Source organism: Papio anubis, chromosome 6 (assembly GCF_008728515.1).
Source record: "Papio anubis isolate 15944 chromosome 6, Panubis1.0, whole genome shotgun sequence".
Taxonomy (NCBI): Eukaryota; Metazoa; Chordata; class Mammalia; order Primates; family Cercopithecidae; genus Papio; species Papio anubis.
Window position 1 is genome coordinate 30,221,078 of NC_044981.1, and position 136,225 is coordinate 30,357,302.

General features: G+C 49.0%; 10 protein-coding genes, 1 long non-coding RNA gene and 2 pseudogenes across 34 annotated transcripts in view; 7 read left to right on the forward strand and 6 right to left on the reverse strand.

The window, feature by feature from the left end:
- Positions 1–2,216, forward strand: part of ABCF1 (ATP binding cassette subfamily F member 1) — a 19,352-nt gene extending 17,136 nt beyond the window's left edge. For 2 of the 3 annotated variants that reach the window (XM_031667023.1, XM_031667021.1), the window contains exons 21-25: positions 560–592; positions 678–846; positions 1,022–1,086; positions 1,178–1,250; positions 1,407–2,216. In XM_031667023.1, the coding sequence (XP_031522883.1) occupies positions 560–592; positions 678–846; positions 1,022–1,086; positions 1,178–1,250; positions 1,407–1,573 (507 nt within the window). In that variant the 3' untranslated portion in view covers positions 1,574–2,216. The remainder of the gene's footprint in view (positions 1–559; positions 593–677; positions 847–1,021; positions 1,087–1,177; positions 1,251–1,406) is intronic. The other variant, XM_031667022.1, reaches the window with a different exon arrangement.
- Positions 2,217–11,067: 8,851 nt separating this feature from the next.
- On the reverse strand, positions 11,068–28,915 carry PPP1R10 (protein phosphatase 1 regulatory subunit 10). 2 transcript variants are annotated; one of them, XM_003897298.4, is made up of 20 exons: positions 28,818–28,915; positions 28,073–28,594; positions 21,291–21,408; positions 20,563–20,649; positions 20,265–20,400; positions 19,346–19,397; positions 17,440–17,517; positions 17,133–17,306; positions 16,802–16,907; positions 16,587–16,699; positions 15,658–15,758; positions 15,260–15,407; positions 15,025–15,183; positions 14,680–14,926; positions 14,448–14,511; positions 14,141–14,335; positions 13,882–13,957; positions 13,518–13,631; positions 12,605–13,360; positions 11,073–12,329 (listed from the first exon to the last, which is right to left on the reverse strand). In XM_003897298.4, exons 3-20 carry the CDS (start codon positions 21,395–21,397, stop codon positions 12,220–12,222), a joined length of 2,823 nt encoding a protein of 940 aa, XP_003897347.1. In that variant the 5' UTR covers positions 21,398–21,408; positions 28,073–28,594; positions 28,818–28,915; the 3' UTR covers positions 11,073–12,219. The 2 variants fall into 2 exon arrangements, with proteins under 2 accessions (XP_017813237.1, XP_003897347.1); XM_017957748.2 differs by lacking the exon at positions 28,818–28,915 and having other exon boundaries at positions 11,068–12,329; positions 28,073–28,811.
- Positions 21,034–21,271, forward strand: LOC103883591. Its single transcript, XR_645874.4, has 2 exons — positions 21,034–21,107; positions 21,203–21,271. It is a non-coding gene; the product is annotated as an uncharacterized LOC103883591 (long non-coding RNA).
- On the forward strand, positions 28,915–37,940 carry MRPS18B (mitochondrial ribosomal protein S18B). Of its 2 annotated transcripts, XM_003897301.3 has the most exons (7): positions 28,915–29,538; positions 31,087–31,195; positions 31,303–31,400; positions 31,517–31,585; positions 34,420–34,486; positions 36,524–36,583; positions 37,147–37,940. In XM_003897301.3, the coding sequence occupies exons 1-7, from the start codon at positions 29,461–29,463 to the stop codon at positions 37,440–37,442; spliced, it is 777 nt and encodes a 258-aa protein (XP_003897350.2). In that variant the 5' UTR covers positions 28,915–29,460; the 3' UTR covers positions 37,443–37,940. The 2 variants fall into 2 exon arrangements, with proteins under 2 accessions (XP_003897350.2, XP_009202988.2); XM_009204724.2 differs by lacking the exon at positions 36,524–36,583.
- Positions 37,941–38,389: 449 nt separating this feature from the next.
- Positions 38,390–67,216, forward strand: ATAT1 (alpha tubulin acetyltransferase 1). Of its 5 annotated transcripts, XM_031667027.1 has the most exons (18): positions 38,390–38,822; positions 39,009–39,069; positions 39,185–39,276; positions 39,400–39,460; positions 39,581–39,694; positions 39,878–39,979; positions 55,043–55,088; positions 55,203–55,271; positions 56,835–56,906; positions 57,429–57,672; positions 60,544–60,623; positions 60,716–60,758; positions 61,119–61,969; positions 63,820–64,221; positions 65,133–65,221; positions 65,409–65,609; positions 66,765–66,834; positions 66,919–67,216. In XM_031667027.1, the coding sequence occupies exons 1-13, from the start codon at positions 38,752–38,754 to the stop codon at positions 61,297–61,299; spliced, it is 1,236 nt and encodes a 411-aa protein (XP_031522887.1). In that variant the 5' UTR covers positions 38,390–38,751; the 3' UTR covers positions 61,300–61,969; positions 63,820–64,221; positions 65,133–65,221; positions 65,409–65,609; positions 66,765–66,834; positions 66,919–67,216. The 5 variants fall into 5 exon arrangements, with proteins under 5 accessions (XP_031522887.1, XP_031522886.1, XP_009202992.1 ...); XM_031667026.1 differs by having other exon boundaries at positions 38,390–38,541; positions 60,544–60,758; XM_003897299.5 differs by lacking the exons at positions 60,544–60,623; positions 60,716–60,758; positions 61,119–61,969; ... (3 more) ...; positions 66,765–66,834; positions 66,919–67,216 and adding an exon at positions 58,195–59,349 and having other exon boundaries at positions 38,393–38,541.
- On the forward strand, positions 45,684–46,442 carry LOC103883592 (annotated as a pseudogene).
- Positions 61,898–67,218, forward strand: C6H6orf136 (chromosome 6 C6orf136 homolog). Its single transcript, XM_003897302.5, is given in 7 exon segments — positions 61,898–61,972; positions 61,975–62,514; positions 63,820–64,221; positions 65,133–65,221; positions 65,409–65,609; positions 66,765–66,834; positions 66,919–67,218. Coding segments are annotated over 7 exon segments (1,491 nt in total). The 3' UTR covers positions 67,033–67,218.
- Positions 67,219–67,246: 28 nt separating this feature from the next.
- On the reverse strand, positions 67,247–88,311 carry DHX16 (DEAH-box helicase 16). The gene is made up of 20 exons (XM_031667025.1): positions 87,857–88,311; positions 86,194–86,441; positions 85,948–86,110; positions 85,551–85,607; positions 80,638–80,892; positions 80,228–80,431; positions 79,958–80,149; positions 78,053–78,163; positions 77,768–77,883; positions 75,125–75,335; positions 74,829–74,927; positions 74,555–74,707; positions 71,439–71,579; positions 71,083–71,245; positions 70,877–70,995; positions 70,684–70,751; positions 69,925–70,087; positions 69,665–69,826; positions 69,195–69,368; positions 67,247–67,486 (listed from the first exon to the last, which is right to left on the reverse strand). The coding sequence occupies exons 1-20, from the start codon at positions 88,061–88,063 to the stop codon at positions 67,358–67,360; spliced, it is 3,135 nt and encodes a 1,044-aa protein (XP_031522885.1). The 5' UTR covers positions 88,064–88,311; the 3' UTR covers positions 67,247–67,357.
- Positions 88,312–91,916: 3,605 nt separating this feature from the next.
- Positions 91,917–102,822, reverse strand: PPP1R18 (protein phosphatase 1 regulatory subunit 18). 2 transcript variants are annotated; one of them, XM_031667028.1, is made up of 5 exons: positions 102,607–102,822; positions 99,909–101,547; positions 97,251–97,280; positions 94,724–94,934; positions 91,917–92,817 (listed from the first exon to the last, which is right to left on the reverse strand). In XM_031667028.1, exons 2-5 carry the CDS (start codon positions 101,517–101,519, stop codon positions 92,798–92,800), a joined length of 1,872 nt encoding a protein of 623 aa, XP_031522888.1. In that variant the 5' UTR covers positions 101,520–101,547; positions 102,607–102,822; the 3' UTR covers positions 91,917–92,797. The 2 variants fall into 2 exon arrangements, with proteins under 2 accessions (XP_031522888.1, XP_009202996.2); XM_009204732.3 differs by lacking the exon at positions 97,251–97,280.
- A 734-nt stretch (positions 102,823–103,556) lies between these two features.
- On the reverse strand, positions 103,557–106,919 carry NRM (nurim). Of its 5 annotated transcripts, none has more exons than XR_004184260.1 (4): positions 106,634–106,791; positions 105,823–106,041; positions 105,090–105,266; positions 103,557–104,454 (listed from the first exon to the last, which is right to left on the reverse strand). XR_004184260.1 is itself a non-coding variant. In XM_003897310.5 (4 exons), the coding sequence occupies exons 1-4, from the start codon at positions 106,764–106,766 to the stop codon at positions 104,173–104,175; spliced, it is 789 nt and encodes a 262-aa protein (XP_003897359.1). In that variant the 5' UTR covers positions 106,767–106,919; the 3' UTR covers positions 103,557–104,172. The 5 variants fall into 5 exon arrangements, 4 of the variants coding, with proteins under 4 accessions (XP_003897359.1, XP_009202997.1, XP_021792775.1 ...); XM_003897310.5 differs by having other exon boundaries at positions 105,845–106,041; positions 106,634–106,919; XM_009204733.3 differs by lacking the exon at positions 105,090–105,266 and having other exon boundaries at positions 105,845–106,041.
- Positions 106,920–111,443: 4,524 nt separating this feature from the next.
- On the reverse strand, positions 111,444–112,405 carry LOC101000591 (annotated as a pseudogene).
- Positions 112,406–114,612: 2,207 nt separating this feature from the next.
- Positions 114,613–133,222, reverse strand: MDC1 (mediator of DNA damage checkpoint 1). Of its 11 annotated transcripts, none has more exons than XM_017957752.3 (16): positions 132,792–132,946; positions 129,361–129,499; positions 128,354–128,506; positions 128,126–128,255; positions 127,965–128,040; positions 126,193–127,673; positions 125,985–126,044; positions 125,730–125,822; positions 121,886–122,677; positions 121,704–121,774; positions 117,940–120,417; positions 117,737–117,856; positions 117,423–117,605; positions 117,072–117,197; positions 116,873–116,983; positions 114,613–115,422 (listed from the first exon to the last, which is right to left on the reverse strand). In XM_017957752.3, the coding sequence occupies exons 3-16, from the start codon at positions 128,354–128,356 to the stop codon at positions 115,255–115,257; spliced, it is 5,892 nt and encodes a 1,963-aa protein (XP_017813241.2). In that variant the 5' UTR covers positions 128,357–128,506; positions 129,361–129,499; positions 132,792–132,946; the 3' UTR covers positions 114,613–115,254. The 11 variants fall into 11 exon arrangements, with proteins under 11 accessions (XP_017813241.2, XP_009202999.2, XP_009202998.2 ...); XM_009204735.4 differs by adding an exon at positions 132,382–132,484 and having other exon boundaries at positions 128,126–128,506; XM_009204734.2 differs by having other exon boundaries at positions 128,126–128,506; positions 132,792–132,959.
- Positions 133,223–135,874: 2,652 nt separating this feature from the next.
- The window catches only part of TUBB (tubulin beta class I), a 5,215-nt gene continuing 4,864 nt past the window's right edge, over positions 135,875–136,225 (forward strand). Inside the window, exon 1 of the mRNA XM_003897307.3 lies at positions 135,875–136,225. This exon is cut by the window's right edge and continues 7 nt beyond it. Coding sequence (XP_003897356.1) covers positions 136,176–136,225 — 50 coding nt within the window. The 5' untranslated portion in view covers positions 135,875–136,175.

The following is a 136,225-nucleotide window of genomic DNA, read 5'->3' on the forward strand; positions in this document are numbered from 1 at the left end:
CAACCTCCTGAGTAGCTGGGATTACAGGCATGTCCCACTGTGCCCAGCTAATTATTGTATTTTCAGTAGAGACAGAGTTGGCCAGCCTGGTCTCGAACTCCTGACCTCAAGTGCCTCCTGACCTGCCCTCCTTGGCCTCTCAAAGTGCTGGGATTACAGGCATGAGCCACCGCACCCAGCCCTTATTCCTTTTCTTGTGCATACTTGTCCCTGGCCCATTTCTGGTGTTTGTCTTCCCTTCAGAAAAGTTGGTGTATGGTTGAGGTCAGGACATTGAGACCATCCTGGCTAACACGGTGAAACCCCGTCTCTACTAAAAAAACAAAAAATTAGTCAGGCATGGTGGCAGGCGCCTGTAGTCCCAGCTACTTGGGAGGCTGAGGCAAGAGAATGGTGTGAACCCAGGAGGCGGAGGTTGCAGTGAGCCGAGATTGCGCCACTGCACTCCAGCCTGGGTGACAGAGCTAGATTCCGTCTCAAAAAAAAAAAGTTGGTATGTGGAGCTGCAGTGCCTTTTCCCCTTACCCACCTCTTAACTACTTTCTCTCTTCCCTTGCAGACCCATGGGGAAATGAGAAAGAACCACCGGCTGGTAAGTTGGTATTGGGATTTAAGGAATGGTAATCTGATGGAGGAAGTGTGACTTTAACTGACCACCTCCCTCTCTTCTCGGGCAGAAAATTGGCTTCTTCAACCAGCAGTATGCAGAGCAGCTGCGTATGGAGGAGACGCCCACTGAGTACCTGCAGCGGGGCTTCAACCTGCCCTACCAGGATGCCCGCAAGTGCCTGGGCCGCTTCGGCCTGGAGAGTCACGCCCACACCATCCAGATCTGCAAACTCTCTGGTACCACTGCAGGGGCCGGGGAGGGCACCCTTCACCGTATCATTCATGTCTACAAACTACCTAGAGGCACCGGGAATGAGGGAGCCTCAGTTCACAAACTGGCTTATCTTGAGGGTTTGCCTTCAGACTGTGAGGTGCTAGAAGGTGTGACAGCCCTCCCCTTCCTTTGCTACAGGCGGTCAGAAAGCGCGAGTTGTGTTTGCCGAGCTGGCCTGTCGGGAGCCTGATGTCCTCATCTTGGTGAGTGAGCTGGGCTGTAGGAGAAGGGATAAGGGTAACAGGATGGAAGATGGGAGTTGCAGTGCTCAGTCATGGAATTCCTCCTCTGTAGGATGAGCCAACCAATAACCTGGACATAGAGTCTATTGATGCTCTAGGGGAGGCCATCAATGAATACAAGGGTGGTAAGTCAGCTGAGAGTATGCCCTCCTCCCTGCTCCATGGGGACCAAGCTGTAGTGTCCTTCACTGCAGCAGGGCCTAGGACTCCCTTATTTCATGTTCTGATTTCCCTCTTCCTCCTTTCTTCCTGCCCTCTGTTCTTACTATCTTTCTTCAAAGCTGTGATCGTTGTGAGCCATGATGCCCGACTCATCACAGAAACCAACTGCCAGCTGTGGGTGGTGGAGGAGCAGAGTGTTAGCCAAATCGATGGTGACTTCGAAGACTACAAGCGGGAGGTGTTGGAGGCCCTGGGTGAAGTCATGGTCAGCCGGCCCCGAGAGTGAGCTTTCCTTCCCAGAAGTCTCCCGAGAGACATACTTGTGTGGCCTAGAAGTCCCCTGTGGTCTCCCCTTCTCATCTGAAGACTGCCTCTGGCCTGCAGCGGACCTGGCAACCACTCAGGCACATGAAAGTGGAGTGTGACCTTGATCCCACTCTGACTGCATCCATTTCTCTGAAAGACTTGTTTGTTCTGCTTTTCTTCATATAACTGAGCTGGCCTTATCCTTGGCATCCCCCTAAACAAACAAGAGGTGACCACCTTATTGTGAGGTTCCATCCAGCCAAGTTTATGTGGCCTATTGTCTCAAGACTGTCATCACTCAGAAGCCTGCCTGTGGTTTACCCTACAGCTTCAGGCCCAGCTGCCCCTGGTCTTTGGGTGGTGCTGTTCTTTTCTGGTGGATTTAATGCTGAGTCACTGGTACAAACAGCTGTTGAAGCTCAGAGCTGGAGGTGAGCTTCTGAGGCCTTTGCCATTATCCAACCCAAGATTTAGTGCCTGCAGCCTCTTGTCTGGTTGAGGACTTGGGGCAGGAAAGGAATGCTGCTGAACTTGAATTTCCCTTTACAAGGGGAAGAAATAAAGGAAAGGAGTTGCTGCCGACCTGTCACTGTTTGGAGATTGATGGGAGTGTTGGAACTGTTCTCAGTCTTGATTTGCTTTATTCAGTTTTCTAGCAGCTTTTAATAATCCCCTCATCCCCACTAAATGGATCTTGTTGGCAGTCTTGCTGACGGTGTTTGCTATTTGAGGATCATGGGATTCCTTTCCCCCAACCCTTCACGTGAGGAAAAAGGAGTGATTCATACCTTCTGTCTTGGAACTTGGGTCTCTTTTTTTTTTTTTTTGACAGAATCTTGTCCTTTCACTAAGGCTGGAGTGCAGTGGCACGATCTTGGCTCACTGCAGCCTCCACTTCCCAGGTTCAAGCAATTTTCCTGCCTCAGCCTCCTGAGTAGCTGGGATTACAGGCACACACTACCAGGCCCAGCTAATTTTTGTGTTTTATTAAAAACACAAAAGAGACAGGGTTTTACCATGTAGGTCAGGCTGGTCTCGAACTCTTGACCTCAAGTAATTCACCTGTCTTGACCTCCCAAAGTGCTGGGATCATAGGGGTGAGCCACTGTGCCCAACTTTTTTTTTTTTTTAGACAAGGTCTTGCTCTGTTGCCCAGGCTGGAGTGCACTGTACCCTCAGCCTCCTGGGCTCAAGCAATCCTTCCGCCTCAGCCTCCTGAGTAGCTGGGACTGCAGGCATGTGCACACTCAACTAATTTTTTAAAAAAATTTTTTAGTAGAGACAGTGTCTTGCTATGTTTCTTAAGGCTGGTCCTGAACTCCTGACCTCAAGCAGTCTTCCTGCCTCGACCTCCCAAAGTGCTGGGATTATAGGCATGAGCCACCACGCCTAACCAGAATTTGGGTCTCATTGTCCAAGCTAATCTCATGAATGAGGAAGTGCTCTGCCCTGTGGTCAGGGACCAGGGTATTGATCCTCTCAAAAATTATTAAATCGGCTGGGCACGGTGGCTCACGCCTGTAATCACAGCACTTTGGGAGGCCAAGGCAGGCAGATCACGAGGTCAGGAGTTCAAGACCAGCCTGGGCAACAGAGTGAAACCCCGTCTCTACTGAAAATACAAAAATTAGCTGGGAGTGGTGGCAAGTGCCTGTAATCCCAGCTACTCGGTTGCCTGAGGCAGAGAATCACTTGAACCCAGGAGACGGAGGTTGCAGTGAGCCGAGATTGCACCACTGCATTCCAGCCTGGGTGACAGAGCGAGACTCCATCTCAAAAAAAAAAAAAAATTAAATCGTCCAGCCAACATGTATAGTACTGTGGGATATATAAGAAGGGAAGGGACAAGATCTGCCTTCATTAATAGTCTGGTTAGAGAAGACTTAAAAGTAAGCGTGACTAGGTAATGTAATTTGATCAGTTGTCTAACATGTAGTACTCTAGATTCTAAGTTGCCACATACTCAAAAGGAAACATTATCCACGGCTTGATTATTTGACAGGGTCACTTGAGGATAGACCTTGAAAAATAATGATTTGAATAATCAGGAAACAGGGAGCCATTTTTCAGAAGTAGGAAAAGAGCAGAGCTAAGGCTTGGGAGGAAGAACAAGCTAACCTGGGAGTTCATGGATGATAGCTGCTGTGGCCATTTTTCTTAAGAGTTAAGACTGGGGAGATGGGTTTGGAAAGTAAAATACAGATGGTGGGTAGTGGTATTAGGTGGTGATAGGCAAGGCGTGCTATAGAAACCTGAAGGGTGAAGCCCATAACTTTTGTTACAGGAATGGGGTAACTGAATCCTGCACTAGCTAGGGGAGATAGGGAGGGAAAGAAAAGGGCAGATGGAAAGAACAGATGTGGAGGTTGGGGAGAAGGGAGTGATAGGAGATGTGTCCAGTTCCAGAGGGAATATGGAGAGCTGTGTGGCTAAGATTTAACTGTTTGGACATTTAATTTGGGGAAATTGTTTTCCAGCCAAGTGAATAAATAATACTGGACCTCAGGTACAAGCTTCATACAACAAGTGAAGGTTTGGTGTGGAGACAGCTGCATAGTCAGGGAACACTCTAAATTAGAAATAAGGAGACCGGGCGTGGTGCCTGATGCCTGTAATCCCAGCACTTTGGGAGGCCGAGGCAGGTGGATCACGAGGTCAGGAGTTCGAGACCATCCTGACCAACGTGTTGAAACCTCATCTCCACTAAAAATACAAAAAAATTAACCGAGTGTGGTGGTGCACACCTGTAGTCCTAGCTACTCAGGAGGCTGAGGCAGGAGAATCACTTGAACCTGGGAGGCAGAGGTTGCAGTGAGCCGAGATTGCACCACTGCACTCCAGCCTAGGCAACAGAGCAAGACTCTGTCTCAAACAAAACAAAAAAAAAGACATAAGGAAACATACCTCTTACGGAATTTGAGGGGGAGAAGTCAGGGTCTTGGCCGTGACCTTGGACAAGCCATTAGCCTCTTGATACCTCTTTTCTCATCTGTAAAATGAAGGTGATAGTACCTACTTCACAGGGTTATTAGGGGATTCGATGTGTAATAATATGTAGAGTGCCTTAAACTCTATTGCTTTTGTTATATGCATTTCATAATTTTTTCTCTTTTTTTTTTTGAGATGGAGTCTTACTCTGTTGTCAGGCTGGAGTGCTGTGGAGTGATCTTGGCTCACTGCAACCTCTGCCTCCCAGGTTCAAGTGATTCTCCTGTGTCAGCCTCCCGAGTAGCTGGGATTACAGGCATGAGCCACCACACCCGGCTAAGTTTTGTACTTTTAGTAGAGATCGGGTTTTGCCATGTTGGCCAGTCTGGTCTCAAACTCCTCACCTCAGGTGGTCTGCCCACTTCAGCCTCCCAAAGTGCTGGGATTACAGGCATGAGCCACCGCACCTGGCCTACACTTTTGCATTTTTAAGTTTTTAGTTCGCTAGTCTAGATGAGATGATACATAAAATATATAGGAATGTTATTTATAAAGTGAATACCAACTTGCATTTCAAGTATTTGATCACTAATTTCACTACTTCAAACATAGTGAAAAAATACTCCAAAATAACTTCCCCTCACAGGCATAAATTTCGTCTCTCTCTCTCTCTTTCTCTTTTTTTTTTTTTTTTTTGTAAAGATGAGGTCTTGCTATATTGCCCAGGCTGGTCTCAAACTCCTGACCTCAAGCAGTCCTCTCCTAGGGCCCCCAAAGTGCTGGGATTACAGGAATGAGCCATGCATGGCACCTGGCCACAAATTTTATCTCCTCCAGTGTATATGTTTTAACTTCTGTGATCCCTCTAGCCAATCATACATGCTGTTAATGGAATTAATAATTCACCTAAATGTGGGCAGAAGTATGCCCTCCAAAAAGCAGCATAGAAATGGAACACGAAAGGGAAACATTTCCATGGTAGCGCATGGAAATTTCATTAACCATATTAAATCATTTTATTTATAAACAACTTATTACCTACAAGTGATGCACATACGTGGTACACATAGTAAACCTTGTAGAAATGTGTTTTTTGTTTTGAGATGTCTCCCTCTGTTTCCCAGGCTGGAGTGCAGAGGCTCCAGTGGTTCACTGCAGCCTCAATCCTCCGGGCTCAAGTGATCCTCCTACCTCACCTTCTCAAATAGCGGGGACTACAAGCGTTCACCGACATGCCCAGCTCATTTTTAAATTTTTTTGTAGCAAAGAGGTCTTGCTTTGTTACCTGGGCTGGGCTCAGACTCTTGGGCTCAACTTCTCCCACCTCAGCCTCATTAAAGCCAAAGCCTGAAGGTAGGAAAGGAGAGCCTTCAGGGAAGGGACCAAAATGTGCAAAGACCCTGAGGCTGCGAAGAGCTGGACATGGTCAAGGAATGGCTGGAGCTGAGAACTTGAGCATGCGCCAATACACATGGGGCCTTATATGCCTTGACCAGCGGGTTGGGATGTGATCAGGAGAGGCTGAGCAATGGGAGGCCATTGGTTCTGTTTAGCCAGGAGTGCAAACTGATCCAGTTTTCATTTTTACAAAATTGCTCTGGCTACTAGATGGTAAATAGTGGGTGTGGGGAGACAGGGAAAAGAGATGCCAGGAGAACAGCTCAATATTACTTTGGAAAGAAGATTCTCTTCATCTAAGAATGGAAGGGAGATAATGTAGACTCAGGTATTTCCATGGGAAGAGAAGGGGAAATGTTGCTCCCAGTGGATGGGACTCACTCTTTTCCAAGCTTTGGTGCCAGAGAATCAAGAAGAGTAGTCCAGGCACGGTGCCTCATGCCTGTCATCCCAGCACTTTGGGAGACCGAGGCAGGCGGATCACTTGGCAAAACACCGTCTCTACTAAAAATGCAAAAATTAGCCAGCCATGGTGGCATGCAGCTGTAATCCCAGCTACTCAGGAAGCTGAGGCAGGAGAATCACTTGAACCGGGGAGGTGGACGTTGTAGCGAGCGGAGATTGCACCATTGGACTCCAGCCTGGGCAACAAGAGCAAAACTTGGTCTCAAAAAAAAAACAAAACAAACAAAAAAAACGCCAAGCAGCAGTAAGTGTAGAACCAATGCTAATATTAATTTGTACTGGGCTAAGATAGTAGGATTTTGTGATTTTTCAACATGAGGTCTACTGCCCAGGAGTAGGAATGAAAGAAATGAGATAATGATTCTGAATTGAAGATAGACTCGTTGCCCCTGGGGAAGGACTGACAGGACGAGAACATTGAACGTCGCAAGGGTATTTTAGAGGGAAAAAATTGAAGCAGAAAGGAAAAGCAGACTGAAACGGGAGAGAGAAAAGTGCCTACAGGGCTTGGTGAAGAAACATCATTGTAGTGAAATGAATGAAATGTTCAACCTCTCTCCCCCTGCAAAAAAACAAGGAAAATCTCTTTATATAATCTAAAGTTTTTACGTAAGTAAAAAGGAACAGGTAGGCCGGGTGCCGTGGCTCACACCTGTAATCCCAGCACTTTGGGAGGCTGAGGCGGGTGGATCGCCTGAGGTCAGGAGTTCGAGACCAGCCTGGACAACATGGTGAAACCCCTTCTCTACTAAAAATACAAAAATTAGCCAGGCATGGTGACAAGCGCCTACAATCCCACCTACTCAGGAGGCTGAGGCAGGAGAATCGCTTGAACCCAGGGGGCAGAGGTTGCAGTGAGCCAAGATTGTGCCATTTCACTCTAGCCTGGGCAAAAGAGTGAAATTCTTGTCTAAAAAAAAAAAGAACAGGTTCTTTGTTTTGTTTTTGAGATGAAGTTTTGCTCTTGTCAGCCAGGCTGGAATGCAATGGCACGATCTTGGCTCACTGGATTCACTGCAACCTCTGCCTCTTGGATTCAAGCGATTTTCCTGCCTCAGCCTCCAGAATAGCTGGGATTACAGGCAACAGTCACCATGCCCAGCTAATTTTTTTGTATTTTTAATAGAGACAGGGTTTCACCATTTGGTCAGGGTTGGTCTCAAACTCCTGACCTCAGGTGATCCACCCGCCTCAGCCGCCCAAAGTGCTGGGATTACAGGCATAAGCCACCGCGCCTGGCCAAATTTTCATAAATGATTTGAAAGAAAATGAGCTTTTTTTTTTTTTTTTTTTTTTTTGAGACAGAGTCTTGCTCTGTCGCCAGGTTAGAGTGCAGTAGCATGATCTGGCTCACTGCAACCTCCACCCTCCTGGTTCAAGCTGCATTCCCCTGCCTCTGCTCCCCGAAAGTAGCTGTGACTACAGGTGCGCTTTCACCATGCCCAGCCAATTTTGTTTGTTTGTTTGTTTTGAGACAGAGTCTCTTCTGCTGCCTCACAGGCTGGAGTGCAGTGGCACGATTTCAGCTCACTGCAACCTCTGCCTCCCAGGTTCATGCCATTCTCCTACCTCAGTCTCCTGAGTAACTGGGACTACAGGCGCCTGCCACCTCGCCCGGCTAAGTTTTTGTATTTTTAGTAGACACAGGGTTTCACTGTGTTAGCCAGAATGGTCTCGATCTCCTGACCTCGTGATCCGCCTGCCTCGGCCTCCCAAAGTGCTGGGATTACAGGTGTGAGCCGCTGCGCCTGGCAATTTTTGTATTTTTAATGGAGACGGGGTTTCACCATGTTGGCTAGGATGCTCTCCATCTCCTGACCTCGTGATCTGCCCGCCTCGGCCTCCCAAAGTGCTGGGATTACAGGTGTGAGCCACCGCGTTTGGCCGAGCTCATTCTTAAAATACAGTAAAAACTTTAAGCTCTCTTTAAAGGTTCTTGTGGCTTGTTGCAGGAGATAGAAGAAAGAGGGTGAGAAGTAGGCAGTAGATAGAACCAGAAAGAAAGAGACACAAAGTTGTGACCACTAGGCTGTGACATGTTTGGGTTTTTTCACTTGAGCTGTATACTTCTTTGGTATTTCGCGTCCTAGCCTGGTCCTCAGATTATGTCTTCTCAGGTCTTCTCCCAGTGCACAGAGCAACAACAGACTGACCTGAACACCCCACACACACACCAAGCCTGGGCAAGGGGAAGGTATAACTACCCACTTTGGGCCTAAATGCAGTGAGGCCATTGAGAGATATTAATAAAACATTGTTGCCCCCTCATGTGGCCAATGCCAGAAATACAGCTGAGACATGTGTTCCAGGGCAGTGTAGCAGCATCAGCAACTGGGAATTTGTTAGAAATGCAAATCTCAGGATCCATCCTGACCTACTGAATCAGAATTTTGCTGGACCCTACCCCCAATTTGTCTTGTTTTTGTTTTTGTTTTTGTTTTTGAGATAAAGTCTCGCTCTGTCACCCAAGCTGAAGTGCAGTGGTGTGATCTCGGCTCACTACAACCTCCACTTCCCGGGTTCAAGTGATTCTCCTGCTTCAGCCTCTCAAGTAGCTGGGATTATGCGCGCAAACCAACATGCCTAATTTTTATATTTTTAGTAGAGATGGGATTTCACCATGTTGGCCAGGCTGGTCACAAACTCCTCACCTCAGGTGATCTGCCCACCTCGGCCTCTCAAAGTGCTGGGATTACAGGCATAAGCCACTGCATCCAGCCCAAATTTGTTTTCTAATAAACTCTTCAGATGATTCTGATGAATGCTAACAGACTTGAAAACCACTGTTCTCAACCCACGTTAAACATGTTAATATCTTCAACTGCCTCATATCTGCCATGCACACTCCCCCCTCAAGTGATAGATCCTTTTTTCTTTTTTCTTCTTCTTTTTTTTTTCAGATGGAGCTTCACTCTTGTTGCCCAGGCTGGAATGCAGTGGTGACACGATCTTGGCTCACTGCAAGCTCCGCCTCCCAGGTTCACGCCATTCTCCTGCCTCAGCCTCCCGAGTAGCTGGGATAACAGGTGCCAATCACCACGCCTGGCTAATTTTTGTATTTTTAGTACAGATGGGATTTCTTCACGTTGGCCAGGCTGCTTTTGAACTTGCGACCTCAGGTGATCCACCCGCCTCAGCCTCCCAAGGTGCTGGGATTACAGGCATGAGCCACCGTGCCCAGCTTTAATTTCTGGTTTTAAGAAAAGTGGCGGCCGGGCACGGAAATGGGGAAATGGAGTTTCCCTATGTTGCTTAGGATAGTTTTGAACTCCTGGGTTCAAGTGATCCTCCCACGTTGGCCTCTCAAAGTGCTGGGATTACTGGCATGAGCCACTGTGCCTGGCCAGAGCCACTTTGGGAAGAGCAGTCTATACTTACCCTTTTGTTTTTTGTGACAGAATTTTGCTGTCACTCAGACTGGAGTGCAGTGGCACGATCTTGGCTTACTGCAACCTGCACCTCCTGAGTTCAAGCGATTCTCCCGCCTCAGCCTCCCAAGTAGTTGGGTTACAGGCACCCAGCTAATGTTTATATTTTCAGTAGAGACGGGGTTTTATCACGTTGGCCAGGTTGGTGTCAAAACTCCTGACCTCAGGTGATCCACCCACCACGCCCTCCTAAAGTGATGGGATTACAGGCATGAGCCACTGTGCCTAGCCCTTTTTTTTTTTTTTTTTTTTTTTTGAGACAGGGTCTTGCTCTGTTGCTCAGGCTGGATTGCAGTAGTACTATCATAGCTGTGGCCTTGAACTCCCAGGCTCAAGTGATCCTCTCGCCTCAGCCTCCCAGGTAGCTGGAACTAAAGGCATGTGCCACCATGCCTGGCCTTTTGGGTTTTTTTTGCATTTTTTTGTACAGACCCCGTCTCCCTATGTTGCCCAGACTGGTCTGAAACTCCTAGGCTCAAGTAGTCTTCCCACCTTGACCTCCCAAAAGTGCTGGGATTACAGACATGATCCACTGATACCCAACACTAACCTGGCTAAGGTCACCCAGACTGTAGAGAGGTAGAGCTGGGACAATGGCCTTTATCTGACTCCAGCATCCTCAGGTTTTCCTCCCTTATCTGTAGAATGTGGATAAGATGACCAAGAACACATCCTAGAGGGCATGATAGCCAGGACAGGACTGTTCTAGGAACACACACGAGGCGTGTTAGGGAAGACTCAGAGAGATGAGAACCAGGAAAGACCGCTGTGGCTGAGATCTAGTCTGTATCCTAGAGTGTTTTATGTATTTTTTGAAGTATTTTTTCACCAGTACTTAATAGCAACTCTTAGATCAAGCATTAGCTCCAGAGGAGTAAAAATCAGATTCCACAGATTTATACTAATGTACCTAACACAGGTGGTAATGGCTTTTTTAAAAAAACAGTCCAGGCCGGGCGCGGTGGTTCACGCCTGTAATCCCAGCGCTTTGGGAGGCCGTGGTGGGCGGATCACGAGGTCAGGAGTTCGAGACCAGCCTGGCCAACATGGTGAAACCCTGTCTCTACTAAAAACACAAAATTAGCCAGGCATGGTGGCAGGTGCCTGTAATCCCAGCTACTCAAAGAAGACTGAGGCAGGAGAATCCCTTGAACCCAGGAGGCAGAGATTGCAGTGAGCTGAGACTGCACCACTGCACTCCAGCCCAGGCAACGGAGCGAGACTCCGTCTCAAAAAAGTCCAAACACACCAGGGGTTAAATAAGCTGCTTCTCTTTCCACTGTTTATTATTAATGTACAAAATATACAAAACCAAAAAAAAAAAAAAATACTCATCCTCAAATCCATTTTGGCTCTAACCCAAGACCCTGCACAAAACCCAACCAATCCACTGTTTTCATAGAAAACAACTGATGCCAAGGTGAAGGAGAGAACTGGGAAAGGGCAAAATCATCTTGTCGAATCCACCCAGGAAGGCACCTGGTGGGGATTCAGAGGTGGTTGACAGGGTGAAGTAGCTGAAAGCCTCCTTCACACTGGCAAGGTTCCAGGTGGGAGCACGGAGTGAGCTAACTCCCCAAGGCAGTGCATGTAGTGTGACTTTCAGGCCCAGCATGCCAGGCCCAAGTTGATGAGAAGCTGGTCTCACTGAAGTATTTTATCAAGTCTCCAGACTGGCTGTAGTTGGCAAAGGCACACCAGCACCACTGGCCTCACCTTTGCCAGCTAAAACTTGCACCGGATGCAGATATGAGTTCACCATCATCGAACCTAGCAGACCCAGGACGCAGACTGGGTGTTCACAGACAGTTCAAGGTCCCACTTGAGAAAGGACTCAGAATGGAGAGCCCACGCTGGGGGAGGAGTGGGGATGATGTGTGTTCCAGAACTCAAATCCAGCTGATTGAGCCCTCTCAGTGCAGTGGGATATACAATACCCCTTCACCATCTCCCCACCCCATGAGGAATAATGAACTGAGCTGGGATGATTTCTTAAGTGCAGCTGATCCTGTGTCAGAGCTCTGTGTGCATGTGGGGACCCGCAATAGAAGGGTAGGGGTGTTCTCCAGGATAACCAGCTTTAGGTTCTCAAGCATTAAGGGTAATACTGGAAAGGGGTTTGGGGTACAGGGTGAATCTTCTCAAAAAGTGAAGCCAACTGGGTCTCCTCTTCAGCAGTCCAGGAACGTTTCCAGTCTCTCTCCTCCCCAGACTGGAGGAAAATATGTACATCAATGCGCACCAGTGATCAGAAAACCCCCAGGAACCCAAGCAAGTGGGAACTGAGGGGGCCGGCTCCTCATCAGCTGGGGAAAAGGGAAAATGGGCCTCACAGAAGCCATAACAGGGTAGAAGGAGCGAGGCTGCAGTCCACAGGGGTTGTGTGAACGGGGCAGGCAAATGGTCCCTAGGGCAGTGGGGGCCCATTGACACCCGGGTGGTAGAAGGCACAGTTGTTCTCATAGCGGCAGTTGCCCTTCATCATGAAATGTCGGCAGACAGGGCGGTTTGACATGTCTGTGGGAATGATGGCAGAACAGTTAGACAGGAAATGGCTGAGGGCAATGCCACCCTCACCACCCCAGTCCATTGCATCCTAAGAACTTTCAGAGACACAGTCTTAGGGATTTGGGGGAAGGGCATAGAGTAGGAACTGCTATGCATATACTGGGACATCAAAGAGACGGGTACCTCACGTTCTGCCTAGCTACCAACAGTAGTGACTCTCACCCACTCCCCAAAAGCTTGTATGGGACACCAAAAGGCATATGAGGGACAGGGAGCATCCTCACCTCCTCCATGGCTGTGGCCTCCATCGTGCCCTCGGTGGCCCCCTCCCCCGTGGCCAGGGCCATCATGGCCACGGTGCTCATGAGGTGGTCCTCGATGGTCATGGCCTCGGTGACCAGGGACATCATGAGGCCGGTGGCCATGGGGCCCCCCGTGTCCAGGGCCTTCATGGGGACGATGTCCACCACTTCCACCCATGCTTCCGCCAGGGCCTTCGTGTGGGCGATGTCCACCACCAGCACCCATTCCTCCACCAGGGCCTTCATGGGGACGATGGCCACTGCCACCACTGATGCCACCACCAGGGCCTTCGTGGGGACGATGTCCTCCACCCCCACCCATGCTACCACCAGGGCCTTCATGGGGGCGATGCCCACTGCCCATGCCACTGCCAGGGCCTTCGTGGGGACGATGTCCACTGCTGTTGCCCATGCCTCCACCAGGACCTTCATGGGGACGATGCCCACCACCTCCAACCATGCCCCCACCAGGGCCCCCTCGTCCATTTGGGGGTCCTCCTCCAGAGCGACCTCCTCTGGCGCCTCGGAATGGAGGAGGAGGAGGAGGAGGAGGTTCGTTTCCTCCTCGGCCACCTCGGCCTCTATGGTATGGTCCAGGACCTGGTCCTGGACCCCCCCGCATTGGGCCACCCCGCATAGGGTCGCCCGGGCCATCCCAGAAGGGATCACCCCCCCGGGGAGGGGGTGGAGGACCCAGGAGACGTGGACCCACTGGCCCACCAGGGCCTCCATGGGGACCTGTACGGGGAGAAAAAAGAGAACACAGTATCAGCTACCAGGAACTGCCATCTCCCAACCTAAACCACCTCACCTCCCACCTTCCAGTCAATCCTATACTATTATCAGACTGAAATTAAGCAGATAAGCCCATTCCAACCTTGTACTCACCACCTACCTGGCATAGGTCCCCCAGGTCCAGGGGGAAAGTGCTGCATGCCCTTGGGGCCCCCAGGACCCCCTGGTGGGAAACCATTGGCTATCGGGCCAGGGCCTAGGAGTCCATGTGGCACTGTTAATGAAAACAAGGATAACACAGCATGAGCACTCTAGAAGACAGGCATAGTTTCCCATTTAGATGCACCCAACTGACCCTCTCAAACCAACCTGGCAGAGCAATGCTCTCTCTGTCCAGTCTTTCCCTCCCATTTCTTGCCTAGTGTCCACAGCCCTGTACTCTTCTGCATCTGTGAAACCCTGCTTCCCCCAACTCCACTGCAGGCTTCCTCCCCCAGTCCCCTGGGGCTGGCCCTGAGGATTACCCAGCATCTGCTTGATCTTGTCTGAATAGTCTGGTTGTTTCAGTAGTTCCTCTGAAGGATGACTGTTTGGGCTACCCTGTGAGGATGTAAGAAGGCAAAGTAAACAGACAGGGTAACAACCATGGCGAAAGGGAGAGCCAAAGATTAGGGTAAGTGGGTAGATGTGGAGAACTGGGGTAAGGTGAATGGGAGACAGAGTGAGGAGAGAGCACTTAAGAAGGCTCCACAGAAGGTGGAAAAGGGGAAAGAGGGCGCATACCATGATGGAAGTGAGGATCTCCTGGACATTAATGCCTCCTCCTCCAGGGCCTTGGGGGCCCTTTCCAGCACCCATGCTTCCCATAAGATTGGCCAGAACTGGAGGCAACTTGGAGCCTCCTGCCCCATCAGGTGAGCCACCTGACCCCCCAGGTTCCAGGGTCTCAACATACGGAGTCTCATCCATGGAACACTCCTGAAAGAAGAACAAAAAAATTAGGACTGACAGAACAGAGACATTCTCACATGAAAGATGCACTGAATTCAATGACCATCACAACTTCCATCATCACGTAACACTGACTTACCTCATCTAGGGGGATGAGTTTAGGGGGTATGGGCTCGTAGGGCTCAGGATCAGGCTCATGAGGACTATCAGGAACAGCACAGGTGAGGGAAAATAGTAGAATGATAGTCAAGTTATTAATTCAGGCCCTGAAAGTAATTTCTAACCTCCACCCCTTAATTACCCCAGCTCACGTTCCCCTCAGGAGTGTTCAAGCAATCAACATCCCAGGGCAGGAATCCCACTCTGCTCACCTCTCCTTGTTCAGGAAGAGCTCCTGAAGGATTCCCTTCTCCCGCTCAGCCTGGATATATCGCTCCTGGCTATTGCTTCCAGGGGTGACAAGCGGTGACGGCAGAACCAGGGGCCGGGGGCACACCCAGGGCACCTTTTCCTCCATGTTATCATGGCTCAGACGCCGCGCTGTCTCAAATGCATGTCGGTCTGACAGTATCTCTCGCTTAGCTGCCTCACCAAAGTCCTTGATCTTATTCACATTTACTATCGGCAGAGGAAGAAAAGCAAGAGGGAAAGTAAGCACAACCAAGTTCTTTTAAAATCCCTTAAACACACCTATTACATAGGAAATGACCTCTTACCTCGTTCAGTTTCATCCAATTCAAAATAGAAATATTCTCTCAGTTTGCCTTCCTCAGGCCACGTCACACTTTTCCTCTTCCTGCCTTTCCGGGTCAGTTGGTTAGGATCTCCAGGACTCTCCACTGGCTTGGCATCCAGAGCTCCTGGCTCCAAAGAGGCTGGAAGCAGAAGAGGTTTCAGACCCAGATCCCTCCTTTCAGAAAACCCCCCAAACTGAACCAGTTTCTAGATTACCTGTATCCATGAGCTCTGGGACTTCAACAGGGGGAACCGGGGTGCCTGGACGGTCTATGTCCATTGCCTCAGACGGCGGTGCTGGTTCTGGGGAAGAAGGTTTGGCTGTGCTTGGTTCTGTGCTCGTTTTCCCTTCAAAGGGGCTCGGCTATTGTGAAAGAAAAGGAAGTGAACTGACTGGAAAGCCAAGGGCAAGGCAATTAGTCCAGGGTCCCAGGCACAATCCCCCAACAGTTCCTATATAAAGGAAGACTCTGTCTCCACACTGGTCTCACCTGCACCAGTCTATATCCAAGGCAAAACGCCTCTTGTCCTCCCGGACAACTCCTAGCTGCTGTGCCCTTTCTTCTACTTTACCTTTTATACTCTCACTGAAACCTACTTTTGGGAGCCCATACCTTGGCAGCTGTAGGTGACAGCACTTTTTTCTTCTTCTTAATTTTGATGCCTGGAACAGGGGCTGAATTGAGAGCATCCAGAAAGCCCAGGCCCTCCATAGCTACAAAAAGAAAGAGCATCAAATGGCATCATCAGACCTCCTTCACAATCCCACACCTGCAAACACAATCTAGGCATAAAACGAGCCAATGAAGAGCCTGCCTCAACTTAGGACACGACAAGCTCAAGAGGACCAGGAAGCACATGCAGGAGGACTGACACACGATATTCTTCTTGTTATTCTAGGTTTCTTGTGGCAGGCAAGCCATAGCTTTGGATGTGAATTATAGCTCAGGTAACTGATGAAGTGAGCCCCTGTGAACACGACAAATCACCTTGCCAAGCGCCCCTGACCAGTCACAAAATGGCACACCTCCCTATCTTATCTCTAAAATTACTCCTAAGTGACACCGGAAACGGGAGTTCCAGAGGTACAAAAAGTAAAGGGTACCAAGAAATCAAAGGAAAATGGAGGGAAATAATAAAAGAGAAGGGAAAAAAACTTCTCGTTCCCAGAGACATTCGTTCCCATAAGAGTTTGCTCCTGGCCAGGAGCGGTGGCTCACGCCTGCAATCTCAGCACTCTGGGAGGCCGAGGCGGGTGGATCATGAGGTCAGGAGATTGAGACCATCCTGGCTAACATGGTGAAACCCCATCGCTACTAAAAATACAAAAAATTAGCCAGGCATGGTGGCGGGCGCCTGTAGTCCCAGCTACTCGGGAGGCTGAGGCAGGAGAATGGCATGGACCCGGGAGGCGGAGCTTGCAGTGAGCCAAGATCGTGCCACTAGACTCCAGCCTGGGCAACAGAACGAGACTGTCTCAAAAAAAAAAAAAAAAAAAGACTTTGCTCCTAATTCAAAGTACATCTCCCCACTTTAGACTCACGCTGTGGCGGAATGATCTTCACTTTGATCTCTTTGGTGGCATTAGGTGTTGTGTTGAGTGGCTTGTATTTCTTTTCTGCAGGGGGGGTAGCATCTCCTGGAGCAGCTACGTTGCTGTCAGAAGAGGAACTGTCATCAACATCTCTGACTCACCCCCTCTTGCTCCCTTGTGTCCACAGATCCACCCCATTCAGAACCTGAGAATATGGTCCATACCTCTGACGTTTGAGGGGGATAGGTTTAAGATTGTACTTGTCAGAAACCACCACTGTGCTGGCGTTCTTCTTCACAGGCACCAAGGATGGTGTCTCCAGCTCTAGTCCTGGGGAAAGAAGCATGGTGTGGGCAGCTGAACTCAAACCCCTAAACCCCTGAATTTTCCTCCTGTTCTCACCCGCAAATGTTCTTCTAACCTTGTAACCAAAGCTTCCTCCGCTAATCTTCTCTCTTCCTTACGATTAACATATCACACATCAAATGATTCCCCCATAAGGCTCTGGGTGTGCACATGCACACGAACCCTCCAGAGGCCAGCCGCCAGTCTTACCAGTGGAACGGAACTTGGCATGACTGGGTGCTGTGGTTCGAAGAGACTTGGGCTTCTCCCTCTTCTTCTCTGGGGCCTCCTCGGCCCGGGTCTCAGCCTTCACCTCTGTCAAAGGTCGCTCAGGAGGGGTAGTTCGACTTTTCCCCTCATCTTTACGTTTCTTCTTATCTTTCTCTGTCATGAAAAAACAAAGCAGAAATGGATTTTATTTAAACACTGTCAGAGGTGAAGCAGACTGGGAGTACCTGAAGGCCACATCCCAGTAGGAAAGAAATAAATACAAAGGATAAAGGACTAAGGAGCTTACCAGCAGGCTGAGTACTGCTCTGAGAGCGGATGACAGCCATCCAGTCGCTGACAAGGACTGAGGCCAATTTCCGGAGCTCTGCAGGTGAGAGAAAGGGGAAATGCCTAATAATGTAAAATATTCTTCCAGGAACAGAAAATGGGAGGTTTGAGAAAATATTGTGAAAATCTATGTAATGGAGAAAGTAATCCAAAGTTTTAAGAAGAACATGAGATATGCTTAAAAACCAAACTCTTAAACAATGGAACAATGAATTAAGAGTTGTGTTCTACTCAAATAACTTTCAACTCTGATGTCATCACACCACTCTGGAGTAAAAAGACCTAATATTTATTTCAGAATATGTGGTTAAAATCTTCATTAGTAAAAGACTACACACTGGGTGCCGTGTACACTGCTCGGGTGATGAGTGTACCAAAATCTCAGAAATCACCATTAAAGAACTTATACATGTAACCAAAATCCACCAGTTCCTCAAAAACTACTGACATTTTTTTAAAAAGCTACATTAGTTGCTTTATGTATAACACACCTAATTGTTACAACAATCTGAAGACTTTTTATTTTCCTTTATAGATGTAAAAATAAGCATAAAATTTGTTTCTAAATGAAAAAATACTTTTATAACTCTTTCCTTTTGTACTTGGCAAATAACATCTCTGATCTATGGCACCTCTCTTCTGGCCAACACTTCCACTTATAGACTTATTTCATAATTTGTCATTTAATAGTAAGATTTTCACAGAACACTAAAACATAACTTTTTGAAACAGTCATACAATTAGCAATTTCTATACCTAAGCCAACATGAACTTCAATGCAGGAATATCCTAAAACCTTTCTGGAGTAACTGATAACTATGGTTCCGGTGAGACTTAACTACAGCCGACAGGGAATATACAAATTTCAATATCTAAAGGAATGATGGTAATTAAATATATATTTAAAGAGAGCAACACAATTAAGCCAGTTGGAAATAGATTACTGCTCACTTGGTGGGAAACTGGTATCTTGTGTGCCTGGGTAGAGATAAAGGAAACTCTAAATTTCTAAAGGAGACAGGCTTTGTCTTCAAGACAGAACTGTATGGTCCTTGCCAGAAGCTCCACAACTCTTTTAGAAAAGGAAAGAATCAGAGCTTTAATATATTTCTTTTTTTTTCTTTGAGATGGAGTCTCGCTCAGTTACCCAGGCTGGAGTGCAGTGGCGCAATCTCGGCTCACTGCAAGATCTGCCTCCGGGTTCACGCCATTCTCCTGCCTCAGCCTCCCAAGTAGCTGGGACTACAAGCGCCCACCGCCACGCCTGGCTAATTTTTTGCATTTTTAGTAGAGACGGGGTTTCACCTTGTTAGCCAGGATGGCTTCGATCTCCTGACCTCGTGATCCGCCCGCCTCGGCCTCCCAAAGTGCTGGGATTACAGGCGTGAGCCACTGCGCCCAGCGCTTTGATATATTTCAAGAGTCAAGATTTTGCCCATGTCCTACAGGAATATGTTTATTGGTAGAACTAGTACATCTATTGTTAGGAAAACAGTTATTAAAGTTCTCAGAATATGCTATAGTTAGAAAAACAGAAGTGAACGATGATGAGACACGCTAGGATGATACTATTTCCCACAGTGAATTTTAAGTGTATGTGTTTTATAACAAGCAATCTTAGGAATCAGCTTCCAGTTAAAGTATGGCGCCTTATATTCAGCAACAGAGAAATGAACAACTTTGGAATTGAGAACAGGAAACTGGGTACAGGTTAGAGGAACTTTCTCTTTAAAAGAAGGAAAAAAAAGCAAGGTGACACAGAAAAAGAAAAGTGAAGCGACAATCCAAGGATGGGAAAAGATATTAAGGTAATGAAGTGGAAGTAATAGAGAAAAGCCCATGAGAGAGCAGGAGCGGCACACTACCTTCATCCTCACTTGACTTGCTCAGCTGCTTCACCAGTTTAGCTGTGTTGTTCTATGAGAGATGGGAGCAACAGAAAGGTAAATGCCAGGAGGCAAATAATTCCACTTAGAGCTAAAAATGACAAAAGTTACAATGCTCCCCCCCACCTTTTTTTTTTTGAGACGGAGTCTCACTGTCTTGCCCAGGCTAGAGTGCGTGGCGCAATCTTGGCTCACTGCAGCCTCAATCTCCCAGACTCAAATGATTCTCCCACCTGAGTCTCCTAAATAACTGAGACTACAGGCATGCACCACCACCACCACATCTGGGTAAATTTTATTTTTTGTAGAGACAGGGTCTTATCATTTTTGCCCAGGCTGGTCTTAAACTACTGGGCTCAAGCAATCCACCCACCTCAGCATCCCAAAGTGTTGGGATTACAGGTGTGAGCCACCACACCCGGCTGACACATTCTTTTTTTGGGGGGTGGGGGACAAGTCTCGCTTTGTCACCCAGGCTGGAGTGCAGTGGTGTGATCTCGGCTCACTGCAACCTCCACCTCCTGGGTTCAAGCGATTCTCCAGCCTCAGCCTCCTGATTAGCTGGGACTACAAATGCATGCCACCATGCCTGGCTAATTTTTTGTATTTTTAGTGGAGATGGGGTTTCATCGTGTTAGCCAGGATGGTCTCGGTCTCCTGACCTCGTGATCTGCCCGCCTCGGCCTCCCAAAGTGCTGGGATTACAGGCGTGAGCCACCGCACCCAGGCGCCACACACCTATTAAAGGAGATAAATTCAAACCAAGTCTTATTCTAAATTCTTTTTCTGCCATTCTATCTCACAGGCCCAAGATCACAGCCAACATCAGTCAGTGTGAGTTTTCATCTGTTAGACTAAACCAAAAAAAGAAGAATCAGGGTTTAAAGACTAAAGGTACCTGCTTGAGATGGTCTACAGTGAGTGGTAGGTGCTGCAGGGTCAGTAGTATTTGCTGGAGGAGGGGAATGTTGTTGGTTGTCTTTGAATACGTCAGCCAATTGTTAAGAAGTTTGTAGCCACCAACGTCAATAAACCTGCAGGCAGGCAGGAGAGTCTATCAGTAACGCCCTTTCTAGGTTTTGAAAGTACCACATCCCATGATCCCAGTCTCCCATCAATGACCCTGGAACCCCATGCCTCACCACCCCATCTTTTAGCTACATCTTCCCATTCCAACCATCCAGATCCCCACTTACTTGATCAGTATTTCTGGTGAACGGGTCTGCAGGAGAATGTTCAAGTAAGTGCATCGACTCACCATCTTTCGTGCTTCCTTCATCAAACTGCAGGATATGAGTGAGGGTTAGAAATGAAGCAGCCAGTATCTCTTCTCTTAGCAAAAGCACCTCTCTAATCTGTGAACTGCCTAGAGATTCCTGATGATTTGGGACTTTGCTCCAGAGATGGGGAGTCACATATACCTCTAGGAGGATGGGATGGATCCAGTGCAACATGGAAACTTATGGGAGAAGAGCATCACTGCCTCCCTAACACACAGGATGAATGTCATTCTGCCCCCAGGTGATACGGCTAGCCCTCAACAACTGTCCCTAATAGTCTGTTCAAGACTGGCTTATTTACTCTCCCCTGAACCTGAGAATCCCTGAAAGAAAATAACATTATAGGTAGGTGGAATATGAACCTAAACAATCTAGAATTCTGTTACCAGGCTACCCTGCTCTCATTCCAACATATGACTCCCTTGGGACTGTGGACGTCCAAATCTCCAGCTTCCGCTATGGTCAGAAACCAAGTGATCATCTTTTCCTATCCCTTACCCTAAAATTGTTAGATTTTAATCCTATTGCACTGACTGTCTTTCCCTTTCCTTTCCAGGATCATTCCAGTCTGCCTCAACTGCAGCCATATTTTAACACACAATATTCTCTACTCACAATGAATCCAGAAAAGGGTAAAGACTCACCTGAAGATCTTGGAAATCCCATCCACACTTTTGACTTCCCCATCTCGGTTAAGGAAGCTGTCCAGGCCCTTGAGAAGTTCTTTGGGGTCTATGGGACCAGAACCCATGATGGTGGTTTCTATGGTAAGAGGACAAAACAAACAAACCCACAGAATAAATGGGTGGCAAGGACTACCCGAGTAGGCCCTCTAATAAAGCACATCTCTACATCTGACAAAGTATAGTGACCATTCAACTATGCTATTTTTTAGATACGAAAAATCAACACAGACCACTTGCCACTACCGAGAAAATAGCCCTAGCAAGTTAAACATGGGGAGCATATGTGACTGAACAGGAAACCAATTCGATTGGAGGACTAGAGCAGCACACCTGTCCCTCCCTCCCAGCAGCACCTTCCTAGGATGGCTGAACTTCACTAGATCGTACTAGAGCTAAGATTCAGTTCTCATAACAAGATGTTCAACTCTCCAGGACATTTGTACCTATTGTTAAGTCCTGTCTTCCCTAGTTGCTGAGAAAAAAAATCCCCAGAAGCGAACAACCACAGCTTGACAGAGTGGGCCAGAATCTTTGGTGTTTGTTCTGTATCCTCTTTATGGGGACAGTTCACACATCTGGTGAGAGTGTCAGGCACATAAGGCAGATCATCCTCAAACAAAGTGAATGGTGAGCTTCGAGACAAGCAGGATCCTGGGCAGGCATTGGCTCCTTCAATCCCATGCTGGGAGAGCCAGCCAGGCCGGATCACAGGGTCAGGGGTCAGAACTGGGTGAGCCCGTCTCACACAAGATAGGCTGAGGCGGGTGGCCTGGAGTCCCAGCTATCAGGAACTGGGCAGTAAAGAATGTGAACAGGAGTGGAGCTTGCAGTGAGGCAGGAATCAAAACACTGCGCTCAAACATAAGGCAAGCAGAGACTCGTCAAGATCTTCAGGAGTCTCACAGTGGTGCAATTTGGTAGGACAGGCGGATGAGAAAGTCAAACGGTCTCCTGGGCAGACGAACCATGCTTCGTGGCTGGCTTTGTTTAGGTTGCATGTGGCGGAGACTGTTGGCAGCAAAGATCAATCTGGATGCTCCTCAAAAATCACGCTGTGGATCCCCTAGGAAAGCCTAAAACTGAAAACCATGGAAACTAAAGAATGGAATAGATAAAGTCAAATGCTAGAAAAATTCCCTTTTAAGCAACTGTTTTAGACCAGGTTGGAAAAGGAATTAGTTAAAAGCTAAGCTCCTTTTATGGGACAGGGCAGAACTGAAGTTCCAGAAAGGTAATTTACAATCAATATTGTTCTGATTGGGATTTGTATCTACACTGCCTCTAAATACTTGCTTCTAAGAACCAAAACAGAGGCCAGGTGCTGTGGTTCATGCCTGTAATCCCAGCACTTTGGGAGGCCAAGGTGGGCAGATTCCTTGAGCATAAGAGTTTGAAACCAGCCTCAGCAACATGGCGAAACCTCATCTCTACAAAACATAAGCTGAGTATGATGGTGTGCACCTGTAGTCCCAGCTACCCAGGAGGCTGAGGTGGGAAAATGGGAGGACTGCTTGAGCCCAGGGACATTGAGGCTACAATGAGCTGTGATTGTGCCACTGCACTCCAGCCTGAGCGACAGAGTAAGACCCTGTCTCAAAAACAAACAAACAAACAAAAAACCACCAAAAAATAAAGCCATTTCAGCAATATCTGCCTTTGGGCAATAAGGCCAACACTGGGTAGCAAGGAAGAGGCAAGAACAAAACCTTCCTCATCCTACATCTAGCACAGAGGTAACAGACACAATCCCAGCAGAAGGGTAGAAAAATCAGTATTTTACAAAGATGAGTATTTTTGTGCCGGAAAAAACATAGGTTTCTTGTAAGATAATGCAAATTAATTCTATTTGTTCTCAAACAAAAGAAAAAACATAAGCATAACAATCTCAGCCTTTTAGTCCTCCCAACAAAAAGGTCAATAAATTTCCAAATGTGTAGGTCCTAACAACCTAGGCGAGCAGCAGCAGAAGCAGGGAGGAGGCAGCCAGGAAGGGAAGAAGTATAATCTTGGCTCTGGAGATCATAACCTGTGGGCCGAACAAAGGGAGAGATGAGGCAAGAAATGTTGAGAAGTCACTGCTGCCCTGGAACCGCTACAAGTACAAGTGGAACCTGAGGTCAGAGAAAAAACATTCAAGGAGAATACTGGAAAAGATTAGACGTTCGTGGGCCAAATCCACTCAAGTATGGTGATTCTTACACAGACACAGAAATAAAGGTATTCTTCCCATGTAGGGAGATAATATAAAGTGATCTATAGAAACTATAAAGAGATATGATAAAGGGACATATAAAACAGATATCACATCTGTTGGAGACTGGAAAAGCAATGTATGGGTTCCAACAATAACATATCATAAGCAATCAAGAGACTAAGAAATTTTTAAAACTCTATATATATACACACATACCTACCATTAGATTCCCAAAGCAAAATATATGCAACTTGACAAAAGGCCTTGAATTAAACATCATTTCAAACCAGTTCCCCTTGACTTGACTGGTTCAAACCCAGGGCTGAATATATATAACCCTGGAGAATTCCCTTTGGCATATCCAACTGCAAGCTAAGCCAATAAATAGACCAGCTACCTCTATTTCCTTCAGACACTAAATAAACTGTCATCTGAGCTCAAGTGTTCCTTCAGAGGATGGGAGACAAGACAGAAGAGCCAGTCTTAGAAAAATGGACCAATGAGTACAAAGCTAAATTCTGTCCAGAGCCCTCTGCTGGGAATGGGATCCAAGGACTTTTTTATTCCCATTTGCATAAACAAGAATAAAAAACATTAAGTCAAAGGGAAGCTAAGAGACAAAGCAAAATTAGTGTTAAACATTCATTTTCCACTACTTATATTTTGGAAATATAAGTGAAATTTTGTCTCATTAGCACCAATCTTGATAAAATATAAGTGGGTTTTCTCATGATGGCCTTCCTTTAGGCAGATTCATTCTTATTTAAAATTAAGGACCCCAAGTGTCTTATAACCTAGTTTCCTTACTTGGAAGTCAGTATATTTTGGGGAAAAACCAAACAAGTTCCAAGGCACTGAAGTGGGAAGGAATGTAAAGTCCAACATTCCGGGCACAGGGCTACAGCTGAGAAGGCAAACTGAGTTGATGAAGGAAGGCAGGGGCTGTGACTAAGTGTTGTAACATTACCTACTCAGGATCTGGAGTCTAGAATGAAAGCTTGAGAAAGCTTTCTGGAATCACGAATAATCCAGGGCATGATTATGTCTTTTTTTAATGAGCTGCTATTTCCTTGACTGCAGAACATACAGAGCGTGGGGAGTGAGGGAGCAACCCCCTGGCCTACGTCCACCTCATCCTAAGCTATGCTTTCCTTATGGAGATGTTTCAGGCAGAGCCATACTCTACTGGCACAAGGCACTGGGGAATTTTCTACCACTTTTACCAGAGATAAACGTCTGTGACACCAACTCCTGCCTTCAAAATGAATTTTACTTGAGGGCTGTTCAATTAAATAGGGTGAAAAAATATCCAGCATAGCTAAAGTTATTCCACATCCATCACCAATGAACAGGACTGAATTGGTTCAGGATAAAAATTCTGTGCAAGTCAGAGTTCTTTAAAAAATAACTGTCTTCTAACAAAAGGAGAAAAAACTCCCAAATTTACCTTAATTTAGAGGCACTTCTGGAAATGAAAATGATTTGTACCTAACTCATGTTCCCCTTCCTTTCTTCAGTGTTTTAGGCATTTCCTAGTTTGACTCAATAGTGGACTGAATTATGTCTCTCAGGTGATTCATCACAAGGTCATAGCTTGCTTCCAAGTAGTAAGCCCCTACCCCTCAAAGTCATTTTGCAAACCTGATACATGAGCTCCTCAAAAGCTTATCTGCCTTTCAATAAAGATGCAAAATGATACACCACCCCAACTCATAGAAAAAGACCCCAGACTGGAACTCTGGCCACAAACTACAAGGATCAGCTTTTCCAAGATTCTCTGAATGGATGTGGTTCCCCTAGTAGACCTTGCTTCCCATCTCTCATGTTAAGGAAGATCTTCTTTATTAATCCCCTGGCTCACTAGATATCAGGAACCCCAGTGGGTAGAATGTTCAGCTCCCAAGGAAGATATGCTGCAGAGGCACATGGCAAACTGCTTAAAAGAAAAAAAAACAACAAAACAAAACAAAAAAAACTTGTGGTCAATAGACATGTGGAAGAGTCCCTCCCATCCAATCCAGAAGTTTAAGTAATAATTTGAGAATCTGTACCCAGTAGAAAATTAGCCCTAAGTCTCACCCACGTCACCACAGGGCAGTTGTGCTTTCCAATTCTGCCTAGAACCTCCACGCTTCAGTGCAGGACTTTTAAATATTAAAATTATATGGAGAGTCTGATAAAGATTTGGCTTTGAAAAAGTTGGGGGAAGAAAGGAACCAGACACCCAATAACACCCTCAGATAGGGCATGGCTTCTGAACATGCACCAACTGCCACAGCACTGCATGAGTTGAAAAATGAAGAGGACATCATTTTTTCATTAATGCTTTCAAGGAATTTCTTTTAGAAGGGAAGGAAAAAGAAATTCAAAAAAGGTGGCTCTTTGGGAAAAAAAAAAATGAAAGTTGTGAAATGTAATACCAGAAAGGTTTTGCTTACCAGAAACCGTAGCTTGATTCCCCCTGCCTTGAGTTTACAACTGCCGCCTCCTTTCCTAAAGATTCACTTCTTATCCTAGTACCAATGTACAGGAACTAAGCAAGTGCAGAACGTGATACAGCACTGAATACAGTTTATCCCCAAACTGAGAGGTGGGAATGAGGGCGATTTAGAAGAAAGTCCTAGAAGTATCCACCTTCCCCCGATTCTCATTACACAAAGCGACCAAATGCAGGAGGCCCAAAGACTGGTTCCTGAGCAGAAATGGCACATTTCAGTGTCATCAGGCCCGTTTATCTCGAAGGTACTCTCGCAAGCCCTTGTGTCTTTCCCATCTCCCTCTACACACATATATACATACACACACGCTCACACACATCCTCAAAGCTTCCCAGTCTTGGGTTTCCCTGTTTTTTCACCCCTGGCAGCTGAAGTGGGGAAAAATTACAAGCAGTTGTGATGAGTGAAAGTGAAAATAAAAACTGGTTCTATAAAAACTAGAACTACCCAAGGAGATGGACAGCCTTAATACTTAATTCCTATAAGCTCTCATCCCTTTAAGGTATTTTATATAATGAAAATTAGGAAAATGTCTTCTCCCTAGCAGCCACGAGCACAGGGAGTGCAAAGGCATCTGCTCAGGGGTGGAGCTTCAAGAGGGTGGAGAAGAGAGGAAGAGAGCTGATTACATCACCTTTCAAGGCTGCTCCTCCCCCTTGACCAAGTTTCTAGGGCGGCCCTAAGCTCAGGATGGCAAAAGGGGAAGAAAAACAACAAAGACGGAGGGACGCCATTTTGTAATGGAGAAAGAGGACTCGAACTTTAAAAAGCCACCCAGCTCTGCCGGTAGCTTCAGTTACATTATAAAAACACCTTTTTAGTAAAAAAGCCAAAAGCCAGTTCCCCATCGTGAATAATCTTTGACCTATTTTGATCAGTAAGAGCGTAGTGAAAATTAAAGCAATCAAAATATTAGAACAATTTTCTGCAGGGAAGAACTGAATTTGCAACGGAGGTTCAACCGGCTACCATCGACCACCCCCATCCTCCCTATAGAGGGAAAGGGGGAGGAAGGACTTGGACCCCTCTCAACAAATAGGGTTGAGGTGGGAGGACAGGAAAAAAAATGGGTCAAGACACAACCTGCAACGCCGCTTGGAAGACAAAAGGACAAGGAAAGTCGCCATATTGAAGCAGGGAAGAAAAAAATTCCTTTTAACGACACAAATCTTTTAGAAAGCTAGCATTCAATTGCACTAAATGGCTTTTAAAATTATACTCCTAAATTCCACATTACCCAACCTTTCCACCCTCTATTTAACTGTACCTCCCCCACCAAAAAATATCAAGTTAAAATGTTAATCACTCTTTTGCTTTTAAATACCTATGCAATCTGCAACAATTATAAGACATTCTTTACCTCCCCAACTATTGTATGTACTGGCACTAAGATTATATTTTGTCCTAAGTGTCTTGCAATCTTTATTCCTAGATTGCCACCTATTTTAACCACACAAATATACCCCAAACAAATTACATTAAAATTGAGAGGATTTAACAGTCATTTAAAAAGTTATAGCGAGCTACTATTTCTCTCTGCCCATCTCCTTACCCTGCAATCTTTATGTACAGATTGCTTATTAATCTGGCAAATTGAAAGGCACCCTGCTTGTCTCACACACAAAGAAGTGGTACTTCTGGGCCACAAGATCCACCATCTCTTGTATGTGAGCTCATTAACCCTTTCGAAGACTGCTGCTAACCAGAGGAAGGTAACCATTCCTCCTTATATAAACACGTATGGCTTTGGCAGTCTGGAAACTGGCTGGATTACCAAGGGTTAACCATCAAAATCCTCACTTGCTGGCCCTCCCTCCACCCTCTCTTTGCCTGCAGCAGGGCAGGGAAGAGATAGGTGGTAGGGGAGAGAGAACAAGACTGTTTAGACCCACAGGCCCTTTTTAATGGAGATTAAGTGACCAGATTGGTCCTTCTCCAGTTCTCTATTTGTTCTATGGTCTCATTTCTTCCTCTCATTATTTTTGGTTTCACAACGGGAAACGTTGACTTCTTGTTGCAAGGCTGGTTTTTGAAAATTCGACACTTACTATCCAATTTTTTTGCGACGTCAGCACCTCGGGCTCAGGGGGGAGGGGGTAAAATTTTGGAGGAAAAAAAATAAAACAACCAACCAGGACCCAAAACTCAATTATTTAGGGGGCCTCATTGGATCAAAAAGTCTTTTAAAAAATAAAGGCCAACTCAGTATTCATTTCCCCCCCCACCCAACTCCATTTAGGGAGGGGGGTCGCAGAAAAAAGTTCTGAGTGGATTCAAAAAAGTAAACGCTGGATGAGTGAATTTGGGTGGTTTGGGAAGGGAGGGTGGTTGATTATTTTTCAAGTTATGTGGTGACGGTCCTTCGGCCACAGATTTCAAGTCCCAAGCAGCGTGGGCTGGTGGGGTGGGCAAGATAGGTGGGAAAGGGCAGAAGACACAAGTGGTTGGGCTGGTGGCTGCTGTTTTCCCTTTCCCCCCTCTCTCAGGATCCTTTCAAGGGCTTAGATGTTGCTGCGGCTTGTTTCTGTTTTCCTCGTGGTCGGCCTGTCTTTCTCCGAGAAAATTCAAACCTGGGATAAAAGGAACACAAGGGAGAAAGATGTAATCAGTACGGGTTGCTTCAAAACACCCAGAAATGCCATCTTTGCTGTCCCCAAACAAACCTCTGTGTCCCATCCTGATCGCAGCCGCTTTAAGCCGTGGCTCTCAAATGAACCCATCCCTACCCCGCTTCCCAGATCCAACGCTCTCCGCAAAATTTTACCCACTAAACAACAAGGTAGGTAAACTTACCTCTAAACGAACCCCAGAATGGCGGCCGCCCGCTCGGGTGGAGTCTTTTATACCCGGACGCCGCCCAACGCGCCCAAACGTGCTAGTGAAACGCCCTTGTCGCGAGACATTATACGCGAGGCGTGAACTCATTGGTCAACCTAAACGACAATTCGCCAGCTGATTGGCTAGTCTCACTTCACCTTTGCTCCGCCCCTTCCCCGGCACTCTCTTCCGCCTCCTTTCTGCCTCCCTGTTGCGTGCGCGTGACCAGAGAGCCCAGCACCTCCCTTTCCTCTGCTTCCGCCACTTCCGCCCTGGAGAACATTTCTCACCCAGGGTTGGTAGAAACGTGCCGGAGCATGCGCACTGAGAGGATCTCGATAAAAATCGCCTTCAAAATTGCTTAAAAGGCAAACTCTAACAAAGAGATCTAAGAGTCGTAGTGACTGGCCAAGAAAAAATGCAATTTTGAGGTCTAATTCGATTGTGACGCAGTTGAAATTAGCTTCTCCGCCCATGCCTTCCCTTTCACGCTTCCGTCCTGACGCAAACGTGCGGCCGCCTTCCGCACTGCGGGCTTGTCCTTGGCCCTGCCCTAGTCAGTTTCCTGAAGCATGCGCAGTTGCCTTTCCTTCCATTCCCGTGCTGGGCGTACGTCAAGATGGCGGCGTCCGTATTAAACACCCTGCTGAGGCGGCTTCCTATGCTTTCTCTCTTCCGAGGTGCCCACAGAGTTCAGGTAACTTCTCGAAGGACATTTTGCACAACCCCAAGTTGGTTATACCTTCTCTAGGTCGTCGCTCCGCTGTCAGGAATCCACGAGTGGAGACCTTCCCACGTGTTTATATCTTAGCTGTCTAGGCAGTACTTCCAGCAACCCCCTCCCTTACACCGCGCGTTTTCTAATCCCGAGCCGAGGACTAAGCCCCAGGGTTAGGTGTCATCCTTCTTCCAAAATGCCATCTCAGTAAAATAATTAAGTGATAGACTTGACCCCCGTCCACCCTCAGTTATGCATAACCAGCTTTTTGAAAATTATTTAAATAATTAAGGGGCCATGCTAATGTTGTATCGTTGCAATTTTAGCGTAACATATGTGCTCCCCAAGCGAGCGCCACAACCAGCTCTTAACTGTGCAGGTCGTGTCTAAATCTGTGTTGCTCAGGAATGTCCTTAGGGAAATTAGGGATCCTAATTTCTACCCACCTTGCTATTTCCCAGTAAGGTCAGGATATATTCTTACGACCTGAGGACAGTTTCTCAGCTCTCTTTATTAAATCAGTTTCTTATCAGAGTTATGAGAGCTTAACTCCGTCCTTTGAATTGAGGTTTCCCTCCAGTCTTGTGTACTCACCTCTCTGGAGGTTCTTGGTGGGGCACGGTGAGATAGAAAGGCTTGCCCAGCTGCCACTCCCTAAAGTGGGACTGAAGAGTGGTGACAGAGGTCAACACAGACTTAATAACAGCCTTGGTAGCTTTAAAACTAGCGTTAGGACTCAAGTTTGTTCTGCCCTGTAGATTGTTGACCTTCAGCTTTTATGAAAATGGGCAACTCAGTGACTTCATTGGATTGATTTGGAGACTCACCTGTCTTCAGCATCCCCTCCCCACCACACATCTTGGTTCCGAGAACCTAGATATCCTTCCTCTTTATTCTTCCACCAGAATCAATTCATTTCCAAAAAGCAGGACTACCTTTTATGTACTAGATTTTTTTTTCCTTTTTTCTTTAGATGGAGTCTCACTCTGTTGCCAGGCTGCAGTGCAGTGGTGCGATCTTGGCTCACTGCAGCCTCCGCCTCCCGGGTTCAAGCGATTCTCCTGCCTCAGCCTCCCGAGTAGCTGGGACTACAGGCACATGCCACCACACCCAGCTAATTTTTTGTATTTTTGGTCGAGATGAGGTTTCACCATGTTGGCCAGGATGATCTCGATCTCTTGACCTCATGATCCGCCCACCTCAGCCTCCCAAAGTGCTGGGATTACAGACGTGAGCCACTGCGCTGGGCCTTGTACTAGACTTTTTAATTGTCTTCTGAAATAAGATTGTTTTTCAGCATATATCCGCTAACTTAGCTTTTCTTTCAGGATCCAGTTGTAGAAAAGGAGCGTGGTTGTTGATTTATGTCAGTTTAAACCCAACAAAAATACTTAACTTACATATGTATTCCTGTTATATTCCATTAATGCAATATGTATGCATTCCCCCTCTTTCCAAAATGTGATAAGCAAACCATTGAGTTCTTTCCTTGAACTCATTCTTTTATTTTTTTCTGCTCCTTTATAGGTTCCCCTCCAGACTCTTTGCACCAAACCTCCCTCTGAGGAAGATTCTTTGTCCCCAGTTCCCATTTCTCCTTATAAGGATGAACCCTGGAAATATCTGGAATCAGAAGGTACCTCTAAATGGGGAAAGGGAGGGTCAGATAGGATTTAAGATAAGTGGATAGAGCCACCCACTACACTCCCACCCAGGAATAACTTGTATGATCTTTCATTTCAGAATACCAGGAGCGATATGGTTCTCGCCCTGTCTGGGCTGACTACCGCCGCAACCACAAGGGTGGTGTACCCCCACAGCGGACTCGGAAAATGTGTATTGTGAGTTTCTGAGAGTGGGATGTGGAGTAGGGGTAGAGGCCACAAGTAACAGTAACAGCAGCACTTTTTCTGACGGGTTTGAACATCCTTAACTGTTGGTTTTTTTCTCTCTACAGCGTGGGAATAAAGTTGCTGGGAATCCCTGCCCCATTTGCCGAGATCACAAGTTGCATGTTGACTTTAGGGTAAGGAGAGTCTTTTCTTTTTATGGTAAGAAAAATAAAGATTAGGAGCCCCTTTGCAGTGCCAAAGAGATTACTGTAGGTGCCCCACACTTCGTATATCCTGGAGGCCCTACAGTTTATTTTGTAGTAACTGTTTCTGGCATTATAAAAACATTTCTCTCTCCAGTCTTTTACCTTCTACTATGGATTGTACTGCAAGTTTTATCCTATGCCTATGAAATTTACAGTCTAAACTGGCAGGTAAGAGAAATGGCTATTTCTTTTTTTTTTTTTTTTTTTTTGAGACGGAGTCTTGCTCTGTCGCCCAGGCTGGAGTGCAGTGGCCGGATCTCAGCTCACTGCAAGCTCCGCCTCCCGGGTTTACGCCATTCTCCTGCCTCAGCCTCCTGAGTAGCTGGGACTACAGGCGCCCGCCACCTCGCCCGGCTAGTTTTTTGTATTTTTTAGTAGAGACGGGGTTTCACCGTGTTAGCCAGGATGGTCTCGATCTCCTGACCTCGTGATCCGCCCGTCTCGGCCTCCCAAAGTGCTGGGATTACAGGCTTGAGCCACCGTGGCTATTTCTTTTGAGACTGAGTCTCACTCTGTTGCCAAGGCTGGAGTGCACTGTCGCGATCTCAGCTCACTGCAACCTCCGCCTTCCGGGTTCAAGCGATTCTCCCACCTCAGCCTCCCAAGTAGCTGTAATTACAGGCGTGTGCCACCATGCCTGGCTACTTTTTGTATTTTTAGTAGAAACAGGGTTTCACCATATTGGCCAGGCTGGTCTCAAACTCCTGACCTCATGACCCGCCCGCCTCGGCCTCTCAAAATGCTGGGATTAGAGGTGTGAGCCACCATGCCCAGCCAGCGAAATGGCTATTTCTAGTGGGAGAGCAATATCCAAAGATTCGTTTGTATTCTTTACAGTTATTACAAAGTATATTGGCCCACTTTCTTCCTGAGGTTTTTTTATATTTCCTTGTCAATGTTCAGTGGCATGCTGGGACGTGAGGCCGGAGGGCAAGATAGAGTCTAGTATTTTTCAGAAAGCCTTCAATATGTGAGAAGGACAGGATTTGCTCCTTTAAAGAATTTGGAAACATATTGGCTGGGCGTGGTGGCTCATGCCTGTAATCCTAGCACTTTGGGAGGCCGAGGAGAGTGGTTCACCTGAGGTCAGGAGTTCGAGACCAGCCTGGCCAACATGGCAAAACCCTGCCTCTACTAAGAATACAAAAATTAGCCAGGCATAGTGGCAGGCGCCTATAATCCCAGCTACTTGGGAGGCTGAGGCAGGAGAATTGCTTGAACCCGAGAGGTGGAGGTTGCGGTGAGCTGAGATTGCACCACTGCACTCCAGCCTGGGCAAAAGAGCGAAACTCCTCAAAAAAAAAAAAAAAACAAAACGAAAAAAACAAGAATTTCAAAACACTACATTAATAAAATAGGTAATAGGAAAGTGTTCTTCTGAGCTTGCAGCAAAAGTATTAGAGCAGAAGCTGTATGTCTGGTCATCAGGGAAGCAGTAGAGCATTTGGATAACAGTCAGAAAATGGGGGTATTTGACTGCAATAAGAACCCTTCTGACACAGGTTATTCAGGAGTCCCATAGATAATTCCCCAGTTTTGACTGCATATGATTAGTTGTAAAAAGAGATTATGGCCAGATGCGGTGGCTTATGCTTGTAATCCCTTGGGAGGCCAAGGTGAGTGGATCACTTGAGGTCAGGAGTTCGAGACCAGCCTGGCCAACATGGTGAAACCCCATCTCTACTAAAGATACAAAAAAAATTAGCCAGGCGTGGTGGCGGGTGCCTGTAGTACCAGCTTCTTGGGAGGCTGAGGCAGGAGAATCACTGGAACCTGGGAGATGGAGGTTGCAGTGAACCAAGATTGTGCCATTGCACTCCAGCCTGAGCAACAGAGCAAGACTCTATCTCAAAAACAAAACAAAACAGAGATTATAGTTAATTATATAACTGAGAGAGAGAAATGTTACAAATTTAGTAGCACAGGTGATTCCGCTTGCATTCTACTCCACAGTATATCTGCTTTTTTCTCAAGAGTCTCATTTCCTACAGTTAATTTGCTGAGTGAAGGTTGTTCTATGTAAACTGTAAAATTATTCTTACTATATAAATTATATTCAGTATGCTATTAAATACATTAGTTGTTTATACATACACATTACAATATCATTTTTTGGGTGATTTCTGGGATTTCCAATGACCAGTCCCAGTTTTTCACCTAAAGGCTGACTTTAGAACTTAACTTCTGCAGGCTGGGCATGGTGGCTCACGCCTGTAATCGCAGCACTTTGGGAGGCCAAGGTGGGTGTATCACCAGGTCAGGAGTTCAAGGCCAGCTTGGCCAAGATGGTGAAACCCCGTCTCTACTAAAAATACAAAATAATTAGCCAGGTGTGGTGGCGGGCACCTGTAACCGCAGCTACTCGGGAGGAGTAGCAGAGAATTGCCTGAACCCGGGAGGTGGAGGTTGTAGTGAGCTGAGATCATACCACTGCATTCCAGCCGGGGCGACACAGGGAGACTCCGTCTCAAAGAAAAGAAAAAAGAACTTAACCTGTGCATAAGAGATTTCTTTGAGAGCATAGTGACAGAATATGGGATGTGCAAGGATGGATTCAGTGAATTGATGAAGCCCAACTGGGACATGAAGGAAGATAGCACCTGGAGAGCTGTAGAGGGGTGAGAGGATAGCACCTGGAGAGCTGTAGAGGGGTGAGAGGATAGTCCATGTGGGTATGTAGGGATTGTGTACTTGCAGTGTCCAAAGATCTTGCTGTTCTCCCTTCCTCTTTCCTCACGTTTCTCTACCACTTTCCCCTACAGAACGTGAAGCTCTTGGAACAGTTTGTCTGCGCCCACACGGGTATCATCTTCCATTCTCTATACACAGGTTAGCCCATCATCCCTGCACCACCAGAGAGCTTTTCCTTGTGGCATGTTTTGTTTATGTAGTTGTTCAATAGTTATTCGTTCAGTGCCTCCTACTTATAGCTTAAAAGGTCTGGCTGAACCTTTTGGAAATCTTGGTTTACTGGGGGCTAAAGCAATTAAATGTGGACAAAAGAAAAGGACAAGTACAGCCGGGCGTGGTGGCTCACGCCTATAATTGCAGCGCTTTGGGAGGCCAAGGCGGCCGGATCACCGAGATCGGGAGTTCGAGACCAGCCTGACCAATGCCTGACCAACGTAGAGAAACCCCGTCTCTACTAAAAATACAAAATTAGCTGGGCGTGGTGGTGCATGCCTGTAATCCCAGCTACTCGGAAGGCTGAGGCAGGAGAATCGCTTGAACCCAGGAGGCAGAGGTTGCAGTGAGCTGACATTGCGCCATTGCACTCCAGCCTGGGCATCAAGAGTGAAACTCCATCTCAAAAAAAAAAAAAAAAAAAAGGAAAAAGAAAAAAGCAAGTGCTTCTGTAAGCAAACTATCTAAATGTAGTTTTTAATTGATGAACAGTGATTAATTCCTTTCTATAGGGTCTTTTCACTTTTACAAAAGACTTCTCGCAAATTATCACATAAGTTATTTTATATCATTGTCAATTGAATTAGATTTTCCAAACTTGGAGTTGTAAATTTAACAATTCAGGATTATATCTATTCCCTAACTACAGTCAGTGCAAATCTGGCCCACTGCCATGTCCATTTGTTTTCATATTGTCTACAATTGCTTCCATGCTACAATAGCAGAGTTGAGTAGCTGAGACAGAGACCACAGGACCTGCAGAGTTTAAAATATTTACTATATGACTCTAGACAGAAAAATTTTGCTAACCCTGCTCTGAAGCAAGACAAATTTGCAGAGAATTTTTTTTTTGTTTTTGAGACGAAGTTTCACTCTTGTTGCCCAGGCTGGAGTGCAATGGCAGGATCTTGCCTCACTGCAACCTCTGTCTCCCAAGTTCAAGTGATTCTCCTGCCTCAGCCCCCTGAGTAGCTGGGATTACAGGCGCATACCACCATGCTTGGTGAATTTTATATTTTTAGTAGAGATGGGGTTTCTCCACGTTAGTCAGGCTGGTCTCGAACTCCCGACCTCAGGTGATCCAGCCACCTCGGCCTCCCAAAGTGTTGGTATTACAGGCGTGAGCCACTGTGCCCGGTGGAGACTAATATATATATATATATTTTTGCAACGAAATCTCATTTACTTTGTCACCCAAGGCTGGAGAGCAATGGCGTGATCTCGGCTCACTGCAGCCTCCACCTCCTGGGTTCAAGCAATTCCCCTGCCTCAGCCTCCCATGTTGCTGGGATTACAGGCACGTGCCATTGTGCCTGGCTAATTTTTTTTGCATTTTTAGTAGAGACAGGGTTTCACCATTTTGGCCACTTTGGTCTTGAACTTCTGACTTAAGTGATCCTCCTGCCTAAGCCTCCCAAAATGCTGAGACTATAGGCATGAGCCACCATGCCCAGCCTTGCAGAGAATAAATCTGAATTCACCATTATTGGAGGTGGCAGTACAATCAGTGTTCAGTTTGTCAAGAGTTTCTTATAGTCAAGCTATAAAGGCTGAAGGGACTATTATTGTTACTCTCTCAGATTGCCTTCCCCAACTCTGAAGTCTCTTCTCTCTTTATTGAATCTTTCTCTGTGGATTGTTCAAGTCAACCCTCTAATTAACCACACTTGCCCATTAAATTGTGTTCTGCTCCCTGTCTTGGAGGCTTTACCATTAAATAGCTTCTCTATAGTGGCTAGACCCTCCTAAATCTTTATCCCAGCTCTCCAAGAGATGGGAGAGATTCTTTCCATTGGGCAGATGGGGAAACTGAGGTCCTTGGAGAGGTCAGGGGAAAGGGGCCATTAGGTAAAGCCAGTCCTTCCCAATCTACTCCTTACGGAAGCATACGTCACCATACGGAAGCAGTTGTGTTCTATTATTTACTGTGCCTTAAAGAACAAGTTATTTTTCTCCCCATAGGAGTCTGTGTGAAGCAGCACAAGAGGTTGACCCAGGCCATCCAGAAAGCCAGGGATCATGGTGAGCATGAGACGGGGCACACGGCGGTTTTGTTTAGGTATAAGGAAGGTGACTTAGGGCTAGATTATGGATATAAATGCTCACACCTGTTCAAGATGGTAGCAACCAGCATGTTCTTCCTGAGTCTCTTCTGACATTCCATTGTCCCCTGTCCCTTCTCCTGAGTGTCTTACTTTATCATTACCTTGTCTCCTTGGTCTTTGTCTTTCCATCCCTTTCCCTCCTATTTTACAACTGCTGGTCTCAATGCCATAGCAAGATCATAGGAAGATCTTTATATAAATGTCTGACCCTGGACTACATGGCATTGCTGCATAAATTAGTAAAAGGTATAGATGCAGCTTCATAGTCCTTATTCAGGGCTGCATAGCTTTGTAAGCAAGAGCCCCAGCAGTATGTCAGCCCACATTTGCCCTCTGGGCCAGTCTCACCTGTTTGCAGTATACAACATACATAAATGTACCCAGTGGCTCTGACTGGTCCCTCCCTTTATAATCCTTTTTCTTCATCTAAACCACCCTCCTCATTCCCTCTTAAATTTCTCTTCTTTATTAATCCCTTAGGTCTCCTCATTTACCACATCCCCCAGGTTGAACCACGGGACCGTGACTTCAGTATCTCTCATGGGGCTGTGAGTGCTACTCCGCCAGCCCCCACGCTGATCTCAGGTGACCCCTGGTACCCATGGTACAACTGGAAACAGCCACCAGAGAGAGAACTGTCACGCCTTCGCCGGCTTTACCAGGGTCATCTCCGAGAAGAGAGTGGCCCCCCACCTGAGTCAATGCCCAAGATGCCCCCTACAGCACCAGCGGAAGCCTCCTTCACTGGGCAGACAGACCCTCAGAGTGCTCTGTAGGAGCCGTAGACTGGGAAGAGAGGCCAGGCGTGGTGGTTTACAAAAAAATACAAAAATTAGCTGGGTGTGGTGCTGCACGCCTGTAGTCCCAGCTATTGGGGAGGCTAAGGGAGGATCACTTGATCCCAGGAGGCGGAGGTTGTCGTGAGTTGCAGTTGCACCCCTGCACTCCAGCCTGGGTGACAAAGCCAGACCCTGTCTCAAAAAAAAGGGAAGAGAGCCAGAGGGACTAGGAGATAATGTGTATGTAGGTTTATGTAGGTTTATATGATGGGATATCACCCTGAAGAGTTGTGTCTTTTGTAGCCAATGACAAATCCAGGAAATAATGTTGCTGATAGGGATAAATCTTGAGGCTGAGGGAGGGCAGGACAGATGTGTATGGGAAACCCCAACCCCTATATATTGTAAATAGATGGGCTGGGCTAAACATTGTTGCTGTTTCAGACTTATACCAACTCAGCTTTTACACAATAAAGCTCTACTCTCCTGTCTCTAGTTTGCTTTGGGCTGTTTACCATGAATACCATTAGCGGGGGTGGGCTGAGTGATGTTCTTTTCATATAAGCAATTGGGTGGTGCTGTGGGGAGATGAGTGGTCAGGCTTAAGCCAGCCTTGCCAGTGACGCCTGGGACTAGAAGCTGGGGATGGGCAGCTGTGCCACTCTGTCAAGATGCCTTTGTGGGTCGCCATTCACATTCACAGCATAGCCCACTTCACTGAGGGGCTAAAAGGTTAGTGAGACACTGGGCCTAAGAAGACTGCGTTGCCATGGCACTCACTGCCGTGGGATGCAGAGATGGGAATGAGTGGCACTGCTAGGGATACAGCTGGTTTGGCAAAAAAAAGGGGGGCCCTGGCAGTTGCCAGGACGCTAGGGGCAGGGTCTACAGGCGGGGCTCCTGGAAATAAAGACTCCCAGAGGCAGTGCGGCGAAGGGAGGGGCGGAAGTGACGTCGTGTGGGGCGGGTCCAACCGCGCACAATGGGCCATGGAGTTCCCGTTCGATGTGGACGCGCTGTTCCCGGAGCGGATCACGGTGCTGGACCAGCACCTGAGGCCCCCAGCCCGCCGACCCGGAACCACAACGCCGGCCCGGTGACAGCTCAAACCCACCCCCTGCCCCTTTTCTCCCGGTTCCTCTCCAAACCTGGTCCAGGCACCACGCCCCCTTCTCACTGACTAGTGATCGGTCCTTTTGATGTCCTGGCCTGCCTTTTTGGTGACCTCTGACCCTGGGCCTAGTGGGATTGATCAGCGCTTGGATCTGTGACCTTTCACCCCGGCCCAAAATGTCCCAACCAAAGGATGTGGTTGACCCGGCCTTTCTGCTTCCTCACAATAACCTTAAGGGAGGAGGGAGTGTACCACCTTGAAAGGTGTGACAGAAGTTTGGGTTTCAGAAGCGTGGGGTGGGAAATCAGATTGGGAGACTTCCAGGCAAAGGCAGGGAGCGTTCAGTGTTAAACCTTGGTTGGAGTTGTGGCCCAGGTTCCCAGGACTGACTGCCCAGGACCCGCTAATTCAGTGAGTATCTGACTCTTTTATTTCTTCTCTTTCTCTAGTGTTGATCTACAGCAGCAAATTATGACCATTATAGATGAACTGGGCAAGGCTTCTGCCAAGGTACTGGAGAGGTTTTAGATGGAGTAAAGGGAGGACCTCTGTGGGGATGGTAGATAAGGGAGGCCTGGGTCCTTTGGAGGGACTTGCAAAAAGTCTGACTTAATCTTCCCTGCAGGCCCAGAATCTTTCCGCTCCCATCACTAGTGCATCAAGGATGCAGAGTAACCGCCATGTTGTTTATATTCTCAAAGACAGTTCAGGCCGACCGTGAGTGCCACATTCTCTTCCATCCCATACTTAATTCCTTCCTCCCTCAGCCCTTCCCCCATCTTTGACTATCTCTTACAGATAGTTACCACTAGCCTGTTCATTATTTTCCCCGTTCTACAGGGCTGGAAAAGGAGCCATTATTGGTTTCATCAAAGTTGGATACAAGAAGCTCTTCGTACTGGTGAGTGTTACTGGAAGCCAGGAGTTCGTATACCTTGGTTCTTGAGAACAAAAGTGCTGGAGGTTAGGGGGCAGCAGAGATGCCGGGGGTCCTAAAACATTTTTATTGTTTCTCTCTTAGGATGATCGTGAGGCTCATAATGAGGTAGAACCACTTTGCATCCTGGACTTTTATATCCATGAGTCTGTGCAACGCCATGGCCATGGGCGAGAACTCTTCCAGTATATGTTGCAGGTATCACTTACCTCTTCACTGGTTCATCCAAACTAGGGACTCCTTTGCCATGAGCCCTTCCAGAAGCCCTGCCTCCCACCCCCCATATTCCTATGTCCTCCTATTCCCTTCCCAGGCTTCTGGCTTCCTGTTGGCATGCTTTCCCCATACTTCCTCCTACCCTGAGTCTCCTGTTCCCTGCAGAAGGAGCGAGTGGAACCGCACCAACTCGCCATTGACCGACCCTCACAGAAGCTGCTGAAATTCCTGAATAAACACTACAATCTGGAGACCACAGTGCCACAGGTTAGAAGTTTCAAAGAATAGATCCCCACTGAGCATTCCCATTGAATTTATTATTTATGGCAAAGAAGTAGTGACTTATTTCCTATCACATAGGTTTCATTTTCTACAACCAGGCTCTTTGTCTTGTGGTACCATCTCTCATCCTGTAGTGACTTCTTTCTCGTCTATTTTGAGATTTTTTTTTTTTTTTTTTTTTTTTTTTTTTTTGGGGTCTTAGCCCTGGCTTCCAGTAGCCGCCCAGGCTGGAGTGCAGTGGCGTAATCTCCTTCTTTCTGGCCTCCACCTCCTGGGTTCAAGCACTTCTCCTGCCTCAGCCTCCTGAGTAGCTGGTACTACAGGCATCTGCCACCACACCCAGCTAATTTTTGTATTTTTAGTAGAGACGGGGTTTCACCATATTGGCCAGGCTGGTCGTGAACTCCTAACCTTGTGATCTACCCGCCTTGGCCTCCCAAAATGCTGGGATTACAGGTGTGAGCCACTGTGTGTCTGACTTTTTTTTTTTTTTTTTTTTGAGGCAGAGTCTCCTGCTGTTGCCCAGGCTGGAGTGCTGTGGCAGGATCTTGGCTCACTGCAGCCCAACTTCTGGCTCAAGCGATATTTCTGCCTCAGCCTCCTGAGTAGCTGAGACTACAGGCATGCACCACCATGCCTGACTAATTTTTTATTTTTTGTAGAGATGAGGTCTCACTATGTTGCACTGGGTGGTCTTGAATTCCTAGGCTCAAGAGATCCACTTGCCTCAGCCTCCCAAAGTACTGGGATTACAGGCGTGAGCCACTGTACCCAGACTTATTTTGATTATTTACCACAAGTTGTTTCCTACACCGAATTTTTCTTTTTCTTTCCTTCTTTTTTTTTTTTTTTTTTTTTTTGTGCATCACCCAGGCTGGATTGCGGTGGCGCAATCACAGCTCACTGCAATCTCTACCTCCGGGGTTCAAGTGATTCTCATACCTCAGCCTCCTGAGTAGTAGGGATTACAGGCATGCGCCACCATGCCCAGCTAATTTTTGTATTTTTAGTAGAGACAGGGTTTCACCACGCTGGTCAGACTGGTCTTGAACTCATGGCCTCAAGTGATCTGCCCACCTCGGCCTCCCAAAGTGCTGGGATTACAGGCATGAGCCACCGCACCCGACCCTTACCACTTTTTTTTTTCTTTTTTTTTTAAGATGGAGTCGCTCTGTCGCCCAGACTGGAGTGCAGTGATGCAATCTCAACTCACTGCAAGCTCCGACTTCCAGGTTCACGCCATTCTCCTGCCTTAACTCCCCCTGTAGCTAGGACTACAGGCGCCCGCCACCACACCCAGCTAATTTTTTGTATTTTTAGTAGAGATTGGGTTTCAGGGTGTTAGCCAGGATGGTCTAGATCTCCTGACCTTATGATTCGCCCACCTCGGCCTCCCAAAGTGCTGTGATTACAGGTGTGAGCCACCGCGCCTGGCCCCTTATGACTAATTTTCAACCCAAATATAACCAGCTCATTTTCACTGCCTTGTTTTCACATAGTCCATTACTCATCTGGTCAGTCACTATTTATTAAGGGTCCAGAATAATATGCATTCCCTGTCCTCATGGAACTTTGGCCTAATATGGGGAAGGAGGTCTTGTTTATAACTAAGTGCAGCAAAATGTTACTAATGCTACCCATTCATCCAATAAACATTGAGTGCCTAGCAGTGTTCTGGGCACTAGGAATGCTTTACTCAATGAAACAGACAACAGCCTGGGCAACATGGCGAAACCCTGTCTCTACAAAAAATATAGAAAAAAAAATTTAGCCAGGCATGGTGGCACGTGCCTATAGTCCTAGCTACTTGGGAGGCTGAAATGGGAGAATTGCTTGAGCCTGGGGGGCAGAGGTTGTAGTGAGCCACAATTGTGCCACTGCACTACAGCCTGGGCAACAGAGACAGACCCTGTCTCCAAAAAAAAACAAAAACAAAAGGCCAGGTGCGGTGCGATGGCCCACGCCTGTAATCCCAGCACTTTGGGAGGCTGATGTGGGCAAATACTTGAGGTCAGGAGTTTAAGACCAGCCGGGTCAACATGGTAAAACCCCATCTCTATTAAAAATACAAAAATTAGCCGGACACGGTGGCTCACGCCTGTAATCCCAGCACTTTGGGAGGCGGAGGCGGGCGGATCACCTGAGGTCGGGAGTTCGAGACCAGCCTGACCAACATGGAGAAACCCTGTCTCTACTAAAAATACAAAATTGGCCGGACGTGGTGGCACATGCCTATAATCCCAGCTACTAGGGAGGCTGAGGCAGGAGAATCGCTTGAACCTGGGAGGCGAAGGTTGCAGTGAGCCGTGATCGTGCCATTGCACTCTAGCCTGGGCAAACAAGAGTGAAACTCCGTCTGAAAAAAAAAAAAAAAAAAAAAATTAGCGAGACGTGGTGGCGGGTGCCTGTAATCCCAGCTACCCAAGAGGCTGAGGCAGGAGAATTACTCGAACCCAGGAGGCAGAGGTTGCAGTGAGCTGAGATTGCACCACTGCACTCCAGCCTGAGCAACAGAGTGAGATGCCATCTCAAAAAAAAAAAAAACCAGGAAAAAGAGAAAGGGCTAGGCATGGTGGCTCACACCTGTAATCCCAGCACTTTGGGAGGCCAAGGTAGGTGGATCACCTTATATCAGGAGTTCGAGATCAGCCTGTTCAACATAGTGAAACCCTGTCTCTACTAAAAATATAAAAATTAACCGGGCATGATGGCGTGCGCCTGTAATCCCAGCTACTCAGGAGGCTGAGGCAGGAGAATCGCTTGAACCCCGGAGGCAGAGGTTACAGTGAGCCGAGATCGTGCTGCAGCACTCCAGCCTGGGGGACAAAGCGAGACTCTGTCTTGGAACAAAAAAGAAAAAGAAAGAAACAGACAAAAGTCCCTGTCTTAGTGGTGGAGCTTATATTCTAGCTGGAGAGACAAACATAATAGACAAGAATATGGTTAATAAGTGCTCTGGAAAAATGAGAACAACTAAGGGTTTGGGAATACTCAAGTAAGGTGGGCATGGGAGTATGTGGGATTGCAGGTTGAAAGGGGATCATCACTGAGAAAGTGTCATTTGAGCAATAACTGAAAGGAAGTAAGAATAAAAACCAAGGCTGGACGCGGTGGTTTACACCTGCAATCCTAGTACTTAGGGAGGCCGAGGTGGGTGGATCACTTGAGCCCAGGAGTTTGAGACTAGCCTAGGCAACATGGTGAAACCCCATCTCTACGAAAAAACAAAAAAATTAGCCAGGTGTGGTGGCAAGCACCTGTGTTCCCTACTTGGGAGTCTGAGGCAGGAGGATTGCTTAAGCCCAGGTGGCGGCTGCAGTGAGCCGAGATGGTACCACTGCATTCTAGCCTGGGTAACAAAGTGAGACTCTGTCTCAAAAAATAAAAAAAATTAAAAAAAAATAAGAGCCAAGAAATATCTGGAGAGAGAGCATCCCAGACAGAAAGTACCACCAGTGTATGGCTGTGAGGTGGGATGTACCTGAAACAGCAAATGGGCTGTGTCCAGAGCAGCATGAGTGAGTGGAGGAATATGGTAGGAGATGAGATCAGAGAGGTAATGGGGAAGGAAGGGCCTTATAGGCTACTGCAAACACTAGCTTTTATTTTAAGTAAAAAATAAGATCAGGCCAGTGGTGGTGACTCACACCTGTATCCCAGCACTTTGGGAGGCCGAGGTAGGCAGATCACCTGAGGTCTCTACTGAAAATACAAAAATTAGCTGGGTGTGGTGGCAGGTGCCTGTAATCCCAGCTACTTGGGAGTCTGAGGCAGGATAATCACTTGAACCAGGAGGCAGGGGTTGCATTGAGCCGCTGAAATTGTACCACTGTACTCCAGCCTGGGCAACAGAGCAAGACTCCTAAAAAAAAAAAAAAAAAAAAAAAAAAAAAAAAAAAAAAAGAGCCAGGTGTGGTGTCTTATGCCTGTAATCGCAGCACTTTGGGAGGCCAAGGCGGGCAGATCACAAGGTCAGGAGTTTGAGACCAGCCTAGCCAATATGGTATAAACCCCATCTCTACTAAAAATACAAAAATTAGCTGGGTGTGGTGGTGGGCACCTGTAGTCCCAGCTACTTGGGAGGCTGAGGCAGGAGAATCGTTTGAACCCAGGAGGCAGAGGTTGCAGTGAGCTGAGATCGCACTATTGCACTTCAGTATGGATAACAGAGTGAGACTCCATCAAAGAAAAAAAAATCACTTTGGCTGTGATCTTGATTTTTTCTTTTTTAACAAGATCACTTTGGCTGTTAAGAACAGGCAGTAGCCAGGCGCAGTGGCTCACATCTGTAATCCTAGCACTTTGGGAGGCAGAGGCGGGTGGATTGCCTGAGGTCAGGACTTCAAGACCAGTCTGGCCAACATGGTAAAACCCTGTCTCTACTAAAAATACAAAAAAAAATTAGCCAGGCATGGTGGTACGCGCCTGTAATCCCAGCTATTCGGGAGACTGAGTCAGGGGAATTGCTTGAACCAAGGAGGTGGAGGTTGCAGTGAGCTGAGATCGCACAATTGCACTCCAGCCTGGCAACAGAGTAAGACCCTATCAAAAAAAGAAAAAAAAAAAAAGAAAGAAAAGGCAATAAGGGAGCAAGAGTAGAAGCAAGTAAACTAATTAGCCAGCAACAATCCTGGTGAAAAATGATGGTGGCTCAGACCAAGGTGGTAGCAGTAGTGAAGGTAAAGAGTGGTCAAATTTTAAATATTTTGAAGGTAAAGCAAGTAAGATTTTCTGACAGATTGTGTGTGGAGAAAGAGGACTTTAGGACAACCCCAAAGTCTGAGCAGCTGGAAGAATGAAGTTGCTTTAACTGAGATGGTAGGTAGACCAGCTTTGGAGGAAAATATTAGGAGTGCATTTTTAATATGTTAATTGGAGATGTCTGTGATATGTCCAGGTTTGAGTAGACAGTTGGATACTTCCCAAGAGATCAGGGAGGAGGTTTGGGGAGGAGTGTTTTCAGCATACATCTGGTATTTAAAGCAAAGAGACAGGATGTGATCACCATAGAAATATTACAGATAGAGAAGCTACCCTGGCCGGGCACGGTGGCTCACGCCTGTAATCCCAGCACTTTGGGAAGCCAAGGCGGGTGGATCATGAGGTCAGGAGATCGAGACCATCCTGGCTAACACAGTGAAACCCCATCTCTATTAAAAATACAAAAAAAATTAGCCAGAAGAAGAGCGTGGTGGTGAAGCCTGTAGTCCCAGCTACTCGGGAGGCTGAGGCAGGAAGAATGGCGTGAACCCTGGGAGGGGCCGGAGCTTGCAGTGAGCAAGATTGCATCCTGCCTCCAGCCTGAAGCGACAGAAGCGACTCTGTCTCGGAAAAAAGCTGCCTTGGGGCCCTCCCCTTGGGCCCTCTTTAGAAGTGAGACCGGCCGGTAGCAGTGGCTCAAGCCTGTAATCCCAGCACTTTGGGAGGCCGAGGCAGGCGGATCCCGCGAGTCAGGAAGGTCGAGACCATCCCTGGCTACTTGGCGGTGAAACCCGTCTCTACTAAAATACAAAAACTAGCCCGAGAGCGGTGGCGGCGCCTGTAGTCCCAACTGCAGGGAGGCTGAGAGCAGGAGAATGGCGTAAGCCAGGCCGGAGGCTTGCAGTGAGCTCAGGTCCGGCCACTGCACACTCCAGCCTGAAGCTGACAGGCGAGACTCCGTCTCAAAAAAAAAAAAAAAAAAAAGAAGTGAGGACCCCCAACTGGCTGCTCTGAAAAGCCATCTTTGCATTGTTCCTGGTTTGGTGTCCTGCTCATGGCAGCCACCTACGCCATGCGCTTCCTCTGCTGTCTCACAGTATGGCAGCTTAATCGACATAGTCCCCAAACTCTTGCTTTCTTCTTAATCCCTTGCATCGGATCACCGCTGTGCTCCACCATGTCAGACGCAGTTGTGGACACAAGCTCCGAGATCACCACCAAGGACTTCAAGAAGTTGTGGAGGAGGCAGAAAGTGGAAGAGATGCCCATGCTAACAGGAACGCTAATGAGGAAAATGGGGAGCAGAAGACTGACAATGAGGTAGATGAAGAAGAGGAACAGGGTGGGGAGAAAGAGAAGGAAGAGGAAGGTGATGGTGAGGAAAAGAACAGAGATGAAAACGAAGCAGCTGAGGCGGTACGGACAAATGGGCAGCTGATGATGATGAAGATGACAATGTTGATCCTAAGCAGCAGAAGGCCGATGAGGATGATTAGACAGCAAAAAAAGAAAAGTTAAACTTTAAATTAAAGTCACTGTGATCTATTCACCCTCCACTTCCCATCTCAGAATCTAAACGTGGTTGCCCTAGAGAGGCCTGCTTGCTCTCCAAAGGCAGTGCCACTGCAGATGACAGGCACTCGCCCCCACCCAACCCAACGCAGAGAATTTGCAACAGAGGAGGAAAAAAGAACCAAAACTTCCAAGGTCTTGCTTTTTTAGAAGTACTTTAAAAAAGAAGTTTGTATTTTTTATTTACATTTTATATTTTTGTACATATTGTTAGGGTCTTTTTTTTATTATTTCTTTGAGATGGAGGCTAGCTCTGTCACCAGGCTGGAGTGCAGTGGTGCGATCTTGGCTCACCGCAAGCTCCACCTCCCGGGTTCAAGCGATTCTCCTGCCTCAGCCTCCTGAGTAGCAGGGATTACAGGCGCCCGCCACCACACCCAGATAATTTTTGTATTTTTAGGAGAGACAGGGTTTCACCAGGTTGGCCAGGATGGTCTTGATCTGACCTTGTGATCCGCCCACCTCGGCCTCCCAAAGTGCTAGAATTACAGGCGTGACCCACCACGCTAGGCCAGGTCAGTCATTTTTAATGATCTCAGACGACCAAGCCAGCCTTTGGAGGGTTCTCTGTCTTACTTCTGACTTTACTTGTGGTATGACCATGCTCATTATAATCTCAAAGGAGGAAAAAAACCTTGCTTAAAAAAGAACAAAAAAAGAGTCTTATTCTGAGCATTCCAGTAGCTTTTTTAGTGTATGTAGTTAGCTGTACCATACACAGTTGGTTTGTGTGAGATGGTTAAAAAGGCCAAAGATAAAATGTTTCATTTATTTGCCTTTTTTGTCTATGAAATAGCTGCTTATTTATTTATTTAGGCCTATTTGATGTATGCGTGAAACAATATTGTCCAACAATAAACTCAAATTTTATTTTGCTGAGTTGTTCTAACAGCAACAAAAAGAAGTGAAGGAAGAGAAGACCAGCAAATGCAACCACAGAGTGACTAGTGAAGTAGATGAAACCTGAAGCCGGGTGTGGTGGCTCACACCTGTAATCCCAGCACTTTGAGAAGCCAAGTCGGGTGGATCACCTGAGGTCAGGAGTTCAAGACCAACATGGTGAAACCCCATCTCTACTAAAAATACAAAATTAGCCAGGCGAGGTGGCTCATGCCTGTAATCCCAGCTACTTGGGAGGCTGAGACAGGAGAATCACTTGAACCTGGGAGGCGGAGGTTGCAGTGAGCCGAGATCATGCCATTGCACTCCAGCCTGGGCAACAAAAGTGAAACTCCATCTCAAAAAAAAAAAAGAAAAGAAAATTTAAAAGTAAGGTGACCTAAAAGGCCACTGAACAAAGTGTTTCCAGGAGGAAGGAATAGTTTACTGGGTCAAATGCTGCTGATCAAGGAGCAAAGAGGTCTGAGAAGTTACTATTGGATTTATCTGCCTTAGGCTATTGGTGATCTTGATGAGCAGTTTTGGTGCAGCGGTGTGTGCAAGCCTAGATGCAGTGGGTCTTGTAGGCTGAGAAGCTAGGAATGCAGCAAGAATAAGCCACTTTTTTAAATCCTGCTTTAAGAGGAATAGAAATAGAGCAAGAGCTGGAGGGTGAAGTGAATCAAAAGAGTTGATCCTTTTCAGATGGGAGAACAAATAGCATTAGAATGATTCAATAGAGAAAAATATTATTATTATGTCAGAGGAAGTGGGGAGAACTGTTGAAGTGATGTCATTGAGTGGGCAGGAGGGGTTGGGATTTGGTTGACAAGTTAGCCTTGGATAGGAACATGGACAGTTAATCCATTGTAACATGATTTGATAGACGTGATTACAGAGGAAGCATAAGGACATGGATTTGAGTGCTACCTTGGGCTGGGGGTTGGGTAAAGAAAGACGACATGTCTAATCTTAAAAGGCAAGTGTTTGTCAGGTGGACAAAAGGCTAAGGTGCCTTTTATGTAGAGAACTGGCATGAACAACGGCAGAAAGGTATTAAACTACCTTTCAGGCCAGGCGCGGTAGCTCACGCCTGTAATCCCAGCACTTTGGGAGGCTGAGGCAGGTGGATCATGAGGTCAGAAGATTGAGACCATCCTGGCTAACACAGTGAAACCCCATCTCTACTAAAAATACAAAAAATATTAGCTGGGCCTGGTGGCGGGTGCTTGTAGTCCCAGCTACTCTGAGGCTGAGGCAGGAGAATGGGGTGAACTTGGGAGGCTTGCAGTGAGCCGAGATCGCGCGACTGCACTGCAGCCTGGGCGACAAGAGTGAGATGCTGTCTCAAAATAAGTAAGTAAATAAATAAAAATAAACCACCTTTCAGGGTACTACAAGCAGTATGGTGTGGTTGGAGTGCTAAGCATGTGCTTGTTGGGGGAGGATGGGGATGGGTTGGTAGACATCACAGCAAGGTCAAGGCAAGGGATAGGCAGGGTCTTCCTACAGTATATTTTTCCATTAAGAGGCAGCAGAGAGCAGTGGAAGGAGCACAGTATTTTTTTTTTTTTTTGAGACGGAGTCTCACTCTGTTGCCCAGGCTGGAGTGCAGTGGCGCAATCTCAGCTCACTGGAACCTCTGCGTCCTGGGTTGCGTCCTGGGTTCAGGCAATTTTCTTGCCTCAGCCTCCTGAGCAGTTGGGATTACAGGCGCCCACCACCACACCTGGCTAATTTTTGTGTTGATGAGGTTTCGCCATGTTGACCAGATGTCTCTAACTTCTGCCCTGAAGTGATCCACCCACCTCGGTCTCCCAAAGTGCTACAATTACAGCCATGAGCCGCCACACCTGGCCCTGGAGCACAATATTTGATATGAAACACATTACCCAGTTAACATGTGAGGCCAGAGCAGTGTAGAGTGTAAATAACAACTCATATTTCATGGGCTCTATGTGATATCTATATGCATCATCTCAGTGGATTCTTGCACATCTTTTTGAGGTGGGTACTATTATTAAACCTATTTTGGGTTTATACAAATTAGTGACTTAACCAAATTCACACAGCCAGTAAATAGTAGAGTCCACATTTGAACCCATAGCCATTTGCACCCAGTGAACTTTTTTTTTTTTTCTTTTTGAGGCAAGGTCTTGCTCTGTTGCCTAGGCTGGAGTGCAGTGGCAATATCATGGCTCACTGCAGTCTCTACCTCCTAAGCTCAAGAGATCTTCCCTACCAGCCTGGCCAACATGGCGAAACCCCATCTCTATTAAAAATACAAAAATTAGCTGGGTGTGGTGGCACGTGACTATAATCCCAGCTACTCAGGAGGCTGAGACAGGAGAAGAGCTTGAACCTGGGAGGTGGAGGTTGCAGGGAGCCGAGATTACACCATCGCACTCCAGCTTGGGCGATTCTGTGTTAAAAAAAAAAAAAAAGGCCGTACGCAGTGGCTCGCCCCTGTAACCCCAGCACTTTGGAAGGTCAAGGCGGGCGGATCATGAGGTCAAGAGATCAAGACCATCCTGGCCAACATGGTGAAACCCTGTCTCTACTAAAAATATAAAAATTAGCTGGGTGTGGCGGCGCATGCTTGTAGTCCCAGCTACTCAGAAGGCTAAGGCAGAAGAATCGCTTGAACCCAGGAGGTGGAGGTTGCAGTGAGCTGAGATCTTGCCACTGCAGTTCAGCCTGGCAACAGAGCAAGACTCCGTCTCAAAAAAAAAAAGATCTTCCCACCTCAGCCTCCCAAGTAGCTGGGACTACAAGTGTGAGCCACCATGCCTAATAATTTTGAGATGGAGTCGCTCTGTTGCCCAGGCTGGAGTGCAGTGGCGATCTTGGCTCACTGCATCTGCCTCCCAGGTTCCGCCATTCTGCTGCCTCAGCCTCCCAAGTAGCTGGTACTACAGGCACCTGCCACCACGCATACAGCTAATTTTTTGTATTTTTTAGTAGAGATGGGTTTCACCATGGTAGCAGGATGGTCGATCTCCTGACCTCCGTGATCTGCCTGCCTTGGCCGTCCCAAAGTGCTGGGATTATAGGCGCCGAGCCATAAGCCCGAAGCTCATGCGTGGCTAATTTTTTTTTTTTTTTTTTTTGGCGGGAGCCAGTCTCGCTTCTACCTAGGCTGGAGAATGCAATGGCGGATCTCAGCTCACTGCAAGCTCCGCCTCCAGTTCACGCCATTCTACCTCAGCCTCCGGTAGCTGGGACTGGCGCTCCCGCCACCGGCACGGGCGCATTTTTTAGTGGCAGAGGCGGGGGTTTTCGACCGTCGATGCTTCAGGATGATCTCCCGTCTGTTTTCTCGTGTCCGCGCCTCGGCCTCAAATGCTGGATGAGCTTGAACCACCGCTTCTTCTAATTTTAAAAATATTTTTTGTAGAGATGGTCTTTGCTATATTGCCCAGGCTGGTCTTGAACTCCTGGTCAAGCTATCCACATGAGCCACCATGCCCAGCCCCAGTAAACTCTTTTTTTTTTTTTTTTTTGAGATGGAGTCTCACCTGTCACCCAGGCTGAAGTGCCGTGGGGTGCAATCTCCAGCTCACTACAGCCTCTCCCTCCTGGGGTCAATCGGAGTTCTCTGCCTCAGCCCTCCTGATAACTAAGACAGGCGCGTGCCACCATGCCCAACAATTTATATTTTAGTAAGTTTCAAGTCTCAACTCCTGACCTCAAGTGATCCACCCACCTTGGCCTCCCAAAGTGTTGGGATTGCAGTGAGCCACTGCTTGCCTGGCTAAATGAAGCTCTCAGCCAATGACTACACTTTATTTTTCCTGTGGAAACACTCACCCAGCTGGAATCAAGAAGTCTGAAAGTTGAGGAGGCCCAGCCCTGCCACTTGTACCTGCTTGGCATTGGCCAATGAGAAGCCACGTCTCAAGGCTGTATTTCCCCCATCTTTTCTTTTTTCTTTTTTTTTTTTTTTTTTGGGGTGGAGTCCTGGCTCACAGCCAGCCCATTCTGGAGTGCAGTGGGGCAGTCTCGGCTCACTGCACAAGCTCCGCCTCCTGGGTTCACACCATTCTCCTGCCTCAGCCTCCTAGAAACTGGGACTACAGATTGCCCGCCCTGCGCCTAGTTAATGTTTTTTTTGTATTTTAGTAGAGGCGGGGTTTCACCGTGTTAACCAGGATGGTCTCGATCTCCTGACCTCGTGATCCGCCCGCCTCAGTCTCCCAAAGTGCTGGGATTACAGGCGTGAGCCACCGCGCCCAGCTTCCCCCCCTCTTTCAAATAGTGACTTCCAGGATTGTTGTGAAGGCCAAATTAAATGTGAAAATATAATGAAGTAACTCTAAAATTAATAGTTGCTGGTTACCAAAGTAGCATCCTGGCCTCCAGCGTGTCTTCCCCTGACTTTACCCACCCCTTGGAACCCTGCTGAATTTTTTATTTTATTTATTTATTTATTTATTTTGAGATGGAGTCTCGCTCTGTCGCCCAGGCTGGAGTGCAGTGGCGCGATCTCTGCTCACTGCAAGCTCCGCCTCCCGGGCTCACAGCATTCTCCTGCCTTAGCCTCCTGAGTAGATGGGACTAGAGGCACTCGCCACCACGCCCAGCTAATTTTTTTGTTTGTTTGTTTGTTTTTTGTAGTTTTAGTAGAGATGGAGTTTCACCATGTTAGCCAGGATGGTCTCGATCTCCTGACCTCGTGATCCACCTGCCTCAGCCTCCCAAAGTGCTGGAATTACAGGTGTGAGCCACCACGCCTGGCCTGTCTTTTCACTTTCTTAGTGAAAAATGAAGCATTAGATTTTTATTTTATTTATTTATTTATTTTTATTTTTATTTTTTTTGAGACAGAGTCTCACTTTGTCTCCCAGGCTGGAGTACAGTGGCACGATCTCAGCTCACCGCAACCTCCACCTCCTGGGTTCAAGTGATTCTTCTGCCTCAGCCTCCTGAGTAGCTCGGACTACAGGTGTGCACCATACCCGGCTGATTTTTGTATTTGTAGTAGAGACGGGGTTTCGCCATGTTGGCCAGGCTGGTCTTGAACTCCTGAAAGATTTTTATTTTGATGGAGTACAGTTTATCTTTTTCTTTTGTTTCTTGTGCATTGGTGTCATATTTAAGAAACTTGCCAGCTGGGCGCGGTGGCTCACGCCTGTAATCCCAGCACTTTGGGAGGCTGAGACGGGCGGATCACGAGGTCAGGAGATCGAGACCATCCTGGCTAACACGGTGAAACCCTGTCTCTACTAAAAATAGAAAAAAATTAGCTGGGTGTAGTGGCCGGCGCCTGTATCCCCAGCTACTCGGGGGGCTGAGGCAGGAGAATGGCGTGAACCCGGAGGCGGAGCTTGCAGTGAGCCAAGATAGCGCCACCGCACTCCAGCCTGGGTGACTGAGCAAGACGCCATCTCAAAAAAAGAAAAAAAAAAAAAAACCTGCCAACTGGGTGCAGTGGCTCACGCCTGTAATCCCAGCAGTTTAGGAGGCCGAGGTGGGCGGATCATGAGGTCAAGAGATCAAGACCATCCTGGCCAACATGCTAAAACTGCATCTCTACTAAAAGTACAAAAAATTAGCTGGGCTTGGTGGCGCACACCTGTAGTCCCAGCTACTTAGGAGGCTGAGGCAGGAGAATCGCTTGAACCTGGGAGGCGGAGGTTGCAGTGAGCCAAGATTGTGCCACTGTACTTCAACCTGGCGACAGAACAAGACTCCATCTAAAACAACAAAAAAAGAAACTTGCCTAATCCAAGGTCAAGAAGACTTCCCCCTGTTTCATTCTAATAATTCATAATTTTAGCTTTTATTTATTTTATTTATTTATTTATTTGAGATGGAGTCTTACTCTGTGGCCCAGGCTGGAGTGCAGTGACATATCTCAGGCTCACTGCAACCTCCGCCTCCCAGGCTCAAGCGATTCTCATGCCTGAGCCTCCTGAGTAGCTGGAATTACTGGCATGCGCCACCACACCCGGCTAATTTTTATATTTTTAGTAGAGATGGGGTTTCACCATGTTGGCCAGACTGGTCTCAGACTTCTGACCTCATGATCCACCCACCTCGGCCTCTCAAAGTGCTGGAATTACAGACATGCCACTGCACCTGGCCAGTTTTAGCTTTTACATTTAGGTCTTTGATCTCTTGAGTTAGTTTTTGCCTATGGTATGAGGTGTAGAGATCAAAATAAATAATCTTGCACGTGGATATTCAGTTGTCCAAGCACCACTTGTTGAAGAGGCTGTTCTTTTCCCATTGAATTGTCTTGGCACACTTGTCAAAAGTCAATTGACCAGAGATATATGGGTTTATTTCTGGATTCTCAATCCATTCCTTTGATCAATATGTTGATCCTTAGGCCACTACCACAGTTTTGATTACCATAATTTTGTAGTAAGTTTTGAAATCAGGAAGTGTCAATTCTCCAGCTTTGGTTTCTCTTTTTCTTTTTTGAGACGAGGTCTCACTCTGTCACCCAGGGTAGAGTGCAGGGCAGTGGAGCAATCTCGGTTCACTGCAACCTCCAGCAATCCTTCTACCCCAGCCCCCTGAGCAGCTGGAACCACAGGCATGCGCTACCAGTTCTGGCTAGTTTTTGTATTTTTGGTAGAGATGGGGCTTCACCATGTTTCGCAGGCTGGTCGCAAACTCCTGAACTCAAGCAATCTGCCTGCCTTGGCCTCCCAAAGTGCTGGGATTACAGGTGTGAGCCACCATGCCCGGTCTGTTCTTTTTCAAGATTGCTTTGGCTATTTGAGGTCCTTTGCAATTTCTTGTGAACTTTAGGATCAGCCTTTTGGGGTCTGAGTTTTTTATTGAGTCTATTATCAAAGACAAGAAGGTTGGCTTTTGTTCCTCCTCCTATGATTTTCCTAACACAGGTTTCTGTACCTAAGTATGTGCTGAGTGGCCAGCAGACAGCTATACAGTCATGTGCTTATCGTGACATTTCAGTCAGTGGCAGACCGCGTATGTAACAATGGCCCCATAAGATGATAATACCATATTTTTACTGTACCTTTTTTTTTTTTTTTTGAGATGAAGTCTCGCTCAGTCGCCTGGGTTGTAGTGGCACGATCTCAGCTCACTGCAACCTCCGCCTCCAGGGTTCAAACGATTCTCCTGCCTCAGCCTCCCGAGTAGCTGGGATTACAGGCGGGCACTACTACGCCCAGCTAATTTTTGTATTTTTAGTAGAGACGGGCTTTCACCACATTGGTTGGCCAGAATGGTCTTGATCTCTTGACCTTGTTATCCACCCGCCTCAGCCTCCCAAAGTGCTGGGATTACAGGCATGAGCCACCACGCCCGGCCTTTACTGTACCTTTTCTATGTTTAGGTAAGTATAGATACATCTGCTGAACCATTATGTTAGAATTGCCTACAGCTGGCTAACCATGGTAGCTCATGTCTATAATCCCAGGACTTTGGGAGGCTGAGGCAGAAGGATCGCATGAGCCCAGGAGTTTGAGACCGGCCTGGGCAACATAGTGAGACCCCCATCTCTACAAAAAGTTTAAAAAAAAAAATAGTAGCCAGATGTGGTGGCATGCACCTGTGGTCCTAGCTACTCGGGAGGCTGAGGTGGGAGAATCATTTAAGCCCAGGTTGATGCTGCAGTGAGCTGTGATGGCACCACCGCACTCCAGCCTAGGCAACACAGCGAGACCCTGCCTCTCAAAAAAAAAAAAAAAAAAATTGCCTCCAGCATTCAGTACAGTAACATGCTGTACAGGTTTGTAGCCTAGGAGCAATAGGCTGTACAACATCGTCTGGGTGTGTTGTAGGCTGTAGTGTCTAGATTTATGTAAGTACACTCTGTGATGTTCATACAATAAAATCACCCAATGACGTATTTCTCAGAATGTATCTCCATCGTTAAGTGATGCATGATTATATTTTGTTTGTTTCATCTTCTAGGTGAACAACTTTGTGATCTTTGAAGGCTTCTTTGCCCATCAACATCGTAAGTTTTCTCACCTTTTGTTGGTCATGTAGTCGGGGTGAGGGAAAGGAAAGAGCTGGACTCTTGGTCCTGCCGGCCCCTCACTGAGGGACCCCGCCGCTTCCTTCCTCACAGGGCCCCCTGCTCCCTCTCTGAGGGCAACTCGACACTCTCGTGCTGCTGCAGTCGATCCCACGCCCACTGGTAAAGCCTGTATTGAAGGGGTGGAACTATAGTGCAGTGATGGCTACTTAATCTAGACACCACGGGGTACAGTGCCATCTGTGGGCAATTTGGGAATATTCTAAAGCAATTCAAGTCTCCAGCAGTCATGCCTGTTTGCCTTTGCCTTCATGGGAGCTCAGTGCATTTTATATTTGGCAAGACTTTTAACTAAGCAAGCTCACTGGGAGCCTGTTTGACAACTGATATCAATGGACCCTCTTGCTAGTTCAGATCCATCAACATAGGCCAGAGTCAGGCTCCTTTGTAAACCCCAGGCTTCTGTCAGCCAATGAGGGACATGCTGGTGCAAACAGCCCTTCCATATGCAGTCAAATAGTGACACAAATGGCCCAAAATTTAAATGTTAGTTTTAGAAGATAACACTCAGAATTTATAACATTTCCAACCAGATAATGAAATTGATATGGAGAAACCAAACCTCAGAGGCACTAAAATGCTGTCCAGATTCCCCATCCCATACACACACACACACAGGCACATACTTACTGACAGTCGGAGCCCCACTCCTTCCCCTTCCTCACCACCTCCACCTTACCAACTTCTGACGGCTGTACAGTGCTTGCTTGCACAGAAGAGCCCCCTTCCTGAGCTGGCTCTGTGGCCAGGAATGGGAGTAACCACCATCCAAAGAACAGTCTGTAACCAGCTATGAGCATCACAGTGTCAGGCACTGAGAGGCACCTCAACTCGCTTTGGTTTCCAAGGCTTCTCCCATTTAACTCATGCAGAACCACAGGCTGTGAAACAGAGTGAGGGCCAACAAGGATGGTGAGGACTCAGGCCTGCAGGGGAGGGTGCTGTGGATAAAGCTTAAGTGAATTTGCTGAGAAGTCTTTCATTTGCCACACATACATGGTAGAGAATCTCTTGAGAGGGAAAGCCGGGAGCAAGCAGAAAAGTGAGGAGGGGGAGGCTGAACTTTGGACATAATGTCAGCCTCCTGTTTACTCTGATAGCTCCTTTTCAGATACCCATATTTATTTTCTCCTCATCCTTTTTTTTTTTAACCTAATAAAACTTCAGTCTCTTCCCATTTTCGTATAGGAAGGAGAGATTCTGGCCTCCTTCCAAACCTCCCTTGAACTCTCCAGAGCAATTCCTGATTAACCAAGGGCTTTGTCCATCTCATCCAGAGGAACCCAGGGTCCTTGCTGGCCCGGCTGGGACCATTCCACTGCCCCAGAATCCCAGGGGGCCGTGACAGCACCCACTGACAGTAAGAGCTTGCTCCCCTTTGCTGCCCTTCTCCTGCATCTCCCAGGCCCCCAGAGTCTCCCCTTAGATCTTTCTCCCTAGCTCTGTGTTTGGCCTACTCCTTCTGGCTCTCCTCAAAAGTGTTCCACATTCCCCTCAAATTCCCTTTTGGTGTGCTGGCATTGCCACGGTGCTGCTCCTGCAAGTTCCCAGGAGGAACTATGGTGTCAGGGAGCAGAAGTTTGGGGTTGTGGACTAGTGGCTGGGAGGAGGGGTGCAAAGTATGTCTTCTTACACTTACCCTGTCTGTGTCGCCTCCACTACCAGCTCCAGCAAGGAAGCTGCCACCCAAGAGAGCAGAGGGAGACATCAAGCCATACTCCTCTAGTGACCGAGAATGTAAGAGGGGCAAGGGTTGGGTGTCTGGGCCTGGGGGACCTTAAAACAAGGGAAGAGAATGTTCAGGGGACCCAGGGGAAGGATTCGTTCTTTCTAAAGACTCAGATTTCTTGGGCCAGGTGTGGTGGCTCATGCCTGTAATCCCAGCACTTTGAGAGGCCAAGGCGGGCAGATCGCCTGAGTCCAGGAGTTCAAGAACAGCCTGGCCAACATGGTGAAACCCCGTCTCTACTAAAAATATAAAAATTAGCTGGGCGCGGTGGCACGTGCCTGTAATCCCAGCTACTTGGGAGGCTGAGGCAGGAGAATGGCTTGAATCTGGGAGGCAGAAGTTGCAGTGAGCCAAGATTGTGCCACTGCACTCCAGCTTGGGTGACAGAGCGAGACTCCGTCTCAAAAAAGAAAAAAAAAAAAAGACTCAGATTTCTCTTTTTTTTTTCTACCCAAACCTTTACTGTCATGACCCTCTGTCTTCCCTCTTTTTTCTTTTTCTGTCTTGCTCTTCATTCTCCCTGTCCCCAGTTCTGAAGGTAGCTGTGGAGCCTCCTTGGCCCCTAAACAGGGCCCCTCGCCGTGCCACACCTCCAGCCCACCCACCCCCCCGATCCAGCAGCCTGGGAAACTCACCAGAACGAGGTCCCCTCCGCCCCTTTGTGCCAGAGCAGGAGCTGCTGCGTTCCTTGCGCCTCTGCCCCCCACACCCTACCGCCCGCCTTCTGCTGGCTGCTGACCCTGGGGGCAGCCCAGCCCAACGTCGTCGTACCAGGTAATAGGAGTTGAAGGGGTAAGGAGCCTCACAGCTATCAAAGAGGATGTTAGAAATGACAAAGGTTAATTTGAATCCATCAGAGAGATGGATCAGTAAGATGGGTGGATTGGGGAGGTCCTGAAACCTTTCACGAAAAATATTTGTGCAAGTGATCTGGGAAAAAAACACAGTGAAGGAGCAGAATAGGACCTTATATGGAGCCTAGGGACCCTGGCTTTAATGTGAAAGTTATGTGGAACAGTAGGAAGAACACCGAGATCCATCGAGTTGGGGGAACGGAGCCTTCTAAGATTGGGGAAATCTTTGCTTAATACTTGCTGGGGAAGGGGCAGTGCCTGACACAGAGTGGGGAGCCACTGGCTTGTGTGCCAAGAGTCCATCGCAGCAGGCTGGGAGTGGGCATTTCCTTTATTTCTCTCCCTAGCTTTCTCTCCACCTCTGACTTCTCTGTTTTTCTCTCCCCCCCTCCCCCGCCCATTTCTCCTCTCCCTTCCTCCCATCCATAACATCCTTCCACAGCTCCCTTCCCCGCTCTGAGGAGAGTCGATACTGACAGCTACCCTCTCCCTTCCCTGGGAGACCTGGGGTGGGCAGAGACCCCCTCCCTGAGAACCTCACACCTACTCTTCCATTGCATCCTGTAGGACCCAGTGGAACCTGACAGAGCCCACAGGATTCCCTCTTCTACTTTCTTAGACAATAGGGATGTCAGGGTCTCAAATTGCCTAACACTTTGTAGCTTTTCTTACCACAAAAGCACCCCTTCTGTCCTAACTTGGGCTCTGAATACTTTCCCCACAGACAGCCTGATCTGTTGCCAGACCTCTTGGTTGGATGGCTCATACATTTATCTAGAGAAGCACACTCTTGCTTGCTGTCAAACTTCAGAACACCATAGAAGGTCTAAGGGCGTCCTGTGTCAGGGAAACTTTTTAAGGAATTTCATCCATGGGATAAACCCCATATTCCCTCTAGTGTCTACGGGTGGCTCTAATACTGCTTTGTGCTGCCTGCCACACTTGCCCTTTGAGCCTGCGAATGGCCGCCAGTGAGCAAGCTCTGCTTCAGAGCAGTCTAGTTAGGTAGAACAGGGACTTACCAGCTTCCCAAAGGGATCTACTCAACATTGCCAAACTCTTCATTTCCACACTTTGTGTAGGTGTCAGGGAACCCCAAACTGGTGTGGCTTTGGGGTCTCTAAAGGAGACTGGCTGACACCACCATTTCCCCCAGATCCAGATTCTCTGAGGGAAGTTGTTTCTTGAGAGTAGATCCAGAGTCTCAAGGATCTGTTAGATCCTGGAATCCCCTCTTGCATCCATCCCTCCCTGGTAGCTAGATGCCGATATACTCCTGTCTTGTGAGACTGTCGAGATGAGATGGGGGACCACTCTTCCTCTGTCCTTCCTCTCTCCTTTTCTCCATAGCAAGGATGACCTTCCCTGCTCCATGCCCAGAGTATAGCTAGATCCCTTCCCCTCCCTACCCTCTGAATGTGTGCTAGATCAGGTACCCCACTGTGTTTCCTGAAATCCTTGGGAGCCGGATCTCCCCTTCTCCCCTACTCACTCTTCCCTTTTCTTCTCCCTCTCAGTGTTGTCTGAATAAAGTGTGAATTCTTTTGTGTTTTCTAAATTGACATTTTCAATGAAAAAAAGAATCACAAAAAAAAAAGTTGTCAGCCTCATTTGTGCGTCACCCCTTATTTTCCTGGGACCTCAGGACCTCCGTCCCTCTCATTTCTAGATCTGCACATCTTTTACCCAGGAGCCTCAGAGCTCCCGGGTCTGGTGTCTGCCTATCCCCATCTGCACTGTTAGTCCTCCTGCAGATTCTGTGTCTCCTTTCATGTAGGTGCTGGATCCCTGTGTGTGGGCTTCTGTATCTACTCCCTCATTCCCTCCAGGAACCTCCAGCTCTCCCCAGTGACTTCTACCCTTTACTCTGGGCCAGGCTTTGCCGAGATGTCAACATCTCTGGATCCACTAATTACCTCCTGCCTACTGTATTCCTCTTCCCTCTCTGATTACTGCTCCACTAAACCGCTGGATCTCTCTCAAGACAAACCCTTACCTCCACTGAGAGTGTAACACAATCTGTCACCCTATTTACAGAGGCCCCCTTCCTTTTCCTCCTAAATTCAAAATTCAGCTTGTCACTTCCTATTTCCCTCTGGTCTAAGGAATCTTTTTTTTTTTTTTTTTTTTTGAGATGGAGTCTTGCTCTGTTGCCAGACTGGAGTGCAGTGGCACAATCTTGGCTCACTGCAACCTCTACCTCCTGGGTTCAAGCGATTCTCCTGCCTCAGCCTCCCGAGTAGCTGGGATTACAGGAGTGCACCACTGTGCCCAGCTAGTTTTTGTATTTTTAGTAGAGACGGGGTTTCACCATGTTGGCCAGGATGGTCTTGATCTCCTGATCGCGTGATCCGCCTGCCTTGGCCTCCCAAAGTGCTGGGATTACAGGCATAAGCCACCGCACCCAGCCTGGTCTAAGGAATCTTATACTTAAGGTAACCCTGTTTTCCAAACCAAACACCAGAGTACCTGATCCAACACATTTTTGACCACATGTGAGTCTATTCTTATGACATGATTTGGATCACACCTAGCCATATATTTAACACATTACCTCAACTAGAAAGAATAGAGCAATAAATCAGAAGCACTCCAGAAAATCTTGGGTATAAAATCAACTTCCCCTGCCCTTTTCTGGGACACAGCTTTGATTAAAACCCGTTAGGAATGATAATTACCCCCTTCTCTTTGTTCCTGTGCTATTCCTTTTACTCCTCTCCTCTGATTCTTACATACCCACCCATCTTTCATCCAGTAGCCTCCTTCCCATCATCTCCCATTTCTTCTACAGGGGGACTCCCCCAGGTCTGGTAGCCCAAAGCTGCTGCTACAGCCGCCATGGGGGGGTGAATTCCTCATCCCCCAATACAGGTAAGTATTTACTCCTCCCTACCCTCAAATCAAGTAGGCCGCATTCACTATCTACTCCTGCCTTCCCATTCACGTGCCTGGTATTTCCACAGGCAACCAAGACTCCAAGCAGGGAGAACAGGAAACAAAGAATAGGTGAGGTCTAAACCCCTCCCCTAACAGCCTCCCACCACCATCTGACTCCCTAACATCACTCTTAGCCACTTCATTGCCTACTCCTAAATCTTACTGTATGAACTAGACACGAGCTCCTCCCACAATTCCTTCCACCTTACATCCTGCAAGCCCCTTTCCCCCACAGGTTCAACTCTGGCACTTCCCTTTGGAATACAGGTTCTCTGGGAGGTTTTAAATTTGGACATAGCACTAATGGTTCCAGCCTCATACCCATCATGTGTCCTACATTATAACTTGCCCCGAGACCTTGAAGAGTCTGTAATCTTAATTTCCTCTTTAGTATTCCTATAACCCAGTCTCCATCTCCCCACCTACCAGGTCTGCCAGTGAGGAGCAGGCCTTGTCACAGGACGGGTCTGGGGAGAAGCCTGTGCACACAGCTCCTCCACAGGCCCCGGCCCCGGCCCCACCAGCCCAGTCCTGGACAGTGGGTGGGGACATACTCAACGCCAGGTTCATTCGAAACCTGCAGGAACGTCGCAGCACCAGGCCTTGGTGACCGCAGCCCCGTCTCATATCTTCAAAGTGTTATTTCTCCCTCACTACAGGAAAAAGCCAAAGCCCAACCCTCATAACAGATGGATTCATTCATTCATTCATTCATTCATTCATTCATTCATTCAGCAGCCTTATCAGATTCAAGTCATTTGTATCTTTTAACCAGACCAATAAAAGTATTTATTTTTATCACAAGAGCGCTTGGAAAACTTGACTCATTATTTCAGCCACCTCACCCCTCACTGTCGTTGCACCCGGTTCAGGCTTCAGCCCTGTTTTTGCTCAGCGTTTTGTTCAAAGGCGTCAGCTGTGAATACAGCGTTGGGGGGAAGCTGCTAACTTGCGCAAGCGCTCTCAGGCAGCCTCCGAGCCCGCGGGCGCAGGCGCGCTTACTGCCGACAGAGCACTTCAGCCGCTTCCCTCGAGCCCGCAGTGCGCAAGCGCGCGACATCTCCGTTTCCCTCCCTCAGCCCCTTCCCCCCCTCCCCCCCCGCCCCGGCCTCCTTTCCCCTTCACGAAGCCGGCTCCGGGGCGCGCTCACCCCTGTGAGGAGGCCGGAGGTCGGACTCAGGAGGCTCCCTCTCCACTCCCGGAAGATCATGTACCAGCCCAGCCGGGGTGCGGCCCGGCGTCTCGGCCCTTGCCTCCGCGCCTACCAGGCTCGACCCCAGGTGAGAGCGGAGCAGAAGCAGGAGGGAGGAGAGGGGGCGGGGAGAGACCCTCCTCAGAGCCGGTGCGTGGGGCGGAGCGCGCGCTGGGTTCCGCGCAGGCGCAGAGACACCCGCCGCCCCTTCCCACCTGTGCCCTGCAGCGCGTGGACGGGCTAGGGGTCGCGGGAGCGGGCGGGAGGCGCTGCCGGGCCTGGCGCGTAAGGACTTCGGTCCTCCCAGGTTTGAGGGCGGACAGGCGGGGTCAAGGCCAGGCAGCGGGGCGCGTCTGCGTTGCGCCCGACTCTCCGCGGTTACCTGTGCCTAGAGGTGATTTGAAGGGCAGGGGCGGAGAGATTCGCAGCCCGGCCGCGGCGCCGTCCCGGAGTTCCTCGGCCCAGACCAGACCCGCGGGGCGCCCTCAGCAGCCCGCGCGTCTTGCACTCGGAGAGCGGTCCTGGCAGGAAGGCCGGCCAGTGTCCACCCGCTTCGGGCCCCTGCGCCGGGGCTGGCAAGATGGCCACGCCCCCAGCAGAGACGGCGCCTCTGGGACACCGTTGGGGACCGAGGTACCCGAGCGGGCCGCCCGCTTTCCCTGGAGTGAGACGGTCCCCTGGGTGGTTCCTTGGGCGCGGAGGGACTCGGGTGAGGCCTGACTTTGGGTGACCTCCCGTTGCAGTTTCAACGTCGGTAAACCCAGGAGAATGAAGGCCAGCCTTTAACTGTCTCCTGAGGTTGTGTCTGTCGTTAAAGGGGCCCAAAATGATAATAGCTTCCATTTATGTACTGCTTTCTAGGTCGCTACGTTTTGTTTACATTCATTATTTCATATAGGCCTCATAACTCAGTGAGGTTTTATTGTCCTGGTTTATAGGACATTTGTAGGAAGCGGAGGCATAGGGAATGAGAATGCCTAAAGTACATGATAGAACTAGAATTCAGATTCCTAGCTTCAGCTGGATATTCTTTTTTCTCTGTACATTTGCCTCGCACACTTAATCATGGAGACGTACAGGCCACAGCATTTAATCCACAGTACAATAAAACCTGTTATTCGTTCGCTCATCAAGTATGTATTACATGATTCTTGAGATAAGAGAGATGAAACTGCCCCCCGTTTTGGAATCTTTTTTTTTTTTTTTTTTTTGAAACGGAGTCTCGCTCTGTCAACCAGGCTGAAGTGCAGTGGCACCATCTCGGCTCACTGAAACCTCCGCCTCCTGGGTTCAAGCGATTCTTCTGCCTCAGCCTCCCGAGTAGCTGGGACTACAGGCACAAGCCACCACACCCGGCTAATTTTTTTGTGTTTTTAATAGAGACGGGGTGTCACCATATTGGCCAGGCTGGTCTCGAACTCCTAGACCTCGTGATCTGCCCGCCTCGGCCTCCCAAAGTACTGGGATTACAGGTGTGAGCCACCGCGCCCGGTCCAGTGTTGGAGTCAAGGAATTCTGGCCGGTCGCGGTGGATCACGAGGTCAAGAGATGAAAACCATCCTGGTCAACATGGTGAAACCCCATCTCTACTAAAAATACAAAAACTAGCTGGGGGTGGTGGCGCTTGCCTGTAGTCCCAGCTACTCGGGAGGCTGAGGCAGGAGAATCACTTGAACCCGGGAGACAGAGGTTGCAGTGAGCTGAGATCGCACCACTGCACTCCAGCCTGGCGACAGAGCGAGACTCCATCTCAAAATAATAAAATGGTTTCCTCCTGTTTTCAGTAGAGGTGGAGATGAATCCATCCCTTTTTTCTATAGTAATTCCATCCATTCTGTTAGGAGGAATAGGTATTGGAAGCCTGTTGAGCATCCAAGGGATGAAGGGGTGTTAGGCAAGTGGATTCTTATCTTTTTCCCTTTTGTTCTGTCTCCTTAGGACCAGCTTTATCCAGGGACTCTACCATTCCCACCCCTTTGGCCCCACTCCACGACAACCACTTCCCCATCTTCTCCTCTACTCTGGTCTCCCCTGCCCCCGCGCCTTCCCACCCAGCGTCCTCCCCAGGTTCCCCCACTACCTCTCCCTCAGATCCAGGCCCTCAGCTCAGCATGGGTGGTTCTCCCTCCAGGAAAGGGGGAGGAGGGACCAGGACCTGAGTTGCATAGCGGCTGCCTGGACGGGCTTAGAAGCCTTTTTGAGGGACCTCCCTGCCCCTATCCTGGGGCTTGGATACCTTTCCAAGTCCCTGGAACTGCCCACCCTTCCCCTGCCACCCCGTCAGGAGATCCTAGTATGGAGGAACATCTGTCTGTCATGTATGAGAGACTGAGACAAGAGGTAAGTCAGTGCAAAAGTGGCCGTCATCTACAGTGGGAAGGGATGTCAGTGATCCTTGGAGGTAGGGGGTTAGTCAACTGGATTCTTTTTTGGAACCATGAGGCAGGCATAGAAATGTATTATAAACGTTTTCCTGAGAAAATGATGTTCCAGCCAGGCACGGTAACTCGAAGTGCTGTAATCCCAGCACTTTTGGAGGCTGAGGCAGGTGGATCATCTGAGGTCAGGAGTTCAAGACCAGCCTGGCCAACATGGTGAAACCACATCTCTACTAAGAATACAAAAATCAGCCAGGCATGGTGGCAGACACGTGTAATCCCAACTACTCAGGAGGCTGAGGCAGGAGAATCACTTGAACCCAGGAGATGCAGTGAGCTGAGATAGCACCATTGTACTCCAGTCTGGGCAACAGAGTGAGACTCTGTCTCAAAAAAAAAAAAAAAAGAAAAAGAAAATGTTCCTCATTTTGGGTTAAGGGAGGTTAATCATGGGATGAGATCTTTCACTCCAAGACGGGAGTAAGGAGGCCTTAAAAATAGAAAACTGGGCCTGGCACAGTGGCTCACACTTATAATCCTAGCACTTTGGGAGGCCGAGGCAGGCAGATCACGAGGTCAGGAGTTCAAGACCAGCCTGGCCAACACAGTGAAACCCCATCTCTACTAAAAATACAAAAATTAGCAGCTGGGCACGGCAGGTGCCTGTAATCCCAGCTACTCGGGAGGCTAAGGGAGGAGAATCGCTTAAACCTGGGAGGCGGAGGTTGCAGTGAGCCAAGATCACACCACTGCACTCCAGCCTGGGTGACAGAGCTACACTCCATCTCAAAAAAAAAAAAGAAAAAATAGAAAACTGAAAAATAGGATTATCTTTTCTTTCCCACTGGGTTGATGCCATCTTCTTCCACCTAGCTTCCCAAGCTCTTCCTTCAGTCCCACGACTACAGTCTGTATTCCTTGGATGTGGAATTCATCAATGAGATCCTCAACATACGTACCAAGTGAGAATTGGGGCACAGGTAGGGCCTTGGGGAGGAAAAGCACCCAAAGCTATACACAAGACCTTTTCCACTTCCCAGAGAAGTTCCTAGATTGCTTCTCACGGCTCTTCCCCATTTCTTAGACAGAAGCCAGTTTGTTTTTCTAATTCTGCCATCATGAGATTTATTTCCCATCCCTTCTTCACAGGGGCCGGATATGGTACATTCTTTCACTGACCCTCTGCCGTTTCCTGGCCTGGAATTACTTTACACAGCTTCGTTTGGAGGTTCTACAACTAACCCGCCACCCTGAGAATTGGACCCTGCAAGCACGGTGGCGGCTCGTAGGGCTGCCTGTCCACTTGCTCTTTCTGCGGTTCTACAAGCGTGACAAAGACGAGCTTTACCGGTAAGAGAGAAATGAGAAAGGACCCAAACTATAATCAGTTCCCTCTTTTTTTGTCTTTTGAGATGGAGTCTCACTCTGTCACCCAGGATAGAGTGCAGTGGCGTGATCTCAGCTTACTGCAGCCTCTACCTCCCGGGTTCCAGCGATTCTCCGGCCTCAGGCTCCTGGGTAGCTAGGATTACTGGTGCACCACCACACCTGGCTAATTTTTGTATTTTTAGTAGATACGGGGTATCACCATGTTGGCTGGCTGGTCTCGAACTCCTGACCTCAGGTGATCTGCCTGCCTTAGCCTCCCAAAGTGCTGAGATTACAGATGATCTAGTCTCCCAGACAACCCTTGACCTATCCTGACTTGACTGTATAAGGACAGGGATCTTGTTTAGTTTATGTTAATGTTAAAAAAAAAAAATAACAGAGGCTCAGTATATTAGAAAAACATCTGAGCTTCAGTTTCTTCCTATACAGTACCTAGCATATGGTAGGTACTCAAATACTTACTGAACAGGCTGGGTGTGGTGGCTCACGCCTGTAATGCTAGCTAGCACTTTGGGAGGCCGAGGCAGGCGGATCACTTGAGGTAAGGAGTTGGAGAACTGCCTGGCCAACATGGTAAAACCCAAAAAATACAAAAATTAGCCAGGTGTGTGGTGTGCACCTGTAGTTCCAGGTACTTGGGAGGCTGAGATGGGAGAATTACTTGAACCCGGGAGGCGGAAGTTGCAGTGAGCCGTGATCACATTACTGCACTCCAGCCTGGGTGAGAGTGAAACCGTCTCACCAAAAAAAAAAAAAAAAAAGTACTGAACAAATGAAAAGTCCTGTCTCTTATGTTGAGCCTTACAACCTGGTAAATTTCTGCCTGGGAGTAGAATCGCAATAAAATGTTAGGCTCAGCCACAAACATTGGATATAAGTTTTTAACAGCAGTTCCCAAACTGCTGCATGGTAGAAATGCCCAAGGATCGTTAAAAAATATTGATGCCAAACACTGATTTAATTGAGACGGGACAACCTAAGCACTGAGATGTTTGTAAGTTGCCCAGGTGATCTAATATGTAGCAGAATTTAGAGACTACACGTTTAAACAAATGCTTGAATTCAGCTTTGGGACCAGTCACCTTCTCCCTCAGTAAGCCTCCCTGTATTCCCCAGGACCTATGATGCCTACTCCACTTTCTACCTGAATTCCAGTGGCCTCATTTGTCGCCATCGTCTAGATAAAGTGAGTCCTAGGTAGGGCTGGGTAGGGTGAAGGGTAGAACATCTGTGTGCCTCCCGCAACTGGCATTAACCTTTCTCCTTGCAGTTGATGCCTTCACACTCACCTCCAACGCCTGTGAAGAAGCTGCTAGTGGGAGCCCTGGTGGCCCTGGGGCTGTCAGAGCCAGAACCTGACTTAAACCTGTGTTCCAAGCCCTGATCCTTGACCTTTGAGTGGGGGCAGCACTGAAGACTGCTAAGCCCAAGAGAAGGAGGTGGAGGCAGCCAAGAATCTCAGGAGCCAGCTTCCTCTCTTTTCTCTCCTGCCTTCCTTTCCATCTCATGCTGTGTAAAGCTGCTCTGTAATTTAACTTGTAAATAATAAAGTTTAACTGACTATATGAGATAGAATTTCATGTATCACTTTCTCTAGATCCCAAATATTCCCACAAGCTTTATTCCAAAAATAATTTTATTTAATAGGTATTAAATAATGTATAGAAGGAAAAGGAGCTGGTGTCACAGGTTCTGTTTACGTCCTTCTCTTACCCTAGCTCTTCTCGTGTTTTGCCTATTTTTTTGGGCATTTTCTTGGCATGGGGATCTTCTAGCTCCTTGGCCTTATAATAATGGGGAGCCACCTCCAGAAGCCAACTGCTCTCAATCTCCAGTACCTAGAAGGAGAGAGAAAAGATCAATGGAGTTCCCTTCTTTCCAACATAGATCTTTTGTGTATTATTATTTTTTTCTTAAATTGAAACAGGGTCTTGCTCTGTTGCCCAGGCTGGACTGCAGTGGCGTATCATGGCTCACTGCAGCCTCGACCTCCCAGGCTCAAAGCAGTCCTTCTGCCTCAGCCTCCCAAGTAGCTGAGACTACAGGCACACATCACAGTGCCCCATTAATTTTTTGTATAGATGGGGTCTCAGTATGTTGCCTGGGCTGATCTTGGCCTCCCAAAGTGCTGGGATCCTGCCTTGGTCTCCCAAAGTGCTAGGATGGTTTACAAGAATGAGCCACTATGCCCAGCCCCAACCTAGATCCTCGTGTGTGGTCAAAAGTTATCTTTCCTCTTTGACTGCAGGGCTAGGGGTAAAGGTGCCTGGCTCTATTATTATATATCCAAAGGGCAGATACACCTCTATATGTTATTCAAGATACCAAATAAGCTATTCCTAAGAAAAGTCTAGAACAACATGCCGGGCGTGGTGACTCACGCCTGTAATCCCAACACTTTGGGAGACTGAGGCGGGCGGATCATGAGGTCAGGAGTTCGAGATCAACCTGGCCAACATGGTGAAACCCTGTCTCTACTAGAAATACAAAAATTAGCTGGGCGTGGTGGTGGGCACCTGTAACCCAGCTGGAGGCTGAGGCAGGGGAATTGCTTGAAACCGGAAGGCAGAGATTGCATGAGCTGAGACTGTGCCACTGCACTCCAGCGTAGGCTACTAGAGTGCGTAACTCGTCTCAAAAAAAAAAAAGAAAAGCCTAGAACATAGACAAGGTACACTCTGTGAGACAAGAGACACTCTGCTTTGTTCATTATAGCCCCAGCACCTATACAGTAGCCATTCAAATATGTATTGAATAAATGTCTAGTTCTCAGATCTTGGAAGATGCTGACACCTGGTAGAAAGGATGTCTTGGCCGGGCGCGGTGGCTCAAGCCTGTAATCCCAGCACTTTGGGAGGCCGAGACGGGCGGATCACGAGGTCAGGAGATCGAGACCATCCTGGCTAACACGGTGAAACCCCGTCTCTGCTAAAAAATACAAAAAACTAGCCGGGCAAAGTGGCGGGCGCCTGTGGTCCCAGCTACTCGGGAGGCTGAGGCAGGAGAATGGCGTGAACCCGGGAGGCGGAGCTTGCAGTGAGCTGAGATCCGGCCACCGCACTCCAGCCTGGGCGACAGAGCAAGACTCTGTCTCAAAAAAGAAAAAAAAAAAAGAAAGGATGTCTTTGGGCTGGGCACAGTGGCTTACAACTGTAATCCCTGCACTTTGGGAGGCCGAGGCACGCATTTAAGACCAGCCTGGCCAACATGGTGAAACCTCATCTCTACTAAAAATACCAAAAATTAGCCAGGCATTGAGGCTTGCACCTGTAATCTCAGCTACTTGGAAGGCTGAGGCATGAGAGTATCTTGAACCCGGGAGGCAGAGGTTGCAGTGAGGCTAGATTGCGCCACTGCACTCCAGCCTAGGCAATAGAGCGAGACTCAGTCTCAAAAACAAAAACAAAAAAAAGGACGTCTTTCTAGTTTACCCTACCTTCCTCTTTCTGTACCACTCCCAGCAACTTGAACCTGGGTTCTTAGCTTGTCAGGATACCATCTCTCTACATAGTCTCCACCTGTGTGGGCACTGGATGTTGTCCTCACCTGTCTCATGAACTCTTTGGTAGTCAAGACAAGTTCATGGTAGAGCAGCCAGCGTGGCTGTTGCTCAAAGAGGGAGGAGTTGGGATGAATGAAGACCGTCTGCTGCTGTTTTACTGTGCGGTAGCCGCTCCGAGTCAACCGTGCCGTGTGGTAAAAGTAACCAGCAGTGATGGCCTAAGGAGCAGGCAGGAAAGAAAATCAATGGAAAAGGCAGACATCTGGGGATCCTAAGAGCTCACTACCTTTTTAATTCCAGCTTCAGGAAAACTAGAGAGGTAAGGAATGCATGAAGAACTTCCCAGGAATGAACCTTCAGTGGTCTGGGGAAGAAAGGGCCCTGGGAGGACGCCGTCATACACAAGGGGAAGAGGGCATGCTCTCAGGCTGGAGGAACGGCTGCATGCCCCTAGAGAAGCTTGCTCCTGGGAAGGTACTGGGGGTGGAGAGCAGGAGGCTGAAGAAATGCTGACCTTGCGTACACGGATATAGTCCCCCTGGCAGGAACTGAGACCAACTTCCACACGTTCCAAGAGCCCTTCCAGCTGTTCCCGCACATCCCGGGCTCGGCGCATTGATCTGAACTGTACAAAGTTCTCATAGCACCACTGGGAAGAGTAACCACTCTCAGCCCACTGGGAAAAGGATTAAAAAGAAAGGAGAGACAGTTAAGTATACAGTAGGACTAAAGTCCCCCGGTGTCTCTCATTCCCACTCACCCAAGCCCAGTGACCTGTGTGTAAACGTTTAGCAGAACCAGGTGGTCACCACCAGGGAGAAAGAAGTTGACACGGGCATTGTCAGCATGGACGACCTTGTCCTTTGGTCGGTAGAAGATGGAGTTGTTGACAGAGAGCATGGCAGCCACTGTCAGGATCTCCTCTGAACAGCTGTACCTGGGACAGGAAGGGGAAAGCATGAGTTCAAAGCAAGACACATAGGAACAGATATGGTGGAGTGGGGAGTGATCACTGTGTGATGGATGTTTCCTCATGTGGAAAAGGCTGGTTGGCCTAATGGCTACAAAGCAGCCAGCAGATAGATTCTGGCAGCAGCCTGGGGGTCAAGGAGGTAGGGGCCATAGATGAAACACAGTCACAAAGGAGGGACATCCATGGAGGCAGGAGCAGGAAACACTGGGGACTTCTGAGGCTTCTGCAGAAAGTGTGCATTCACTATGTGCATTTGGAAAAGATCTCTGACAGCAGAGGAATGGCATTTAAAGGTCGTCCCTCCACAGCTACATTAAATGTTCTAGTTTCAAACCTTAGGAACGAGTAAGTTCCTCAAGGGGCCAGGCACAGTGGAATCAAGGATAGGATCAAGTGTCTTACCCTTGTTGGCCTCAAAAGAGGGCAATCAGAGTTATCTAATAATTTATTATGTGTTAAAGGATAATATGATGAAGAGAAAAAGACAAAGAGGACCCCAGAGACAAGAGGAGGCCTGGCCAGTATGTGTGCTGGGGGACCAGGTGGAGGGGAGGGCTTACTTCTCAGAGGCTAAGATCATTTTGGACAGCATGGGGTCCACCGGCAGCTCTGCCATCTTTCGACCAGACTAGGGAGAGGAGAGACAGAGTTGAGCCCAGTCCTCCCTCAGGTTTCCCACTACTACTACAGGGGCCCCTGGAGCCATCCTGACCCCTATCATCCTGCCCCAAGCCATGCTGCCCCCCAACTCACCGTAGTGAGCTCCCCAAGGTGGTTGAGGGCTCCCAGAGCATACAGCTGCTCCAAAGCCAGCAGCAGTGTCTCATATGGTGGAGCGTCCAGGAAATCAAAGTGCATTAGGTCATGGATCCCTAGAGAGAGGTGTGACAGATGGAACACAGTCCCTTCAAAGGACAGTGACTCCAGCCCCTCCCTCCTCTCTCAGGTAGCCCAATCACCTAAGCTCTTGAGCAGCAACACGACATTGCCCAAGCTGGTCCTCTGGATCTCAGGCACTGTGGTTTCCTCAAGCTCGTGCTGATAGGCCCAGGCAGTATACAGGCGGAAGCACTTCCCTGCAGCCACACGACCTGCCCTGCCAGCTCGCTGATTGGCTGAGGCCTGGAAAGAAAGGAGAGCAGGCTGGCTGACAATTTGGTCAGGGAAAAGAGAAAAGGCAGTATTTACACAAGAAATCTGGAAGGATGCAAACTGCTCATCCCCGCTCCCTAGGAAGCCCCCACTCTGCTTCTGAGTTGGACCTTCTCTGTGGGCCAACTCCACCTCCCCCACCCCCATGCATTCCCAGGCTGACCTTGCTGCAGGGTGTGACAGTGAGCGATTCCATGCCTGTGCGGGGGTTGTAGCTCTTCTGCTTACAGAACCCTGGATCCAGCACATAAATGATGCCCTCGATGGTGAGTGATGTCTCAGCAATGTTCGTTGCCACAACCACCTGAGTGAGAGGATATGGGGTCACCCACTGACCCCACCTACCTAGTTACCCAGAAAAAGTAATCTTGGAAAGTTAGGAGTAGTGAAGCAATTGCAGTAAGGGGCAGGAGCTGAAGGAATTAGTATTCAAGGTCAGGAGCAGGGAACAAGTCCAAAAGACAGGGGAGAGGGAAGCGGGGGCTGGGAGATAGCAGGGCCATAGGAGGAAAGAAAATGGAGAAGAGGATTTAGGGTTTTTTTTTGGGGGGGGGGGTTGGGAAATGGGGTGTTCAAGTTCCTGCCCCATCTTCCCCACCACCGCTTTCATCTTCACACAACACTTCCTGTAAGAGCCTCCTAACACGTCTCCCTGCTTCTGCCCCTACCCTCTGTCACATGGCATCCAGGACAGTCCTTTTAAAATACAAACCTGTCACATCACTCCCCATCCTTCAGTGGCTTCCTATCCTACTCTAGAATTTAATCCAAGCCCCTTAAAAGCCTGGATCACCTACCCCAGCTGCCTTTCTGACCTCATCTGCTAGCACTCCACCACCTCCCTCACTCCTCTCGCACACTGCTTTGCTCTGCCCACGTAAGTGCACTCCTCACTGGATTATTTGCATCAGCTGTTCCCTCTGTCTGGCACACTCTTCTCACAGGTATCAGCCTGGCTCCCTCCCTCACCTGGTTTGGGTCTCTGTTCCACTTTCCCCTTACTGAAGAGGCCCTCACTACACCTCAAGGAAAATACCTTCATGCCAGTCCTCACTCCCACCCCTCAGAGTCAAGTTCCCTCCTGCTGTGCTACCTTGTATCTCTTCATAGCACTGGCCACAAATTGACATTATGTATTTATGCATCCACTGTTTCCCCAATAGACCACAAGAGCAAGTTTGTTAGGCTAGGGACTTGTTTTGTTCGTCACTGTATCATCAACCCCTGTGTACCTGACACACAGAAGGAACTCATTAAATATTTGTTGAATGAAAGTTAAATCTCTGCTCAAAATCCTTTGATTGCTACTCAGCTGTCTAAAGTCCAAACTTCGCCGGGCACAGTGGCTCATGCCTGTAACCCAGCACTTTGGGAGGCCAAGGCAGGTGGATCACTTGAGGCCAGGAGTTCAAGACCAGCCTGGCCAACATGGCAAAACCCCGTCTCTACTAAAAATTAGCTGGGTGTTGGCCGGGCACGGTGGCTCATGCCTATAATCCCAGCACTTTGGGAGGCCAAGGTGGGTGGATCACCTGAGGTCAGGCATTCAAGACCAATCTGGCCAAAATAGCGAAACCTCATCTCTACTAAAAATACAAAAAATCAGCTGGGCGTGGTGGAGGGCGCCTATAATCCCAGCTGCTAGGGGGGCTGAGGCAGGAGAATCGCTTGAACCTGAGAGGCAGAGGTTGCAGTGAGCAGAGTTGGCGCCACTGCACTCCAGCCTGGGCAAGAGTGAGACTCCATCTCAAAAAAAAAAAAAAAAAAATTTAGCTTGGTGTGGTGGTACACACCTGTAATCCCAGCTACTTGGGAGGCTGAGGCACAAGAATCACTTGAGCCTGGGAGGCGGAGGCTGCAGTGAGCCGATATCTTGCCACTGCACTTCAGCCTAGGTGTCAGAGCGAGACTCTGTCTCAAAAAAGAAAAATAAATAAAGTCCAAACTCTCCTGTCATCAAAGGCTCTCCCTAATCTTAGCCCCAAATTGTTTCTAGCCTTGTCTCCTACTCCTTCACCATATGAACCTCCCACTAAGCCTATTAGCTCACACTGACCTCAAACATACTTTGGGCCTGCTCTCCTCTGATAACTTCTCAGCCATTTTTCTTTTTTGAGACGGAGTCTCGCACAGTCACCAGGCTGAGTTTTGGTAGGCAATTCAGCTCACTGCAACCTCCTCCCTCCTGGTTCAAGTTACCTCCTCATGACTCAGTTCTATCAGTTGGGATTATAGGCACTGGCCACACCCAGCAGATTTTTGAGACAGAGTCTCGCTGAGCCGCCCAGGCTGCTTTCAGCAGGTGGCTAGATTCAGCTCACTGTAAGTCTGGCCTCCTGGTCTACTTATTCTCCTGCCTCAGCCTCCCGGGCAGCTAGAGACTATGTATGCTCACCACCGCCCTCCTGCTAGTTTTTAGGAGCTTTTTATAGAGATCGGAGTTTCACCCAGCACAGGATGGTCCCCGACTTCCTGACCTCGTGATCCACCTGTCTCAGCCTCCCAGTGCTGGGATTACAGGCTTGAGCCACCACGCCTGCCCCCAGCTGGGATTTTACATTCAGGAAGAGGCAGGGTTTCACCAAGCAGCAAACCCGGTTTTGAACTACTGACCTCAAGTGATCCGCCCACCTCGGCCTCCGAAAGTCCTGGGACTACAGGCGTGAGCCACCATGCCTGACCTCAGCCTTTTCTCTTCTTTTTTGAGATGGAGTCTCACTCTGTCGCCCAGGCTGGAGTGCAGTGACACGATCTCAGCTCACTGCAAGCTCCGCCTCCTGGGTTCATGCCATTCTCCTGCCTCAGCCTCCCGAGTAACTGAGACTACAGGCTACCGCCACAATGCCCAGCTAATTTTTGAAAAATTTTTTTAGTAGAGACAGGGTTTCACCGTGTTAGCCAGGATGGTCTTGATCTCCTGACCTTGTGATCTGCCCACCTCGGCCTCCCAAAGTGCTGGGATTATAGGTGTGAGCCACTGCACCTGGCCGACCTCAGCCATTTCTCTTTAAAGGTCCATATCAAATCCCACCTCCTGGCACATCAAGGACTTCCCTTCTCCACTGAATCTACTGTGCTTACTTTCCAGATCACATATTTGGCTCTCTCTTGGTTCACACCATATTTCTCCTCCCTTCAGTCCCAGGGACAAAGGACTGACTGCTCCTCAGCTGTGTGCAGCAGTGCCCAGGGCTCACCTTGCATGGGGCAGGCACACAGCTTTTTCACTACTAGTTGTGGGAAGCACAGGGGTGAAGAGTGTGGGTTTCTCCAACTGACCTTTCGTGCCCCAGGTGGCGTGGGCTGGAAGATACGGGCCTGCATGTCAGAGGGCAGGTTGGCATAAATGGGCAGCACCAGGAGCTCCCGGATTTTGGAGCCCAGGCGGCGGCAGCGATCCTGGAGCATCTCACAGGCAGCCTCAATCTCCTCCTGGATAGAGGGTGGGGAGAGCAGCAGGGATCCCAGAGTCACAGAAGGCCAACATGCCGGCCCCGTGGAATGACTGGGGGCTTCACCATACATCCTCCCCTCTCCCAACCATGTCAGGCACCTGTCCTGTCAGGAACACCAGGATATCCCCAGGGGGCTGGGTCACGTGGATCTGCAACACAGATACAACACAAGCTTCCAAGTAGTCAGCCTCTGGAGCCTGGAGAGCAGAAAGAGATGGGGTCACAGGAGGGCCACCTGCTTAGGCAAACCTTTCCTCTCCTCCCAGTTCAACATATACTTTATCCTAGTTCCCCTTTGGACCTTCCACTCCATCTTTCCCTCCTTGGGATAACTGTCTCCAAAGGCCTCAGCTTTTCTGCCACAGACTTAAGCCCATCCTCCCTGAGGTAGCACCTTGGTGTAGAAGATGTCCACAGGAAACCTGCGTCCGGGGATTCGAAACACAGGGGCGTCATCAAAGAAGGTGGAGAAACGGGCAGTGTCCAGTGTGGCCGAAGCCACCAGGACCTTGAGCTCAGGTCGGAAGCGGGCAACATCCTTGATCAATCCAAAGAGAATGTCTGTGTGTAGGGTCCGTTCGTGAGCCTCATCCACCATCACCACACTGGGGAGGGAATAGGGCAGCAATGAGGGAGGAGCGCTGGGCAATGCAGTATCAGACACCAGGGTTCCCTGGACGAGAGGAGAGTGATGGACACAAAGAGCTCAAGAATGACTGTTGACGGAGGGGGCTCTAAGGAGAACTCAGCCATCCCAGTTATGTAAGACCAACAGAAAGTCAGAGGCGGCCAGGGACCCATGATCTGCAACCTATCCCAGCCTCAGCAGACAATAGAAGCCAAGATGTAGAGGCTGCATTGAGGCCAGGACAAGTTAGACATACTCTCTAGTTCAGTCAAGAGTCTGCTTAGACTCAGTAGCTTCTCTTACTAGAAAAAGTTGAAGGATATGCTTTAGGCTGGGCGCGGTGGCTCACACCTGTAATCCCAGCACTTTGGGAGGCCAAGGCAGGCAGATCACGAGGTCAGGAGTTTGAGATCAGCCTGGCCAATATGGCGAAACCCTGTCTCTTCTAAAAATACAAAAAAAATTAGCCAGGTGTGGTGGCGCACACCTGTAGTCCCAGCTACTCAGGTGGCTGAGGCAGGAGAATCGCTTGAACCCGGGAGGCAGAGGTTGCAGTGAGCCAAGATTGAGCCACTGCACTCCAGCCGGGGTGACAGAGCGACACTCTATATAAAAAGAGGCCAGGTGCGGTGGTTCACGCCTGTAATCCCAGCACTTCGGGAGGCCGAGAAGGGTGGATCACGAGGTCAGGATATTGAGACCATCCTGGCCAACACGGTGAAACCCCGTCTCTACTTAAAAAAAAAAAAAAAAAATTAGCCAAGCGTGGGGGCGGGCGCCTGTAGTTCCAGCTACTCGGGAGGCTGAGGCAGGAGAATGGCATGAACCTGGGAGGCGGAGCTTGCAGTAAGCTGAGCTTGCACCACTGCACTCCAGTCTGGGTGACAGAGCGAGACCTGCTAAGAAGGATTCTTCTTTTGCAGAGAGGAGCAAGTTAAGCCTTTCTACCCCAACTCTCAGAGGACTCTGCATGCTCCCTGGTTTCCTCCTAACTCAGTTATGTGCATGACACCTTCTTTCTCTTTGCTTTATTTTTTGGCTTTTCTGGGTGGCAGCCAAGTCTCAGGAACTCATCCTCATCTTCCCCTACCCACCTCTCTGACCTCAATTCTTTGTCCCTAACCCTAACTGTGATGGTGAAGCCCCCAGTCATTCCACAAAGCAGGCTGGCTCGATGGGCAAAAATATCTGCATCAGGCCCTCTTGCACTGGCTGGCTCTCCATGGGTTCTCAGAGATTTTTTGCAAGGGATATGAAGGATAAAATCCTATCTGTCCAATCACTCCACTGTGATCTTCCAGGGCCAGAAATTCACAGCCTCTGAAGAGTCAAAAGGGCACATACTGTTCAGCTGGCCTGACCCCAACCCCAGCACATTCATGAATCCCTTTTCCCCCTCAACACATGTTCAACCAACCTCTGCTTGGCCATTTCCAGCACTAAGAGCTCATTATTCACAGACCAAGCTACCCAAGACTTGTGTGGAGGGCCAAGATCCAGAGTCCAACCACTCTGACAGGCCCTGCAATCTCCAACACTCTGAGGGTTATTCAGCCATCGGTATTGAGTTGGAATCTGTCTCCCTGTAACCTCCCCATGGCTCCTAGCTATATCCTGTAGGGTTACATAAACCAAGTCTCATCCTTCTTTCCATGTAACAGCCTTCACATATTTAGAGGGAACCAGGATGCCTCTCCTGTTTCTCCCTCTGAGCTGAGCATTCCAAGTGTTTTCAAATGGTCTTCACATGGCATTTCAAGCCTCCGCAGCAATGCTATGCTATCCTGGTTGTTTTCTAAACCCTGGAGATGAATGGGGAAAGAAGAAGAGGCTTTCTCTACAATCTCTTCTATCCTCCAGCCCCATCTCCGTGGTACCTGGAGGTCAGTTCAAGGACCGTTTGAACCATAACGATATAAGAACTGGTGGATTGGCCGGGCGCGGTGGCTCAAGCCTGTAATCCCAGCACTTTGGGAGGCCGAGGCGGGCGGATCACGAGGTCAGGAGATCGAGACCATCCTGGCTAACATGGTGAAATCCCGTCTCTACTAAAAATACAAAAAACTAGCCGGGCATGGTGGCGGGCGCCTGTAGTCCCAGCTACTCGGAGGCTGAGGCAGGAGAATGGCCTGAACCTGGGAGGCGGAGCTTGCAGTGAGCCGAGATCGCGCCACTGCACTCCAGCCTGGGTGACACAGCGCGAGACTCCGTCTCAAAAAACAAAAAAAAAAAAAAAAAAGAACTGGTGGATTAATCAGAAGACAATGGCTGAATTGGCTGGGTGGCAAGAAATGAGAGAAAAGCCAGAGATTAGAGATCCAGGAGAGAACTGAGTGGGAGGGAGGCGGCAGCACAGGGGGAAGAGAGTGTGGGCAGCTCTCTCATGGGAGATGAGGGCCCTGTATGTACCTGTAACTCGCAAGGTCAGGCTCAGAGAGGAACTCCCGGAGAAGCATCCCATCTGTCATGTAGCGGAGGACAGTTCGCTCTGATGTGCAGTCCTCAAAGCGGATGCTGTAGCCAACCTGGTCAAGGGAAACCATTAGCAACCAAGTGTTGGATGGTGTGCCCTGAAAGGAACTTGGGGAAAGGTGAAGTGGGGCAGCACCAAGACTTCTGCTGTAGGGACCTGAGGGCAGTGTAGACTGAGTCACAGACCCCAGTCTCTACCCCCCAGTTCCCTAGAAATCTCACCTCATTCCCAAGCTTCACACCCATCTCCCGGGCCACTCGGGCGGCTACACTCATGGCGGCCACTCTCCGGGGTTGGGTGCAGGCAATCTTCATACCCTTCTTTGTATAACCCTGAATGACAAGGAAGAAAGAAGAGGTTTACCCTTTGCTAAATATGCCCCCTGGGACCAGGTACAATTCAGAGAAAGAAGTTGTAAAAGCCAGACAGGAGAAAAGGAAGAAAAGACAGATGCTGAAAACCAGAAAAGAAGGGCAAATAGATAGGATGACAGACCTAGGGCCCTTAAAGGGGGTCCTCACCTAGCTCTGGGTAATTAAGTTCACGGCTCTGCTAGACTTGAGCTGGAAAAGAACAGATTAGCTGAGGCAGAGTCAGCTAAGGTAAAAAGCAGGAAGGCTGGGCACGGTGGCTCACGCCTATAATCCTAGTACTTTGGGAGGCTGAGGTGGGAGGATTGCCTGAGCTCTGGAGTTCGAGACCAGCCTGGGCAACGTAGTATGACAAAAAAATTAAAAATTAAAAACTTTGGCCAGGCCCAGTGGCTCACGCCTGCAATCCCAGCACTTTGGAAGGCCGAGCCAGGCGGATCTCCCGGGGTTGGGAGTTTGAGACAAGCCTGGCCAAAATGGTGAAACCCTATCTTTACTAAAAATACAAAAAAGTAGCCGGGCATGGTGGTGCATGGCTGTAATTCCAGCTACTTGGGAGGCTGAGGCAGGAGAATCGCTTGAACCTGGGAGGCAGAGGTTGCAGTAAGCCAAGATCATGCCACCACACTCCAGCCTAGACAAAAGGGCAAGAGTCTGTCTCAACAACAACAAAAAACAAAACAAAACAAAACAAATTTCAGGCCAGGTGTAGTGGCTAACACCTGTAATTCTAGCACTTTGGGAGGCCAAGGTGGGCAGATCATGAGGTCAGGAGACTGAGACCATCCTGGCCAACATGGTGAAACCCCATCTCTACTAAAAATATAAAAATTAGCTAGGTGTAGTGGTATGCACCTGTAGTCCCAGCTACTCGGGAGACTGAGGCAGGAGAATCACTTGAACCTAGGAAGTGGAGGTTGCAGTGAGTCAAGATCGCACCACTGCACTCCAGGCTGGCGACAGAGCGAGACTCCACCTCAAAAAAACAAAAAATTTTTAATATGGGCATGGTGGTGTGCACCTCCCAGATACTCAGGAGGCTGAGGTGGGAGGATCTCTTGAGCCCAGGAGTTCCAGCTTGCAGTAAGTCATGATGGTGCCACATCACTCCAGCTTGGGCATCAGAGCAAGAGCCTCCAAAATAGGGCAGGGGCCAGGCACAGTGGCTCATGCCTGTAATCCCAGCACTTTGGGAGGTTGAGGCGACTGGATCACTTGAGGTCAGGAGTTCGAGACCAGCCTGGCCAACATGGTGAAATCCCATCTCTACTAAAAAATAAGCCAGGTGTGGTGGCGCATGCCTGTAATTCCAGCTACTTTGAAGACTGAGGCAGGAGAATTGTTTGAACCCAGGAGTAAGAGGTTGCAGTGAGCCGAGATTGTGCCACTGCACTCCAGCCTGGGTGACACAGCAAGACTCCCATCTCCAAAAAAAAAAAAAAAAGATCAAAAAGACAAGAAAATAGTCCTTTAACTTCTTGTTTTTTGGCCAGGTTGGAGTACAGGGAGGTCCACATTTACACACATGTCCCACTCCACCTATCTACCTACCCGTCCTTCTAACCTGAATGAAATGAATGCAGGAAGTGAGAACAGAAATGTGAAAAGGGTATGGTCTTTATTCTCAAGAATTTCACAATTTAGTGGAAAAGATGGGTAAGTGACTACTAAAAATGCAATGAAAAAGGAGCACTGATAGGAATGAGGACAATGATGCCAGGTGCCCTGGCAAGCTGAAGGGTGAGACGACTGTACCTCCTCAAAGAGATACTGCGGGATCTGGGTGGTCTTCCCTGAGCCTGTCTCGCCTTCAATGATGAGGACTTGGTGATTTGCAATAGCAGCCAGGAGCTCCTCTCGAAATGGGAACACCGGGAGGCTGCGGCGGACGGCCTGGATGGACTCTTTCTGCTGGGCCTGAGTTGAGGTGGGTGGAGCTGATGGCTCCTAAGGAAAGAGGAGGAGATGTGAGCTAAATAGCTCACTTCAGGTCCTTCTCAGAATATCTCCCAGCTCTCCTCTTACCTCATCACCCTGCAGCTGAGTGGCCCGGACAAACTCAATGGTCTCCTCCTCCTCCAGCACCAGTTGATACTTGGGCTCCTGAGAGGCAGCATCTCGGGCCCCAAACTTCAGGGATGCTGCCCCAAGCCGCGCCTCTTCCCAGCGCCGCTGCTCCTCCCCAGGGGCTCCTGATTCCTCCTCCACTAGATCCACAGCTCGGGCTGGCTACAGAGAGCGGGGATATGTGAAGACTCGAAAACAGAGGATATCCTCTCTGCCCACCCCCCTCCTCCCATAACTACCCCCGCCCACTGCCCACTGGGAAAGGCAAGGCAAGAAAGGGGCTGACCCAGGGGTTGCCCAATCCCCTGAAGCCTTCCCTGCAATTTGTCTTAGGGACCAAGGCTGAAGCAGATGCCGCTTCGCCTCACCTGTCCTCGGGTTTCCTTGGGCATGTGGTAGCGATTGGTGGCCTCCAGCTTCTCCTGCTCCCCAGCTGCCCGGTACTCCCGGGCGAGATCCCGCACTCGCCGCTTATATTTGAGCTCCTGCCGCTCATGCCGGCTCAGCTCGACATCCCCAAAAAGGAACTCCTCATCAGCCAGCTCCGCCTCCAGGTCCTCAAGCTTCTCTCGCTCCCGCTTAGCCAGGTACTCTCGGCGAGATTTCTTCCGCAGCTCAGGGACCTGAGTTGGGAAAGGACAGTCGAATCCTTATCTTGCTGGAGCAGCAACCCCTTTCTCTACCAATCCCTAAAAAGGAAAAATTCCCTGACAGGCGGCCATGAGAACCTAAGGATGCACCCTCCACCTTTCCTCTGCAATGCACAACCAAAACAATGACATACTCAAATCTGGGCCTCTTTGGATGCTACATACTGACGCCACACCCTATCTTCCTGCAGCAGAATCCAGCTGGAAAGTCCCCTGGGCAGCATTATCATCTTTGTTAAAACAGATACATCAGGGAGATGTCTGCATAGCTTTATTTTACTCTTGCCATTTTATTCAAATTAGTGGAAAGGGGGAAAATAAAAGGCTAATCCAGTATTTAGAAGCACAGGACTCAAACCAAAAACAATTCAGACAAAGATAGAAACCAGTGGGGGTGCCAACAGGAGGCAATCTTCAGCCCCAGTTAGATGTTCCTTGGTCTTAAACTGTATGACTATAGTTTGAGGAAGAGAGAAAAACTGATTATAAAAAGGTAGGACTACAGCATCAGAGTGTTTCTGTAAGGCAAATGTAATCAGGGATGTTTGGCTCTCTGGTACTAACCTCTCTTCACCATGCTATGTGTCACTTAGTTTCTACACATTTACCTTTGATACAAACTTTTCAGCACACATTATGGATGACAGCAGAAAACTGGCAATATCTGTAAGGCCCTTTCCTGCCAGGAGTCCTCCCACTATGACAACATCATCTTCCCTGTGATCCCAACTTCCTCTACTGCAAGGTCAAAGCCCCTCTGGTGGTCGGGAGGGCGCAGTGGCTCACACCTGCAATCCCAGCACTTTGAAAGGCTGAGGCGGGTGGATCCCCTGAAGTCAGGAGTTCGAGACCAGCATGGCCAACATGGTGAAACCCCCGTCTCTACTAAAAATACAAAAATTAGCCGGGCACGGTGGTGGGCACCTGTAATCCCAGCTACTTGGGAGGCAGAGGCAGGAGAATTGCTTGAACCCGGGAGGCGGAGGTTGCAGTAAGCTTAGATCACGCCACTGCGCTCCAGCCTGAGCGACAAGAACAAAACTCCATGTTAAAAAAAAAAGCCCTCTAGTGTTTTACCCTTAAGGGGCCTGGTTCTACTTAGTTGCTTGGCTTTTCTTGTTTGTTCTGTAAAGACTTAAAATGCAGTTTATGATCACGACCTAACCTAAGTACCACAGTCAAATATTCCTTCAATGGAAGAGGAAGATAGATTTTTTTTTAATATGGGTAAAAAATCAGAGCAATTTGAGCACTAAAAAGAATAATGATGTGAGATTATAAAATACTGAAAAATAAAAATTCTTGGATCCAACATGACACACACAAACAAAAAACAAGGGAAAAAAAATCTGTCTCCAGTGAAATGACTGTTACACCAAACTCCTTACTCTAAAAGTTGGTATTTAAAAGGAAACAAACATTTACCCTGGTTTTTAAGAAGGAACTGTAGCTTGTTCCTAGTTGTTAAGGAAAAGCTCTTCTTTATAGACAAATTCTAGCCAATACATGTAACAGGAATGACAGAATCAAAAAATCACCATTTTGCAATCCCCAACAAAATAACATGTTCAGGAAAGGATTACCAGTGGCTGCTAAAAGCATTCGATGAAAGGCTATTGGTAGAAAGGATATCAATACTAATAGATACACAACTGGATAGCATGTCCCCGTGATATGACATAATATGAAGTGCACATCACCGCCCAAGAAGTGTTCCTGCCACAACTGTTTAATCTGAGTGTAGACAAGCTTTAGACCCAATTGCCGCTTTAAAGAAAGCACAGGGCAGAGAAGTACTTAACACCATAAGATAAGGATCAGACAAATCCAGAATGTAGGACACTGCAAGGTGAGACAGAGAGAGAGAGAAACAAACTTAAAATTTAATAACCAAATGCAATGCATGAACCTTGACTGCATTGTTAGGAAAAAGCAGTCATTAAAGTTATTTTGGGGGTAATGAGGGAATCTTTGATTGTACAGAGATCTTAGTTGATACGTAAGAATTGCTGTTCAACTTCCTGACTGTGACAAGAGCATTCTGATTTTAGAGGACAATGTCTTTATCCTTAACAGGTACATACTGATGTACTTAGAGATAAAATGCTATGATGTCTAAGACTCTTTTAAATGATCTGAAAAGAACATACCACATTTACAAAGACAATGCAAATATTGCCCACAGTATTAACCATTTTTCAAACTGAATAGTGTATATGAGTGTTCTTTTTTCTATTCTTTCAACTTCCCTATGTGCTTAAATATTTTTGTAATTGAAAAAGAAAAATTACAGCTGGGCACAGTGGCTCACGCCTGTAATCCTAACACTTTGGGAGGCCGAGGGGGATGGATCACCTAAGGTCAGGAGTTTGAGATCAGACTGGCCAACATGGCGAAACCACGTCTCTACTAAACATACAAAAGTAAGCTGGGCATGCTGGTGCATGTCTGTAGTCCCAGCTACTCGGGAGGTTGAGGCAGGAGAATCACTTGAACCCGGGAGGCAGAGGTTGCAGTGAGCCGAGATCATGCCACTGCACTCCAGCCTGGGCAACAGAACGAGACTCCGTCTCAAGAAAAAAAAAAGAAAGAAAAAAAAAAGAAAAATTAAATTCAGGCCAAAACAGTACCACCACCACCACTACAACTGCATTGAGATGTCTCAGAAGCCTAACCACAGTCAATTTCAGGAAGAGATATGAGATAAATTGGTCAGGAGAGACCTTCAAGAGTAGGCCAGGCACACGGTGGCTCACGCCTGTAATCCTAGCACTTTGGGAAGCTGAGGCAGGTGGATCACCTGAAGTCAGGAGTTCAAGACCAGCCTGACCGACATGGAGAAACCCTGTCTCTACAGAATTAGCCAGGCGAGATAGCTCATGCCTATAATCCCAGCTACTCTGGAAGCTGAGGCAGGAGAATCGCTTGAACCTGGGAGGCAGAGGTTGCAGTGAGCCAAGATCATGCCATTGTACTCCAGCCTGGGCAACAAGTGCAAAACTCTGTCTCAAAAAAATAAATAAATAAAAAGCTGGGCGTGGTGGCTCACGACTGTAATCCTAGCACTTTGGGAGGCTGAGGTGGTCGGATCACAAGGTCAGGAGATCAAGATCATCCTGGCTAACACGGTGAAACCCTGTCTCTACTAAAAAAATACAAAACACATTAGCCGGGCGTGGTGGCGGGCGCCTGTAGTCCCAGCTACTCGGGAGGCTGAGGCAGGAGATTGGCATGAACCCGGGAGGCAGAGCTTGTAGCGAGCCAAGATCACACTACTGCACTCCAGCCTTGGGGACAGAGAGAGACTCCGTCTCAAAAAAATAAATAAAAATAAATAAATAAATAAATAAAATTTAAAAAGTAAAAAGGGCCAGGCGTGGTGGCTCAGGCCTGTAATCCCAACACTTTGGAAGGCCAAGGCGGGCAGATCACAAGGTCAAGAGATCAAGACCATCCTGGCCAACATGATGAAACCCCCTCTCTACTAAAAATACAAAAAATTAGCCGAGTGTGGTGGTGTGGGTCTGTAGTCCCAGCTACTCGGGAGGCTGAGGCAGGAGAATCACTTGATTCCTCCACCAGGGAGGCAGAGGTTACAGTGAGCTGAGATCACGCCACCACACTCCAGCCTGGCAACAGAGTGAGACTCCACCTCAAAAATAAATAAATAAATAAAAATTAAAAATAAAACAAATAAAAAGAAGGCAGGGCACGGTGGCTCACGCTTATAATTCCAGCTCTTTGGGAGGCCAAGGTGGGTGGATCACAAGGTCAGGGGTTCGAGACCACCCTGACCAACATGGTGAAACCTTGTCTCTACTAAAGATAAAAAAAATTAGCCAGGTGTGGTGGTGTGCTCCTGTAATCCCAGCTACCTGGGAGGCAGAGGTTGCAGTGAGCCGAGATCGCGTCATTGCACTCCATCCTGGGCGACAGGACAGCGTGTGCCCCTCTCCATTTCAAAAAAAAGAAAAAAGGTAAGAAAAAAAAAGGAGCTCGAAGTGTCTCAAAATTCTATTGGGGAATCTAAGTGTGACTTTACTTGACAAGACCAGGCCTTTGGAAAACAGCTTACCCTACCTAGTTTCATACCATAAAAAGTCCAGTTTATGAATTATGAGGGCTCTGCCCCTGTCCAGTGAGAAGACACAGGGAGATCACAAAGCCATATAAGGGGTGCAAGAATTAGGTGGTGGGAAGGTATTTGGAGATGGTGTACCTAAGCTGAATGGTTAGCATATTCCTGTACAGTGGGACTGCTGCCCTGCCCTTGTCCTCCAGCAACCTTCTTGACAACATTCCAGCTGCCTCACATCTCATTAGGACTCAGGAATAGGGAAAGCTCACGATTTCATTCACTAATAGAGTATGTTTGATCCTAAAGTTAAGAGTCAAGGACGACTTATGGGTAGCCTCCTTCCCCCTACAACTTAAGAGGGCTCCTTCCCTCGACAACATAAGTCTGTCCTCAGCTGGCTCCTGACAACCAAGCCCCTCCTCTAGAGACCTGACCACTCCATCAGCATCCACACCGTGCTTCCTCTGTATTCTCTCTCCCTATACGTAACCACTCTATCAGAAGGTCTTCCCTTTTGTCTTCTGATCTTGACTCCCTGGGCCCTGGGACTCACCATGGCCTTCCGGTCTTCCTCGGCCATCTTGAGGCGCTTCTGAGCTTCTTCATAAGCCTAGAAAAAAAAAAAAAACAAGAATGGAGGGGTGTGAGGCCAAAGAGCCCCCACACTGACAGCTGCTCCTCTCTAGAATCACAAGGATCATTCAGATGTACCCTAACACAAAAAATGTCCCCTCTCAGTGAGGAAACTGTACGATTGCAGATACAGTAGAGAGTTGCCTTAGCCACAGGATGCACAGGGCTTCTCTCACCTCATCTCTCCCCACAGAGGTGAACATCTCACTAGAGAAAGCCCCTTGTCTTCCCAGAGATCACCATCTCTGCAATCACAGCCAACCTCACATTTCACCCTGGGATCTTGGGGATTTACAGAACGTGCTGCTCCTGTTCACCTTCTTGTCTGACCGCTCCAGGACATTTCGAGTCCGATCCTTGTCCCGCTGTCGAACCCTCTCAGCAAAGGCATCACGCTCCTCCAGGTCCTGAAGGCGCTCACGCTCTGTCCGTTCCCACTCATCTTCTGACTCTGGCTTCTCTGTCTGCTGTTTACTCCCCCTGCAGCCCATCCAGGGGATTAAATAAGGGCATCAAGCACACTTCAGCCTGCCCCATCCTCTCTCCCCCTGCTTCTGACTTACCCTGTTTTCTTCTTCCCTTTCTCAGAAGCCTCTTCCTCCTCTTCTTCCTCCTCTTCCTCACGCTTCTTCCTGAGGTGTTTCCGCTTTTTACGTTTCTTCTGGAGGCTGCTTCCAGCCCTACTCACAGTCTCCTCACTGCTCTCTTCACTGTCTTCCAACAACCTATAAGATCGGTTCTTCTCCAGCAGGGCTCGGGCCTCTCGCTCTGCTGCCCGCGCTGGCTTTTCTACCACTGCCTTTCGTGGTACCTGTCAGTAGAGGGGAAGATAAGGAGGTCTGAGCAACTCCTGATCTCTGCCCTCCCACTTAGCTCTAGCTCTGTTCTGTTCCTAATTTAAACAATTACTTAGTCTCCCCCCGCCCGCGGAGATGGAGTCTTGGTCCGTCACCCGGAGCTGGAGTGCAATGGCGTGATCTCGGCTCACTTCAACCTCCACCTCCTAGGTTCAAGCAATTCTCCTGCCTCAGCCTCCCAAGTAGCTGGGATTACAGGCGCCTGTCACCACGCCCGACTAATTTCTGTATTTTTAGTAGAGATGAGGTTTCACCATGTTGGCCAGGTTGGTCTCAAACTCCTGACCTCATGATCCAGTTGCCTGGGCCTCCCAAAGTGCTGGGATTACAGGCGTGAGCCACCGCACCCGGGCACAATTACTTAGTTTTAAACCAGCTAATCAGCCTTCATTCTTTCTTCCTCATGGCTTCACCCCATGTTTATCATCCTGAATGGGGCCCACAGCTTTTCGGCTTTTTTTACAGACAGGGTTTCACTCTGTCCCTCTTGGGCTCAAGTGATCCTCCCACCTCAGGCTCCTAAGTAGCTGGAAACATAGGTGCACACTACAACGCCCAATTAATTTTTAAATTTTCTGTAGGGAGGGTTCACTATGTTGCCCAGGCTGGTCTCGAACTCCTGGGCTCAAGTGATCCTCCTGCCTCAGCCTTCTGGGGTGCTGGGATTACAGGTGTGAGCCACTGCACCGGGCCTCCTCTGTTAATTAAACGGCTGGAAGGAAGTTCAGAAGCTGAGGGGGGCCGGGCAAGGTGGCTCACGCCTGTAATCCCAGCACTTTGCGGGGCTGAGAGAGGAGGACTGCTTGAGCTGAGGAGTTAGAGACCAGCCTGCGCAACACACCAAGGCCTCGTCTCTAAAAATAAAAATAAAAATAAAAGATATTAGCCGGGGGTGGTGGCGCATGCCCGTCGTCCCAGCTACTGGGGAAGATGAGATGGGAGGGTCGCTTCAGCCAGGGAGATCGACGCTGTAGTGAGCCGTGATCTTCCGACCGCACCGCACTCCAGCCTGGGCGACAGGGCAAGCGAGGCTGTGTCTCTCAAAAAAAAAAAAAAAAAGGAAAGAAAGAAAGAAAAAGAAAGAAATGCAGAAACTAAGATCCCTACTGAATCGCAATCTGCATTTTAACAAGGGCCCTGGATGCATGTTAAGAGTTCGAAAAACACCGTTCTATTGCGTTTAACCCGACACACCTAAGCCCTTCTCAATCTTCTCCACTGAGCTGGGCGTCCAGCAGCTAGCACAGTACCTAGGCGACAACGGACAAAGAATAAGTGCTTGTGAACTGAGCTTTCTTAACTCCTCGATGGACCGTTAGGCCAGCCTCATCGGGACAAATCACAGGACCCCTCCCCACCCTGCCGACACCTTGTTCCAGAGTCTCAGGGCGAAGTCCCGGGCCGGCCCACTGAGATCCAAAGTATCAGTGTCTCGTAGGCGCTGCACGAACTCCTCGGCCGACGTGCAGCGCTGTGCAGTACCGATCAGGAACTGGGCGACGTGCCGCTCGCTCAGCCCCAACACCGAGTGCAGCTCGTCCTGAACCCAGCGCTCCAGCCCCGCCGGCGTCGCCATGGCGACCCACGCTCCCTGCTCCCAGCCCTGAAGCGTCGGGCAGCCCGGTTCACTGCTGGGCTGGTCGGAGGCCTGGAGCCCTCGGCTGGAGCCTCAGCTTCGCAAGGCGGCTACCTTGGGACCTCTAGGATCAATTTCCGACATCCCTAAGCCGTCGTCCGGTACCGCAGAGCCCGGAAGGGGCTGCACCTTTTCGGCCTCTAAGCACTACGGTGGCCGAGCGAGTTCAAACCTCGCGGAACCATGCCTGAAAATTCGGAGTAATTCTTTTTTCTTCATTTCCGCCTCTATTCAGTTTCTCTGACGCCCCCTGATGGTCAGTCCGTGAGTGCTTCGCTAACTCATTCATTCAACAAGTGAAATCAATTTAATGGACGCCTAATGTGTGCTCATTGCTTTCCGTCGCTGGGATCTAGCAGAGGACAAATCAAAAGTTCCTTACCAAATTTACATTTTGCGGTGGGGGAGGGACAGGATACATAATAAATAAAGTATGGAAGTTTTATAGAGCCAAAAACTATACAAAGTAAGGGACGACCGAAATTCTATTTCAGATTGGAAGATAGGGTCCATGCTCATGAAGCATATTAGCCGTGTTGGCCGGGCGCGGTGGCTCACGCCTGTAATCCCAGCATTTTGGGAGGCCAAGACGGGCAGATCACCTGAGGTCAGGAGTTCGAGGCCAACCTGGCCAAGATGGCTAAACCCTGTCTCTATTAAAAATATAAAAATTAGCCGGGTGTGGTGGCGTGCGCCTGCAGCCCCAGGTACTCGGGAGGCTGAGGCAGGAGAATCGTTTGTACCTGGGAAGCGGAGCTTGCAGTGAACCGAGATCCCACCACTGCACTCCAGCCTGAGCGACAGAGGAAGACTCTGTCTCAAACAAACAAAAAAGTGACCTTTGCTAGGATTGGTTTGCCTGCAGCAGGAGTGAAGACAGGTCAGGCATAAGGGAAGACCTCTAGGCAGGAAGAAACTGGGAAACTGGGGAAAATTGTTAAAGACAAAATCTCCGGCCGGGCGCGGTGGCTCAAGCCTGTAATCCCAGCACTTTGGGAGGCCGAGACGAGCGGATCACGAGGTCAGAAGATCGAGCCCATCCTGGCTAACCCCGTGAAACCCCGTCTCTACTAAAAAATACAAAAAACTAGCCGGGCGAGGTGGCGGGCGCCTGCAGTCCCAGCTACTCGGGAGGCTGAGGCGGGAGAATGGCGTAAACCCGGGAGGCGGAGCTTGCAGTGAGCTGAGATCCGGCCACTGCACTCCAGCCTGGGTGACAGAGCAAGACTCCGTCTCAAAAAAAAAAAAAAAAAAAAAGACAAAATCTCCAAACTAAGGAACAGGCAAACTGTTTTCTGCATTTTTGCTAACATCTTGAGAAAATCACTGGTGGCTGCTTATTTAAAAGTAAGCAAGGCCAGGTGCAGTGGCTTTTCCTATAATCCCAGCACTTTGGGAGGCTGAGGCAGGAGGATCTCTTGAGAACAGGGGTTTGAGACCAGCCTGGGCAACATGGTGAGACCCTGCCATCTCTACAAAAAATTAGCCAGGTGTGGAGGTGTGCATCTGTAGTCCCAGCTACTCTGGAGGCTGAGACAAGAGAATCTTTTATTTTTTATTTTTATTTTTTTGGAGACGGAGTCTTGCTCTGTTGCCCAGACTGGAGTGCAGAGGCACGATCTTGGCTCACTGCAACCTCTGCCTCCCAGGTTCAAGTGATTCTCCTGCCTCAGCCTCTGGAGTAGCTGGGATTACAGGCGCAATAGGCACGTGCCATCACGCCCTGCTTACTTTTGTATTTTTAGTAGAGACGGGATTTTACCATGTTGGTCAGGCTGGTCCTGAACTCCTGACCTCATGATCTGCCTGCCTCAGCCTCCCAAAGTGCTGGGATTACAGGTGTGAGCCACCGCGCCGGGCCTGAGACAGGAGAATCTCTTGAGCCCAGGAGCCAGAGATTGCAGTGAGCCGAGATCAGGCTCTCCAATCTAGGCGACAGACCAAGACTATGCCTCAAAAAAAAAAAAAAAAAAGCTGAATTTGTCTCTTGATGCTCTGCTGTCTGATTTGTTTGACCCTGCATCACACTTTTATGATTAATTGCAGTTACCAGGCATTACTGTTAGGAAATGAAACATTGTTCTTATTAATAGTCACAAGTGGATCTACATCACTGACTTTTTTTTTTTTTTTTTTTTTTTTTTTGGAGAGGGAGTCTCAGAGTCTCACTGTGTCGCCCAGGCTGGAGTACAGTGGCGTGATCTTGGCCCACTGCAACCTCCACCTCTCAGGTTCAAGCGATTCTCCTGCCTCCGCTTCCTGAGTACCTGCGACTACAGGCACGTGCCACCACATCCAGCTAATTTTTTGTATTTTAGTAGAGACGGGGTTTCACCGTGTTGCCCAGGCTGGTCTCGAACTCCTCAGCTCAGGCAATCCACCCGCCTTGGCCTCCCAAAGTGTTAGGATTACAGGTGTGAGCCACCACGCCCGGCCTGACTTCTTGAATGCATTGTTTTCTGTTTCTGAGATGGACTGTGGGCACTCCTGGCATCTCAGAGCTTCCTAACTGTTTTCCTGGGTCACAACTGGAAACTTATTAAGACCTTTACCTAACAGGCTGCTAATATAATCATTCTGTTTCCTTCCCTTCCCAGACTTCTTCCGAACTGGCTGTCTTTTGACACTGGGCTCGTTCTCTTGCTAGTAAATTGAAAACCTTTGGCATATGCTTAAGATCAATTTGTCTGATCCATTTTGTTTTATAGTGAAGGCCTGGGGCCTCCTCTGACCAGTCTGAGAGTAGCAACTTACAGTGGTAGAAGGACTCTATTCAACCATATCTTTCTTAGCCTGGAGAGCTAACAACTAACAAACAAAAATACCTGATGAATAAAATATTGATGTTCCACATTTGTATAAGATACTCTTCGAAATGGGAAAATCCCGAATATCAACTATATGGGCACCAAAGCCATGCATTATCAAGGTTTTTTAAACCTTTTTTTTTTTGAGATGGAATCTCGCTCTGTCACCCAGGCTGGAGTGCAGTGGCGCGATCTCGGGTCACTGCAAGCTCCACCTCCCGGGTTCACGCCATTCTCTCGCCTCAGCCTCCTGAGTAACTGGGACTACAGGTGCCTGCCACCATGCCCGGCTAACTTTTTGTATTTTTCGTATTTTTAGTAGAGATGGGGTTTCACCGTGTTAGCCAGGATGGTCTCGATCTCCTGACCTCATGATCCACCTGCCTCGGCCTCCCAAAGTGCTGGGATTACAGGCGTAAGCCACTGCGCCCAGTGATATAAAATCCATTGTCTTTCAGAGAACCTTTTCCAGGAAACTGACTCTTGTACATAGTTACTTCATTTTGCAGCAATTTCAGATTTACTATTCATAGCCCCAACTCTTGAAGTACATATCCCTGGATTAGCCACATGTGTTGTGTGTCATATACTACCTAGCTGCCTGCATGGCGCAGGCTTCTAAATCCTAGAATCCTCGAAGTGTCCTCTGCAATATTTTAACCCTTTTCTTCTATTCATTCATTGTCATTCATTCTAGAAATAATTTCGTGTCTACTAGTTGACAGGTACGGGATGTTGCAGTGAACCCAGCTGATGTAGTCAGCCCTCATGGCACTTCCAGTCTAGTGGACACTTCAACTGCCCTTTCTCATGTCACCTGCTTGTCCTGCGTGAAACCCATGCGCAGCTTCCCAGACCCCTTTTGACATGTCAGTGCCGAGTTCCTGGTTCATCCCCCATCATTTTCCTCTCCCCCAGCCACCAGAGCCTCCCCTCACATACCCGTTTTTTTTTTTTTTTTTTTTCCTAAAGGAGAAGCAGACGAGTTGGAGAGAACTCCATTTTATTATGGAAAGTTAAAAAAACAAAACAAAACAAGACAGGCAATTGATAAAGGCGGCACAATGGGGGAGGAGAGGTGAGGGGTCTCCTTAGCCACCCGACACCATCTCAATTCAGTTCAATTGTGAACCACTAGGAGAAACAGAATTAAATAACTATCAACGGGTACAGAGTTAAGATTTCCAGCCTTCCCTCTTGGGGAAAACTAAGGCAAAGTAATACTGAGAAAAAGTGGAGGAAGCCACACCTTCAGGTCACTCCAATGAGAAGACTGGAGGGGAGAGAGGAAAGAATTCCACGCAGACACAGCAAGTAAGCGTGGCTTGTAAACCTGGGACTTTGGCAGGTGGGGCTGGGAGCTGGTGGAATTTGTAAACCAGGCTGTGGTCAAGGAGGAGGCAGGAGCTGTAAACAAAGGGGCAGTGACCTAGGAAATGAGGGAGATGTGCCTATAAATGGAGTGGGCTCTGGGCCTCGAGAGAGATGAGTGCTTAAATCCCAAGAGTCCCCACGGGATGGTGGGAAGGAAGGCTGTGGGGAGAGTGTACCCTGCCATGGAGGGCAGGTGCTCCATCTCCACCCTCCAGGGAGTTCTGTGCTCCTTCTCAGCACTTGGCGCTCACTCTTAGATCACCCAGGATGTACCAGCACGTTTAACCCCACCCACACCAGGGACTTTGGATTAGGGTAGAAATTGGGCAATTGGCTCTGCCCCCAGAAACAGGGTGGGGAAAGCAAGTTACAAGATGTTGGTTGTTGCCCTTCCCTGCCAGGCTCATTATCAGGGTCTGCTGCCCTGAATCTTCCGGGATCCAGGATCTTCAGTTATAAGAAGGAAGGAGGTATATCCCTATGTTGAAGATGGTCACCGCCGGCAGGACTCATCTGTGGGAGAGGGGGCAATAATGACAGAGAATGAGTGAGAGCCTCTGCCTTCTGCCCACCCTTCCCCCACACACAAATTGAAGGGCAGTTGGCATGCAGGAAGTCCTATAATATCTTCCACATCTAAAGCACGTTACCATCAGTAACCACATCCATCACTCATTTAGCTCGGATTCTGTGCCAAGCATCCTCATAACTGTTTAATGTCACCATAACTCCAGGAGAGATTAAGTAATTTGATATCCAGCTGTGGCTCTTGGTGCTTCACAAAAACTACTTAATCTTGGCCTGGAGCCCCTGTAATCTGAGCAATTTAGGAGGCTGAGGCGGGAGGATCACTTGAAGTCAGGAGTTCAAGACCAGCCTGGCCAACATGGGGGAACCCTGTCTCTACTAAAAATATAAAAACTAGCCAGGTGTGATGGTACACATCTGTAATCCCAGCTACTTGAGAGACTGAGGCATGAGAATCGCTTGAACTTGGGAGGCAGAGGTTGCAGTGAGCTGAGATTGTGCCACTGCACTCCAGTCTGGGCGACAGAGGGAGACGCTGTCTCAAAATAAATAAATTAATTAATTAAATAAAATAAATTACTTAATCTTTTCTACAACTCTAGGAGGTAGTTTTTGGTTTCTGTTTTTTTGAGACGGAATTTCACTCTAGCCCAGGCTGGAGTGCAGTGGCATCATTTCGGCTCACTGCAACCTCTGCTTCCCAGCTTCAAGTGATTCTCCTGCCTCAGACTCCCGAGTAGCAGGGATTGCAGGTGTCCACCTCCATGCCTAGCTAATTTTTGTATTTTTAGTAGAGATGGGTTTTCACTATGTTGGCCAGGCTGGTCTTGAACTTCTGACCTTGAGTGATCCACCTGCTTCAGCCTCCCAAAGTGCTGGAATTACAGGCGTGAGCCACCGTGTCTGGCCTGTTTGTTTCTTTTGAGACAGGGTCTTCCTCTATTGCCCAGGCTGGAGTGCAGTGGGTGGTGCAATATCGGCTCACTGCAGCCTCCAACTTCTGAGGTCAAACGATCCTCCCACCTCAGCCTCCCAAGTAGCTGGAACCACAGCTGTGCACTGCCACACCTGGCTAATTCTTTTATTTTTATTTATTTATTTTTTTTAGAGACAAAGTCTCGCTCTGTTGTCCAGGCTGGAGTGCAGTGGGGTGATCTCGGCTCACTGCAAGCTCCGCCTCCCAGGTTCACACCATTCTCCTGCCTCAGCCTCCCAAGTAGCTGGGACTACAGGTGCCCACCACCACGCCCGGCTAATTTTTTTTTATTTTTAGTAGAGATGGAGTTTCACCGTGTTAGCCAGGATGGTCTCAGTCTCCTGAATTCATGATCCGCCCGCCTCGGCCTCTCAAAGTGCTGGGATTACAGGCGTGAGCCACCGTGCCTGGCCCACACCTGGATAATTTTTGTATTTTTTTGTAGAGACAGGATTTTGCCATGTTGCCCAGGGTGGTCTTGAACTCCTGGGCTCAAGCGATCCACCCGTCTTGGCTTCCTGAAGTGCTGGGATTACAGGCATGAGCCACAGGAGGTAGTTATTATTAACTTCATTTCATAAATAATAAACTAAAGCCAGATATCGGATGGTTTCCCTGAGATCACACAATTAAGAGACAAGCTGGAATTGCAACTCAGGCCTGTCGACCCACCCTGTGGTTTTGACCAGATTACAGTACTCAGGAAGAGTTCTCGTTTTGAAACTTGAAGACTCAATGTGTACTTCACTGCCCGGGACCTCAGTTTGCCCATCTATTGAAGGGGCAGGTTGGACCAGAGGACCACCAAGCCCCTTCCAAGCGCCTACATGCAATCCTCCCTTCTCTTCTCTCCTGGACCGCAGCGCCCGCTCTGACAGCAGGGGGCGCTCTCGAGCCGGCGGAGCCTCCGCTTACCCACAATCAGGGCCTTGGTGCGCAGCCCGCCCTGGAGCTCTGGCTGCAGCAGCAGCAGCTCTTCCTCATCCTCTTCGTCGTCGGGTTGGGCTGCTGGGGGGTTGGGGGCACTGGGGACCTCAGGCTCCGGGCCCAGCTCCTCCAGTACCGAACTCTCGGAGGGGTATTGGTACGTGGTCTCCAGGGCTGTCTCGCTGAAGGAGATCTTAAGCTGAAGGAGGGAGAAAAAGGGGGCAGGAGGCAAGGTCAGCAGGGGTGAGGCCCGTGGGGGTTGAGGGGGAGAAAGCGGGGGCGGGGGGGGGGGAGTCTGCAAGGGGGCAGGGGGGGGGGGGGGAGGGGGGGGGGGGGGGTTGGACTTAGGCGCCCCCCTCACTCTCTCCCATCCACTCTGGGATCCAGTTTTCCTTTACACACTGGCTTTCCAATCCTAGAGTTTCCCTCTTCGATCATATCATTTCAAAACATCAGACTTTGCCCTGTACGTTGGCAGGGGCTTGGGAGGCAGAAGTGAATAACATAAGACCAAGGTCCCTGCTCTTTCGAGTGTGGGAGGCAGAGGGGTAAAAAGAAATTAAAATACGTGGCGATTAGTCTTGTGATCAGAACCTAGTCTTTGGGCACCTTGGAGGCAATAGAGTAAACTTCCCAGAGGAGCCCAGCAGACTGGCCAGTGGGGAAAGAACTGGCTGGGGAGCCAGTCTCAACCAAAACCATGGTTTTCATACCCACAGCCCCTTGCTGTCCTATGCAAAACCCAGGAGCCTGGGCACCTGTTCCCTCCCACTCCCCTCATTCCTCTCCTATCCATAGCAAAGGGGGTCTAGGGCCTGGGAAGAGATGGGAGATGAATATAAAGGCCCAGAGGAACCAAGAGACTCCCACAACACACAGGGGAAAGATTAGCCGCTGACACCTTGAAAGGTTGGGGGAGATGACAAGGGCAGAAAGGAAAGTCCACACAAACCTGGGGTGGGGGCCCACAGTGTGCTCAAAGGGACAGGCGCAGAGACAAAATACCAGACAGGGCACAGAAAAATCACACTGTGCCAAAAGCAGGTGAGTCCCAGCTGTTCTCACTGCCTTTCTACCCTTCCCCTTTGCCCTCTTAAGAAGCTCAGGGGGAAGGGGCAGGGTGGGATTAAGTCTAGGAGCCAAAGGGATTAGGCAGACAGCAGGAGGATTCCATGTGGACTACTTGGAAAGGTCCAAATGATCTACTCAGGCCTTCCCTGGCATCTGTTTGGGAAGACTTGGGGCCAGTCGAACATCCCTGAGTCCCCTAATGGACTGAGGTATGAAAAGGGAGAAGCCAGAAGGGTGGCTGGGCAGGTGGTTGCTAAGAGCTGCTTCAGATATGACACCAGTCAGGCACGGTGGCTCACGCCTGTAATCCCAGCACTTTGGGAGGCTGAGGCAGGATTATTTCTCGAGCCCAGGAGTTGGAGACAAGCCTGGGCAATAGAGTGACACTGTCTCTAAAAAAGAAAAAAAAAAAAATCAGATATGACACCTGGGTCCCCATGGGAAGGTGGAACTCGGGAACTGTGTATGTTACTCCTTGTTGGCTCCGAACCCCACATTGTCTCCCCATCTCACTTGGAGCAAAAAGTCTACTCGAGGCTGGGCGCGGTGGTTCATGCCCATAATCCCAGCATTTTGGGAGGCCGAGGCGGGCGGATCACAAGGTCAAGAGATTGAGACCATCCTGGTCAACATGGTGAAACCCGTCTCTACTAAAAATACAAAAAAATTAGCTGGGCATGGTGGCGTACGCCTGTAGTCCCAGCTACTCGGGAGGACAAGGCAGGAGAATCACTTGAACCCGGGAGGCGGAGGTTGCAGTGAGCCGAGATCACGCCAGTGCACTACAGCGTGAGCAACAGAGTGGGACTCCACCTCAAAAAAAAAAGTCTACTTGATTGCCCCAAAGGTGCCCAGAACCTGACCAAAGCCTACAGGGTGCTCCCAATGTGCCACCCTCCCCTTGCCTCTCTGGCCTCTTCCTTCACTCCAGCCACACTGGCGTTGGTCCCTCCACGCACTCCCACCTCAGGACCAGAAAAGTACTAGCTATTCCTTCTGCCTAGAACACTCTCCCGAAATATCCCCATGGCTCTGACCCTCCTGATCACCCCATTTTGAAGTCTCCATATTCACTCCCCCTGCTTCCTGACCCTCTAAGTTCCACTGTTCTATTTTTTTTTTTCATAATCACTTACCACCTTCTAACTTCCTAGATAATTTACTAATTTATTATACTCGTGTCTGCTGTTGGAAGGAGCTTGGGGCCGGGTGAAGTGGCTCACACCTGTAATCCCAGCACTTTGGGAGGCCAAGACAGGTGGATTACTTGAGGTCAGGAGTTTGAGACCAGCCTGGCCAACATGGTGAAATCCCGTCTCTACTAAAAATACTAAAATTAGCTGGGCTTGGTGGTGTGCGCCTGTAGTTCCAGATAGTCAGGAGGCTGAGGATGGAGAATCACTTGAAGCCGGAAGGTGGAGGTTGTAGTGGGCCGAAATCTCACCATTGAACTCCAGGCTGGGAGACAGCAAGACTGTCTCAGAAAAAAAAAAAAAGAAAAGAAAAAAGGAGCTTGAAAGTTGCTACAGTGCAAGAGTTTAGAGTTTGTTCAAACCTCAGATGAGGTGCCATCAGAGGACCAATGCTGGGGAAACAATCTGGGGGTGGTCCAGCCTGTATATATTTGACCCCCCAGCTCATGTCTGTGGAACTGCTGGTACAATCTAGTTACAGCAGCCAGACTGCTTATATCCCAAGTTCTCAGAAGCAACCACTTAGTTTCTGTTACTGACAGATTTACCCACATTTCTGGGAACCCATTTTTGTTTTCTTCTCATATCCTCTTTTGGAATAATAACCTCTGTACTTTATTATCTATTCTGAAAAAGGACTTATTTTATTTGCTCTCGGTCTATGTTTATATCTCCCCACTACCCTGCCTCTCTCCTCACCCCCCACCAGCTTCTGACTGGACTTCTCAGGAATGCACAGCCTGCATGGGAGTGGGGGGGCGGGTAGAGAGAGGGTGACTCACTGGCTCCTCTCCCATCAGCTATATAAGGTCACAATGGGGCTGGTCTCTCAGCCCAGGAGGCCTCTGGGGTAGGGCACCAGCCACAGCCATCCCCTGGGCTCCAGTGGCAGGGCTGGGATTTCTCTCCTGATGGCAGGGATAAGTTTGATGGACTTAGCCTGCAAACGAGTTATTTAGGGAAGGTGAAGCGGGGGTTGGTGGCAGGGTCCTCCTATCTCCTATTCCTGAGCCAGTGTGTTGCAGCAGAGCTGGGACAAGGCACCCAGCCCCTGAAGAGCAGGGTGCTGAGAGTGGGGAGAGGGTGGAGGGTGAGGCATCTGGGTCAGAAGAACTCTGTGCTGCCTCTTCCCCACCCCCACCCAAGCAGTGGCTGCTTCCTTATTCTCTCACCACATCCTGAGCACAGCTCTGGCAGGCCCAGAGCCCAGGGTTCCCCACTCAGCCCCACCAGCCTTCCGGCCCCCACCCCAGGCTTCCTGTTTGGGCGATCTGCTTCCGGCTCCCCTGCTCTCTGGCCTAGGTATGGTCACCAGCATGGGTCCTGCCCTGCACTTGCTTCCTGGCTCCCCTGGGATGCTCCCTGGGCTTTGGGCCCCAAAGCTTCATGCTTCCCTCTGCTCATTCTTCCCCAGAGGCACAAGCCTCTCTCAGTAGGAAGTGACTTTTCTGAACACCTCACCCGGGTAGCATTTCCGGACTTCTGTTTTTTTCATCTGCCCAGCCCTGAGGGGAACAAGATGGTAGCAGTCAGAGGGCTGAGGGTAGGTTCCCAAGCACCATGGCTCAAGGGTGTGAACTTACGCTTCATGTGAAGATGAATTGGGCAATCAAATGAACCCCCCTCCACCCCAGGCTTAACCCATATCTTTAGTCCCTGTGGTTCCCCACTGACACGGAGGACACAAAAAAATCAAATCTGAGGATGTTAACACATGGGATGAGAATGAGACTGGGCTGGGGAGATGTGTGTGACTGGAGGGACTTCCTAAGTCTGAGATGTCTGAGTGTGGGACCTCTCTCTCCCCAGAGATTTTCAAGCTGGAAACAGGTGGGTGTGCACAGGGAAGAAATGAGGCCAGGGCCAGGGGGAGTTAGCCTAGCTGCCTCCACTTTCCTGCAGGTCTTTGTTGCAAGTCTAACCTCTGACCCTCTGCTGGCCTCAGCCCCGACCCCTGTCCAGAACTCCCACTATGCTCCCTGGCCAGTGCCTGCTCTCAAAACTGTCTCCAAATTCACTTCTCTCTTTCACTACCCTAAGGGGAGGGAGAGTCCAGGATGGCAGGAAGAGAGGGGAAAACCGATCCCTAAGCCAGTTCTTGGGAGGGAGGGGAAACCCAGGGAGGAAGGACGGGGGAGTGAGGGGCGGGGGTATTTTGGAAGAGGAGAAGGCTTTTCTTGTCCCAAGAGAGAAGGGAGCACTGTCTGAAGCAGTGGCCCAGCTGGGGGTGTGCAACCCCGAGGTCACCCACTTCAAATGGCCTCTCTGTGTCTCTCCCATGGGGCAGACTCAGGGTTCAAAAGCCTTCTCTCTGCTCTTTGGCCGGCCCAGTTCCATCTCCCCTCTCCCCTCCATCCTAAGATGTCCCTATTCAGCTCTGCCCTCTTTCCCATGGGGCAGTTGGACCTTCCTCCATTCACTTCTCCCTACAGTTTCTCCCTAGAACACAAACGCACCCCCTCCGCCACCCCAGGCTCCCTATCCCTTCTCCGCAGAAAAACTGCAAGTGCTTTCACCCTCGTGACGCTGCCCTCACTGATTCAAGCTTGTCAGTTTGGGCTTTCCCACTGGATGGACTGGGGCGGGTCACACTCAGGAAAGGGAGGAAAGAAAAGGGGGCTGGAAATTCAGAGCCCAAGGGAAGGGAGAATGAGCAGCCGGGCACACCCTGAAAGAGACACACCCAGAGACGGCCTTTGCTGGGGCAGGATCTTTTGGGCTCAAAATGGAAAAGGAGGGCTCTGAGAAGGAAGGGTGTATGTGCAGAGCGAGGAAGGGTGGTGGCAGGAATTAACAAGAAAGAAGAGAGGAAGACAAGAAAACAGGGGTATAAAAAAGAAATAAAGACCAGAGTCCAAAGAGAATTGACAAGTGGGCTTCTAAGAAGTCTGGCTTGGCTGCTTCCCTACCTGTTTGTGGTGTCTTTCGGGGGACCCCTTGGCAAGGCAGCTGCGGCTGAGACGGAGGTAGCCCCCCAGAACCAAGATCTCCTCGGCAGTTGGGTACCGCTTCTTCCCAGCTCCTGGGACTGCAGCATCAGCTGTGGCTGGAGAGGTTGTGGTGGCTGGGGTCGTAGGGGGCACAGACCGCCGGGGGTTGACGGTGAAGGTGTGTCCACTGCGGCGGGGGGCCCCCACCCCTGGCCCTGCCTTCACCCCATAGAACAGGCGGCTCATGAGGGGATCCCCAGGAGGTTGGGGGGCAGTTGGGGCTGGGGGTGGGGGAGACAGAGGGGCTGGTGGTGGGGGCTGGAGTTCCACTGCTTCCTCTTCCTGCTGTCTCAGGCCTCCAGTCCCAGCGTCCTCTGGTGGGAGGGGGGAGGGCACAGAGCAGCAGTTCTGCAGGGCTCTCAGAGGCCTGCCCTGAGCTCCCGCCTCCTCCTTCTCAGCCTCCCCTTCTCCAGCCTCCACACTAGGAGATTCCAGACGCTTCTCTGCTGACTCTGAAGGTTCTGGTTTCTGAGTTTGAGCCTCTATGTCCCTGGGTGTCCATTCTCGAGCCTTCCCGGAGTTTAGGGTCCATTTCCACCCTTCTGCTGGCTTCATGCCCCTCTCGCCATCTTCCACAGGCCTCTGCTCTGCTGCCTCCATTCCTGTGGAACTGCTGCCTTGGGCCTCCCTTGTCAGGGTCTCGGACAGCTCTGTAGTCTCTTCCGGAGCCACCCCTGGAACTGGCCACTCTTCTTTTCTGCCACATTTTTCCGAGTAGCCTTGTCTTTCTTCTCCTGACCTCAGCCTCCACTCTGTTGCCTCCAGTTGTACCAAACTCTGTTCCTGAGACTCTCTGGAGTCAGGTCTCCATTTATGGGCCTCTGTCAGGCCCAACTTCTGGTAGGCAGATTCCCCTGGGCTCAGTCTACTTTCCACCTCTTTTCTCCTGGGGCTTTGCTCTCGAGACTCTGCTAGTCTCAGACCCCGCTCTGGAGTTTCTCCAGGACTCAGCCTCCATTTCCATGGCTCTGACAGTCGGGAGCTCCTGTCTCCCACCTCTCCCGGGCTTTGCCTCCAGTCCCGAGCCTCCAGAGGCCTCAGGCTGGACTCTTGGGCTCCCCCTATCCCCAGTCTCCTCTCTCTGGTCTCCCTGGGACTTAGTCTCTCTTCTCTTGACTCTCTTCCCTTGGGGCTCTGATCCCGCATCTCCCCAGGGCTGGGTCTCCGCTCCCGGGCCTCCAGAGGCACAGGCTTTCTCTCTGCTAGCAGCTCTTCACTCCTTTGTTGCTGCTGCTGCTGCTGCTGCCGCTCCTGCCGGATGAATCGGTTCTGGTGCACTGGCCCAATAGCCTCCAGAAGGACCGCAGACTCATCTGGGTCTGGAGGGCCAGCCTCTGCAGTCCCCGGCACAGGGCTAGGCTCCCCAGGGGACAGCCCAAGCTTGGCCCGGCGGCGCTCCAGGAGCCCTCGCTTCCAGGCTGGCATCTGGGACAGGCGCTCCCGTTCTGCTTTCTCCCGGCCTCGAACGGACGCCTCCTCCTGCCGGCGCCTGGCTAGCAGCTGTAGCTTCCAGTCTGGGATGGTGGCCATGGTCGCCTTGAGGTGAGGGTAGGGAGCACTGGGGGCAGAGAACAGGAAGGAGAGGCTCCAGAGAGGCCCAGGGGGGAGACTGAGGGTGGGAGGAGAGGAAGTGGAGGGGGAGAGGTGGGACACAAAGCAGGGCAGAGGGGCTAAGGATGAGGACAGAGGGAAAGAGGGAAGGCAGAGAACTGGGGAAATGGAAAAAGTGAAGAGAAGTTGTGAGCCCAAGTTGGGGGTGGTGGGGGTGATGCGAGAGGAAGAGTCCTGATTGGAGGCAATGAGGGCAGGAGCCAGATGTGGCAGTCAGGGTTAATGCGTATTAAAGACAGTCTCTAGGATGTGAGACAGAGAGAGAAGGGCGAAAAGGAAAGTTGCTGTGAGGGAGAAGAGAGAAATGAGGCTGGGGTGAGGGGAATCTGGGTGCAGGCCAGACTGCCTCAGCGATACCCCAGGGAGGCTAGTGTGGGAAGGAAGGACCAGGAATCCCTGGAAGGACCAGGAGGCAACGGGACCTGAGGGGGTGTTGGGGAGGCAAGGAGGAGCGGAGAGCGAAGAGGTCTAGGGGAGAAGGGAAACCAAGGAAGAGGGGAAAGGAGCGCGGCGGCAGCAACCCGGCGCGTCTCAGCGCGGGCCCCAAAGGTCCCGGCTCCCCTTCCAGCACCGCTCGGGCCACGCCTCTCCCCAGCCCCCACCCCTCTGCCCCGCACTCCGCCCCCGAGGCGGGTCGGGGGAAATACCCACCCCCGGGACTTTCGGAACCCGGGCGTCAGGGCTGCCAGCGCGTTCCCAGAACCCTGGCGTCCACCCCCACCCTGTCCCGTCACCACCGCCTGCCTCCCCCACCGGCTGCGCCACGCGACCCCAGAGTGCCGAGGGCCGGCTCCATGTCTCTTCTCCCCGGCGCCTGCAAGTCCTGTGCCCCGTCCCCGCTCTCATGGAGCCGTGACAGAGCCGGCAGTCTCCACCCCGCTCTGGACGCACAGACTGACAATCTCGGCACAAAGAGGAGACAGCCAAGATCCGGGCCAGGGATGGGAGCAAGGACCGGAGCGAGGAGACACCCACTCCCCAAGTCTGAGCCCCTCAGTCAACTCACACGTCGCAGGACCCCCGCGGGAGGGGGTGCCGAGGAGCCGGGCGTCCGGAGAGAGGAAGAGGAGGAGAGAGGGACCGAGGGAGATCCGGAGACTAGAGGGAGGGGAGGAGGGAAGGAGAGGAGGGAAGGAGAGGAGGAGGGAAAGAGGCAGCAAAGGAGGTGGGACGGAGACAGAGACCAGGGGGCCGGGCGGGGGCGGCGACCGCTTTGTCTAAGGACAATGAGGAGAGGGATGGGGGCGCAGGGCGGAGCCGAGGAGAGGGCGGGGCCTAGCTCCCTCCCACCCCGCGTGGGACTCGCTCCGGGACTGCCCTGTTCTTGTCCCAACCCCTGACCCTCCGCTGTGTCCCCAGGGGCCCTCACCAGCTTCCCGCCCGGACACCCCAGGTGTCCAGATCCCTTCCCCCAGCTCGCCGACCCAGGGCGGTGGCCCGTGACTCAGGCCCCTCGTGGGACTTTGGGAGGAAGCGGCAGCTGCTCGGGGCCGGGCCCGCCCTTCCCATCTCCTGCAGCTCCTCCCTATGCTTTTGCCTTCTCATCTGGGTCTGGAGGTCCAACCTCTGCAGGCCTTTGTTTTTGCGGGGTCGAGGGCAACGGCCAGGCTGTGGGGGGCCTTGTGGAGTGGGCGGCAGGAGAGGCGCTCAGAAACCAGAGGTTTTGGAAGCGCGCCCCCCTACCAGAGCTGCTGCCGGACTCTTTCTAGCTTCAACCTATCTCCCTTGGGTCTCCAGGTCGGCTGCCGGGAAAAAGGGAATTTGAAGGAATGGGAATGGGGACCCGGCCGCTCTGGCAAAGTGGGGGCGGGTCGGCGGGGGGTGGCCGAAGCCCAGCGGTTGCCAGAGGGCGTGGTGGCTGCCCAGACTCCAGTTCGGCGCTCCCAGGCTCCCTCTGGCTTTCTTTTCCAAACTCAGCCCTGCAGCTTGGGAGACACTGACAGACTGCATGCCATATGTAGAAAAATCAGGCTGACTTTTATTTTCCTGCAGAGCATCTTCCTCGGGAGAGCAGGGAGCCCCAAGTCATCGAGTTAAGAGCAGGAGAATACCCTTGACTAGGTTGGGGTCTAAGCACAGAGGCAGGGCCTAAGGAGGTGCAGAGACTAGGCCCAGGAGTGGTGAGGCAAGGTGTGGGGCCTGGAGGGACAGCTATGACCATTGAACTTGCAGACCCTGGTCCAGCTTCTTGGAGTGGAAGCCGGAGGTGGAGAAGGGGACCCCTGAGGCACAGAGGCAAGTAACAGTGCCAGGGGAATGGTCAGGGCAGATCCTTTCCTTCTCAGGAGGCTGTTGAGGGCGAAAGTGTCATGCCCCAAACAGTGAGGGGACAGATGAGTTCCATACCCCGCTCTTCCTTGCTAGTGAGAAGTGGACCTTGGAGTTCAGTGGCTGAAACTCAGAATTTAGGGTGTGGAGCTGGACCCAGAGAATAAAGTCTCAAGTAGTGGAAGGGGTAGCTCCTTCAGTCCATGAATTTGGGCCTCTGGTGTGAAGCAGCCATGGCCTGGATGTTAAGGATTTAGAATTCAGGGGGAGAGGAAGAACAGCGCTTGTAACCAGAGTGAGCTCCTCACTCTGCCTCCCCATCCTGGGGCCGAGAGAGCAGGTGGAGTTTTCTTTGTAGTTGGGCCCGGAGGTAGCGGAGGTCTTGCTGATCAAGCCCATGAGCCAGGCCCAGGTAGAGGGTAAGGAGGAGAGCAAGGAGGAGACGGTCCATGCCCAGGGTAGGCACCACCCACAGCACTGTCAGCAGCTCCACACACACTGGGTGGCGCAGGTGAGAGAAGAGTCTGAGAGCCCGGGGAGACTTCAGGGCCAGAGGCTCGCCCAGCCCCAGCACATGGTAGTATACCTAAGAGGGAGAAGAGTTTAGAAATTGAGTCAAGGCCGGGCGCGGTGGCTCAAGCCTGTAATCCCAGCACTTTGGGAGGCCGAGACGGGCGGATCACGAGGTCGGGAGATCGAGACCATCCTGGCTGACACGGTGAAACCCCGTCTCTACTTAAAAAAAAAAATACAAAAAACTAGCCGGGCAAGGTGGCGGGCGCCTGTAGTCCCAGCTACTCGGGAGGCTGAGGCAGGAGAATGGCGTGAACCCGGGAGGCGGAGCTTGCAGTGAGCTGAGATCCGGCCACTGCACTCCAGCCTGGGCGACAGAGCGAGACTCCGTCTCAAAAAAAAAAAAAGAAATTGAGTCAAGCCCTTTTCTCAGCTTGGGTGCTTCTTTCCTCCTCTTCCAGGCACCAGCCTCTTCTAGAACTCAGGCCCAGGAACCCCTCTTCTGAGACTTGGATCCCTGATCCTGACTTATGATCCATGTACCTTCCCCAGGCCCAGGAGGCCCATGGTTGCTGTCCTTCTGAGGGAAGGGTCATGAGGGAGAATCAAGGAGACAGTAGAAGAGCATGGGAGGAGGGAAACCCTTGAAAGGGAAAGAGTAGTTCTAAAACGGGTCAGAGGTTGTAGGTAGGGATCTCAGAGCCTCACCTGTTTGAGGCCCATGAGCTCAGCATAGTCAAAGACGAGAAGGATGCTGAAGATGAGAAGCCAGGAGATGACATGGAGCACAAAGCACAGGAGGGGCACCCAGGTGGCCCATGGCTCAGCCTGAGCCTCCCACAACACAGGGCCTCGGGGTACGGGCTCCCAGTACCGCATCACCAGCTGTGGAAGGATAAGGGGCTTCATATCCCAGTGGCCTACCCTGCCCGACCTTGGGAGACCCGGATCCAGAGCTGCCCCCACCACAGGCTAGCCTGCAACTCTCCCCCACCTCTCTCCTAAGCATCACCACCAAATATTCACCATGTGGAGGGTGCATGCTGGGTGAGGTCCCAAAGATGTAAGGATGGCCTGTCTCCACCCTGAGAATTTACAGAACAGATGGGGTGACCTGATAGCTACACAAAGTAGTAGCCTATGCCAACCACCCAATGAGAAGACAGACAAGGCCTCTTCAGACCTAGGGAAGTGGTTTTGAAGAAAGGGTAGGACTGAAGAGAAGGGATCTCAAGCAGGACATGAACAAAGTTGCAAAGGTGAGAATGCACGTATTGTGCTTGGGGAAGGACAAGTACACCCTTCTTGATAAAAACTAGGGTATGTGCTGTGGAGGAATGGAAGCTGAGATTAGTTCCTCAGTTCTCCTCCTGAACCCATATTTTGCCCCTCCAATCCAGGGCACCCCTCCCACACTTGGTCTCCCTTAGGGACTTCATACCTGCAAGGCCAGGGCCTCATACCTGCAAGGCCAGGGCAGTGCAGGCCACATACAGTGACCTCTGAAGGACCCCAAAGTACCGGGATGTCCATGCCTTCACTCTTTCAGCTGCCATGAGGCTGTGCTGCCCAACAAATAGAAGTAGGAGTCCCAGATCCCATGCCAGGGGGGCAAGGATGCTGCGGTCCTGCAGGGCAGCCAGCCATCCCTGGCGGGCATCTACAGGAAGTTGAGGGAGAAAGAGACAGAAGATCGAAAAGGTGGCAAATGTTTCCCGCATCCTCATCTCCTTTTGGAGCCCCAGGCCATGTCCCTACTGCTTTCAAGAGCCTTAATGCTTCCTCTCTAGGCTGTGCCCATCTCACTTTTCCATTCCTAGTTTCTGCCCTCTTCCCTAGGCCTCCTGCAAACCTAGGGGAGAGGATTTATAGAACAATGCATGTCAGGCAGTTGCAAAAAGCATGGCTGGAGAGGCCACCGCTGGATTGCCCCTCTTATTTCGGTTCTCCAAATGCTCCTTCTTTTTAGCACTCTCAACAGCCCTCCCTACAAAACATTTTACTTAGAATACTCTGGTTATCGCCCTTTTCGGCTCCCTCAGTCCTCACTCTCCCGCCTCTCCAAAACTGTAATCCTTGAGTTCCTAATTTAGAACTCAGGTCTCCCTCCCCTGTAGCTTCTCGGCCGCTTTCAAGATTCGAGTTCCCTCTCTGGGACTTCCCCTGTCATTTGTTTCCAAGCCCCGCCCTCGATCCCTCTCCTACGGCTCCACCTTCCTACTCCCAGTTCATCCCCGATCCCTCCCGCTCACCCGGACCACCAGACTCCGGGATCCCTCCAAGAAGTGGCCGAAGGGAGGTAAAGCGCACGAACTCCACTCCGGTGCCAAAGGCCAGGATGAAAGAGGCGAGGGCAGCAGGGACCAGGAGCAGTGCAGGGGCCATGGCGAGAAATGGAGGGGTGGGGAAAGGGGCGGGGTCGGGATTCCCGCTGCCTCAGGCCCCGCCCCCGCCCCGCCCCCGCCCGAATCCAGCCCAGGAAGGCGGGGCTCCTGCACGCCACCGTCCGGCTTCCGGCCCGCCGGGCGCAGCCTTCCCCACCCAGCTGTGGATCCGTCCCGGGATGCGTGTCCCAGCCTGCGGTCTCTCCGTCACGGAAGGGAATGTTAGAATCCCGAGAGAGAGCTGTTAAGGGTAGCGGCTCTGCAGCCGCTTACGTGGGTTAAATCTCAGCTCGTCTAGTTTAACCATCCAAAATTAAAAGTTACTATTTTACCACAAAATACATTAATGTATGGAATACATTGTACAGAATACAGTGTACAGAATAAATTCTGTAACTTACTATAAAGTTGAGTTGTTGATTGGCTAGTTGCTAAGAAGGGCAAATAACTTCTCTGTAAATACTGAAAGGTTTGTTGTAATAGTGCCAGAGATTGTTGATTTGTAACCACGAGAGTAAAAATGTTAAAATATTTGTGATAGTAACCTTTGTCAGAATTAAAGATCATGCAGCTAAGGACCTTGTCGCAGTAGCTGTGCACATAGTAGGGACCTTAGATATCATTAGACTAATTCCATCAACTTATAGATAGAATAAACAGGTCCAGAGAGAGAATTGCCTGTTAGGAAGCTGCTAATCCTGTAGGCTAAGGGACCAGAAAATTGCTGAGCAGCCTCTCGCAGGCTTTACATTCCTTCTCCCTCTCCTGGGCTGAGTACTCCCACCCTCCTCTGAATGAATGCTGTTGTATGCTGTACCAGACATCTTATGTTTTCCCTTGAATTCAGTCTCCACCCTGCTTTCTGCTTCAGGAAGTTGTCCCAAATGGACGGTATCAATGAAAGTCACAGTTTTTATTGAGAAAGTCCTCTTTACACGACTGCTCCACCCTCATCTTTTTGAGCTTGGAGGTGATCACAACAGAGCTGTGGGTACTAAGGCACTGCACTATGCTTTCTGATTTCCCTACACCCTGCCCACTTCTTTGTAATTATCATTTTATTAAACTCTTCCCCAAATTATCCTAATTTGACTGTGCTATTCATTTCCTGCTAGGACCACAAATAGAGACACTTACCACACAAAGCAATGTGCTACAAGCTGTGGGGTTCATTGGAAGTGTAAGAGGCCAGACACAGTGGCTTACGCCTGTAATCCCAGCACTTTGGAATCGCTTGAACCCGGGAGGTGAGAGTTGTGATAAGCTGAGATCTCGCCACTGCACTCCAGCCTGGGCAACAGAGCAAGACTCCATCTCAATAACAATGAAAAAAAAGGAGCCAGGCATGGTGGCTCATGCCTGTAATCCCAGCACTGTGGGAAGCCGAGGCGGGTGGATCACCTGAGGTTGACTAGCCTGACCAACATGGAGAAACCCTGTCTCTACTAAAAATACAAAATTAGCCCGGCGTGGTGGTGCATGCCTGTAATCCCAGCTACTCAGGAGGCTGAGGCAGGAGAATTGCTAGAACCCGAGAGGCGGAGGCTGCAGTGAGCCGAGATCACGTCATTGCAACCCAGCCTGGGCAACAACAGCGAAACTCTGTCTCAAAAAAAAAAAAAAAAAAAAAAGGGAAAGAAAGAAATCAGGGCCTCAGGGACATGGACAATTTCAGAGTATGAAAGCTTTGAGTTGTGCAAGGGGACTAATATTTATCTGGGTCATACTGTCTGCCACCCCCACAATGGCTGTGCTTAATGTATATTATGAGATTAGATATGTTTAATAGCCAGCACAATGCTTGGCAAATCTCATGCTGTTTCTACTACACCAAAGTTTTCCAAACTTAAGTATTACTTACATGCAGAAAAGTGTACACAAGTAATCAATTTTTTTTTTTTTTCTTCCCCGGTTTTTTTTTTTTTTTTTTTTTGAGACAGAGTCTCACTCTGTCGCCCAGGCTGGAGTGCAGTGGCCGGATCTTAGCTCACTGCAAGCTCTGCCTCCCGGGTTTACGCCAGTCTCCTGCCTCAGCCTCGCGAGTAGCTGGGACTATAGGCGCCCGCCGCCTCGCCCGGCTAGTTTTTTGTGTTTTTTAGTAGAGACGGGGTTTCACCAGGTTAGCCAGGATGGTCTCGATCTCCTGACCTCGTGATCCGCCTGTCTCGGCCTCCCCAATTATTTTAAAAAAATTGAAATTCATACAACATAAAATTCACCTTTTTTTTTGAGTTGCGGTCCAGGCTGGAGTGCAGTGGTATGATCACGGCTCACTGCAACCTTGAACTTTTGGGCTCAAATGGTCATCTTGTCTCAGCCGCCTGAGTAATTGGGACTACAGGCATGTACCACCACATTCAGCTAACTTTTTATTTTTTGAAGTGATGGGGTCTCCCTATGATGCTCAGGTTGGTCTCAAACTCCTTGGCTCAAGTGATCCTGCTGCCTTAGCCTCCCAGGGTGCCACCATACCCTGCCTAACCACTTTATTTTATTTATTTATTTATTTATTTATTTATTTATTTATTTATTTATTTTTGAGACAGAGTTTCGCTCTTATTGCCCAGGCTGGAGTGCAATGGCGCGATCTTGGCTCACTGTAACCTCCGCCTCCTGGGTTCAAGTGATTCTCCTGCCTCAGCCTCCCGAGTAGCTGGGATTACAGGTGCCCACCACCACACCTGGCTAATTTTTGTATTTTTAATAGAGATAGGGTTTCACCATGTTGGCCAGGCTGGTCTTGAACTCCTGACCTCAGGAGATCCACCTGACTTGGCCTCCCGCAGTGCTGGGATTACAGGCATGAGCCACCACGCCCAGCCTAGCCTAACCACTTTAAAGAGAATAATATAATGGTATTTAGTATATTAGTACATTAGTAATAGGTACAACCACCACCTCTATCTAGTTTCAAAACCTTTTTTTTTGAGATGGAGCTTTGCTCTTATTGCCCAGGCTGGAGTGCAATGGCTTGATCTCAGCTCACTGCAACCTCTGCCACCCAGGTTCAAGCAATTCTCCTGCTCAGCCTCCCAAGTAGCTGGGATTACAGGCATGTGCTACCATACTTGGCTAATTTTGTATTTTTAGTAGTGATGGGGTTTCACCATGTTGGTCCAGCTAGTCTTGAACTCCTGACCTCAGGTGATCCACCTGCCCCAGCCTCCCAAAGTGCTGGGATTACAGGCGTGAGCCACTGTGCTGGGCTTTCAAAACATTTTTATCACCCCAACATAAAACTCCATACCCATGAAGTTACTCCCCATTTCCCCATTTTCTCATTCCCACCTCCCCACTCCCCGTCAACAGCCACTGGCAACCACAAATCTGCTCTTGTTCTCTGTGGCTTTACCTATTCTGAATATTCCACACATGTGTAATCATATAATATGTGTTCTGTTTCTGGCTTTCCTTCACTTAGCAAAACATTTTGATGTTCATCCTCAAAATATTGTAGCATATATCAGTATTTCATCCTTTTTTATGGTCGAATAATATTTGATTATATGGGTATATCACAATTGTTTATCCACTCATTTGCTGATGAACATTTGTGTTGTTTCCATCTTTTTGGCTATTGTAAAAAGTGCTGATATGAACACTTGTGTACAAGAATTTGTTTGGACAACTGTTTTCTTTTCCTTTTTTTTTTTTTTTTTTTGGAGACAGGGTCTTGCTCTGCTACCCAGGCTGGAATGTAGTTGCACAATCATGGCTCATTGCAGCCTCAACCTCCTCCCACCTCAGCATTCCAAGTAGCTGGGATTACAGGCGTGTGCCACCACACCACAGCCGGCTAAATTTTTTTTTTTTTTTTTTTTTTTTTTGAGATGGAATCTCCCTCTACAGCCAGCTGGAGTGCAGTGGCATGATCTTGACTCACTGCAACCTCTTCTTCCTGAGTTCAAGTGATTCTTCTGCCTCAGCCTCATGGGTAGCTGGGACTACAGGCGCATGCCACCATGCCTAGCTAATTTTTGTATTTTTAGTAGAGAGGGGGTTTCACCATGTTGGCTAGGATGGTCTTGATCTCCTGACCTCATGATCCACCCGCCTCAGTCTCCCAAAGTGCTGGGATTATGGGCATGAGCCACCATGCACAGTTAATCTTTTTTTTTTTTTTTTTTGAGAGAGAGTTTTGCTCTTGTTGCCCAGGCTGGAGTGCAATGGCATGATCTTGGCTCGCCACAATCTCCGCTTCCTCGGTTCAAGCGATTTTCCTGCCTCAGCCTCCCGAGTAGCTGGGATTACCAGCATGTAGCACCAAGCCCAGCTAATTTTGTATTTTCAGTAGAGACGGGGTTTCTCCCTGTTGGTCAGGCTGGTCTCAAACTCCTGACCTCAGGTGATCCACCCACTTCGGCCTCCCAAAATGCTGGGATTATAGGCATGAGCCACCACACCCAGCTAAGTTTTGTAGCTTTTAGTAGAGATGGGGTTTCACCTTGTTGGCCAGGTTGGTCTTGAACTCCTGACCTCAGGTGATCTACCCGCCTCGCCTCCCAAAGTGCTAGGATTACAGGCATGAGCCACCGCACCTAGCCCATTTTGTATTTTTTGTAGTCACAGGGTTTTACCATGTTGCCCAGACTGGTTGCCCATGAACTCCTGGGCTCATGCAATCCTCCCGCCTCGGCCTCCCAAAATGCTGGGATTACAGGCATGAGCCACCCCACCCAGCCTGGACACCTGATTTAAATTATTTTGGGTGTATCCCTAGGAGCAGAATTGCTGGATCATTTGGTAATTCCATGTTTAACTTTCTTTTTTTCCCTCCAATTTGAGAGCAGGTACTGTTTAAGTGCTTAGATTAGAAAAACAATCACGGTAGACACCTTAGTTCATTCTTCTAAGAAGTCTGTTGATCTGGTCCTCCCTGTTGCCAGCATGTCCACTTTCTACAAAATGGATGGTCTTTTTCTTCATTCCACCTTGTGGAGAGGATAATTTCAAGGGCCACAGGAAGTTATTTGCTTCTTTGAAGCATTTTCCAACAGTATAGATCTCAAGAATCAGATCCTCCATACAGGTGATGCCATATTTACCCAGAGATCAAGCAATCACAGTATCATCTGTCAAAGTAATACGGTTCTTACTGATTTTGCCATAACCACGCTGATAGATTAGTTCATTTACTGACTTCAGATTTGGGTACCCCCATGCCATATATGGTTCTACAATCCTCAGCATGTTCACTGAAGCCTTGTTGAGCTTCACAAAGGTTCCATTGAAGATTTGACAAAGGCGAAGAAGCTTCAACACCTTTTGGACCTTTGGGCTCACACCACTGATACTGATCCCGATGACAAATGTCAGTTTGGGTTTTGCAGGTACATAGAAGTTGCCAGCTTTTCTGGCCGTCCTAGCCATTTGAATTTCAGTTCTGTACACCTGCCTATATGCCTTGTGACAGTGTTTCACTTTTTCATAGATAAGTTTCCTCCTTGCCTTTTGAAGCATCTTTTGGGCAAACTTCTTTCTCAGGCCTTTGATCTTCAACTGTGGGAAATTCCTTCGCTTTTTAAGGGTTTCTGGCATAGCAGGAACCTCCTTCTTTTTTTCCTTTTTTTTTTCTTTTTTGAGATGGGGTCTCACTCTGTCTTCCATGCTGGAGTGCAATGGCGCGATCTCGTCTCAATGCAACCTCCCCCTCCTGCGTTCAAGCAATTCTCCTGCCTCAGCCTCCTGAGTAGCTGGGATCAAGTCACCTGCCACCACGCCCGGCTAATTTGTTTTGTATTTTTAGTAGAGACGAGGTTTCGTCATATTGGTCAGGCTGGTCTGGAACTCCTGACCTCAGGTGACTTGCCCACCTCGGCCTCCCAAAATGTTGGGATTATAGGTGTGAGCCACCACACCCTGGCCCTCTCCTTTTTCTTTACGACACCCTACATGGTTCCAGCCAGAAAATAAGTTACTTTTTTTTTTTTTTTTTGAGACAGAGTCTCACTCTGTTGCCCAGGCTAGAGTGCAGTGGCGCGATCTCAGCTCACTGCAAGCTCTGCCTCCTGGGTTCATGCCATTCTCCTGCCTCAGCCTCCTGAGTAACTGGAACTACAGGCGCCCGCCACCACGCCTAGCTATTTTTTTATATTTTTAGTAGAGTTGGAGTTTCTCCGTGTTTGCCAGGATGGTCTCTATCTCCTGACCTCATGATCCACCCGCCTCAGCCTCCCAAAGTGCTAGGATTACAGGCGTGAGCCACTGCACCCGGGCTTTTTTTTTTTTTTTTTTTTTTTAGGTGGAGTCTTGCTCTATCACCCAGGCCAGAGTGCAGTGGCACAATCTCAACTCACTGCAACCTCCACTTCCCAGGTTCTAGCAATTCTTCTGCCTCAGCCTCCCAAGTAGCTGGGATTGCAGATGCCTGCCACCATGACTGGCTAATTTTTGTATTTTTAGTAGAGATGGGGTTTCACCATGTTGGCCAGGCTGGTCTCGAACTCCTGACCTCAGATGATCCACCTGTCTTGACTTCCCAAAGTGCTGGGATTACAGACATGAGCCACCATGACTGGCCTTTTATTTTTCTGAGACAAGGTCTCACTCTGTTGCCCAGGCTGAAGTGCAGTGGCTTGATGTTGGCTCACTGCAGCCTTGACCTCCTGGGCTCAAACAATTTTCCTCTCAGCCTCCCAAGTAGCTGGGACCATAGATGTGTGCCACCATGCCCGGTGAATTTTTGTATTTTTGGTAGAGACAAGGTTTTGTCATGTTGCCCAGGCTGGTCGTGAACTCCTGAGCTCAAGTGATCTGCCCGTCTTGGCCTCCAAAGTGCTGGGATTACATGTGTGAGCCACTGTGCCCATCCATATGTTTAACTTTTTGAGGAACCATCAAACTGCTTACCACAAAGGCTGAACCATCTAATATTCCTACCAGCAATGTATAAGGATTCTAATTTCTCCACATCCTTGTAATCAACTTTTAAATTTTAAATTTGGCTGGGCACGGTGACTCAAGCCTGTAATCCCAGCACTTTTGGAGGCTGAAGTGGATCACTTGAGGTCAGGAGTTAGAGACCAGCCTGGGCAACATGACAAAACCTTGTCTCTACCAAAAATACAAAAATTCACCAGGCATGGTGGCACACACCTATGGTCCCAGCTACTTGGGAGGCTGAGAGGAAAATCGTTTGAGCCCAGGAGGTCAAGGCTGCAGTGAGCTGACATCAAGCCACTAGACTTCAGCCTAGACAACAGAGTGAGACCTTGTCTCAAAAAAATAAAAGGCCAGTCATGGTAGCTCATGTCTGTAATCCCAGCACTTTGGGAAGTCAAGACAGGTGGATCACCTGAGGTCAGGAGTTCAAGACCAGCCTGGCCAACATGGTGAAATCCCATCTCTACTAAAAATACAAAAATTAGCTGGGCGTGGTGGCATGTGCCTGCAATCCCAGCTACTCAGGAGGCTGAGGTGGGTGTGTCACTTGAGGTTAGAAGTTAGAGACCAGCCTGGGCAACATGACAAAACCTCGTCTCTACCAAAAATACAAAAATTTAATAGAGCCCCGTCTCTACTAAACAATAAAAAAAAAAAAAAAAAAAAAAGTAGCCAGGCATGGTGGTGTGTGCCTGCAGTCCTAGCTACTCAGGAGGCTGAGGTGGGAGTACTGCTTGAACTGGGAGGTGGAGGTTGCAGTGAGCTGAGATGGTGCCACTGCACTCCAGCCTGGGTGACAGAGATGAAACCCTGTCTCAAGAAAAAAAAAAAAAAAAAAACCTTAAGAAATGTTATATAATTTGCCCTAAATAGAAAATAATGATGAATTAAATATAAGTCCGTGACTTTTTTTTTTAAAGTTTGTGTCTTGAGACCTAGACATTTTAAAAAACTACACTACACCATAAGGCACAGAGTGAATATTTATTTATCACAGAGGTCAAGCCTAAGCTCTAATTTTATAAATCCTGGGAAAGCAGGCCAGAAAAGTACAGAGACTTGCCCAAAGTCAAAGCTAAAGATGCTTCCAGAGGCCAGGAGAGAAGAAAATGTTTTAGTAGCACTCCATAACTGGACCCTCAAATCTACTCACTCCAAGCATCCCTTCAAGTTCCTGACTCCAAAGAATCTCAGTAAGAAAACAATAGAGATGGTTTCCAAATAGGAGGTAGGACACCATGAGTGGCATTGAGCAATAACTACAACAGTCTAGCTAAAGATACCTGCCACTTATGACATCTGAGCATGAAACTAATTTTAAAATGGCCATTTAGTATATACATGTAAGAAATCTTGTATCCCCTAAATCTATACAAATAAAAAACTACAAATAAAATGGCCATAAAAATGAAACAACAAAACAAAAACAACCACCACCTGTGGCTTCCAAACGCCTTATCTTTTCATTTATTCATAAAGATTTCTGGTCCCACACATGTTCCAGGACAAGTTGTATCAATATACCCCAATCCTTTCTAACGCCCTGAGTTCTTTCTTCCAAATATCTTCTAATTCGTGGTCTGGGAGGGAAAAGGGTAGTGGAGTTCTCAGGTAGATGACATCTCCAAAGGGGAAAGGACAAAGGCCTCTGGCTTGGCTTCCTGCTTCAGCACTCCAGTCAGCAGGAACTCAGGTGAGAGGAGGGGCAGCCCAACACGCAGTGGAACAGAGCAACGAGGGAAGTCCTGAGGGCATGTGATCACAACTCTCTGAGGCTAGGGAAGACAGAGCAAAGACAAAATCAGGGGTGAAAAAGAATCCTAGAAATGGGTTCAGGACCCACTAACCAGTCTTAGCATCACTAAAATAATACCTCCTATATGAAGCCAAGTGAAGCACACCGCATACTGTCTATGAAATACTCTTGCTAGGCCAGGCACAGTGGCTCACTCCTGTAATCCCACCACTTTGGGAGGCCGAGGCGGGCAGATCACGAGGTCAGGAGATCAAGACCATCCTGGCTAACACGGTGAAACCCCGTCTCTATTAAAAACACAAAAAAATTAGCCGGGCGTGGTGGCAGGCGCCTGTAGTCCCAGTTACTTGGGAGGCTGAGGCAGGAGACTGGTGTAAACCCAGGAGGCGGAGCTTGCAGTGAGCTGAGATTGCGCCACTGCACTCTAGCTTGGGCGACAGAGCAAGACTCCATCTCAAAAAAAAAAAAAAAAAAAAAATTAGCTGGGTGTGGTGGCGTGCGCCTGTAGTCCCAGCTATTCAGGAGGCTGAGTCAGGAGAATGGTGTGAACCCAGGAGGCAGAGGTTGTAGTAAGCCAAGATTACTCCACTGTACTCCAGCCTGGCGACAGAGCAAGACTCTGTCTCAAAAAAAAAAAAAAAAGAAACACACTTGCTAGAAAGATGAACCTGAATTCATTCAAGCTTTTACAATTATCTGCAGTTTCCAGGAAATATGGAATACAGAGGAACAAGATAAATGATGCAACAAGGAGGCAAACCCAAAATTCCACACTGAGGAACATTCTAAAGGACAAGTGACCCAGTTTCTGCAGGAAATTGATGGCATAAAAATAGCTGGGTGGGTTAAGGGATGCTGTAGAGTAAAGAGAATTAAGAGGATAATAGTTGTGGCAGTATGTGGACTTTATTTGAATCCTGATTTGAACAACTGCATAGAGAGATTTTTCAGTCAATGGGGGAAATTTTATTAATGGAGTGGGAGCAAATGACCAATAAACTACTGTTAATTTTGTTTAGGATCAATAATGGCATTGTGATTATGAAACAAAATGCACATATTTCTTAGAGATGTATATTTAAGTATGTAGGAAGAAATAATGTAATATTGGCAGTTTGTTTTAAAATACTTCAGTAAAGAAAGAGAAAGGAAAAAAAGAAAGAATAAAGAAAAATAAAAAGAAAGAAAATACTTCAGCAAAGAAAATCAAAGGAAAAAAGGGATAGATGGAGCAAAAGTAGCATAATCTAAATTAAGCTGCTGAATCTCGGTGATTGTTATATGGGTGTATCAGCAGATCTGTCCCCTCATTCCTATCCCTTTCTATACCATAGGTCTTTCCCCACCCTCTCACTACTCTATATTCTTTTCTGTACCTCCATTTTTTTTCCCCTCCAACCTTTGCCATTCCAGCCACCTCTTTAACTGCCACTGCCACCTCACCCAGACCCAGAACATCCTAAGCATACCTTATAGGACCGAGGCATGCTGGGTAGGTATGTGCCTCCACAGCAGCTAATGATCTCTCCCATCTGAGGTGGTGGTGGCTGGACTCCAGGGGTCACATAGATCTCATAGCCCTAAGAGAAAGAAATGGTGGAGACGGTATTGTAGGTTGGGAAGCACTGGAGGGAGGGCTGAAGCACAGGTCAAGAGATAGCCTCTCACCTCCAGCAGCCTTCGCTCCCGAGCCCGACTCAGTGCGTCTTGAAGGCTAAAGCCAAAGTTCTTCTCTTGCTCAGGGTCGGTCACCACATATTCATCCGGGGGTAAGAAGCAACCGGCCTTGCGGGACTAAGGACAGCAGCAGTCAGCATCAAAGCTCAGCCCAGCCCCTCACCCAGCTCTGCTGCCTAGCATTTAGAGAGAGCTCACAAAATGTCTTTTAAATCATTCAGGCTTCTGGCTCACTAATGCCCCTGTCTTCCTGTAACGCCTCTTCCTTTCCACAACTTTCTAGGGTACTACGTGAGCAGTCTTGCCACTATATTGGTCTGTCATCATCCCTTGGCCTCTCACCTGATGCAGCCAGTCCAGGGAGAGAATGGGGATTCCCCGCCCCAGGGCACACAGGAACTTGACTGTCCGGCGGATGCGATCAGTGACCAGGTGGGAAGCCTCTGCCGCTGAACCAGCCAGACTTCCCCCCAGTGCCAGCACGGCCCGCTCTCCCTGAGCATCCACCACTCCTGTGAAGAGCACCTGTGGAAGGGTTGACCCGAGGTGGTCACAGCAACCCACACCATCAGCACCCATCTCTACAATCCTCCAGGTCTCCTTGCATCCTCCCCTCATCTCTGTCTCCCACAAAGTCCCATGCCCTTGTCTCTTACTTTGGGGGCTGTTGATTCTTGGTTAAGTTTGGTCCGTCGGAGGCTGCGGTTCGGTATTCTGTTGGGCTCCTCCTCTGCCTGGTCTCTCTTTCTCTTGCCTGGTTTTGGAGTCATGACATCCTGAGATTGAGAAAAATCTTGGTGGGAGTTTCAGAGCCCCGAAGCCATTTTTCCCAGCTTTGTGGTCCTAGCCCTCTCCTCACCTCTTCCTTCCCTGGCTTCTCTGCAGTATCTTCTTCCTCTTCCTTGATAATCACTGTCTTCTGGGAGACTTCCCCTCTTTGGGGCTGTTTTTGATGTGGTGGTGAATCCATGATAGCTAAAGACCTCTTGCGGCTTTGAGAGGCCTTAGGCTGGAGCTCTGGGGTGAACCTAGATCTACCTGCTGGTTCCACTTTTTGGATCTGGGAGGCATGAGTTGGTATATCAAGAAGCTGGGGAGAGGCAGGCTCAGGAATGGCTGTAAGGGATTCATCTGCTCTCACTGCTCCCCATCTTTGGTTCCTTGAGGGCCGGGATTTAGGTTCCAGGGGTGCAGAGCAAGGCTTATGGTCAATGGGAGCTGTGAGGGAGCCAGGATTCCCAGTGGCTCTCTGCCTCTTGATGCAACTGGCTTGAGGAATAGGCTCAGGGGAAATAGGCTGGTCTGTGGTGACAGGAGATTGGAATTCAGGGGTAGTAGGAATTAGCATAGCACTTACTGTGGAAGACCTCAGTGTTTTGCTCTGACTACCCTGAGGTATGGCCTCAGGGGTGACAGGCTGGTCTGTGGGGGTAAAAGGCTCAAGATCAGAGGCTGCTGGTTCAACTAGTTCAGGAGTCTTGACAGAGGACCTATTTGTCCTTCCCCTAGTGGCCCTAGATGTGGGCTTGGGGGTGACAGGCTGGTCTGTGGAGGTGGTAGGATGGAGCTCAGGGGCTGTGGGGACAGCTGGTTCAGGGGTCTTGACAGAGGACCTATTTTTCCTGCCCCTAGTGGCCCGAGATGTGGGCTCAGGGGTGACAAGCTGGCTTCTGGAGGTGGAAGGGTGAAACTCAGGGGCTATAGGGACAATTAATTCAGGGGTCTTGACAGATGACCTATTTGTCCTGCCCCTAGTGGCCCGAGATGTGGGCTTGGGGGTGACAGGCTGGTCTGTGGAGGTGGTAGGACGGGGCTCAGGTGCTGTGGGCACAACTGTTTCAGCGGTCTTGACAGAAGACCTATTTTTTCTTCCCCTAGTGGTCCGAGATGTGGGCTCAGAGGTGACAGGCTGGTCTGTGGAGGTGGAAGCCTGGAGCTCAGGGACTGTGGGCACAACTATTTTAGGAGTCTTGACAGAGGTTCTATCTGTTCTTCCCCTAGTAGCCTGAGATGTAGGCTCGGGGGTAATAGGCTGGTGTGTGGAGGTGGAAGGCTGGAGTTCAGGGGCTGTGGAGACAACTGGTTCAGGGGTCTTGACGGAGGACATATTTGTCCTGCCCCTGGTGGCCTGAGATGTGTGCTTGGCAGTGACTGGCTGGTGTGTGGAGGTGGAAGGCTGGAGCTCAGGGGCTATGCGGAGAACTGTTTCAGGGCTCTTGACAGAGGACCTATTTGTCCTACCCCTGGTGGCCTGAGATGTGGGCTCAGGAGTGATAGGCTGGTCTGTGGAGGTGGAAGGCTGGAGCTTAGGGGCTGTGGCCACAACTGTTTCAGGGGTCTTGACAGAGGACCTATTTTTTCTTCCCCTAGTAGGCTGATATGTGGGCTCAGTGATGACAGGCTGCTCTGTGGAGGTGGAAGGTGGGAGCTCAGGGGCTATAGGGACAGTTGATTCAGGGGTCTTGACAGAGGACATATTTGTCCTGCTCCTAGTGGTCCGAGATGTGGGCTTGGGGGTGACAGGTTGGTCTGTGGAGGTGGAAGGGTGGAGCTCAAGGGCTGTGGGCACAACTGCTTCAGGGGTCTTGACAGAGGATCTATTTTTTCTTCCCCTAGTAGCCTGAGATGTGGGCTCAGAGGCGACAGGCTGGTCTGTGGAGGTGGAAGGCTGGAGCTCAGGGACTGTGGGGACAACTGGTTTAGGAGTCTTGACAGCGAACCTATTTGTCCTGCTCCTAGTGGCCTGAGATGTGGGCTTGGGGGTGACAGGTTGATCTGTGGAGTTGGAAGGGTGGAGCTCAAGGGCTGTGGGCACAACTGCTTCAGGGGTCTTGACAGAGGATCTACTTTTTCTTCCCCTAGTAGCCTGAGATGTGGGCTCAGAGGCGACAGGCTGGTCTGTGGAGGTGGAAGGCTGGAGCTCAGGGACTGTGGGGACAACTGGTTCAGGGGTCTTGACAGAGGACCTATTTGTCCTGCTCCTAGTGGCCTGAGATGTGGGCTTGGGGGTGACTGGCTGGGCTGTGGAGGTGGAAGGGTGGGGCTCAGGGGCAGCAGAGGTAGCTGGAAAGGGTGTCATCCTGGAGGACTTCCGAGTTATGATTTTAGGCTTTGGGTGGAAAGGCTCCAGCTCTGAGGACAAGGGAGTCTCTGGAGCTTCCTGACTCCTATCCTGCCCGGTCTTACGAATGGTTGGCTCGATAGAAGGTGAAAGGGGAGAAAGAAGGGGCTGAGGTGCAAGATGTTTCTGGCTCTGAGAGTTAAGGGGCTTTTGGGGTGGGGCTGAGGCTTCAGGCACTGTAGGAGGCAGACAAGCATCTGGAGATTCCTGATCGCCCTAGGGAGAAACAGAAGCAAGTGAGGGGGAGGAGGTGGAGAAAAGAGATAGAACTTGGATACTGTTCTTGATACTTGTTTATGGTTAGATAGGCTTACTGGATTTCGCCCAGGCGTAGTGGCTCACGGCTATAATCCCAGCACCTTGGGAGGCCAAGGTGGGTGGATCACGAGGTCAGGAGTTCAAGACCAGCCTGGCCAACATAGTGAAACCCCGTCTCTACTAAAAATACAAAAAAAATTAGCCGCGTGTGTTGGCAGGTGCCTGTAGTCCCAGCTACTTGGGAGGCTGAGGCAGGAGAATCGCTTGAACCTGGGAGGCAGAGGTTGCAGTGAGCCAAGATCGCGCCACTGCACTCCAGCCTGGGTGACAGAGTGAGCCTCTGTCTCAAAAAAACACATAAAAATTAGCTGGGCGTGGTGACACGCACATGTAGTCCCAGCTACTTGGGAGGCTGCAGCAGGAGAATCACTTGAACCTGGGAGATGGAGGTTGCAGTGAGCCAAGATCACGCCACTGCACACTCCAGCCAGGGTGACAGAGAGAGACTCTGTCTCAAAAAAGAACAAAAACAAAACAAAAAATATGCTCACTGGGCTGGGCGCGGTGGCTCACGCTTGTAATCCCAGCACTTTGGGAAGCCGAGGCAGGTGGATCACCTGAGGTCGGGAGTTCAAGACCAGCCTGACCAACATGGAGAAACCCCGTCTCTACTAAAAATACAAAATTAGCCGGGGTGGTGGCGCATGCCTGTAATCCCAGCTACTCGGGAGGCTGAGGCAGGAGAATCTCTTGAACCTGGGAGGCGGAGGTTGCGGTGAGCCGAGATCGCGCCACTGCACTCCAGCCTGGGTAAAAAGAGTGAAACTCTGTCTCAAAAAAAAAAAAAAAATATGCTTACTGGATTTCCCTTTCTGTCTATGATCTCTCCTCCATTAGACTGGGATATACCTGGGAAGCTACCTTTCCCCATGGACCTGTCTCCATAATGCTACTATAGTGTTCTCCACACATGGATGATGGTAATGAAAAGGATGGCTGGGGCAAAGAAAGAAGAAACACGAAGGATCTTTCTTTTGAGTCAGGTAGGAGATACAACTTGGGAAACAGATATGGAAAACAATGGGTGCCGAGGATAAAGGAAGAGAAGCCAATCAAGGAGTGATAAAAATGGAAGAAAACTGAATAATGAGAAAGGAATAGATTAAAGTGAGGCTAGGTGAAGGAGCGTTGGAGAGGATATAGAGATGACTTGTGGAGTAGGAGGTAGAAAAAGCAGCTCTCACCCTGGAAGCCTTCTCAGCAGCTCTGATCCTGGAAGCCTTCTCAGTGGGTGGCATCTTGCAATTCAGGAGGCCTAGACAGAAAATAAACACGAAGGTGGCTGAGTTGCAGGCAGCTGGTTGCCCAGGGGTTGATTATTATGAGGCCTGTGTATCACCTCGAGTTCCCCTCTGCCTTCACTTACCTTTCTGATGCCTCCTGGGGCTCACTGGGGATCCCCTTCCACCTGACTGGCTCCCAGAAGGTACGGGGGCTGAGGTAGGTCCCGGAAGGTCCCCCGCCCCCACCCCAGGCTCTGGTGTTGGGCTGGAGGCCTGCCCTTTCTGGTCCTGGCTCCCTCCCTTTGGCTCCCCTCTCTGTGCATCTCTCTCCAGGATCACTTTGGGCACCTTCTCTTCTAACTCAGCTGGCTCACACTCTCTGTCTGCTACTGGTCTCTCTACTTCTCTCTCAAATGCTTTGCTTGGAAGGGTCTGCTTCTGTACTTGTTTCTCTTGTATTTCCTTGGATGTCTCAATTTCTGCCTTCAAACTCTCCCTATCTCTTTCAGGACTTGCACTTTCCCCATTTTTGTCAGATTCTTGTCTCTGGGTGTCTCTAGCTAACAACTGTTTTTGTTCTCTGTCCTGTATCCCCCTGGTTAATTCTTCCTCTCCCGTCACATCTGTCTGTCTTTCCGGTAGCAGTTTCTCAGTTTCTCTCTCCAGTGGTCCTCTCTCAGGGCCCACCCTCTCTGCTGTTTCTTTTGGTATACCCATGCCTTTATCCACAGTCTGCCTCCCTCTGCCTTGAATCCCCATTGGCTCTGTGTGAACTGGGCTCTCTGGATGTTGGTCTCCTGGAATTGCCCTAGGTGGAGACAGGCAAGGTCCATAGGCCTCAAGGTGGGTGTCAAAAGGCTGGGTCTCAGAGTCCTCAGACTCTTTCAGACAGAATGGCTGTGTAGCCAGGACCTCCCATGGTTCATCTAGGGTACCTGGAAGGGAGGAAGGAAGAGAGAGAGAGGGAAAGAGAGAGAGAAAAGGAGAGGAGGAGGGAAAGGGAAGTACAGGTTGACATAATAAATATGATGAGAAAAGATTTAGATAAACTCATAAATAATAAATCTGAACAGGTTATTAAAGGAAAGCTGGGAATAAGGGTGGTAGTTACAACATTTAACGTTTGTCTCAAAAAGGTCATAGCCTTGGGCGGGCATGGTGGCTCAGACATGTAATCCCAGCACTTTGGGAGGCCAAGACATGAGGATTGCTTGAGGTCAGGAGTTTGAGACTAGCCTGAACAACATGGCAAAACCCCATCTCTACAAAAAATACAAAAAAATTAGCCAGGTGTGGGGGCAGGGACCTGTAGTCCTGTAGTCTCAGCTACCCAGGAGGTTGAGGTAGAAGAACTATTTGAACCCCAGAAGTCAAGACTGTAGTGAGCTGCGATCATACCACTGCACTTCAGCCTGAGTGACAGAGACCCTGTCTCAAAAAAAAAAAAAAAGAAAAAAAACCCCAACAACAAAAGGAAAAACATCATAGCCTAATACGAGTTCCCCGAATAGTCTCTCATCATACCACTGCACTCCAGCCTGAGTGACAGAGACCCTGTCTCAAAAAAATAAAAAAATAAAAACATCATAGCCTAATAAGAGAGTTCCCTGAATAGTCTCTCTCTTTTTCTTTTTGAGACACAGTCTCACTCTGTCACCCAGGCTGGAGTGCAGTGGCATGATATTGGCTCACTGCAACTTCCAACTGCTGGGCTCAGGAGATCCTCTCACCTCAGCCTCCTGAGTAGCTGGGACTATAGCATGTGCCAATGCACCCGGCTAATTTTTTGTATTTGTTGTAGATATGGGGTTTGGTCTTGAATTCTTGGACTCAAGTGATCCGCCCATCCTAGCCTCCCAAAGTGCTGGGATTACCGGTGTGAGCCACCATGCTTGGCTGGAATTTCCTACTTTTTAAAGGCTGAATAGTATTCCACTGTGTATATATACCACATTTTCTTTTTCATCGACACATAATAATGGTACATATTTATGCGGTACCTGTGCTATTTTGACTCATGCATACAGTGTACAATGATAAAACCAAGATAATTGGAATATCCACTATCTCAAACATTTACCATTTCTTTGTATTGGAAACATATCGAATCTCTTCTAGCTATTTTGAAATATACAATAAATTATTAACTATAGTAACCCTACTGTGGAACTGAATACTAGAACTTATTCATTCAATCTTGACTATATTTTTGTATCTATTAACCAACCTCTTTATGCATCCGGTCCCTCTACCCTTCCCAGCCTTTGGTAACCATCATTCTACTCTCTACTTCCATGAGATCCATGTTTTTAGCTGCCACATGAGTGAGCGTGCAATATTTGTCTTTCTGTGCCAACTTATTTCACTTAACATAATGTCCTCAGGGTTCATCCATGTTGCTGTAGATGACAGGATTTCATTCTCTTTTGTGGCTGAATACTGTTCCATTGTGTATATAAACACATTTTCTTTTTTAGATTGAGTCTTGCTCTGTCGCCCAGTTTGGAGTGCAGTGGCGTGATCTCAGCTCACTGCAATCTCTGTGTCTTAGGCTCCAGCAATCCTCCCATCTCAGCCTCCCGAGTAGCTAAGACGACAAGTGCATGCCGCCATGCCCAGCTAATTTTTGTATTTTGAGCCACCGCACCCAGCCTATATACACATTTTCTTTTTTTTATTTGAGACGAAGTCTCACTCTGTCACCCATACTGGAGTGCAGTGGCGTGATCTTGGCTCACTGCAACCTCTGCCTCTGGGGTTCAAATGAGTCTCCTGCTTCAGCCTCCTGAGTAGCTGAGACTACAGGCACCTGCCACCATGCCCAGCTAATTTTTGTATTTTTAGTAGAGACAGGGTTTCACTATGTTGGCCAGGCTGGTCTCAAACTCCTGACCTCATGTGATCCGCCCACTTCGGCCTCCCAAAGTGCTGAGATCACAGGCATTAGGCACTGTGCCCCGCCTACGTTTTCTTTTCTTTCTATTGTTTTTGAGACAGAGTTTCACTCTTGTTGCCCAGGCTGGAGTGTGATGGCACAATCTTAGCTCACCACAACCTCCGCCTCCCAGGTTCAAGGGATTCTCGTGACTCAGCCTCCTGAGTAGCTGGGATTACAGGCATGCGCCACCACACCCAGCTAATTTTGTATTTTTAGTAGAGACGGGGTTTCTCCATGTTGGTCAAGGTGTTCTCAAACTCTTGACCTCGGGTGATCTGCCTGCCTTGGCCTCCCAAAGTGCTGGGATTAGAGGCGTGAGCCACTGTGCCCGACCCCGGCCTACATTTTCTTTATCCATTCATCTGTTGATGAACATTTAGTTTGGTTGCATATCTTGCCTACTGTGAATAGTGATGCAATAATGTGGTTTTTTTTAAGAGACATTGGGGGTGGGGGTTGAGGGAAAGGCTATTGCCCAGGCTGGGCTCAAGTGAACCTCCCATCCTGGCCTCCCATGTAGCTGGGACTACAGGTGCTCACTACTATGCTGGGCTAATTTTTTCATTTTTGTGGAGACCAGGTCTCTCTCTGTTGTCCAGGCCAGTCCCTAAATATTTTCAGTCTGTAGCTGGTTGAATTCACGGATGCAAACTCGCATATACAAAGGGTTGATTGTCATCAGAGTATGAAAGAAACATGTAGGAAGGCAAATCAAGAAAGAATGCAGGCCGGGCGCAGTGGCTCACGCCTGCAATCCTAGCATTTTGGGAGGCTGAGGCAGGCGGATCACTTGAGGTCAAGGGTTTGAGACCAGCCTGGCCAACATGGTGAAACCCTGTCTCTACTAAAAATACAAAAAATTTAGCCAAGCATGGTGACAGGCGGCTGTAATCCCAGCTACTTGGGAAGCTGAAGGAAGAGATACCGCCTGGGAGGTGGAGGTTACAGTGAGCTGAGACGGCGCCACTGCACTCCAGCCTGAGTGACAAAGGAAAAAAAAAAAGAGAATGCAAAATTGGGGGCACAGAGGAGGTAAGAGTTTCTTGTACCTGTTGTCTGGAAGCTGCAATGGGAAGGGCCAAGTTCTTGGGGTGGAGTCAACATGAAGGCCTGGGTAGGTTCATCCTCCATGCTCTGGACTGCTGTATAGGAAAAGATGACCTAAGTACATCTCCTCCATACTACTGCAGGGTCTGATTCCTGGTCTCCTACCCTACCCACACTAGCCTTTACCCTTCAAGGACCACCAGTCTAATCTCCCAGCTCCCACTGGTACAGGATTCAAATAACACAGAAGTCCTCACCTTCCAGGCCCTGATTCTCCAGAAAGCATTGGGTAGCTTGCAGATCCGGATCTTCAGAATCTGGTAGGGGAGGAATATTAGATAATTAAAAAAAAAAAAACATACCTGACACTAAACTCCTTAAATAATCCCTACCTTTCTCTCCCCAACCCCAACTGTTAGAACCCTGGTTTATTTCAGAGGTCAAGGAAGGAAGGCCAGCACTTACCATCACAGTTGTCTTCAGAGTCCTTGGTCCTACCCACATGTTGTTCTCTCTCCCTTCCTGTGGGGACCTGGGCTCCCTCTCTCTGTGGCTGGGTGGATTCCCCTGGAGTGTCAGTGTCCACCACCAGATCTGTGAGGTTCTCTCTTGAGGTAGGGAGGTCCTGCTCCACTTGTGCCACAGGTGACCCACCCTGGGCCCCCACCTCATAAGCTCTCTCCTGCTTAAGACAAGCTGCAGTCCACTCTGCCCCAGCATCCCCTTCTGCTGGAAGCTGGCTCTTTCTTACATCTGCAACTGCTGAGGCTGCTAAGGAGGTGCCCTCCTCTGCATCTATTTCAGAGTCCCCATGTGGAGGCCAGGCTTCCTCTAGAGATACCACAAGCAGCTTTGCTGGTCCCCCGTCTGCTTTCACATCTGTTTGATTTGTCCCCTCCATAGACACCTGATGCTTCTTCATATGTACAATGGCTGACCCTGGCGGGACTTCCTCCTCCACTTGTGTGTTGATGCCCACTGTGATGGAGGCTTGGCTTCTTTCCAGGTGGATCCCAGGTGAGCTCTTATCTGCTTCCACACTGTCATCACTGTCCCCAAAAGGAGGCTGGTCCTTTTCTGAATGTGCTCTAACAAGGGCTCTAATCTTTGTGTGAGCCTTGGGGACAGTTTCTTTATTTTCCACTGGGAGTTCTTCCTCCTCCACATCTGTGTCACTGTCTCTCCCAGTGGTGGTTTGGCATCGCTGGAGAAGGACCGCATGGTGGGCCATGTCCTCTTCTGCATCTCTGTTCCATACAGCAGGCTGGCTCTCTTTCAGACGTGCCAAAGTCAGCGCTGCTGAGACTTCTTCCTCATCATCTGTATCGCTGTTGATAACCATGGAAGCTTGGCTTTTCTCCAGAGGGACAGCCTGTGGGGCCTTGCCTTCCTCCACATCTGTATCACTACCAGCCTGGCTCTCCTGCAGATGGGACAGGCCTGGTGCTCCAGGACCCCTTGTACCAACTCCATGAAAGATCTTCCTCTTCTTCATAGGAACGACAACTGGGGTTGCTGGAATCCCCTCTTCTTCCGCATCGGTGTCGCTGTCGATGAAGCCAAAAGGCTGAGCCCTTTCCAAATGGACCTCAGCTGGCCTTCCAGGAGGCCTGCTGTCATCATCCACATCTGTGTCACTGTCCTCTCCAGGAGGTTGGCTCCTCTCCAGAATCATCCCAGCTGGAACCACCCCATTCCCTGCACCCCTCTTGACTTTTGTGTCATTGTCCCTCTCCTTCACTGAAGGCTGATCCTTTTCAAGCTGGATTTCAGTTACAACTTCAGCTTCAGACTGCTCTGCCTCTATAGTGGCACCTCTTCTGGCAGCTGAGGAGGCCTCCTCTGTGGCTGATTGCTGACCTGCTTCCGCATCTGTGTCACTGTTCAAATTGAAGGCAAAAGGCGGCCCAGGGCCACCCAGGACAGGGGAATGCCCCTCTTCATCACTGTAAAGGGAAGAAAAGAGAGTCAATAGAATTTACTTCCCTGGAAGGGATACCTCAACTCAACTGTGAGCTCCTTGAGGGGAGACACAAGGTAGTGTTTCTTCTTCTGTTTCCAATTTGTTTTCCACTTGGCACATCAGAGGTGCTCCATAAACACTCAGCTGAGTGAATGAATATGTATGGTTCCCCAGCCCCAACTCTCATGATAATCATCTCTTTTAGAGATTGATCCTCTAGCCCCTGGTTCTTCCTCATTTTGAAGACTCAGGTGTCTGACTCTCTGGCACTCACCTCTCTGGAACTATCATTGCCACGGGGGAAGATGTGGTCCTTGATTTTTTTACCACATGCCTTTCAGAAAGAAAATCTGTCAAGAACAGAAAAGAATAAGTTGACAGTTGTACACTCATTATTCCCGTCTCCTCATTCACCCTGCCAATATACAAACTTACCTACTTCCTCCTCTGAGTCCTCAGCTAACAGAAGCCTCTGGGGTTGAGTTCCTCCCTGTACCCTGGGTGTCTCTTCTACAGTCAGAGGGCCCCGGGAGACAAAGGGCAGAGAGACATCCAGGCGATGGTACTGGCAGAGCAAGTCAGCAAAGAGAATCAATTCCTGGTCCCTCAGACGGTGACTCACCCCAGGGCTCAAAACCTTAGGAGGTCTCAGGATTTGAGTACCATTAAGGCTCCCACAGTCTCGGAGGATAGGTGCCTTGTCCCAGGCTAAGATTTCAATCTCTGCATGTTGTTTGGAGATAGATGGAAAGGGCAGGGCCACAGAGCAGTCAGGCATTCGGCCTACCACATTCTTCCCGAGGTGTAGTGGGAAATCTAAGAATTAGAGAGGCAGGTAAGTTCCAGGGTCAGAGTCCTGGCCTGTCATTAGGAAAAAGTGCCTATTAGGTACTCTACTACTCACTCAAGGCCTCCGTATGCATTAGACAAATAGAAGGCCCTAGGACATCTAGGCACTGAAAAAGTGTATGTGATACCCCATCCATCCACAATGGATTTTTTTTTTACTGTTATAAAATATATATAACACAAAATGTATCACCTTAATAATTTTAAGTGTACAGTTCAGTGGCATTAAATGCATTCACATTGTTGTGCAATCATCACTACCATCCATCTCCAGAGCACACAATTGGATTTTATTTATTATTTTTTTTGAGACAGGGTCTCATTCTGTCACCCAGGCTGGAATACAGTGGCATGATCATAGATCAGTGCAATCTTGAACTCCTGGGTTCAAGCGATCATCCTGGCTCAGCCTCCCAAGTAGGTGGGACTACAGATGTGCAATGAACCACCACACCTGGCTAATTTTAAAATTTTTTTGTAGAGACAGGGTCTTGCTATGCTACCCAGGCTGGTCTCTAACTCCTAGTCTCAAGTGATCATTCCGCCTTGGACTCTCAAAGCACTGGAAATACAGGTGTGAGTCACTGCACCAAACTTCATTTCAATCTCTTAATCTTCTCTTATCAAAGTAAAATCACTTCTAATGAGTCCAGGGCAGTAGCCTACAACAATCAACTCAATCGGCCCCATCTCCTCCATTCATACAAAAAGAAAAATTCACATCTCATTGAAACATACATAAGCTTCTTGCAACCCTCCAAATACCTTCCCACAAAAATAAAAGACCTATATCAATACTTGAGCATCCAATACCCTCTGACCTTTTTCTGGTCCATGGGCACCACTAAAGATATGTAGCCGCCCTACTGGCTCCACATTACACCTCAAGGATTCACTGGATTGCTCTGTCTCCTCCTCTTCTTCAACATCCCAGTCAATAGCCTGGGTGTCCTCCATGATCTGGGAAGGATACACATTATCAATTATCCTCATTATTGGTTCACACAAACAACATCAGAGTTATCAGACTGAAAACTGGGGGGTAAACTGGATCATTATGAATGTTGATGCTTCTCTTTCCACCAATCTTTCTGTTGTTAACCTTCTGAAGCACTTAAAACATTTTTTTTTTTTTTTTGAGAGACAGTCTTGTTCTGTTCCCCAGGCTGGAGTGCAGTGGTAAGATCTTGGGCCCACTGCAACCTCTGCCTCCCGGGTTCAAGCAATTCTCTCACCTCAGCCTCCTGAATAGCTGGGATTACAGGCACCTGCCACCAGGCCTGGCTAATTTTTGTATTTTTAGTAGAGATGGAGTTTCACCATGTTGGTTAGGTTTCATCTTGAACTCCTGACCACAAGTGATTCGCCTGCCTTGGTCCACCAAAGTGATGGGATTACAGGTGTGAGCCACTGGGTCCGGCCCTTAAAACATAGTTTGACCATGACGCAGAGCAAGAAATATTGTAGGCCAGGTGTGGTGGCTCACGCCTGTAATCCCAACACTTTGCTAGGCTGAGAAAGGCATATCACTTGAGGTCAGGAGTTCGAGACCAGCATGACCAACATGGAGAAACTCTGTCTCTACTAAAAATACAAAAATTAGCTAGGCATGGTGGCTTATGCCTGTAATCCCAGTTAGTTGGGAGGCTGAGGCAGAAGAATCGCTTGAACCCAGGACGTGGAGGTTGCGGTGAGCTGAGATCATGCCATTGCACTCCAGCCTGGGCAACAAGAGTGAAACTCCATCTCAAAAAAAAAAAAAAAAAAAAAAAAAAAAAAAAAGTAATATTGTAATGTCCCAAGTACATAAATAGGTAAAAACATGTGCTTGTTTATAGAAACAAGTTTTGAGAAAGAGACAATGTTTATCCTTACTACGTACAATATACTGACATATTTCATTCTATTTTTTTCTGTTCTACATATTTTAAATGCTGATTTGTAACCTACTAAATTGATTTCACTATCCACTACTGGATTGCAACCCACAATTTGAAAAATGCTATTTTGCTAACACATGCCAAGCATGTGTTGGGCATTGTCTTATGGTCAGGCATAGTAGACATGAGGCAGGCATTTAGGAAACTAATACTAAACATACATTCAATAGTTTGCTCAGGATATCCCAGCAGGTTAAGTCAACAAGAATAAATGTGCTTCTGGCTGCAAAACCCATGCTTCTTTTTGTCTTTCTCCTTTTTTTTTTTTTTTGAGACGGAGTCTTGCTCTCTGTCACACAGGCTGAAGTGCAGTGGCACAATCTTGGCTCTCTGCAACCTCTGTCTCTTGGGTTCAAGCCATTCTCCTGCCTCAGCCTCCCAAGTAGCTGGGACTACAGGCACGAGCTGCCACGCACAGCTAATTTTTATATTTTTAGAAGAGACGGGGTTTTGCCATATTGGCCAGGGTGGACTCGAACTCTTGACCTCAGGTGATCTGCCCACCTTGCCCTCCCAAAGTGCTGAGATTACAAGCGTGAGCCACTGTTCCTGGTTGTTTTTCTTTCTTTTTTAGCCCATGCTTTTTATACTTTACCAGACCACCTCAGTATGATCAGATGCAACTGCAAAAAATGATAACAAAAGATGACATATATAGAGGCTTCCTATGTGTCAAGCACTGTTCTAATTACTTTATATTGACTCTGACTCATTTAATCTTCACAAGAACCTTGTAAAGTAGGTATTATTATCTTCCATTTCTTCAGATAAAGAAACTGCAACATAGCTGGGTTAAGATTTTCAGATCTCAGGCCGGGCGCGGTGGCTCAAGCCTGTAATCCCAGCACTTTGGGAGGCCGAGACGGGCGGATCACGAGGTCAGGAGATCGAGACCATCCTGGCTAACACGGTGAAACCCCGTCTCTACTAAAAAATACAAAAAACTAGCCGGGCGAGGTGGCGGGCGCCTGTAGTCCCAGCTACTCCGGAGGCTGAGGCAGGAGAATGGCGTAAGCCTGGGAGGCAGAGCTTGCAGTGAGCTGAGATCCGGCCACTGCACTCCAGCCTGGGCGACAGAGCGAGACTCCTTCTCAAAAAAAAAAAAAGATTTTCAGATCTCCTTGAAACATATATAAGCGTATATAACGTTAAGATACGCCCCAAATCACCCAGATAATGTCTCTCCTCTAAAATCTTCTGATGGTTTTTCGTGCACACAGAATAAAAGCTAAACTCCTTAGCAAGACTCTCCATGATCTGAAATTCACATCTTGTAATGCCTGCCCCTCACCTGCAAAAGCCTATGGTTCAGCCAGACTTTTTCCCCAGTCTTCGAACACACTGTTCTTGTCCCCTCAAATCTTCATGCCTTAGACCAATTCCTTGGCTTTTTCCCACCTAGTTTTCTGGTCCAACTTCTACCTATTCTTTAACATTCAGTTCAAATGTCATTTTTTTTTTTTTTTTTTTTGAGACGGAATCTCGCTTTGTCATCCAGGCTGGAGTACAGTGGTGCTATCTTAGCTCACTGTAACCTCTGCCTCCCGGGTTCAAGCGATTCTCCTGCCTCAGCCTCCGGAGCAGCTGGGATTACAGGCGCCCACCACCACGCCTGGCTAATTTTTGTATTTTTAGTAGAGACGGGGTTTCACCATGGTCTCGAGCTCTGACCTCAGGTGATCCGCCCACTTTGGCCTCCCAAAGTGTTGGGATTACAGGCGTGATCCACCGCGCCCGGCCTCAAATGTCACTTTCTCAGCAAACCTTTTCCTGGTGTCTTCCCTGCTTTCTGGTGTTCCTGGTGTATCCTGCCTGTTCCACAGTGGTCAATGGACTTGTGCTTACCCTAAGATCTCTCGCTACACTGTAACCATTACTTTCCATTTCTGCCTTCACACCTACCTCCAGGACTGAATTAGGGGAACTGTGTCTTTCCCCTGGGGTCCATCATATTCATTCAATGGTTATGGTATACCTAGTGCTGTTTGAAGTATTCGGCATACATCTGTGAACCAAACAGGAAATCAACCCTGCCCTCGGGATGGCTCATCACCGAGCCTACTGATGAAGGAACAAATGAGATGAAAAGAAAATAGCATAAATGGAATTCACCTGAAAATATGCCACTCTAAAGGGAAACTGTTGACAGGTAGGGAAAGTAGGATGCCCCATGGACAAAGAGTCAACTCTGTCTTTATGACAGGCCAACTCAGCGGGTGCCCACCACGCTTGGCTCCAATTCAAAGAGCCACCATCTTTGGTCCCCACCTCAGTGGGTTCCCTTGTGGCCCAACGTCTCCGTGTCTTCATACCTAAACTCGGAGCGGGGCGCCAGGTAAAGATGAGTATTATGGTCCGAGAAGCGAACTTCCAAGTCACCTGCGCCCAGTCGCACCCAAGACATGCCCCTCCCACCTTCTGGGGGAACCAAGATGGCTCCCGGGGAGCCGTGGGCGAGGCCCCTAGAACTCACCTACTTTGAGTCCCCGCGCGCGCCACCAGTAACGGTCGCGACCCGGGTGGAGCGAGTGCGTGTGCCGAAAAGAGCCGATTTGCTGATTGGCTGCTGCCGCTGTCTTTCACAGCTGCAGCCAGTCGAGCAGAGGCACACCCAAATCCCCACCCCTTCCTCCCCGCCCCCTTACAGCTCAAATGGGAGGTGTCTACCAGGCTGCTGAGATCAGTTAATATGACGGTAATTGAAGGCCGCGGTGCGCCAACAGAATAATGCACGTCGATTGGGCAGCTCCAAGGGACAACCCAGTACCGCTTGCCCGCCCACCACCCACTTCCCGCGCAGATTTCCAAACCGCTACCAGAGAGTCTGGCGCCAGCTGCCGGCGATGGATAGAGGGGCTCTGCCATAGACGTCCGACGTGTCCGGTACGGCCAGAGCGCCTTTCCTCGGTCCTCCCAGACATGGTGTCCGCTGACTCATGAGAAATGAAAGTGAGTTGCAGTCGTGGCTGGGGGCTGCAGTTTGGAGAACAGCCCGTAGGCGTGGCATTTCACTCCTTGTTGCAGTGGAATTTTATTTCCTTTTGATTTGGTTTGTAGTAGAAGTCATATTATTTCTTCCCGGGAATACATCTCTGACGGACATTTTGAGGTCATTTTCATAAATCCAAGATCCTAAAGATCTGTAGTCGAACAGAGAAAACTGGCTTGCACTCTGTCTTAAAGGCTGTCCCCACCTTTCGAGGGGCGAGGGAAGGATGATAAAATCATTTATTTTTATTTTTTAATTAATTTATTTATTTTGAGATGGAGTTTAGCTCTTGTTGCCTAGGCTGGAGTGCAGTGGCGCGATCTCGACTCACAGCAACCGCCGCCTCCCGGGTTCAAGCGATTCTCCCTGCCTCAGCCTCCCAAGTAACTGGGGTTACAGGCATGCGCCACCACACCCAGCTAATTCGTATTTTTAGTAGAGACCGGGTTTCTCCATTTGGTCAGGCTGGTCTCGAACTCCTGACCTCAGGTGATCCGCCCGCCTCGCCTTTCAAAGTGGTGGGATTACAGGCGAAAGCCACCGCGATCGGCCATTTATTTGTTCTTTTTTGAGACGGAGTTTCGCTCTTGTTGTCCAGGCTGGAGTGCAATGGCGCGATCTCAGCTCACCGCAATCTCCACCTTCTGGGTTCAAGGAATTCTCCTGTCTCAGCCTCCCTAGTAGCTGGTATTACAGGCATGCGCTACCACGACCGGCTAATTTTGTATTTTTAGTAGAGACGGGGTTTCTCCATGTTGGTCAGGCTGGTCTAGAACTCCCAACCTCAGGTGATCCTCCCACCTGGGCTTCCCAATGTGCTGGGATTACAGGCGTGAGCCACCGCACCCGGCCCATTTTATTATCTCACAATAAGACATGAAGAAAATGGTAACTATAACACTTGCATAATTCATAAAGTCCTTTCTGTTGGTTATCTCAATTCTGTCCACAACAGTCAAATAAGCAGATTTTACAAACAAGGAGTTGAAGCCCTGCAAAGTAAAAGGACTTTCCTAGGATCCTACAGCTAATATAGAGACAAATTGAAACAAGTTATCTGATTGTGTATTTTGAGTTATTTCTACTCCCACAAAATGACTGTTTTCATTTCCCTAAAACATAGAGCATTATATTTTAAGTGGGAAGAGAGGGCTTACACAAGTTGATGTTCCCTTATTTAGAAGGCGACTTAGAAATACATTGATCTGCCCGCCGCGGTGGCTCACGCCTGTAATTCCAGCTCTTTGGGAGGCTAAGACGGGCGAATCACGAGGTCAGGGGATTGAGGCCATCCTGGCTAACATGGCGAAACCCTGTCTGTACTAAAAATACAAAAAAAAAAAAAAAAATTGATCTGTGTGTAATCGAATGTGAATGAACAATGATGTTGACTTGATACTACATTTCTGAGTGGCCAGACTGCAACATCCTGGAGGACAGGGAACTAATTTTTAATCATTTTGTAATCATAGTTCCTAATTTGGTGGATACATAGTAACTATCAAATAAGTGAATAAATCTCTGGGAAGAAGCTGGTGGACTCTGTCTTGAGCCCATCCAATTTTCCCCCATCAATTACCCCTCTCTCCTTTTTCAATACTGGGTATCTTGCAGAGTTGCAATGGCGGCCACCTGGTCAGTGAAATAAGCGAATTGAAAAACCACTGACTTCATTAACATGTCTAAAAAGGTAGGCTGAAAAAACTGAAAATCTATTAGGCATCTCATTCCATAGTTCCCTGTTTGACAAGAAGATCAAGGTGTCTTCAAAGTCTGCCCTAAGGCCCAGATCTCCTACGTGGATGGAGACTTCTAGTTTCACAAATCCCCGATGTCGGTTTCTCTAAACTATTTTATTCTTTGAACATACTCTCCAGACAACATCTCTATCCTGAAAAGCCCTTGCTGCAATTTTGTTTCTCTTTCAAAACAATGACTCGAAAATTCCCAAGGAAATAGCAAGAGGGCGATTCCCTTCTTGAAGTATTTGAGAGAGCAGAAGCTTACTGAAGTTCATGACTTGGGTCACCAAAGGCCAGAGGTAGCAGAGCACGGTGCCACACTCCTCCCCATTTTTCGCTGAGCTAAGCAATTCTGTCTTCCCTAGAGGTACTGCAGCTGGGAGCTTTTAGGGCGTGCCTCACCACCCAACTTCTGGAACCCCAGACTTCTCAATTCCTGCATCCCCAAGAACTGCTCACTTTTTGTACAAAAACCTCAGGCACAGAGGAAAGGAATCTTGCGCAAGGTCGTTTTTCATTTACAAAACAAAAACCCAACAAAAACCAAACCGGTACCCACCCATTCGTCACTTCATTTTGCACCGTGAACAACAATAGGGGACTACAACTCCCAAAGAGGACTGCGCTCGTCCACTGGCTCAGAGGCCAATGGACGCCTGGTACATGACCGGCATCGACTAATCAGGGCCAGGCTCGATGAGGCTTTGTCTCCCGACCGCGCGCGGGGCCGATTCTCCCGCCTCCCAGCCCCGGCGCACGCGCGCCCCGCCCAGCCTGCCTTCCCTCCGCGCCCTCCCCTCTCCTTTCTCCCTCTCAGAACCTTCCTGCCGCCGCGTTCGCACCTCGCTGCTCCAGCGTCTGGGGCGCGTTCCAATCTTCCAGCCTGCGACCTGCAGAGAAAAAAAATTACTTATTTTCTTGCCCCATACATACCTTGAGGCGAGCAAAAAAAATAAATTTTAACCATGAGGGAAATCGTGCACATCCAGGCCGGTCAGTGTGGCAACCAGATCGG

Coding starts and splice junctions, on each gene's coding strand:
- PPP1R10 (XM_017957748.2), bottom strand. CDS start 21,397: ATGGGTTCTGGTCCCATAGACCCCAAAGAACTTCTCAAGGGCCTGGAC. Junction 20,650..21,290: donor GGGATTTCCAAGATCTTCAG/GTGAGTCTTTAC, acceptor CATATCCTGCAG/TTTGATGAAGGAAGCACGAA. Junction 13,958..14,140: donor AGATCCTCACTTCCATCATG/GTATGCGCCCTC, acceptor ACATCCTCACAG/GGTAGCCCAAACAGTCATCC.
- MRPS18B (XM_003897301.3), top strand. CDS start 29,461: ATGGCGGCGTCCGTATTAAACACCCTGCTGAGGCGGCTTCCTATGCTT. Junction 31,196..31,302: donor GAAATATCTGGAATCAGAAG/GTACCTCTAAAT, acceptor CTTTCATTTCAG/AATACCAGGAGCGATATGGT. Junction 36,584..37,146: donor CCAGAAAGCCAGGGATCATG/GTGAGCATGAGA, acceptor TTAATCCCTTAG/GTCTCCTCATTTACCACATC.
- ATAT1 (XM_031667026.1), top strand. CDS start 38,435: ATGGAGTTCCCGTTCGATGTGGACGCGCTGTTCCCGGAGCGGATCACG. Junction 39,070..39,184: donor TGGGCAAGGCTTCTGCCAAG/GTACTGGAGAGG, acceptor TCTTCCCTGCAG/GCCCAGAATCTTTCCGCTCC. Junction 39,980..55,042: donor TGGAGACCACAGTGCCACAG/GTTAGAAGTTTC, acceptor TTCATCTTCTAG/GTGAACAACTTTGTGATCTT.
- DHX16 (XM_031667025.1), bottom strand. CDS start 88,063: ATGGCGACGCCGGCGGGGCTGGAGCGCTGGGTTCAGGACGAGCTGCAC. Junction 77,884..78,052: donor GTGTGAAGCTTGGGAATGAG/GTGAGATTTCTA, acceptor TCCCTTGACCAG/GTTGGCTACAGCATCCGCTT. Junction 70,996..71,082: donor GTTGCTGCTCAAGAGCTTAG/GTGATTGGGCTA, acceptor ACCTCTCTCTAG/GGATCCATGACCTAATGCAC.
- PPP1R18 (XM_031667028.1), bottom strand. CDS start 101,519: ATGGCCACCATCCCAGACTGGAAGCTACAGCTGCTAGCCAGGCGCCGG. Junction 94,935..97,250: donor TCCCAGCCTGGAGTTCAATG/GTGAGATTTCGG, acceptor TCCCTCCTTCAG/CTTAAGATCTCCTTCAGCGA. Junction 92,818..94,723: donor CACCAAGGCCCTGATTGTGG/GTAAGCGGAGGC, acceptor CCTCTCCCACAG/ATGAGTCCTGCCGGCGGTGA.
- NRM (XM_003897310.5), bottom strand. CDS start 106,766: ATGGCCCCTGCACTGCTCCTGGTCCCTGCTGCCCTCGCCTCTTTCATC. Junction 105,267..105,844: donor GCACTGCCCTGGCCTTGCAG/GTATGAGGCCCT, acceptor ATCCTTCCACAG/CTGGTGATGCGGTACTGGGA. Junction 104,455..105,089: donor AGCTCATGGGCCTCAAACAG/GTGAGGCTCTGA, acceptor TCTCCCTCTTAG/GTATACTACCATGTGCTGGG.
- MDC1 (XM_021937084.2), bottom strand. CDS start 129,532: ATGAGGATAATTGATAATGTGTATCCTTCCCAGATCATGGAGGACACC. Junction 121,775..121,885: donor CCCCAGGAGGCATCAGAAAG/GTAAGTGAAGGC, acceptor TTTTCTGTCTAG/GCCTCCTGAATTGCAAGATG. Junction 117,198..117,422: donor CCCTGGACTGGCTGCATCAG/GTGAGAGGCCAA, acceptor TGCTGTCCTTAG/TCCCGCAAGGCCGGTTGCTT.